The following is a 144179-nucleotide window of genomic DNA, read 5'->3' on the forward strand; positions in this document are numbered from 1 at the left end:
TTATGCTCATTATCCCAAATGATAGCATCCATATTACCAGCCAGTAAAGTAAAAAAAGAAGAGGAAAAAAAAAAAGTCAAAAAGCACCCATTGGGGAAGGTTTCCATCCACTGCCAAGACAACACTTCTGCTTATATCTCACTGACCAGAACTTAATCACATGATCACACTTAGCTACAAGGGAGGCTGGGAAATGTAGTCTTTTTTTCTGGATGGCTGTGTGCCCACTTAAAAATTATATTTGTAGAATTCCCTGGTGGTTGGGCAACTAAAATCCCACACACAAACCGTGCAGCGCGGCCAGAGAAAAAAAAGCAAACCCCAAATTATATTTCTATGACATACACTCTAGGTCTTATGTTCTTAAAATTAATGTTTCTATCAATTTTACCTTAAGAATTTTGAATCACCTTTTGAGATTACAATATAAAATGGTGTAAAATAAGTATTAGAAATGCTCCATTCTATAACATTCATATTCTTTTACCAGTAATTTTGCTACAATTTAATTAACTCAAAATTCAGAAAAAGTTTTAAACAAAAAAATACTCATTACATAGTTATATATAATCAGACACAATAAAAGGGATCAGAATGCCAAAATACGGGAGATTGATCAAATAAACCATGCTATACATCCTTAATGAAATATGCATCTATTAAAAATTATGTTTACAGGGACTTCCCTGGCAGTCCGGTGGTTAGGACTCAGTGCTTTCACTGCTGGGGTCCAGGTTTGATCCCTGGTCAGGAAACTAAGATCCCACAAGCCATGTGGCACAGCCAGAAAAAAAAAAATTATGTTTACAAAGAGTCCATGGTAACTTAGAAAACTGCTTACCCTGTTAAATAAAATTATAGGGATATAAACTTGCAGTACAGTTACCATTAACCTATATATAGAAAGAAAAACAAGTAAACAAAACAAAAAAAATCAAACATTAAAATCCAAACCCCAATGGCTTTTTGGCTAATAAGAATTTTAATGACTATTTTTCCTACATTTCTTTATTTTCCAAGTTTTCTTGCTATTATACTTATTATATTAGAAATAAAAAATAAATCCTATTCTCTTGTCTCTTTAGATACCTACATTCAACCCACCTCATAGAGCTCAGTTTAATCCTTCTTCCTATACAAAAGCTTTTCCTGATTACCCTCTCTCTCTTTTTTAAAATGGAAAGTCAGCTTTTTTGACTTACCACCATCAAGGGGAATCCTCTGCTGGAGGAGTCTTGGGGTCTAAAGTGGGCTAGATCTCCCCTCTCCCTGCTCCTTGGCAGATACGACGCAGTCCTATGATCCGGGCACACTAATCAGATGACATGGAGCATGGGATATGCTTTAAAATAGTCCATTTCAGGGGATGGAGGGTAGACTAGGTGAAATAAGTTTGTTCATGAGTTGATTAACTGTTGAAAAGAGTGAGAGAAGCATAGTGGTTCATTATACCATTGTCTCTACTTTTGTATTTGTTTGAAATTTTCCATAATTAAAAAAAAAAAGATACTTAGAATTTACTCCAGTTTCTGAAACTGGCTAACTATGCAACTTCAACAGTTCATTTAATTAGGGCAGTAACAACTGGGAACAAAGTCATTAGTAAATTTTAAGGCAGGAGGCAAATGTTATCACCGGCATCATTTAGGGCTGTTTCCATTCCAAGTGAAGGAAAATCTAATTCAAAATGGTTTAAGCAATTTATTGGATCCCATCCATGAAAAGTTAGAAAATACGACTCTCTTCAGCTTGTTAACCTAAAACAATAAACAGCGGTTATTTTATCAGCAAAATGGGTTTACTTGGGAGCAGCAAAAAATTGCAATTTGGGACATGCAGTTACGGAAAACCACATGCAAGTCCCGGTAAAGCAAAGGAGAGGAAACTCTTTTATAGAGGAGAAGGGGAAGTTGGGAGGGGCTATTACAAACAAAATGCCCATTAGAGGAAAACTGGAAGTTTCCCAGTACAGTGGCTTTTCATTGGCTGAGTCGTGACAGTCTCTCATTGGCTGAGCTGTTGCCAAGCAAAGAGAATTTTTTTTCTTCCTTCTGGAGGTGATAAAGTATTGTCACTTCCCGCTGGAGACGCAAGGTACGCCTCTTCCGGTTGGGATCTGAACTGTAGGTGAATGAGATCTCCCCTTTCTGGCCTCCTGACTATTTGAGTAGGGTTTCCCTTTATTAATTTTCACAAGGCGTTGTTCGAGCCAGGGTTCAACCATGCCACTGCACTGGGACTCTCTATATCTCTCTGTCTCCTGGCTCTGCCTTCTGCCAAGTTAGCTTCACCCTTGGACTTCACAAGGTGCTTCCTCAGGTTCACATCTGATCTGGTTCAAGTCTAGCAAAAACAAGAGAGGAGCAGTTGCGGTTGCCACGCCCTCCCCCATGCATACACACACACACACACACACACACACACGCACACACACACACACACAATATTACATTCATCTTTGCATCCCACCGTCACCCAACACAGTCCTCGCACACGAAAGGGGTTCAACAAATGCTTCTAAATGCCTTTTTGAATGGAAAACTTTTTGCCAGTGTACAACTGCAGGGCCAACCAGGCAGACTTGGAAAAGGAATTTTGCGACACCATAGAGAGAAATTTCATTAGACCTGTCTGATGACTAATGTCTGATAATCCCATGGGGGATAATGCCATTTGCCAGGCTTCCCAAGAGATAAGCCTTTACAAACAAAAAAACCTTCCTCTTTCTGTGGAATGATTAACAATTACAGCAGCCAGTGCTGACTGAGGGCTTACTCCATGCCCTTCACATTTCATCATCACAATAACCCTATTATTATCCTCTTTTTACAAATGAGGAAGTTGAGGCACAGAACAATTAAGTCAATTACTGTAGGTCATCTGGCTAGTAGTAACCTGAGCCAGGAGTGAACTCTGGTGACAGAGCTGGTTCTTTTAATCCCTCTCCTTCTTGGTCTTGCCGATACTTCCAAGCACTCTTTCTCAAACACTCTCCCTTGCAAGTCAGCCTCCAGTACCTGGCCGTTAAGTGTTACAAGTTCTCACAGGATTCTTCCTAGGCCCTTCTCTCCTCTCACTGTCTAGATTCTATCCCTGTGCAATTGCATTAAGGCCCTTGGGTTCAGTTGCCATCAGTATCAGGACTGCATTTGCCTACATACAGTTGGCCTTCTGTACCCATGGATGTGGAACCCAGGGATACAGAGGGCCAACTATGCCATTTTGTATAAGGGACTTGACCTTCCTTAGATTTTGGCATCCTTTTGGGGAGGGTTCTGGAACTGTTAGGGGAACCACTGACCAAAACCACCCCCCCTGGCCAGACAAGATCGTAACCACTTGCATGAGTTATCTTACAACAGGAGGTCCTGGTAAGGAACGTGGAACTAAAAGCTACCGCCAACTGGAAGAATTTGGTAAAGGTCAAAAGGAGAGAGGAGACTCCAGTCCATATGTCCTACCAACCTCTCAGAATCCTTCTTGCTGGAATCCATCTTGGCTGAGCAATGCACGGGCCACCAGGAAGGACCCTGAGTCAGAATGATTGACTGGAGACAACCTGGAAACTAACCCCATTACCCTAAAACCTGAGACTGTGAGCCACGTGGCAGAGCACATCTCCTGGGTTCCCTTACCCTGATGCTCTCCGCCCGGGCGCCCCTTCCCAATAAAGTCTCTTGCTTTGCCAGCATGTGTCCCCCTGGACAATTCATTTCTGAGTGTTAGACAAGAGCCCTGCGAGGGATCCCCTTTCCTGCAACAGAACTAATCCCCCATGGATACTGAGGGACGACTGTACAGCTAAAAGAGTGACTATACTAGCTTAACCAAACGGGGGTTTGTTTTTCTAGTAAGATTAAAAATACTATATATCTATATATGTATATGTATGGCTATACATGTATACGTATAGCTGATTCACTTTGTTATACAGCAGAAACTAACACACCATTGGAAAGCAATTATACTCCAATAAAGATGTTAAAAAAAAATACATGATCTGGGCTCTGCCATGTCATCAGCGTCCTAGGGACCCTTGACTGTTCCTCTCCACCATCCTCACACGTAGCTTTCATCCTCATGCTCTTTTTGCCTTACATAACAAGATAGATGCTCTGCCCCCAGCTTCAAGTTCATATTCCAGGCAGGTAGATGGGGGAATGACAAAAATTTATGAAAGCCTCATCTACCACTTTGTATAAAGCTTCCTGGAACTCTTACCTGGCTACTTCTGTTTACCTCTTTGGTCAGAGCTGGCAAGTTCCAGCAGCCAGGAAGTCAGGGAAGGTATATTTAACTGGGCTCATGGTATCCTGAACAAATTTAAGACTCTGATAGAATGGAGGAAATTTATATATATACAATGGAATAGTATTCAGCCATGAGAAAGAAGGAAATTCAGCCATTTGCATCCAACAACATGGATGGAACTTGAGGGCATAATGCTAAGAGATAAGTCAGACAGAGAAAGACAAATACTATATGATATCACTTGTATGCGGAATCTAAAAAGCTGAACTAAAAACAGAGAATAGAATGGTGGTTACCAGGGGCTGGGGGCATGGGGTCGGGTGGGTGGGGGAACTGGGAGATGTTTAAGGGTGCAAACTTGCTACTAGTAAATAAAAAAGTTCTGGAGATCTAAATGTATAGCATAGTACTTATAGTCAACAATCCTCTATTATAAACTTCAAAATTGCTAAGAGACTAGATTTTAATTGTTCTCATCACAAAAAAGAGATGATAATTAGGTGATGTGATAGAGGGGTTAGCAAACGCTATTGTAGTAATCATATTGCAACACAGAAATGTGTCAAACCAATACACTGTACACCTTAAACTTATACAATGTCATACGTCAATTATATCTCAATTGGGAAAAAAAAGGAAGAGAAATGATATTGGGAAGACAATCAACACACCATTTATACACCACTGACCTCAAATTTATAATTCTATCTCAGATCCCTGCACAAATTGAAGTTGAGTTGAGTTTATGCTGGACTCTCTTTCCTGTTGCAATAGTATTACTGAATAAAGTCTAGCCTCACCACTTTAGCTAGTGTTCAGCTTTGTTTATCTTTGATACCATGTGTTGTTCAGGCACACATTCTCTGCCCTTTTCTTGCAGGATCTTTTTGATCTTCAAATGTCCTTTTTTTTTCTATTGCAAAATCAAAAGCTATAGTTTCCCCACGTTTCTTAAGTAGGCTTCAGGAGCTTAGGTTGGAAAGTCAAAAGTTAACTGTTCCTTTCTGTTTGCATTCCTGTTTTAACAACTCCAATTCTTTCCAAGGCATTTAAGATGTCTCTGGATGATTAGGTGAAGGATCACATACTCAGTAGAATAGAGAAGAAAGCCACAAAGATTAATAATTTCAAAATATTATCTTGCTGTAGATACAGAATGCTTGTGTCAATAAATATAAAGAGAAGCCAACAATAGATGAATGACATAAACCATTATATATCAATTTCATGGAATTGCGAGTCAATAAATTTCATAATTTCACAAATTACTTAAATAACTGGAAAGTTTGTTGTTGCTTTACTTACTATTACTGGTTTATCATTATTTATTTATTTGGCTGCGTTGGGTCTTAATTGTGGCACATAGGATCTTCATTGTGGCAGATGGGATCTTTTGTTTTTGTGCATGGGCTCTCCGTTGTGGTGCGCCGGCTTCTCTAGTTGTGGCACATGGGCTCCAGAATGAGCGGGCTCAGTAGTTGCGGTGCACGGGCTTAGTTGCCCTGCAGCATGTGGGATCTTAGTTCCCCAACCAGGGATCAAACCCAACCCACATCCCCTGCATTGGAAGGCAGATTCTTAACCACTGTGCCACCAGGGAAGCCCCCTCATTGGAGTTTTGATTTCCATTTCTCTAATGATTAGTGATGCTGAGCATCTTTTCATGTGCCTCTTGGCCATCTGTATGTCTTCCTTGGTGAAATGTCTATTTACGTCTTTCACCCATTTTTTAACTGGATTTTTTTTTTTTTTTTTTTTTGATATTGAGCTCCATGAGCTGTTTGTATATTTTGGTGATTAATCCTTTGTCTGTTGTTTCATTTGTAAATATTTTCTCCAATTCTGAGGGTTGTCTTTTTGTCTTGTTTATGGTTTCCTTTGCTGTGCAAAAGCTTTTAAGTTTAATTAAATCCCATTTGTTTATTTTTGTTTTTATTTCTGTTACTCTAGGAGGTGGGTCAAAAAAGATCTTGCTGTGGCTTATGTCAAAGAGTATTTTTCCTATGTTTTCCTCTAAGAATTTTATAGGGTCTGGTCTTATTTAAGTCTTTAATCTATTTGGAGTTTATTTTTGTGTATGGTGTTAGGTAGTGTTCTAATTTCATTCTTTTACATGTAGCTGTCCAGTTTTCCCAGCACCACTTGTTGAAGAGGCCGTCTTTTCTCCCTTGTGTGTTCTTGCCTCCTTTGTCGTAAATTAGGTGCCTGTATGTGTGTGGGTTTATCTCTGGGCATTCTATCTTGTACCATTGATCTATATTTCTGTTTTTGTGCCATTACCAAACTGTCTTCATTACTGTAGCTTGTGGTATAGCTTGAAGCCTGATTCCTCCAGCTCAGTTTTTCTTTCTCCAGATTGCTTTGGCTGTTTGGGGTCTTTTGTGTTTCCATACAAATTGTAAAAATTTTTGTTCTAATTCTGTGAAGAATGACATTGGTAGTTTGATAGGGATTGCACTGAATCTGCAGATTGCTTTGGTTAGTACAGTCATTTTCACAATACTGATTCTTCCAATCTAAGAACATGGTATATTTTTCCATCTGTTTATGTCATCTTTGATTTCTTTCATCAGTGTTTTATAGCTTTGAGTACAAGTCTTTCGCCTCCTTAGGCAGGGTTATTTCTAGGTATTTTATTCTTTTCGTTGCAATGGTAAATGGAAGTGTTTCCTTAATTTCTCTTTCTGATTTTTCACTGTTGGTGTATAGGAATGCCAGAGATTTCTGTCCATTAATTTTGTATCCTGCAACCTTAACAAATTCATTGAATAGTTCTAGTAGTTTTCTGGTGACATCTTTAGGATTTTCTGTGTACAGTATCATGTCATTGGCAAACAGTGACAGTTTAACTTCTTCTTTTCCAATTTGTATTCCTTTTATTGGTTTTTCTTCTCTGATTCCTGTGGTGAGGACTTCCAAAACTATGTTGAATAAGAGTGGCGAGAGTGGACATCCTTGTCTTGTTCCTGATCTTAGTGGAAATGCTTTCAGTTTTTCACCATTGAGTATGATGCTTGCTATGGGTTTGTCACGTATGGCCTTTATTATGTTGAGGTAGGTTCCCTCTATGCCCATATTCTGGAGAGTTTTCATCATAAACCAGCGTTGAATTTTGCCAAAAGCTTTTTCTGCATCTATTGAGATGATCATATGGTTTTTATTCTTGAGTTTGTTAATATGGTGTATCACACTGATTGATTTGCATATACTGAAGAATCCTTGCATCCCTGGGATAAATCCCACTTGATCATGGTGTATGATCCTTTTAATGTGTTGTTGGATTCTGTTTGCTAGTATTTTGTTCAGGATTTTTACATCTATGTTCATCAGTGATATTGGTCTGTAATTTTCTTTTTTGTGTGTAATTATCTTTGTCTGGTTTTGGTGTCAGTGTGATGGTAGCTTCGTAGAATGAATCTGGGAGTGTTTTTCCCTCTGCAATTTTTTGGAGGAGTTTGAGAAGGGTCGGTGTTAGCTCTTCTCTAAATGTTTGATAGAATTCTCCTGTGAAGCCATCTGGTCCTGGACTTTTGTTTGTTGGAAGATTTTAAATTATGGTTTCAATTTCAGTGCTTGTGATAGGTCTGTTTATATTTTCTAATTCTCCCTGGTTCAGTCTTGGAAAATTGTACCTTTCCCAGAATTTGCTGATTTCTTCGTGGTTGTCCATTTTATTGGCATATAGTTGTTTGTAGTAGTCTCTTATCATCCACTTTATTTCTGCAGAGTCAGTTGTAACTTCTCCTTGTTCATTTCTAATTCTATTGATTTGAGTCCTCTCCCTTTTTTTCTTGATGAGTCTGGCTAAGGGTTTATCAATTTTGTTTATCTTCCCAAGGACCCAGCTTTCAGTTTTATTGATCTTTGCTATTGTTTTCTTCATCTACTTCATTTATTTCTGCTCTGATCTTTATGATTTCTTTACTTGTACTGACTTTGGGTTTTCTTTGTTCTTCATTCTCTAGTTGTTTAAAGTGTAGGGTTAGATTGCTTTATTTGAGATTTTTCTTGTTTCTTGAGGTGAGACTGTATTGCTATAGACTTCCCTCTTAGAACTGTTTTTGCTCCACCCCACAGATTTTGGCTTCTCATGTTCTCATTGTCATTTATTTCAATGTATTTTTAAATTTCTTCTTTGATTTCTTCCATGATCTCTTGGTTATTTAGTAGTGCACTGTTTAGCCTCCATGTATTTGTGTTTTTTAGTTTTTTTTCCTGTAATTGATTTCCAATCTCATAGCATTGTGGTCAGAAAAGATGTTTGATACTATTTCAATTTTCTTAAATTTTCCAAGGCTTGCTTTGTGACCCAAGATATGAGCTATCCTGGAGAATGTTCTCTGTGCACTTGAGAAGAAAGTGTATTTGGCCACTTTTCGGTGGAATGTTCTAAATATCAATTAGATCTATCTGGTCTATTGTGTCATTTAAAGCTTGTGTTTCCTTATTTATTTTCTGTTTGGATGATCTGTCCATTGGTGTAAGTGGGGTGTTAAAGTCCCCTACTATTATTGTGTTACTGTTGATTTCTCTTTTCATGGTTTTTAGCATTTGCCATATGTATTGAGGTGCTCCTATGTTGGGTGCATAAACCTTTATAATTATTATATCTTCTTCTTGGATTGATCCTTTGATCATTATGTAGTGTCCCTCCTTACCTCTTGTAACAGACTTTATTTTAAAGTCTATTTTATCTGATACGAGTATCGCTACTCCAGCTTTCTTCTGATTTCCATTTGCATGGAATATATTTTTCCATCCCTTCACTTTCAGTCTGTATGTGTCCCTAGGAGTGAAGTGAGTCTCCTGTAGGCAGCATATATATGGGTCTTGTTTTTGTATCCATTCAGCCAGTCTGTGTGTTTTGGTTGGGGCATTTAATCCATTTACATTCAAGGTTATTATCAATATGTATGTTCCTATTACCATTTTCTTAATTGTTTTGGGTTTGTTTTTGTAGGTCTTTTTCTTCTCTTGTGTTTCCCGTTTAGAGAAGTTTCTTTAGCATTTGTTGTAAAGCTGGTTTGGTGGTGCTGAATTCTCTAGCTTTTGCTTGTCTGAAAAGCTTTTGACTTCTCCATCGAATCTGAATGAGATCCTTGCAGGGTAGAGTAATCTTGGTTGTAGGTGTTTTTCTTTCATCACTTTAAGTATATCCTGCCACTCCTTTCTGGTCTGCAGAGTTTCTGCTGAAAAATCAGCTGATAACCATATGGGGATTCCTTTGTATGTTATTTTTTGCTTTTCCCTTGCTGCTTTTAATATTTTTTCTTTGAAATTAATTTTTGTTAGTTTGATTAATATGTGTCTTGGTGTGTTTCTCCTAGGGTTTATCTGTATGGGATTCTCTGTGCTTTCTGGACTTGGGTGCCTATTTCCTTTCCCATGTTCGAGAAGTTTTCCACTATAGTCTCTTCAAATATTTTCTCAGACCCTTTCTTTCTCTCTTCTTCTTCTGGGACCCCTATAATTTGAATGTTGGTGTGTTTAGTGCTGTCCCAGAGGTCTCTGAGATTTCCTTCTTTTTTATTTAATAAATTTATTTTATTTATTTATTTTTGGCTGCGTTGGGTCTTCATTGCTGCACGTGGGCTTTCTCTAGTTGTGGTGAGCGGGGGCTACTCTTTTTTTTTTTTTTTTTTTTGCGGTACGTGGGCCTCTCACTGTTGTAACCTCTCCCGTTGCAGAGCACAGGCTCCGGACGCGCAGGCTTAGCGGCCATGGCTCACGGGCCCAGCCGCTCCACGGCATGTGGGATCTTCCCGGACCGGGGCACGAACCCGTGTCCCCTGCATCAGCAGGCAGACTCTTAACCACTGCGCCACCAGGGAAGCCCTGGGGGCTACTCTTCGTTGCAGTGCATGGGCTTCTCATTGCAGTGGCTTCTCTTGTTGCAGAGCATGGGCTCTAGAGCAGAGGCTCAGTAGTTGCGGATCACAGGCTTAGTTGCTCCTCAGCATGTGGGATCTACTTGGTCAGGGCTCGAACTCGTGTCCCCTGCATTGTGTGGTGGATTCTTAACCACTGTGCCACCAGGGAAGCCCCCTGTCTTCAATTCTTGTCATTCTTTTTTCTTTATTCTGCTCCTTGGCAGTTATTTCCACCATTTTGTCTTCCAACTCACTTATTCATTTTTCTGCCTCAGTTATTCTGTTATTGATTCCTTCTCATGTATTTTTCATTTCAGTTATTGTGTTGTTCATGTCTGCTTGTCTGTTCTTTATTTCTTCTAGATCTTTGTTAAGCATTTCTTGTATTTTCTCAATCCATGTCTCCATTCTATTTCTTAGATTCTGGATCATGTTCACTATCATTACTCTGAATTCTTTTTCAGGTAGGTTACCTATTTCCTCTTCATTTATTTGGTCTTGTAGTTGTTTTTTTTTTTTTTTTTTTTTTTTTTTTTTTGCGGTACGCGGGCCTCTCACTGTTGTGGCCTCTCCCATTGCGGAGCACAGGCTCCGGACGCGCAGGCTCAGCAGCCATGGCTCGTGGGCCCAGCCGCTCCACGGCATGCGGGATCCTCCCGGACCGGGGCACGAACCCATGACCCCTGCATCGGCAGGCAGACTCTCAACCACCGCGCCACCAGGGAAGCCCTGGTCTTGTAGGTTTTTACCTTGCTCCTTCATGTGTGACATTGTTTTGTCATCTTTTTATTTTTTTTGATGGGTGGGATTGTGTTCCTGTCTTACTGGTTGTTTGGCCTGAGGCTTCCAACACTGGGGTTTTTTAGGCTATTGTGTAGAGCTGGGTCTTGGTGCTGAGATGAGGAACTCCATGAGATCTCACTCCTATGAATATTCCCTGGGGGCTGAGGTTCTCTGTTAGTTCAGTGGTTGGGACTCAGAGCTCCCACCGCAAGAGCTTTGGCCCAACCCTGGGCTCGTGAACCAAGATCCTTCAAGCTGCCTGGGGCAGCAAGAAAAAAAAGGTAAAATATAAAATTAGACTCGTAAACTAACAGATATGTTAGGAAGAATATAAAAATAAAAATATAGATGAATCAACAAGTGGAAGGTACATGAGTACCACAATAGTAAAAAAGAGGAGAAGGGAAAAGGAAAAAAAAAAGGGTGGGGAAAGGCCTTGGCTGTGGAGGGCAGGGACTAAACAAGGGAAAGGTTTGGGCGGTGGGTGGGCCCAATGCTCAGGACCCACAGAGTCAGAAAACGCCCTGGGAGCTGTGGGGTGTGGGGCTTAGGTTCAAGAAACAGAAGGGGCCGAGGCGTACCCCCCATCCCTGGTCTCAGAGGGCAGGGGACCCCACCTGGGAGCCCAGCAGGCTTCCTGGGCTCAAGTGGGCGGGGCAGACGCTCTCCTCTCCTCTCTTGCTCCTCCGGTCTGGAAGGGCCTCTCCCACCTGCCTCTCCTCATCTCCCCGGCTTCCCTCCTATGCCCTCAAAGACCCACACGGGCTGGAGGGGGCTTTGGAGGGCAGGGGATCAGCCGGGAAGCTCAGCAGCCTCTCCAGGCCCAAGTGGGCAGGACAATCGCCCTCCACTCCTCTCCTGCTCCTCCTGGTTGGCTCCTCCCACCTGCCTCTCCTGATCTCCCCAGCCTCCCGCCTATGCCCCCAGGACCTACGTGGCCTGGATGGCGCTTTGGAGTGGGGGTACCGGCCTGGGAGCTCAGCAGGCTCCCCGGCCCGAGTGGGCCAGGCGATCGCCCTCCGCTCCTCTCCTGCCCTTCCTGGAGAGTCCCTCCCGCCTGCCCCTCCTGATCTCCCCACCCTCAGGGGCGCCAATCCTGTCTGGCCTCCGCTGCTCCTCCCCCGAGTCCCCCTACATCCTACCGGTTCGCTTTGGCATTCCTCCATCTCCTTGGGCATCAGAGTCCCCCACCAGCAGCCAGCAGGCACCCTAGTTGTGGGGAGACGCTAACTCCGCATCTTCCCACACTGCCATCTTGACTCCCTCTATTTTGTATATAGTCGTGTGTATATGTTAATCTCAAACTCCTAATTTCTCCCTCCCCCCAACCTTTCCCCTTTGGTAACCATAAGTTTGTTTTTGAAGTCTGTGAGTCTGTTTCTGTTTTGTAAATAAGTTTATTTATGTCATCTTTTTAGATTCCACATATAAGTGATATCATATGATATTTGTCTTTCTGTCTGACTTCACTTAGTATGATAATCTCTAGGTCCACCCATGTTGCTGCAAATGGTGTTATTTCATTTTTTTATGGCCGAGTAACATTCCATTGTATATACACATCCCATCTTCTTTATCCATTTCTCTGTCAATGGACATTTAGGTTGCTTCTATGTCTTGTCTATTGTAAATAGTGCTCCAGTGAACACTGGGGTGCATATAACTTTTCAAATTATGGTTTTCTCCAGATATATGCCCAGGAGTGGGATTGCTGGATCATGTGGTAGTTCTATTTTTAGTTATTTTTTTTAAACATCTTTATCAGAGTATAATTGCTTTACAATGGTGTGTTAGTTTCTATTGTATAACAAAGTGAATCAGCTATATGTATACATATATCTCCATATCTCCTCCCTCTTGCATCTCCCTCCCACCCTCCCTATCCCACCCCTCTAGCTGGTCACAAAGCACCAAGCTGATCACCCTGTGCTATGCGGCTGCTTCCCACTAGCTATCTGTTTTACATTTGGTAGTGTATATATGTCCATGCCACTCTCTCACTTTGTCCCAGCTTACCCTTCGCCCTCCCCATGTCCTCAAGTCTATTCTCTATGTCTGCGTCTTTATTCTATTTTTAGTTTTTTTAAGGAACCTCCATACTGTTCTCAGTAGTGGTTGTACCAATTTACATTCCCACCAACAATGTAGGAAGGTTCCCTTTTCTCCACACCCTCTGCAACATTTATTATTGCAGAGTTTTTAATGATGGCCATTCTGACCACTGTGAGGTGATACCTCATTCAGAAGGGCTTTCGTATTGGCACACTCAGCCTACAACCTGCTCGATTACCTACCCTACAGCATAGATAGACCTCCATAAAGTGTAACTAACCTTGCAACAGATGGCCCTAAGTCAGGGGCACAGTTCCTCGTGAGAAATACAATTCTTGTTCTTGCTATCATTGAAGACGTTGCTCCCAAGACTTCTGCAACAGTGAACTACATCTGCCAACAAAGTTGGAAAAAGAACAGCACAAATGAAAAGGTCAAGTTTCGGAAACGAGAAAATGTGGCAAATTTTCATGCACAGATACGGCAAAAAGTGGGCATCACTGAATGCTGAAATCCCAGTCAGAGCCAATGAGGAAGGTAAGCACCTGGAACAAAGCAAACTCACGTGCAGCTCAGGGACTGCACAATTTGGAGGAAGTCCATTGTGTTCACTCCTCATTCCCACTCTGGAGTGCCAGTCAGCCAAACAACTAGCGAACCCTGAAGGCCTACCGTGTACCAGGGTCCCAGGAAGTAATCACTAGAAGACTGAGGATCACAGAGTACAGGTAGAGGGCTATGAGACTGAGTAAGGGGGCTCCTGACTTCCCAGGGGAATCAGGGAAGGCTTATGAGAGAAGGTCAGGTTTATGCTGAAACCTGAAAGATGAGTAAGAAGGTAGCTATGTGGGGAGGGGCAGGAGTTCTTTCAATAAGGACACGTGAAAAGTCCAGTGTTGGGTGCTGAAGAGTGGAGAGGGGAAAGGCTTCTTCCCTGTTTCTGGTTTTAAGTCTTCCTGAAGACCCAGATCTCTTGCCCCACTTTAATGCTCTGCAATGAGGAAGCCTGAGTTATCTGATGGGTATCTGTTTTGTGGCAGTCTCAGCCTATGGACAGTGATGCTACCTATCTGCTAGGAATGCCTGCGGGCACTCACCTGGGCCCCTGCTACTTGTGGTGAGCCTCCTCTTCCCCTACTGGAGCCAGTGTTGTGGCTGGATTAGCTCTTGTGGTTCTGATCATGATTGCAGGATGCACCTCACAGCAACCCTCAGGGAACTTTGAAAAAGCAAGGTTGATTACTCACAAGCCCTGGAGGGTACAGGCATGCCTGGGGCCTACATACTGAGGTCATGGCCAAAGAGAAAGAGAGTGCATACCTGGGTTCTGCCTTTACTGGGGTGCCTAGAGTTTCATGAGTTCACTCTTTATTGGTTAATTTAGAACACAGGATTGGGAATGAAGGAGCAGGAAGGGAAAAAGCAGGATCACTCGAGCGGTCAGTCCTCTAGGCCACCCAGGGCTTTCTAAAGGGGGAACTTCATAGGTGCAGTGGCCTGGCTCTTTATGTACTTGTGTAGCTGGCAATGTGTTTATTCAATCGAAAGTTTAACGTCAGGCACCTACATTACAATCAAATAAGTCAATTGTCAGGCACTTACACTACAATATCATCCAAAGTTTAGTGCAGGAAATAGAAAGCACTGTAGATATTTTGGGTAGGAAAGGATTTATCAGTATCAGTGCTCACTACTTCACTGGAAAGACTGGAAGGAGGGAAGAAATGGCTCGAGGATAGGGTCTCCAGGGGTGAGTCCAAGAACATGGAAGAACTCGTCCACTACTGTAGCTCCTACCACTGGAACACTGATTTAACACAGACCACCACAGTTGTAAGTCAGGGACCAGGAGCCCTCAGACAAGAAGATGCCACCCCAAAAGATCCTTCATACACAGGAAGAATGGGTACTGGAACGTTGCTGCTGAAAAATCTCACGATTCTACAACCTGGCTTGTGAGAAACAAAACAAAACAAAACAAAACAAAAACCAAAAGGGCCACCATCTAATTTCCACCTTATTTACAACACAAACCCTAGCTACAATGGCATCTGTGGGTATAATTTTGGCTTTCTGACCTCTGCACTCCAGAAGGTGCCTATGAGGGTGGGCTGGCAGTTAAAAGCTAATTCATAGTGTTCACCACACTGGGGCACAGATGGTGGTCTACACTTCTTGACTGGGTAGAGCCAATCTAGCATGAGTGCTGGCTTGGGGGGGTTTGGCTTTCTTTTTCCCTCTCTACCAGGATGAGCAGGAGGCAGTGTCTGCCCTACACACTGTACCTTTCCCTTGGATGGGCTGGTCCAAGGTCAGGACTGGGTATTTGGAATTAGCAAGTGCATTCTGATTCAAACACTAAGCTATATCTTCCAATTTATTTTGGTTTTCTTATCTGCTGACTTTATTGTGTTGTTTTCAATTGTTTCAGAACTTGGGTAAGGAAGAGGATACAGTTTATAGGGCCCTCTCCAGGAACCCAACTTCTAACAGCACTGAAGTGAAAAGAGAAAGGGGTAGAGAGACACCAATGAGGCTGAAGACGGCCCTGATTCTATTAGGTCTTTGGATCTGGTTAAGGATTTTGGACTTGAACCTAAGGCCATGGGGAAGCCCATTCTTCCATCTCAGGAGTGTGAGGTGTGAGGAGAGCCTGAAAGTCTACACATCACCATACTTTCTCCTCTGACCCCTCTCATGACAAGAAGAGTTTTGAGGTGAAGAAAGACAGAGGGAGGTATGAGAAAATGAGTGCTGGCCCACCTGGTAGACAGTCTCTCAATGGCTCTCAGCGATGTCTGCTTCCTGTATTCATGCCCTTGTGTAATTCCCTCCACTTGAACGGGGCAGGACATACTGACTTGCTTCTTTAGAATAGGCAAAGGTGATAAGATAGCACACTGGGATTTGGCTATAAAGGACGGTGACCTGTACCTTGCTCACTTTCTCTCCCTGATTCTTCTCTCTCACTTTGCCACGTCATGCGCTGCCCTGTGGAGAGATTCACATGGCAAATAACTGAGAGAGGCCCTCAGTCCAACCGCCTGTGATGAGCTGAGTCTTGCCAACAATCTCATGAGCGAGCTTGAAAGCAGATCCTTCCCCAGTTGAGCCTTGAGATGACTGCAGCTCTGGCTAATACCTTGATGGCAGCCCCAGGAGAGACCCCAACTTGACCCACAGAAACGATCAGATAATGTTCTAAGTCACTACATTTTTGGGTGTTTTATTATGCAGCAATAGGTAACTAATACTAATCCATCAAATAAGGAGTCCCTAGGTCTCTCTGGACTTTGCTTCTTACCAAAGCGGTTGGTCAAAAAAAAAAAACAAAGAAAAAAACCCAAAGTGACTCGTCCATCCTGCAGCAGGGGACCACAACAAAATCTAGGTGCCTCTGCCATTAGTGAATAAGGGCCCCAAGGAAGGTTCCCAATACAGACAGTCCACGACTTACAATGGTTTGACTTACAATTTTTCGACTTTAGATGGTGCAAAAGCAATATGCATTCAGTAGAAACCATACATCAGATTTTGAATTGTGATCTTTCCCCGGGCAGCGATACCTGGTACAACACTCTCTTGTGATGCTGGACAGCAGCAGCCACAGCTCCCAGTCGGCCACATGATCATGAGACACTGACAACCATTCCTTCACTTTCAGTACAGTATTCAACAAATTACATGAGATATTCAACAGTTTATTATAAAATAGGCTTTGTGTTGGATGATTGTGCCCAACCGTAGGCTAATGAAAGTGTTCTGAGCACACTTTAAGGTAGGTTAGGCTAAGCTAGGTAAGCTAGGTAGGTTAGGTATACTAAATGCAGTGTTGACTTATTTTCAACTTATGATGGATTTATCAGGATGTAACCCCATCAAAGTCGAGGAAGATCTGTTCTTATTGCTCAAGATCCCAGCATCCACCTCCCTTAGGCACCTGAACAACTAAACAGACCATATGGACCCACAACATCCAATCTTCCAGAATAAGAACTAAGGGGACAATCTAAAAATTAACCAAAAGAACAGGATGGGGAATGAGATTATTCTATAAATACCCTCATTCAAAGATAAGTATACATAAACAAGCAAAGACAATAAACATGAAAAAACACACACACAACCAACCTCAACTAAAATGGAGGAAATCAACACAAAATACAAAAGACAGATGAAAAAGATGAGAAACATTCCTTGGAAGGTTTGTACTAGGAAACTCTAAACACTTTGCTTCCTCTCAAGGAAATTAAAGCAAACACTGAGTTCATGAAATAAGAAATTAAGAAACAGATGAGAAGACAACAAACAGTTCATAAGGTGAAACAGCAGCTGGCCTAACTAGGAAAAATCAATTTCCATCCTCCAAAGGTTACAGAATCTCCAGTCTTCTGGGCCACTCTAATCAGAAACATAGAGGAAATTTAACTCCAGAAAACAGAGTTTGGCCAAGGCAAGTTGAAACATTACAAATACTACAGTCCACCCCTTCTCAACTGGCCACCCACATGTTGCCCGAAATGCTATTTAATCTCCAAATAAAGACAAAAGCAAAGCTATGCTTCTGCTTAACATGACACACTATCCCTCTTACAACCAAAACCATTCTAACCTCACCCCCGGGAGAGCATCAAGGTCCCTTTTTTGTCTTTGGATAACATTCATTCTTTTCCTAGCTGATTCACACTCCTGTTTTGACATCTTGTAACTTAAAACACTTACATATAAAGTGATTATGAGCACATCTCAGGTTAGATGATAGAGATTAAGAGAGGAGATAAAAAATTTTTGGTTAATATTTATTAAAATATAGTCACATCAAAATAAAGAAGAAATACTTTAAACTATAGTCCTCATTCTACAGCTGGTCACAAGGCCACAGCTAGTATTTATAACTATCATCATCTACTGCTCATTCCATATTTCTTTTGCCCTCAGCAAACACCTCCATTGTCATAGTTCCTTGCCTGGTGGAATGAGTCAAGCCCTTTGTGAAGGATCTGGGACATTAGCAGTCTAAATTGGGTTGTTGTAGTTTTCCACTGATCTTTTGTTTGTTTTATTGACATATAGTTGATTTACAACATTGTGTTAATTCCTGCTGTACAGAAAAGTGATTCAGTTTTATATATATATATATATATATATATATATATTCTTTTAATATTCTTTTCCATTATCATTCATCATAGGATACTGAATATAGTTCTCTGTGCTATACAGTAGTAGGACCTTGTCGTTTATGCGTTTTCCATTGATCTTAATCAGAGGATAAGGGAGTATTAAGAGGCACCCCAAAGGGTCTCCTGCAGTACCCCTTCTTACCCCCACCATGCAGCAGCAACCCAATTTCCCCTTGATAGCCAGGTCAATCACCCCAGCCAGTACTCTGCCTATTGATTCAGTGCCCAAAGAGGCCAGATGGCAGCTTCAAGTTCCAATTTAATGCAATCTTTGCTGTGTCTCCTTGTGAACGCATTTCTCCCTTTGTAATGAAGATCTCTACACCAGCAGATGCTAAAACTACAGAGATGGGAAGCAAAACTTTGACTATTGGATCATTAGGATTAATACTGAGAGGATTGTCTTTCATATCTATCCCTTGATTCCTGAACTTCTGAATCCAGGGTATGGGAGAAACATAATGCTGATTTAGAATTTACCACAAACTGGAGGACACTGCCCCAGCCCTTGCAAGATGTCACCACCTATTCGGCAATATAACTGAATCTTCAAAAAGTCATTCAATTGTCTGTCAAAGCAGTTGCTTCGAGATGATGAAGACTAGGGTTGGACCAGTGAATTCCAAGAGCATGAACCCACTGCTGTATTTCATTTGCTGTGAATACCATGATGGTGGATGAGACATCCTGTAAGGCCACAGATGGTAGTTCTGGCAGAAGCATTGTGGGCAGGGAAGGCAAATCTATGTCCAGAGCAAGTGTCAATTCCAATAAGAGCAACTTGCTGCCTCTTCCAAAATGAAAGTGGTCCAATGTAATCAACCTAACACCAGGTAGCTGGCTGATTCCTTGCGGCAATGGTGCCACATTAGGGGCTGAGCGCTGTCTCCTGCTGGCAGACTGGGCACTGAGCAGTAGCTGTAGCCAGGTCAGTCTTGGTGAACACACGTTCATGTTGCTGAGGCCATGCATAGCCTCCATCATTGTCACCAGGGCCACTCTGTTCACAAGTCCACAGGAGTTGCTGGGGAAGGGGGCTTGTCCGATGTCTACCAAATGGGTCATCCCACCTACCCAATTATTAAAACCTTCCTGTGCCCTTCAATGAGCATTCACATGGAACCCAAATATCTTCACGCTCTGTCAATCAGAGAGCTCTATCCTCAGACCTCTCTCCTTCAGACTTTTCCATTTTCCAGTTGTGCTCCTTCCAGTTCAACGACCCAACCAAACTATGACTCGGGCAGACCCTTTCTTCTGGCCATCTCTCTTTGAAGGCAAAATAAACAGGGGCACTGCTTCCAGTTCTGTCCAGTAGGAGGATTTCCCTTTGCCACCATCTTCCAGGGCTGTCCCAGAGAGGAACTCCAGTGCCAAAGCGGTCCACTTTCAGGTGATGCATGCATATCACACAGAACCATCTACAAACCAAGCCTGAGACTTTTCTTCCTCAGTCAACACATCATAGGGAATCCCATGAAGGCATGGGTGTGGGTTGAGAGAGAATACAATGTAGCAGGAACAGGGGCCTTAGGCAAGTCTGGGAATTTGCTATAGGATCTTAGGGCAAGAGACTAACCTCCTCAGACAGGGATGGAAGGGCTGCTCCCAGTGGCAAAAAAGCTTTGAGGTCCCAGGTTCATTGGAATCTGCCCATATGACATATCCTAATGTTCAAACTTTCACTCCTTACCCCCAAATAACCCTAACCTCTAACAAAAAGACTCTGTGACGTTGGGAATTCTACTTGTGTTGTAATTCAACGCCCGGAGGACTCATAAGACCCAGTAACTAGTTATACTCATAGTTCAATTTTTTTCCAGCAAATGATACCCGGCAGAAGCAGCAGGAGAACGATACGCACTGGTGGAGTCCAGGGGGACCCAGCACAAGCCTCTGGCGTTCTTCCCCGTCCACACAGGAGTGCAGGAGCCCTCTCTTCCCAACAGCAAACCAAACTGCGGGGAAAGCATGGAGCACCACCCAAGGAAGCCTGTCTTAGTCTCAGGTCAGAAGGGGCTGGTCACGTAGGTGTAACCTGTTAGTAACTCTTTCCTCACACACTGCAGGACGAGACTGCGGGTTTGGTTTTCAAAATCTCAGCCCCACAACTACAGGAAGTGGTATTTCTTTCAGGGCTATCATAGAAGCTATCAGGTCCCTTTGCAGATCTTGAGCCATGAATTAAAACTCAAAAGTCCCGAACTCATCATTTTTTTTTTTTTTTTTTGCGGTATGTGGGCCTCTCACTATTGTGGCCTCTCCCGTTGCGGAGCACAGGCTCCAGACGCGCAGGCCCAGCGGCCATGGCTCACGGGCCTAGGCGCTCCGCGGCATGTGGGATCATCCCGGACTGGGGCATGAACCCATGTCCCCTGCATCGGCAGGCGGACTCTCAACCACTGCACCACCAGGGAAGCCCCCGAACTCATCATTTTAATTTTAATTTTAAAGAAATGTTACAATTTTTTGACTGAACAAGTATGCTTTTAGGAAATTATTGTAAGAAAATGATAAGGATGTGTGTAAAAATGTAACTAACAGGATAAATCACCAGAGCACCGTTTATAAAAGCAACAAACTAGACACTGCTTATGGGAAACAACTGGGCATTTGGTAGGTAAATTATGGTACATCCATATAATGGAATGCTCAGCAGACAACATACTGATGTGTGAACAAACTAGACTGTGAAATAACATAGCAATGACTGTGTTTTTTGTAAAAAATATATATGTATATATAGCAAAAAAAGATTTGCAAGGATAAACACTTAAGTGGTAACAGTGCTTATCCCTGGGAAGGGAGTATGTGAGTGTTCATTTTGTTCTATGTTTGCCTGTATTTCCTGTTTTTTTCTATAAATCACATAATTTGCTTTTGTAATAAGAAAATGTCAATCTATTTCAACCCTTTATTTTGATGAAAACAAATCCATTTTTTTAAAACTTAGTTTTCAGAAGCAGAAATGATTTCCAAGTTTTCACAGAGGCAATGATTTTGTTCTCTGTCAAAGCTGATGGGACCCTTCACAATCACAGCCCAAGTGAGGTTCTCCCCCCGAGTCAGATTCGAAGGGAGAAGAGTGGTTCCTACACCTTCCGGGTGCTTTGCTTCGGCTTCCGTACCCCAAGGCCAAGCAGCTCACCTCCAGCCCAGGCCATCCTATGCTTGCTGAGTCACCAGCCTCATCATCTGCAGAGCCATGTCCCCTTGGTCGGAAGGAACCTGGAAGCAAGCAGTATCTGCGTTAGCACTCCTGGTTCCATGCCTGGGGCTGAGGTCAGGGCCGGCATCCCGAGACGCTGCTCCCAGAAAGGGGGCCAGCTCTGTGACAGCAACCTGGGAGGACAGCTGCACCTGGGTGCCATTCCTTAAAAGAGCATCCCTTCTGTGAAATGACCCTACACTGGACAAATCTTCTTCTGGGCCCCCACCTGCTGGGCTGCAGGGGTCTACAGAAGCCAGCATTTAGGAAGGAATCTCCTATTCCATTGGGGCTGATCTGTTGATTTCTTTCTTTCTTTTTTTTTTCGCCACACCTCATGCAGAATCTTAGTTCCCCAACCAGCGATGGAACCCTCACCCCCTGCAGTGGAAGCGCGGAGTCTTAACCCCCGGACCACCAGGGAAGTCCCTGTTGATGTCTTTATAAGGGCTGTGCTTATGTTACTAGGATCCAGCCTGTTCAAGGAAGAGGGAAGATTGTAAACATTTTAAAGGACTCTCTGTGTAGGAAGGGTCCCAGAGTGGAAGGGAAACGAACAGCAAATCCGTAAACCAACAAGACCCTTTGTTTGGGGCACCCCGGCTTTTACACAGTTATTCAACTTCTTGTTTTCCTGTAAGACCTTTCAAATAATTCTTGTAAAAAACCTCCTTCCCACACACCATCAAAAGGGGCAGGGTCAGAGGCCTCAGTTTCCCCTCCACAAAGACAGCGGTCGAGTAGCTGGCTCCAAGTTCTGAACTGCTGCGGCGCCACGATCCTCTCTCACTCCTGCCCCCGACTCTCCTGCCAGGCTTGGTCCCCAGGAGGCACAGGCACGGTGGGGAAGGCCAAAACGACACTTCATCAACTAAAGAGGAAGGCGTTGGGGGATGACTTAATAACAGTCTCCAACAGCTATTTTAAGGCTGCCTCCAACTGATGCCTCGTTCTATGGGTGACACACCAAAAGGAAACGGGCCTGAACTCCTCACACCAGTGACAGCCCACAGCTGGTTCCTCCTGCCTCCCTCTCCTCTCTGACTCCGCAGAGACCCTTTCTTGGAATCGTGTTGTGCTCTAAGACCTCCTACTGCCTTTGCCCAGTCAACACCGAAGGTACTCAGAGCCGTGACAAAAATGCCTTCTTAACACTGTGTCCTGCTGCCTGGTCCACTGTCTCTACGGATCAAGTTTATTAAAAGGGTGGGCTACTACTCCCTTCCCGTTTCTTTTTTCTTTCTTTTTTTTTGTGTTACGCGGGCCTCTCACTGTTGTGGCCTCTCCCGTTGCAGAGCACAGGCTCCGGACGCACAGGCTCAGCGGCCATGGCTCACGGGCCCAGCCGCTCTTTGGCACGTGGGATCTTCCCGGACCGGGGCATGAACCCGTGTCCCCTGCATCGGCAGGCGGACTCTCAACCACTGCGCCACCAGGGAAGCCCTTTCTTGTTTCTTAAAGTTATTGCTATAAACTTCCCTCTTAGAACTGCTTTTGCTGCATCCCATAGGTTTTGGGTCATTGTGTCTCCATTGTCATTTGTTTCTAGGTATTTTTTGATTTCCTCTTTGATTTCTTCAGTGATCACTTCGTTATTAAGTAGTGTATTGTTTAGCCTCCATGTGTTTGTATTTTTTACAGATCTTTTCCTGCAATTGATATCTAGTCTCATAGCATTGTGGTCGGAAAGATACTTGATACGATTTCAATTTTCTTAAATTTACCAAGGCTAGATTTGTGACCCAAGATATGATCTATGCTGGAGAATGTTCCATGAGCACTTGAGAAAAATGTGTATTCTCTTGTTTTTGGATGGAATGTCCTATAAATATCAATTAAGTCCATCTTGTTTAATGTATCATTTAAAGCTTGTGTTTCCTTATTTATTTTCGTTTTGGATGATCTGTCCATTGGTGAAAGTGGGGTGTTAAAAGTCCCCTACTATCATTGTTACTGTCGATTTTCCCTTTTATGGCTGTTAGTATTTCCCTTATGTATTGAGGTGCTCCTATGTTGGGTGCATAAATATTTACAATTGTTATATCTTCTTCTTGGATCGATCCCTTGATCATTATGTAGTGTCCTTCTTTGTCTCTTCTAATAATCTTTATTTTAAAGTCTATTTTGTCTGACATGAGAATTGCTACTCCAGTTTTCTTCTGATTTCCATTTGCATGGAATATCTTTTTCCATCCCCTCACTTTCAGTCTGTATGTGTCCCTAGGTCTGAAGTGGGTCTCTTGTAGACAGCATATATACGGGTCTTGTTTCTGTATCCATTCAGCCAATCTGTGTCTTTTGGTGGGAGCATTTAATCCATTTACATTTAAGGTAATTATCGATATATATGTTCCTATTACCATTTTCTTAATTGTTTTGGGTATTTTATTGTAGGTCTTTTCCTTCTCTTGTATTTCTTGCCTATAGAAGTTCCTTTAGCATTTGTTGTAAAGCTGGTTTGGTGGTGCTGAACTCTCTCAGCTTTTGCTTGTCTGTAAATGTTTTAATTTCTCCATGAAATCTGAATGAGATCCTTGCTGGGTAGAGTAATCTTGGTTGTAGGTTTTTCTCCTTCTTCACTTTAAATATGTCCTGCCAGTCCCTTCTGGCTTGCAGAGTTTCTGCTGAAAGGTCAGCTGTTAACCTTATGGGGATTCCCTTGTGTGTTATTTGTTGTTTTTCCCTTGCTGCTTTTAATATGTTTTCTTTGTATTTAATTTTTGATAGTTTGATTAATATGTGTCTTGGCATGTTTCTCCTTGGATTTATCCTGTATGGGACTCTGTGCTTCCTGGACTTGATTAACTATTTCCTTTCCCATATTAGGGAAGTTTTCAACTGTAATCTCTTCAAATATTTTCTCAATCCCTTTCTTTTTCTCTTCTTCTTCTGGGACCCCTATAATTCGAATGTTGGCACATTTAATGTTGTCCCAGAGGTCTCTGAGACTGTCCTCAGTTATTTTCATTCTTTTTTCTTTATTCTGCTCTGCAGCAGTTATTTCCACTATTTTATCTTCCACATCACTTATCCGTTCTTCTGCCTCAGTTATTCTCCTATTGATCCCTTCTAGAGTATTTTTAATTTCATTTATTGTGCTGTTCATCATTGCTTGTTTCATCTTTAGTTCTTCTAGGTCCTTGTTAAATGTTTCTTGCATTTTCTCTATTCTATTTCCAAGATTTTGGATCATCTTTACTATCATTATTCTGAATTCTTTTTCAGGTAGACTGTTTATTTCTTCACTTGTTAGGTGTGGTGGGTTTTTACCTTGTTCCTTCATCTGCTGTGTGTTTTTCTGTCTTTTCACTTTGCTTATCTTACTGTGTTTGGGGTCTCCTTTTCGCAGGCTGCAGGTTCGTAGTTCCCATTGTTTTTGGTGTCTGTCCCCAGTGGCTAAGGTTGGTTCAGTGGGTTGTGTAGGTTTCCTGGTGGAGGGGACTAGTGCCTGTGCTCTGGTGGATGAGGCTGGATCTTGTCTTTCTGGTGGGCAGGTCCACGTCTGGTGGTGTGTTTTGGGATACCTGTGGCCTTATTATGATTTTAGGCAGCCTCTGTGCTAAGGATGGGGCTGTGTTCCTGTCTTGGTAGTTGTTTGGCATAGGGTGTCCAGCACTGTAGCTTGCTGGTCGTTGAGTGAAGCTGGGTCTTGGCGTTGAGATGGAGATCTCTGGGAGGTTTTCGCCGTTTGGTATTACGTGGAGCTGGGAGGTCTCTTGTGGACCAGTGTCCTGAACTTGGCTCTCCCACCTCAGTGGCATAGCCCTGACGCCTGGCTGGAGCACCAAGAGACTGTCCTCCACACGGCTCAGAATAAAAGGGAGAAAAGAAGAAAGAAAAGAAAAGGAAAGAAAAGAAAAGAAAAGAAAGAAAGAAAGAAAGAAAGAAAGAAAGAAAGAAAGAAAGAAAGGTGATAAAATAAAATAAAGTAAGATAAAATAAAATAATTATTAAGGAAAAAATTTTGAAAAGTAAAACAGATCAAAACAAAAAACGGACGGACAGAACCCTAGGACAAATGGTGAAAGCAAAGCTATACAGACAAAATGTCACACAGAAGCATACATATACACACTCACAAAAAGAGGAAAAGGGGAAAAAATAATCTATCTTGCTCCCAAAGTCCTCCTTCTCAATTTGGGATGATTCGTTGTCTATTCAGGTATTCCACAGATGCAGGGTACATCAAGTTGATTGTGGAGCTTTAATCCACTGCTTCTGAGGCTGCTGGGAGAAATTTCCCTTTCTCTTCTTTGTTCACACAGCTCCCGGGGTTCAGCTTTGGATTTCATCCCGCCTCTGCGTGTAGGTCACCTGAGGGCATCTGTTTTTCCCTCAGACAGGACAGGGTTAAAGGAGCAGCTGATTCGGGGGCTCTGGCTCACCAGCCTGAGGTGCGTCATGCGTTCTCCTGTGGAAGTTGTCCCGGGATCATGGGACCCTGGCAGTGGCTGGCTGCACAGGCTTCTGGGAGGGGAGGTGTGGAAAGTGACCTGTGCTCACACACAGGCTTCTTGGTCACTGCAGCAGCAGCCTTAGCGTCTCATGCCCATCTCTGGGGTCCACGCTGATAGCCGTGGCTCACGCCCGTCTGTGGAGCTCCTTCAAACAACGCTCTTAATCCCCTCTCCTCGCGCACCAAGAAACAAAGAGGCAAGAAAAAGTCTCTTGTCTCTTCGGCAGCTCCAGACTTTCTCCCAGACTCCCTCCCGGCTAGCCATGGCGCACTAACCCCTTCAGGCTGTGTTTACGCCGCCAACCCCAGTCGTCTCCCTGGGATCCGACCTCCGAAGCCCGAGCCTCAGCTCCCAGTCCCTGCCCGCCCCAGCAGGTGAGCAGACAAGCCTCTCGGGCTGGTGAGTGCTGGTCGGCACCGATCCTCTGTGCAGGAATCTCTCTGCTTTGCCCTCCACACCCCTGTGGCTGCGCTCTCCTCTGTGGCTCCGAAGCTTTCCCCCTCCGCCACCAGCAGTCTCCGCCCGCGAAGGGGCTTCTAGTGTGTGGAAACCTTTCCTCCTTCACAGCTCCCTCCCACTGGTGCAGGTCCCATCCCTATTCTTTTGTCTGTGTTTTTTCTTTTTTCTTTTGTCCTACCCAGGTACGTGGGGAGTTTCTTGCCTTTTGGGAGGTCTGAGGTCTTCTGTCAGCGTTCAGTAGGTGTTCTGTAGGGGTTGTTCCATGTGTAGATGTATTTCTGATGCATTTGTGGAGAGGAAGGTGATCTCCACGTCCTACTCTTCCGCCATCTTCCCCTGTCTCTCTCTGGGAGGTTCTTAAGAGAAGACTAAGGGAAGGGCTTTCCTGGTGGCGCAGTGGTTGAGAGTTCGCCTGCCCATGCAAGGGACATGGGTTCGATCCCTGGTTTGAGTAGATCCCACATGCCACAGAGCAACTAAGCCCGTGCGCCACAACTACTGAGCCTGTGCTCTAGAGCCCACGAGCCACAACTACTGAGCCCACGTGCCACAACTACTGAAGCCTGAGCGCCTAGAGCCTGTGCTCCGCAACAAGAGAAGCCACTGTAGTGAGAAGCCTGCGCACAGCGATGAAGAATAGCCCCCCTCACTGCAGCTAGAGAAAGCCTGTGCGCAGCAACAAAGACCCAACACAGCCAAAAATAAATAAATAAATAAATAAAATTTATATCTATAAAAAAAGGAAGACTAGGGGTCAGAGAGGTTGAGGATAAGTTATCCATGGTCAAGATACCTAATAAATACTGTGAGAACAAGTATACCATATACCCAAGCTCCCACTTTCCTCTGGATCAGGGTTTCTCAACCTTGACACAACTAACGTTTTGTGCAGCACAATTCTCTGTGGCCGGGGGTGGGCCTGTGTGTGGCAGGATGTTTACCAGGATCCATGGCCTCTGCCCACCACAAAGCAGTAGCAACCTTCCCCAAGCTGCGACAACCCCAAATGTCTCCAGACATCCCTGAAGTCCCCTTGGGGCAAAACTGACCCCAGTTGAGACCCACTATTGGTAACCCCCAAGTCCCTCAGCATTTCCTTGGCGGTCCAAGTGAATGCCCTATGATGTGCTTACTGTGCAAATGAAGCTTTACGGCCAGTTCCTTATGCCCTCCTTTCTAGCCAGACAGCTGTCCCTCAGCCCTTCTCTGTGGAGATTCTGTCTTAGCACAATGGCGCCAAGCCTTACCATCTCTCCCACAGATCTCCTCCAGGAAACTGCCATCTGGGACGAAAGGAGAGCCTGCATTTAAATGGCTGGACCAAAGCATAACCATGAGGGAAACACCTGGGCCCCTTCTGCTTCCTGGGCATTCCTGCCTTTGGCTCCTTTGCAGGTAGTCTGTGTGTGTATGCATGTGCTTGCATAGTGGATCCATTCCTCCATAATCTCCCTCAGCCCAGGGAAAGCTACTCAGTCCACCTACAGCCTAAGGGAAAACACCGTGTTCACTAGGCAAGTGCAAGAGTGCTGCAGCCTCAGTGCCTGTCTTTGCAGGTGAAGCCTCTTCTGAATTGAAGTTCCAGAGCCACCGCTCCTCACAAACACTTGTACTCTGCACTGTGCTCAGCCTTACAGACCACCGAGCTCTGATTTCACTCCCTGAAAATGTCAAGGAAAGACAATTTCTCCCTCCCTCCCTCCCTCGGGACAAGCTCCTTCAGGACAAACTGTCCAGAGGAAAGTAACATTCAACTCATTTAACCTAAAGAGCAGAGGATAGCGAACCCAGCGTAAGTCTCTCAGGAGGATTTACTTTTTCAATGAAGCACAAATAGAGTTTCATTAGCGACCCCAAAACACCCCCAAACCCAATGCACTTATGAGACCAGTGCATGTGGCTCCTCCACCCCCAACTCGAGTGGCAAACCTGGAACAAACGCTGACCCTCTCTCACCATGTGTCCAGCTCTGAGAATCCAGTAGAAAGCCAGGTTCTTGTGGGACTTGACAAAAGCAGACGTTTCTGAAGTCTTAGGATCATTGTGCAGGGGCTTCCACTTCAGCTGACTGAATTTGGGCAGCTCTGCCCACTTCAGTTTTCGCACCCAGGCCTCCTGACCTGGCGAGGGGGGTGAGGAAGGGCCCAGCGTTAAGAGCTGAGCGGAGGAGAAACCAAAATCTGGGTCCCATGATTCGGCATGGAATCTGCAAGCTGGGATGTATATACAACTCACTTTGGGATATTGTTAAAATGCACATTCCGATGCAGTAGGTCTGGGCAGGGCCTGGGACTCCACATTTGTAGCACTGGGTGTCCCAGCCACAGCCAGGCTGCCTGGGAGAAACCTAACAGCTGTGACTACTTTTTGCCCCTGGCCCTCCCACTGCCCTACGCTCTATAGGAAGGAAATCGGGGACCTCTGGAGGTGGACAGCGCTGTCAGGAGGACGGAGAAGCCTCAGGGTAAGGAGATGGTGGATCACATCGGGAAGGTCATGGAAGAAACACAGAACCTTTTCAAATCGTCCTCAGAGGCTCCCAAGTCGCAAAAATATTCAATCCTGCTGACTTTGAGGAACGCTCACACCCGCCAGACCATGTGCCTCAATTTATCTGCCAGTTCTGAGAACCTGCCTGAGCTTCTCCCTGGCCCTCCCTGAAACCAGAGGTGGGCACAGGTGGCAGCCAGTGCGGGAGGGACCCCACCAAGACCATTTCCCCTGGGTCCTCATCTTTACAGAGTCAGCAGGGCTGTCTTGATTGATGCTGCAGTGCTTACCACCCCCTGTGACACTGCACAAAAATGAGGTTTTCCCTCAGTTAAATGGTGCCTCTGTCCAGTGGCTAGGGAAATGTCTTCTTTCTAAATTTCGAGGTGGGCGTGGGTATTATCCTTTTCTATAATCATACCTAAGGCCTCAAAAGCTGGACAGGCCAGGCTTCTCTGAGGGGTCACAACCTTGGGCAGCCCTACCCTCTTCAAAGAGTCAAGGTCAGGGGTGGATGCATGTAACAGGAAATGGCCTTCCTCCTGCCATTTCAATGTCAACAGTCCCCCAAGAGGCCAGTTCCCTTCCAGCTCAACCCACGACACTGCCTCCAAGTGGTTCCTACCTATGGTGTCCACGATGAGGTCAAGCTGTCCATTATACACAGTCACGTTGACCCCGGCTTCCAGCAGCTCGTCCACAATGCTGATGACTGGCTTCATGAAGTCCTCCTCCATGTTCAGGAAGACGCTGGCAGCCTGGCCTGTACAAGGGGAAGGAGAAAGAGGTAGCAGCTTGGAACCTGCCAGAACAAGAGGCACCTTTCAGCCCAGAGCATCCAGCACCCAAAAGTGACCACCGTGCAGCCCCTAACAAAGACCGAATACACAGCTGCTTCGCCAACAGGGACCAGCTGGCCAAGAAATCTGTGCCCTGAGCTGGCCGTGTAGAAGAGGAGCCCAAACAGCACACGTGTCTGTTCATCCAGGTGCTTGTGATGACAGCAGATGCCACTTGTCATGAGGGATGGAAACCCAGAGAAAGCTAACACCCAAGGAAACAGGGAGGTTTAGAAAATACCCTTTGAGGGAGTTCCCTGGTGGCGCAGTGGTTAAGAATCCGCCTGCCAACACAGGGGACATGGGTTCGATCCCTGGTCCGGGAAGATCACACATGCCGCGGATCAACTAAGCCCGTGCGCCCCAACTACTGAGCCTGTGCTCTAGAGCCCGCAAGCCACAACTACTGAGCCCACATGCCGCAACGACTGAAGCCCGCGTGCCTAGAGCCTGTGCTCCACAACAAAAGAAGCCACCACAATGAGAAGCCCACGCACCGCAACAAAGAGTAGCCTCCACTCTCCACAACTAGAGAAAGCCCACGCGCAGCAACAAAAACCCAATGCAGCCAAAAAAATAAAAAATATTTTAAAAAAAGAAAAAAAGAAAACACCCATTGGGCTGGTCCTCTCAGGGGACAAACTGATTTGGGGCCAGCATTAGTTTTCCTCCTTTGCTGAGTCACACCAGGGACAAGGTTTTTTTGTTTTGCTTTGTTTTTGCTTTTTCAGGGCCAAGTCTTAAGCTCTGAACCAGTAGGGCTACCTTAGTAATCAACAAATCAGTCCTAAACCAATTCGGAGCTGGCCCTTGGTGAAGTCACATGGAGGAGTAGCCCCAGGCAAGAGAGGAGGCGGTCCGCACAGCCTTCTTGCTGGATCCCTGACCCTCACGGCCATCGTACTGAGCAGCGGCAGCAGCCATCATTGATTTTTAGTTGCCAGTCGCTGTGCTAAGTAAGCACTCTGCAAGCAACATCCCATTGCCTCCTTCCTTCACCAACCCTGCGAGGTTCGGTTCTTTAGCCTCTGCAACGGCTGAGGAAAATAAGGCTCGGAGAGGCTGAGCAACACGCCCCGGGAGAAGCAGCCAGTGGCCAGCTGGGGCCGGAGCGCAGGCCTGGCTGACTCCAAAGTACGCAGGCCTTAACTACAGACTGGACTTGGGACGCTGAGGGTACCCGCAAAGGACAGTCTGTCTTTTCCAGACCCATACACAGGCACACCCGGAGCCAGGGAGAGTTTGCTCTTATCAGTTTCCATCTGCAAAAGTGTAGTCGGCTCGCCCGTCCAGCCACACTGGGCAGGGAGGGAGGGTCCCTATAACGAGAGAAGCTGGGGCTGGACAACACTGTCATGAAGGTAAGATGAGGGGGTTGAGCTGAAAAGATGTGCTCTTGTGACCTTGACCTTCACCTGGCCTCCTGGGGGCGCTCACATCTCCTCCTTCTCAGCGTCCAACCTCCCATGGGTGTCTGTACCCCTTAAAGCTCTGACACCACATTCTTTTGTTTGAGCTAACTTTCCCCTCATTTCTAGAAAACTCTAAGGGGTGAGGGGGAAATGAAGACACTAGGTCTAGGACGAGTCCTCTGTTGACTGCGTGTTGGGAGGATGGCCGTGTCCCCTGAAGAAGCCGGGGCCAGAGCCAAGTCCCAGCCTCCCCACCGCGGTCAACGTTCTGCCTTAACAGAGGCATAGCTTTGGGGTCTCTTAGACATGAACAAAACCCTCCTCAGCTTGAGTGTTTCCCCTCCAGGAGTCTGGGAGTCCCACTTACTCGTGGCTTCCCTGTAAGACTGAGCAGGAACTTATGCTAGATTTCTACCCGGTCTCGGTCCCTGAGGACCCCAGTATTTCCCCACTATGACCTTCAGACCAGAATGCAATAGATGCCAGACCACATCCACATCAGGATGCCTGCAGATGCCAGCCAGAGAGAGCTTCTCAAACCCTGTCTGAAAGGACCTTTGTCTGGAAGTCTCACCCACAACCAACTGTGGCCTTGGGCATGGTTTTTGTTTTTTTTTTGCGGTACACGGGCCTCTCCCTGCTGCGGCTTCTCCCATTGCGGAGCACAGGCTCCGGACGCGCAGGCTCAGCGGCCATGGCTCACGGGCCCAGCCGCTCCACGGCATGTGGGATCTTCCCGGACTGGGGCACGAACCCATGTCCCCTGCATCAGGAGGCAGACTCTCAACCACTGCGCCACCAGGGAAGCCCTGGGCATGGCTTTTTTAATTTCAATTTTTTATTATGGAAAACCTCACACTGATACAAAAGTAAAGAGGAGGGTGTGATGATTCCCATGTACTCACTCCTGGCTTCCACTTATAAAAAGTCACTTCATTTCTCTCCCCACCCACTTCCCTTACCAACCCCTGATTCTGAACCAATTTTGGCATGTTATTTACTGTCTTTCTATGTTTGCTCATCTATCAATGTCGATACTGTTCTACACACACTATTACCACCACCAAAACCCACTCAACAGATTAAGGCCTTTCAATTTCCACCTTTTTCACCCCCCAGCTCTACAAAAGACGCTTTAATTAGGTCACACAAGTTACCTCCCCAGGAGCAATCTTCAGGAATAATTTTGAGCTTCTTTCTGATGGGACCATTCATGAGCTGACTTAAGGCATCCTGCTGTAAGTGTCTCACATGGCGCTGGAAAAGATGAACTAAAACAAACTGGTACACGGTGAGTCAAAGGACTGGAAATAAGACCAAGAGAACCTCTTTTCTAAGCTGCCAGGGATGGTGTGTGTAAGAGGGAGGCCTGCACCTGGAAAAAGAAAAGTGTCCCCCTGATTCCCCCCAGATGGCGGGGGAGTCAGGAACATGTTCAAAGTGGAGATGCTTTATTGGTTTTGATTGCTGCATTTTATGTACTCTGGGGCCACTGAGATTATCCAACACGGCCAAAGGCAATCAGCTGAGTGGAATCTAGAGGCCTCCTGCAGCTTCTACATGGCGGGAGGGTACCAGGCATTCAGCACCCGCAGGGAAGACAACTCAATCCAGCCTTTAGGAGAACTGACATCGTAATTCAATGTGCAGAAGCTGGTCTCCAAACTTCAAAACACTATCTAAGTGCAAGAAGCCGGATGCAAAAGACTACCTATTGCATGACTCCATCTATGTGAAATGTCCTGAAATGGCAAATGTAGAGAGAGAGAAAGCAGATTAGTGGTTGCCTGGGGCTGGGAGGGGAACAGAAATTGACTGCAGACAGACATGTGGGATCTTTCTGGGGTGATGGAAATGTTCTAAAACTGGATTGTAGTGATGAGTGCACAACTCTGTAAATAAACTAAAAACCATGGAATTACACACTTAAAATGGGTGAATTTTATGGTATGTAAATTATATATCAATAAAGCTTTTTAAAAAATTGGTTTCCTCTCACACAGAAGCTGAAACAGGGTCTAGCAACTTCAAGGTCCACTCACCTATGTGGCTCTGGGTGAATTCTAGACTCGATTTCACAGTAGACGTGGGAGACGGCTTAGTTAAGATGTTATAGAAGTTCACCCCGTCTGTGTTCTGAAATACAGAAGAAATATATTTGGCTGTTTGTTTTATTTATTCATTATCAAAGTTGCAAAACAGAACGGCACCTGGCTCTCCACCTTATCCGAGGACAGCTTTAACTCTGTACATTTGCTTGGACTAGAAAGAAATGTAGCCCTTAAGGCTCAGAGACCAGCAGTGTCAGCCCAGTCTCCTGGCATAGTGAGCAGCTCATCTGAGTGGAGCTCCGATGCCGCAGGAGGAAACCAAGGGCCTGTGTGTTAATTACCCGGGAAAACCGAGCTACAGAGTGTCCTACATACTCAAGTCCTCAGCCTGTGCATTCTTCCCTCCTGGCTCACTGGGGCCAAAGCACTGCTCGGCAAGGATCCAAACACTTGCCTCTGTGGGACATATTCTTTTTTATAGAAGCCACACCTTCAGTCAAGAGGCAGGCAAGTCTTGCAGGCTGAGTGGCTTTCTGACCCTGTCTTTGCTCAGACTCGTCAGATTTATCGTTTAGTTTGCCATCATTTCTCGACTTGTGGGCAGTCTCAGGATAGATCCCAATCCTAACAACACCAACCAAGGTCCCTTCACCCAAGGGGAAAAGCCAAGCAGGCTGGCCCCGAGCGTGTCCCCTCTTACCTGTTCAATGACCATTTCTGCTTTCCCCCACAGCTCGGTGGCCTCTTTGTAGAGTCCCTTATTTATGGTATCCAGCACTTGTTCTGCAACCCGAGATACCTCTACCAGACCTTGGTCGTCGAGAAGAGACTGGAACGCAAAGCAAGAACTAAAAGGCCCACTTTGTGAGAGACACAAATCTGGCATTGCTCCAGTTAGGGATGGGTAACAGAGAGAGTGGCAGGAAGGAGAAAAGGGATTGTCCACAGGAAAGCGCAGCATTACAAGTACTGTGCTTATGATGGGTATACGGGTGTCCACCATGATCTTTCAACTTTTCTGCGTATTTGAAAATGTCTGTAATGAAAAGCTGGGGGCGGGGGATTTTAAAATGTGCATTTCTTGTACCTGGAGAAATGGGATAACTGTGCTGATATTTCTTTAAATTTGTCCCCAAGGCCGGTTGTTGCTTAGGGTCTTTGATTCGATATAGATTAGTTGATAAGTCCCTAAGGGGCAGTGTCAACCACATAGGCAAACCCAGCTAGCTTTGTCCTTCCTTCGGACAGAGCCAGAAGAGGTCAGCTGGGCTGTTAACCACAGAAGATGCAGAGCTGGGGACTCATCTACTTACCATGCTGTACAAGTAAGGTCCCCAGGAGAGCACTGAATCTGAAGGAAACCACATAAGAATAAAATAAGTTTGTTGTGGCTGTGTCCTCCCCACAAAATACCTAACCAGTTTTCCTTCCACAGCAGAAAGAGACAGAAGAAATGCAGTGGCTTCGGGTCTGAAGGCTCCTTAACTCACCAGGGCCCATGCAGGGCTGATGTCTCAGTGGCTGGGAGGTGGGGCGAGGCTGTGGGGGTCTTTCTGGTGACTCAGGACTAAATGCTACCTTGATTTGGCCTGATACTGGCGCAGCCAGTGAGTCGCCAGGGATGGCACCACAGGCAAGCAGTGCGTGTGCAGTGGAGGCTCTCATTCGCAGACTTCTAGACTTTGTGACAGCCTAAAATATGTCCCCACCTTCAGAGTTCTGCTCTGCATGCTGCCTGCTCCTCCAATTTGGGGACGCCAGCTTCCATCAAGGAGCTAATTAAGGAAGAAGACTAATGACCTCACAACAAGTGTCTGTGCTGTACTGCCAATCAATTCATTTCAATCCCGAAAATGTATTGAGAGCTTACTATGGGCCTAAAGCCAGTAAGGAGCTTTATAAGATATAAACATGAGTAAGACAATACCTGACTTCAAAGAGAATAGTTGGGCTTGGTTTGGACAAGTTCACAACTACCATAACACTGAGTACGGCTAGTGCCATTGAGAGATGTGCCAAAAAAGTAGCAAGGCCCACAACTTTTTTTTTTTGTTTATGTGATTTTTTTCTGCTGTAATTAAAAAAACAAACCTGAAGTATAGCTGATTTACATCAAGGACCACAACTTACAGAGCACATTTGAACACGTCACTCCTTTGCTTAAAAGCCTTCAATGGTTCCCCCTAAGCCCAAGTATCTCAAAGTCTGTTTCAAATAACCCCACTTCTACAGAATGTTAACCTAAGTATTAGAAGGAAAAATGACTTGCTGGTGAAATACCTTTGGGGTTATGCAAAAGACAACACATTTTTTTTTTTTACTGCAGGACTTCTCACAGCCTTTAATGTACCTGTGAACCTTGAGGAAGTGGGACCAGTATTTGGCACTTCTGAAACTTATTTGGCCATGGAGCCCTTTGCATAGCACTTCATTGGACTGGTATTCTTCAGAGCACAGCCTGAGAAACGCAGGCACACCAGGTCCTTCGGGACCTAGCTGTGATTCACCTCTCCAGCTAAACCATCAAGCCTGTGCCTCAGTTTCTGTTGCTTTTTTTTTTGCGGGACGCGGGCCTCTCACTGTTGTGGCCTCTCCTGTTACGGAGCACAGGCTCCGGACGTGCAGGCTCAGCAGCCATGGCTCACGGGCCTAGCCACTCTGCGGCATGTAGGATCTTCCCGGACCGGGGCACGAACCTGTGTCCCCTGCATCGGCAGGCGGACTCTCAACCACTGCGCCACCAGGGAAGCCCCTCAGTTTCTTATAAAGAATCATCTGCAGTTCTCCAATGCATCCCATTCCCTGCTTGATCTAGACCAGGGATTGAGAAACTTTTTCTGAAAGAAAGAGATAAATAGTATTTCTGGCTTTGCAGGGCAGCTGATCTCTGTTACAACTACTCAACTCTGTTTTGGCAGCCTCCAAAACAGTCAGAGGACATGTAAGTAAGTAGGTGTGACTGTGTCCCAGTAAAAACTTTATTTACCAAAGCAGAGTGGCAGGACAGATTTGACTTGGAGGCTGTAGTTTGCTGAACTCTGATGTGGACCTCTGATGTCCAGTAGAACTTTCTACAATGATGGAAATGTTCTATATCTTTTTCTTTTTTTTTTTCTTCCATACCGCAAGGCTTGTGGGATCATAGTTCCCCAACCAGGGATTGAACCCATGCCTCCTGCAGTGGAAGCACAGAGTCCTAACCCACTGGACCACCAGGGAATTCTCAAAATGTTCTGTATCTGTGTGGTCCAAAACAATAGTCAACAGCCACATGTGGCTACTGGGCACTGAAACTGTGGGTAGTACAAATGAAAGATGGAAATTTTTATGTATTTTAATTAATGTAAATAGTCATATGTGGCTATGGCTACCATATTGAACCATGCAGATCTTCTTGAAGAAATGAAGCATGTCTGTGTATCTTTCTTAGCACCCAACAAAACAACTACTCCCTAGCAAGCAATTAATAATTGCTTATGAAAATTAACAGTACTTCTTCAAAAAAGAGAGTACTTCTGGGGTGGAAGAGTGATACGTAAGGTGGATCTGGAAGGAGGGATCAAGGTGGACCTGGAAGGAGGGATTAAGAGCCAGGCAGGAAGATTCAAAAGGGGAGGTGGGTCACAACAAGGTGAATTCGGGAGATTTTGGACCAGATGAAGAGCACATGCAAAGCCATGAGGCTAACTTACTGGTCTCAGGGAGGAATGCGGGGTAATGGTTAAGTGCATGGATTCCAGTGCCTGCTGCCTTCATGTGCATCCTGGCTTTAGCTGTGTGACTTTAGGAAGATTGCTTAACCTCTCTGAGTCTCCATTTCATCACCTCCAAAACTAGGATAATAATACCATCCATCCCATGGAGCTGTTGCAAGCATTAAGTGAAGTGAACATATGAAAAGTGTTTAGTGTTATTAACACAGCTGTGATGAGACCCTTGAAGGGAGTGTGAGGCCAGTACTGTCACTCTGAGGGAGACCCCTGGCAGGAAACCTGCTGACTCCCTCACGCCTCAGGTCAAGGCTTCTGCAACATCTTGGCGTCCTCGGAAGCACATCCAGGAAGGAAACACAAAGAGCAGCCCTTTGCACAATGCGGACTGAGCTTTCAGTCCTGTCCTTTCAGTCCTGCCCTGGAGATGCCAAGAATGAGGACAGGAAGTAACCATCCAAGCAGCTTCAGAATGTCCTGAATCCATCAGGGACATGGCTCTGTAAGAAGCCAAATCTCTCTTTTAAGTGGAAAATATTACCTTTTATAAATGATTATTTTTAAAAACCTGAGGCATCATCACAAACCATAGACATACATTTAGAAGAGTTTCGATGAACACATCCACTCACATAACAACCACCCAACGAGAGCCTAAAAAGTTCCATTGTGTCCCTTTCCAGCTTATTCCCCTCCCTCCTTCAGAGGCAACTTCTCTTCTGAAATCTAACTCTACAGTTTGGTTTTGCCTGTGAAAAGTCACCTTTTGTTAGGTTAGGGCAGTAGTTCCTAACTGGGGTGATTTTGTCCCCTGGGGACATTTGGCAATATGTCTGGAGAGATTGTTGGTTGCCAAGCTGGGGTGGAAATACTGGCGTCTAACGGGTAGAGAGGCTGCTAACATCCTTCACTCCACAGGACACGCCCCCCCCAACAAAGAATCACATGACGCTCCAAACATCCACATTGCTGAGATTTAGAAATCCTCACTAGAGTTAACCCTACCACAGTGACTATTTCAGATGCCTGAAGCCACACCCTGGGTGTATACAATCCAAACAACTTTTATCTATACTCCCAACAAGGATGCTCAGGTTATGAAATTTCGAACCTCTGAGTTACAGGACCAGATGGTAGCCCTGCCTCACCATCAAAATCAGCGACAGGTGGGAATTTCACCCCAAATGCTCATGTTAGCAGAAGGATGGTGGACAGGACGAGATGACAAACAGACTTGGGTTTGAATCCTGCCCAGGCGACTCATTCTGCATGTCAGAAGGCAAATTCCATCATCTTTCTATGTCTCTAGAATATCTTCAACTGTAAAATTGGATCCTTTTGTTGTGAAAATCAAATAAGAGACCTCGGTTCAGCCTGTAGCCGTCCACGGTAGGTGCTCTCTGTAAATGAGTTCTCACCCCCGAATTTCTTGGAATACTCCTGGGGCAAACACTTTCTGTGTTGACTTCTTCAAGGACCCAGAGAATTCCATTGCCTTGTTCTTTGATCTAGACACCACAGCCCAAAGTCCCAGAGGGTAGGGAAAGGGACTTTAAAAATGTCTGAAAATTCCCTACTTACCGACGGGAGAGATCCAGGAGTCACCCAAAGCAACCCCGGCAAAGTTGCACTGGATGGTCCCTTGCTGAATGGCCTGAAAGAGAAGCCAAGAAATATCCTTGTCAAGAAGACCCAGGGGCCTCCATCCCTTCCTCAACATGAGGGAGCCAAGCCTTTATACACTGCCTTTCCTGAGCAGAGAAAACTCCTGCCCACCCAGGATACTCTGGATATCCAAAGACAACAGATGCCCACTAGAGGGCAAGGGTAACTCTTTCCTGCTGCCATTTGCAAAATGAGTAGGAACTGTTTGAGTTTTCCCAAGGGTGTTGGCAGGATGTGCGGGGGATCTGGTGTAGCCCCTATCTCTTCCTTAGAAGGGACGCTGGCACCCTTTCCCTTGGAGGTCTCTGATTTCTCACAAGGTTCTCTGGGGGCTCTCTGGGTACAATCGCCACTGTCTCCAGTGATCACTGCAGAGCTGGGAGGCCTCCACAGAAGGTCCTTGAGGGTGGGATGGATGCCTTAGGACTGGGAACTTATGCCCCCTGCTGCTTTTATCCATTTAAAAGGAATTCATCTGCCCAGTAGCAGAACATTGGAAACAACTGAAATATTTATCAATAGAGTGGGCTAAATTAATTATGGTTATTTCCATGGTGCATGATGCAGCTTAAAAAAAGGAATGAGGGTCTTCCCTGGTGGCGCAGTGGTTGAGAGTCTGCCTGCCAATGCAGGGGACACGGGTTCGTGCCCCGGTCCGGGAAGATCCCACATGCCGTGGAGCGGCTGGGCCCGTGAGCCATGGCTGCTGAGTCTGCATGTCCAGAGCCTGTGCTCCGCAACGGGAGAGGCCACAGCAGTGGGAGGCCCGTGTACCGCAAAAAAAAAAAAAAAAAGAAAGAAAGAAAAAATTAAAACAAAGAAAAAATATTAAAAGCAGCAAGGGAAAAACAACAAATAACACACAAGGGAATCCCCATAAGGTTAACAGCTGATCTTTCAGCAGAAACTCTGCAAACCAGAAGGGAGTGGCAGGACATATTTAAAGTGATGAAGGAGAAAAATCTACAACCAAGATTACTCAACCCAGCAAGAATCTCATTCAGATTTGACAAGAGAAATTAAAACCTTTACAGATAAGCAAAAGCTAAGAGAATTCAGCACCACCAAACCAACTTTACAACAAATGCTAAAGGAACTTCTCTAGGCAGGAAACACAGAGAAGGAAAAGACCTACAATAACAAACCAAAACAATTAAGAAAATGGTCATAGGAACATACATATCGATAATTACCTTAAATGTAAACGGATTAAATGCTCCAACCAAAAGACATACACTGGCTGAATGGATACAAAAACAAGACACGTATATATGCTGTCTACAAAAGACCCACTTCAGAGGGCTTCCCTGGTGGCGTAGTGGTTGAGAGTCCGCCTGCCGATGCGGGGGACGCGGGTTCGTGCCCTGGTCTGGGAGGATCCCGCGTGCTGCAGAGCGGCTGGGCCCGTGAGCCATGGCTGCTGAGCCTGTGCGTCCGGGGCCTGTGCTCCGCAATGGGAGAGGCCACAGCAGTGAGAGGCCCGCGTACCGCAAAAAAAAAAAAAAAAAAAGACCCACTTCAGACCTAGGGACACATACAGACTGAAAGAGAGGGGATGGAAAAAGATATTCCATGCAAATGGAAATCAGAAGAAAACTGGAGTAGCAATTCTCATATCAGACAAAATAGACTTTAAAATAAAGACTATTACAAGAGACAAAGAAGGACACTACATAATGATCAAGGGATCGATCCAAGAAGAAGATATAACAATTGTAAATATTTATGCACCCAACATAGGAGCACTTCAGACATAACGCAAATACTAACAGCCATAAAAGGGAAAATTGACAGTAACAATGATAGTAGGGGACTTTTAACACCCCACTTTCACCAATGGACAGATCATCCAAAATGAAAATAAATAAGGAAACACAAGCTTTAAATGATACATTAAACAAGATGGACTTAATTGATATTTATAGGACATTCCATCCAAAAACAAGAGAATACACATTTTTCTCAAGTGCTCATGGAACATTCTCCAGGATAGATCATATCTTGGGTCACAAATCCAGCCTCGGTAAATGTAAGAAAATTGAAATCGTATCAAGTATCTTTCCAACCACAACGCTATGAGACTAGATACCAATTACAGGAAAAAATCTGTAAAAAAATACAAACACATGGAGGCTAAACAATACACTACTTAATAACCAAGTGATCACTGAAGAAATGAAAGAGCAAATCAAAAAATACCTCGAAACAAATGACAATGAAAACACAATGACCCAAAACCTATGGGATGCAGCAAAAGCAGTTCTAAGAAGGAAATTTATAGCAATACAATCCTACCTTAAGAAACAAGAAACATCTCAAATAAACAACCTAACCTTACACCTAAAGCAACTAGAGAAAGAAGAAAAAAAGAACTCCGAAGTTAGCAGAAGGAAAGAAATCATAAAGATCAGATGAGAAATAAATGTATAAGAAATGAAGAAAACGATAGCAAAGACCAATAAAACTAAAAGCTGGTTCTTTGAGAAAATAAAGAAAATTGATAAAACATTGCCAGACGCATCAAGAAAAAAAGGGAGAAGACTCAAATCAATAGAATTATAAATGAAAAAGGAGAAGTAACAGCTGACACTGCAGAAATACAAAGGATCATGAGAGGTTACTACAAGCAACTCTATGCCAATAAAATGGACAACCTGGAAGAAATGGACAAATTCTTAGAAATGCACAACCTGCTGAGACTGAACCAGGAAGAAATAGAAAAAACAAACAGACCAATCACAAGCACTGAAATTGAAACTGTGATTAAAAATCTTCCAACAAACAAAAGCCCAGGACCAGATGGCTTCACAGGCAAAATCTATCAAACACTTAGAGAAGAGCTAACACCTATCCTTCTCAAACTCTTCCAAAATATAGCAGAGGGAGGAACACTCCCAAACTCATTCTACGAGGCCACCATCACCCTGATACCAAAACCAGACAAAGATGTCACAAAGAAACAAAACTACAGGCCAATATCACTGATGAACATAGATGCAAAAATCCTCAACAAAATACTAGCAAACAGAATCCAACAGCACATTAAAAGGATCATACACCATGATCAACTGGGGTTTATTCCAGGAATGCAAGGATTCTTCAATATACACAAATCAACCAATGTGATACACCATATTAACAAACTGAAGGAGAAAAACCATATGATCCTCTTAATAGATGCAGAGAAAGGTTTTGACAAAATTCAACACCCATTTATGATAAAAACCCTCCAGAAAGTAGGCACAGAGTCAAATTTCCTCAACATAATAAAGGCCATCTATGACAAACTCACAGCCAACATCGTCCTCAATGGTGATAAACTGAAACCATTTCCACTGAGATCAGGAACAACACAAGGTTGCCCACTCTCACCCCTATTATGCAACATAGTTTTGGAAGTTTTAGCCACAGCAATCAGAGAAGAAAAAGAAATAAAAGGTATCCAAATCGGAAAAGAAGTAAAGCTGTCACTGTTTGCAGATGATGTGATACATAGAGACGTGTACACAGAGAATCCTAAAGATGCTACCAGAAAACTACTAGAGGTAATCAATGAATTTGGTAAAGTAGCAGGATACAAAATTAATGCACAGAAATCTCTTGCATTCCTATACACTAATGATGAAAAATCTGAAAGTGAAATTAAGAAAACACTCCCATTTACCACTGCAACAAAAAGAATAAAATATCTAGGAATAAACCTACCTAAGGAGACAAAAGACCTGTATGCAGAAAATCATAAGACACTGATGAAAGAATTAAAGATGATACAAATAGATGGAGAGATATACCATGTTCTTAGATTGGAAGAATCGACACTGTGAAAATGACTACTACCCAAAGCGATCTACAGACTCAATGCAATCCCTATCAAACTACCACTGGTATTTTTCACAGAACTAGAACAAAAAATTTCACAAGTTGTATGGAAACACAAAAGACCCCGAATAGCCAAAGCAATCTTGAGAAAGAAAGACGGAGCCAGAGGAATCAGGCTCCCAGACTTCAGGCTATACTACAAAGCTACAGTAATCAAGACAGTATGGTACTGGCACGAAAACGGAAATATAGATCAATGGAACAGGACAGAAAGCCCAGAGATATACCCATGCACATATGGTCACCTTATTTTGATAAAGGAGGCAAGAATATACAGTGGATGAAAAGACAGCCTCTTCAATAAGTGGTGCTGGGAAAACTGGACAGCTACATGTAAAAGAATGAAATTAGAACACTCCCTAACACCATACACAAAAATAAACTCAAAATGGATTAAAGACCTAAATGTAAGGCCAGACACTATCAAACTCTTAGAGGAAAACACAGGCAGACCACTCTATGACATAAATCACAGCAAGATCCTTTCTGACCCACCTCCTAGAGAAATGGAAATAAAAACAAAAAGAAACAAATGAGACCTAATGAAACTTAAAAGCTTTTGCACAGCAAAGGAAACCATAAAAAAGGCGAAAAGACAACCCTCAGAATGGGAGAAGATATTTGCAAATGAAGCAACAGACAGAGAATTAATCTCCAAAATTTACAAGCAGGTCGTTCAGCTCAATATCAGAAAAACTAACAACCCAATCCAAAAATGGGCAGAAGACCTAACTAGACATTTTTCCAAAGAAGATATACAGATTGCCAAGAAACACATGAAAGAATGCTCAACATCATTTATCATTAGAGAAATGCAAATCAAAACTACAATGAGATATAATCTCACACCAGTCAGAATGGCCATCATCAAAAAATCTACAAACAAATACTGGAAGGGGTGTGGAGAAAAGGGAACCCTCTTGCAATGTTGGTGGGAATTTAAATTGATACAGCCACTATGGAGAACACTATGGAGGTTCCTTAAAAAACTAAAAATAGAACTACCATACGACCCAGCAATCCTACTACTGGGCATATACCCTGAGAAAACCATAATTCAAAAAGAGTCATGTACCAAAATGTTCATTGCAGCTCTATTTACAATAGCCAGGACATGGAAGCAACCTAAGTGTCCATCAACAGATGAATGGATAAAGAAGATGTGACACATATATACAATGGAATATTACTCAGCCATAAAAAGAAACGAAATTGAGTTATTTGTAGTGAGGTGGATGGACCTAGAGTCTGTCATACAGATTGAAGTAAGTCAGAAAGAGAAAAACAAATATCATATTCTAACACACACATATGGAACATTAAAAAAAAAAGTTCTGAAGAACCTAGGGGCAAGACGGGAATAAAGACGCAGACCTACTAGAGAATGGACTTGAGGATATGGGGATGGAGAAGGGTAAGCTGGGACAAAGTGAGAGAGTGGCATGGACATATATACACTACCAAACGTAAAATAGATAGCTAGTGGGAAGTAGCCACAAAGCACAGGGAAATCAGCTTGGTGCTTTGTGACCACCTAGAGGGGTGGGATAGGGAGGGTGGGAGGGAGGGAGATGCAAGAGGGAAGAGATATGGGGACATATGTGTATGTATAACTGATTCACTTTGTTATAAAGCAGAAACTAACACACCATTGTAAAGCAATTATACTCCAATAAAGATGTTAAATAAAATAAAATAAAATAAAAATTACCAAAAAAACACCTTTATTTGTGGACATTGAAATTTGATTTTCACACAATTTTCATGTGTCATGAAATATTACTCTTCTTTTAACCCACCCCACCCCACCACTGTCACTTGATAATGTAAAAACCATTCTTAGCTCATGGGTCGTATAAAAGCAGGTGGTGGACTGGATTTGACCTATGGGCCATTGTTTCCTGAAATCTGATCTATTATGATATATTCTATCCAAAACTTTTACCTTGAATGCATCAGGCCTTTAACTATGACCTCCAGTTTTGTAGGAAACACCATGAAGAGAGGAATAAGCTAAATAACACCATGAAGATGCTAACCCACAAATCCAGAAAATGGGATATTCTGTTAGTCTGGTTTCTTTACCAAATGGGGGTCATAAAAAAGGAACTGTGTTAGATGAAAACGGACTTTAGGGACATCCCAGCCACATGTAATTCACGGATCTGGACTGAGTCCTGGCTTAAACAAACTGACCACAAAGGACGTGTTGGTATTATTAAAGCCTGAACATTTGAGATGAAAATTTACTGAAGTAGGAAAGGGAGGACTAGCGACGGAAGGAAGCAGGCTACAGACATTACGTATACTACTATCTCCTATTGGTTAAAAAATTTACTTATTTCTAAAAGCGCAGAAAAAGATTTAAAGGCTACACACTGAGGTGTTAACAATAGTGATCTCTTTTTAATTTTTTAAATTTGTGCTTGCTGTATTTTCTAATTTTCTGTTATGCACCTATACTGCTTCTTATAAAAGGTTCTTTTTTTTTTTTTTTTTTTTTTTGTGGTACGCGGGCCTCTCACTGTTGTGGCCTCTCCCGTTGCGGAGCACAGGCTCCGGACGTGCAGGCTCAGCGGCCATGGCTCACGGGCCTAGCCTCTCCACGGCATGTGGGATCTTCCCGGACCGGGGCACGAACCCGTGTCCCCTGCATCGGCAGGTGGACTCTCAACCCCTGCGCCATCAGGGAAGCCCAAAAAGGTTCATTTTTAAAGAGAATAAATCTTAAAAAAAAAAAGTTCATACTGTATAACACAAGGAATATAGCCAATATTTTACAACTATAAATAGAGTATAACCTTTATAAATTGTGAATCACTATATTGTATATGTGTAACTTATATAATACTGTACATCAACTATACTTCAATTTAAAAAAAAGCTCAGACAAGCTCATTGTAAAAAATTTAATGACAGAAGGAGAAAAAGTGAAAAAACGTTTACCTCTGCCCCACCTGCACCCTCACGCTCACTAACCAGTTAACATGGTATATATCCTTCTAACTCCTTTGCTTTCACAAGCACATATATATACATATGTGTATACATATGCACAGATCTACCCATTCTTTCTGATGGCTTCAACGTGTCCATCATGGAAGGATCCACGTATTTCATTTAAGTAATCCTCTACAGACAGCCACTGATCTTGTTTTCCGTTTATGGACATTATAAGCAACGATGATGATGATGAACTTAACATCCTCTGACACACACACATGTATAAGTATTCCCACAGGACAGATTCCTGGAAGTGAAATTATTGGGTCAAAGGGCACATACATTTCAAAAGTTTATAGATACTGCCAAAGTGCCCTTTTAAAATGATTTACCAATTTTCATTCCCATCGAACGTGCACAAGAGCACTTATTTTCCTGACTGCTTACCAAAACTGGGGGTTACCAAATTTTTACTTTATTTTATTTATTTATTTTTTTTGGCCATGCCACGTGGCATGCAGGATCTTAGTTCCCTGACCAGGAATTGAACCCGTGCCCCCTGCAGTGGAAGCATGGACTCCTAATCACTGGACGCCCAGGGACCTCCCACCAATTTTTTAAAGTATTTGCAAATCTCACAGATTTGACTTAATAATAAAAGTTGAACATTGTTCACATGTCCATAGGCAGTTTGCATTTCTTCTATAAATTGTTTGCCCATGTTTTCTGGCCAATATCCTATTAGAATATTATCTTTTTTAATGGACTTATTGATGTGAATACTACTACTATATATTTATTTGTGTGTGTATATCTTTTAAAATTGTTTATGAAACTCTAAGAAATTTTAAATTTCTATGTGGTCTAAATACGTCAAACTTACTCTTTTTGCTTTTGGGTGTTTCATCTTATGAAGGAAAAGCAAGCTTATCGTACCCAAGATTACAAAACTTTTCTCCTACATTTTCAGGTTCTCTTACAGTTTTGATTTTTATGTTTAGATTTTTAATCTATCAAGAACTGATGTTTCGGGGCTTCCCTGGTGGCGCAGGGGTTAAGAATCCGCCTGCCAATGCACGGCACACGGGTTCAAGCCCTGGTCTGGGAAGATCCTACATGCCGCGGAGCAACTAAGCCCGTGCACCACAACTACTGAGCCTGTGCTCTAGAGCCCACGAGCCACAACTACTGAAGCCCGCATGCCTAGAGCCTGTGCTCAGCAACAAGAGAAGCCACCGCAATAAGAAGCCCACACTACACAACAAAGAGTAGCCCCCGCTCGCCACAACTAGAGAAAGCCCGTACACAGCAACAAAGACCCAACGCAGCCAAAAATAAAGTAAATAAAATAAATAAATTAAAAAAAAAGAACTGATGTTTCATGTAAGGCAAGAATCTAACTTTACTATTTTCCAAAGTGATAGCCACTTGTCTCCATATCATTTATTGAACATTGTTTTCCTCAGTGATTTGAAATACCATCTTATCATTTATGTACGTTCATATGTAAGTATGATACATATGTATGTTATAAACATACACAGATACATATATACATATACGTAAGCATATATAAAATATGTTTCTAGATTCTTTAGCCTGCTGCATGTATCTGCATTTCTCTGTTGCTATGCCAGCCCCAAATTGCTTTACTCGCTTAGCTGTATAGCCTGTTCGATATCTGGTCGGGCAAACTTCATTGTTCTTTTTGAAACTTTTCATGGTTATTATTACAGACTTACTCTGCATGTACAAGGTCCTATTCAAAGAATATTCAATTATCAGGTGACTATAACAAGTAAGATAATCAGTTTCTGTCCAACACCAAACAAAGTCATCTTCCCTGTTACCTTATAAAGTTCTAGAGCAATGCCAGCAGCCATTTTTCCTCCATAGGACTCTGAGAAAATGTAGAATGGAATCGTCTAGGAAGAAAAGGAATTTACAAAGAATTAAATATCCTGAATGCCTTTTAATTCACACGAATCAATTTCAAATTTCTATTGCATGTAATGGCCAGACAAAACAAATCTGCTTTTGTTGATCTTTCCTCCCATATCTGATTATTATGTTTAATTAGAATACTGGCTGCAGGGTCATTTTTTTCAAGCTAAAACCACCTTTAGTGATGACTGAGACAGAAGCCCACAATCTGATCCTGGGTGCAAAAAGGTTTTCTCTGGAATCAGCTAAGCATGTAACTCTCGGGGAAGTTTGCATCTGATGGATGCAGTGCTGCAACTGCTAGCCCCTCTCTGAGCTTGCTTACCTGGAATTCTTCGTGGCGTTCAAAGAAAGTCTTCAGGAGAACCATCATGTCTGATGCCACCACGGCCAGGTCTTTGGTGTACGCGTCACTCTTGTTCACGTAACTGAACCCGGTGCCCACTGGGTTATCCACAAACAGGAGACTGGCCGACTGCAGCTACAAGCCACAGAGGAAAGTCAAATGTTGAAATCAGGGGCTTCTCTGGTGGCACAGTGGTTGAGAGTCCGCCTGCCGATGCAGGGGACACAGGTTCGTGCCCCGGTCCGGGAAGATCCCAAATGCCGCGGAGCGGCTAGGCCCGTGAGCCATGGCCGCTGAGCCTGCGCGTCCAGAGCCTGTGCTCTGCAACGGGAGAGGCCACGACAGTGAGAGGCCCGTGTACCGCAAAAAAAAAAAAAAAAAAAAAAAAGTTGCAATCACCCAGCCAGTCACCAACTATCTTTTGATCCCCTTATATGAGCTCAACAAAAACCACATATGTGAGGATATCTGTGTGGTTATGATCTGTTACTAAAATGGGTTAAAAAAAAATTTGGAACAGGAACACAGACTAGTATGGCAAAGAAAGGCAAAGAAAAGGAGAGGCAAGAAGGAAAAATTAACATATACACAGGGATCGAAGCATCTAGGCTGTTACTTTCACAGACTACAAATGTCCTGAATGTAATTCATTCGCGCAGGTAGAACCATGCAGTGTCAGTCTGAGCAACAGCTCGAAGCAGTGAGAGGTCGGAATACCACACGTCTGTTTTCTTCAAGATGAATCCAGTTTCCACACTGGCCTGGTTTTGCTGAACACTACAAGAACAGAATTTATTCTAATACCTTTCCCAAAGAGGCATAGAGTTATAGAATTTTACATCCCGAAGGATCCCTAGTGACGATACACTACAGCCATGTCCTTTACTGATCAGGACATTAAAGCCCAGAAAGGCCCAGGACTTGTCCAAGGTCACAAAGTTGGATAGGTAATGGCAGCGTCAGGACCAAGGCCCGCATCTCCTCACTTCTTGTTCAGGCTCTCTGCCCCAGTCACATTACCCTAGTAGTCGTGGGAGGCTTGGGGACAAGCCAGCGGGGTACTCTGTGAAGCGAGTCTGTGAATGTTCTAGGCTGAGGGAACAGCATGTGCAAAGACCCTGAAGCAAGAGTACGTAAAATGTGCTTAAAGACGACCCGTATGGAGACAGACAAGAAAATCAAAGGGCTCAGAGGGGATCTTCAGGTGGAGGTGCTCCCGCACTGAGTCTTAGAGGTGAGTATGGTGAGCTAGCTGTGACCGGGTGACCAAAGGAATGAAGTCCAAGCCCAGGAATGGCCCATGCAGAGACCTCAAGGAAGAGTGCACATGGAGAGAAGCTGGGAGGTGTGGCTAGAGGTAGCAGGAGCCAGTTTTATGCCCAGGAATCTGGATCCAATCTTGGGGGAACTGAAAGACGGTAAACTAAGGAGTGATTGGCATTGGAGGGTTTCACTCAAGCACCGTGTGGGAAGTGGATTGGGGGTGGGGGGGCGCATGTTGAAAGCACCCATGAGAGGCGATGCAAAAGGGGTGGATGAAGAATGTTAACAACACTTGGGTATTAAACATAGAGCTACCATAGGACCCAGCAATTCCCCACCCCCCGCCAAATTGAAAATAGGGGCCCAAACAAATATTTGTACGCTAATGATCCCTGTATTATTCACAACAGCCAAAAGGTGAAAACAACCTAAGTGTCCATCAACAGGTGGGAGACGTGCAGAGGAGAAGCACAGAGCAGAGGGTGGCCACCAGCTGGGAGCAACAGCCCCACCCTGCCCACTGGTGTGCTTTTGCCCACCAGTGTTTGGCAGCCTGGAGGAAAGGGCTGAGCAGGTGGCCAGGGGGACTGACCCCAGGCTGGGCGTGGCAAGGATGTGGAGGGAGAAGAGTGAGGGAACCAGGGGTGGGGGTTACATAAGGAAGTGAATGAGGGGGCGGGGCGAGACAGAGAACTAGAGAGACAGCAAAAGGGCAGAGGAGGGCTTCCCTGGTGGCACAGCGGTTGAGAGTCCACCTGCCGATGCAGGGGACGCGGGTTCGTGCCCCGGTCCGGGAAGATCCCACATGCCGCGGAGCGGCTGGGCCCGTGAGCCATGGCCGCTGAGCCTGGGCGTCTGGAGCCTGTGCTCCACAACAGGAGAGGCCACAACAGTAAAACAAACAAATAAACAAAAAAAAACAAAAACGGGCAGAGGACAGGGGGTTTGAAGTCCTGAGGAAGACAAGAATCGAAGTAGGAGAGTGGGAGGGGAAAGGACTGCAGGTTGTGGCCAGAAGGTGGGACCCTGGCGTCTCAGGTTGCAGGGATGGCCAATATGTGGGTAATGACAAGGTCCAGGGGGTCTGCTAGAGTAGACAGAGGTTTCTGCAGGCAAGTGGAGAGAAAGGTCACCGGGTTGGGAAGGTGACCAGTGTGGGATAAGCTGCCCCAAGAAATGGAAGAGGCTGGCCGGAGAGGAAGCCTGTGGACAAGTACGCAAGGTCCCCCTGGACACAGAGGAAGAGGGAGGGGGTGGAGTGGGATCGCGCAACTTGTGACGCCACCCAGAATGGGGTAGGGCTGGGTGGGACTCAGCCTGGGGGAGGCCACACGGCAGTTTGAGTTCGAGGCCTTCCTCACTGTACCCAAGTAGTTCTTCGTGGTTTGAGATCTCTGTCAAGGGGCCCGATTTCCTCAAAGTTCCCAAATCCAGTGCTGGAACCACCTGGACCACCCTGTGAAAGCAAAAAAAAAAAAAACCAAACAAAAATAAAGTCAGAGAAAATGTTAGTTAAACCTTCGTCATTACAACAATGACCCCATTCACTATAAACAATTTATGAGTCAGTGATGGCTGGGTCAACCTTACACACAGGACACAATTGATCCAGTGTCTGCACTAACTGAGCCCCCTGGTAACTGCTCAAGTCTTTCTAAAAAAAGGAAGCAACCAGGGTAAGAGCCCCCAAAGGGAACGTTCCTACCTCTGATTCTCTGAGCTTGAGCCTCGGCCTCACGTGGGGTTTGTTGACTTCAAAACATCTTGTCCAAACCTCTCCCTTCGAAGATGAGCAGTATGGCCCAGAGAGGGAACGTGGCAATTAGGGGCTCCACCAGGACTGAACCCGGGGCCTTGTGACTCTCCACCACCCTCTCCTCAGTGTCCCTGAGGATTTACAAGGGACCCAGACTGAGGGGCAGTTTGATCAAGATGATCCCCAGGATATAACATAGTAAATGCGGAAGTCCCAGGGCAGGAAGCACTCAATACTGTGGGCATCCAAGGCCAGGGGTGAGGCAGGATTCTGAACAGAAGCTCAGTGCTGGGGCCCCAGACTATGAGAGGCAGAGGTTCTATGGTTTCTAAGGGCTAAGAGAGGGGAGGAGATCCTTCAGGAGATGGTCAGGGGAAAGGATGGTCAGTGCTTTTCTGGACAAAACCTCAGGGGTCAGCTGAGCCTACAGGATAGGCCGAGGGCCTTGAATAAAAGGATGCTGTCTCCTTGTGCCAGATGGATAGGAAAGGGAGATACGCAAAGATGGAAGGAAACAGCTCAGGCAAAACAGAAGCCAGGGCAATCTGTACAGGGAAATCTAAAGGAAAAAAAAAGACAACATAGAGTCAGGGCTCAGGGGTAACTAAAGGACCCCAACAGAGAGTTTATGAAACTATTTAATGTTTTGAACCGACACCAAGCTAACTATTATAAAACTGGGAGGCTATAAATCCCTCTAATTATATGTACTCTGTATCTTAAGATTTCCTAATACAGTGGTAAAAAGCTCACAAGTCAGAGGGAGCTGTTTACTGCAGTGGTATTCATAAGAGCAAAAGGATGAAACTCCAATGTCCCGCAGTAGGGAAATGGGTTAGTAAATCATGACACGTCTACAGGACGGAATGTGACACTGCCATTTAGGATCAAAAACTATGATAAACTACGTGGCAACATTGAAAAACGCATGTAACACGCAATAAATTAAGAGCAATGTCCTCACCATCGACAGAATGAAAAGACCTATGGAATGGGAGAAAATATTTGCAAATGATACGACCAATAGGGGTTAATATCCAACATATATGAACAACTCATATAACTCAACATCAAAAAAACAAACGACCTGATTAAAAAATGGGCAGAAGAACTCAATAGACATTTTTCCAAAGAGGAAATGCAGGTGGCCAGCATGAACATGAAAAGATGCTCAACACTGCTAATCATCAGGGAAATGCAAATCAAAACCATAATGAGATATCACCTCACACCTGTCAGAATGGCTATCATCAAAAAGAACACAAATAACAAATGTGGTGAGGATGTGGAGAAAAGGGAATCCATGTAACACTGTTGGTGGGAATGTAAATTGGTGCAGCCACTGTGGAAAACAGTATGGAGGTTTCTCAAAAAACTAAAAATAGAACTACCACATGATCCAGTGATTCCACTCCTGAGTATATATTTGAAAAAAAAAAACAACACTAATTTGAAAAAATACATGCACCCTAATGTTCATAGAAGCATTATTTACAATAGCCAAGATATGGAAGCAACCTAAGTGCCCATCAACAGATGAATGGATAAAGAAGATGTGGTGTATATATATACAATGGAATACTACTCAGCCATAAAAAAGAATGAAATTTTGCCAATTGCAGCAACATGATTGGACTTGGAGGGTATTATGCTAAGTGAAATAAGTCAGACAAAGAAAGACAAATACTGTATGATGTCACTTATATGGAAAATCTAAAAAATACAACAAACTAGTGGCTGTAATAGATAAGAAGTAGACTCACAGATACAGAGAACAAACTAGTGGTTACCAGGGGGGGAGAGGGAAGGGAGGGGGGAATGTAAAGGAAGGGGATTAAGAGGTCCAAACCACTATGTATAAAATAAACTACAAGGATATATTGTACAACACGGGGAATATAGCCCATATTTATAGAACTATACATGGAGTAGAACCTTTAAAAATTGTGAATCACTATACTGTATACCTGTAACATATAATACTGTACACCAACTATTCTTCAATTTAAAAAAAAAGCAAAGCAAAAAACAAAAACAAAATAAAATAAAAGCAAGGGTCCTTGAGTGAAAGCTGGGCCCCTTTTTCCTAGTGGACTTACTGGGCTGGGATAGGATCAAAGTGAAAGGAGAGAAGCTGGAATCCTAGAGGCATGGTCTTTGTGGGAGAAATCCCATTCTCCTGTTCTGTTCTACTTGATAACATTCCACTGCAAAATCTCTTCATCTAGAACTTTGGGATGGGGGTACTGTCATGGCCCAGAACTATGCAGTGACTCTGATATATGGCAAGTGTGTCAAAGGACAAACTAAAACGCTTAAATGACTTGAAAGTGTACCTAAAGTAGCGACATCACTCAGAGCTACTCCACTCAGATGACGTGACCTTGATTCCCAAAGACCTGTCCAGAGAAGTCAGTGTACGGATTCTCAGTAGGCTACTAGAAGAGATCTCCTTTTAACCTGAATTAGTTATTTCTTCCTTAATCATACTCTTTTCCCCTTCCCTTGGGCCTCTGAGGAGATGAAGGGCAGGACAGTTAGCCAGTTGATAACCATCAAATAGCATCTCAGCTCACAGAAACCAAAGGTCACAAACTGCAGGGTCCTGAGGGGCGAGAAGTACACCACGCGGAGCAGAGAGGGCAGGTGGGTCCCCTCCCCCAGAAGCTCCTGCCTGTGTGCAAGAGGGCCCCCACCACCCAGCTCCGGGACAGCAAGTTCAGGCCCCAGGTAATCGCATCTCCTGGTTTTTGGAAAAAGGAAGGAAATGTCTTGATTCGTAAATGTTGGCAACTCATTCAAATAAAACAACTGCCCGACTCTGCAATCCACCAGAAGGAAGGTTTGCAGTTTCTGAAATTCAGTGGTTTTCAAACTGTGTTCCTGGAAGCCCAGAAAGTACCTGAGGGGCAACATGTGATAAAGGGGAAGCTGAATGGGTGGGACTTGGCACTCCGCCCAAACCTCTGCCCCAGCACTTCTTTCTTCTGCTTTGGCTGGTCTGCAAGCTTTCACTTGGGAGTGGAAGAAGTTCTGCTGATTAATAAAAAGTTTGAAAACGGCTGAAATCCCGCAGATTAGAGAACCAAAGCCCAGAGAAGGGAAGTGTTTTGCCACGGCTGTAAGTGGCAGGAAGGCAGCAATGGGCTTGTCCACTGCACAGCTCTTCCTGACAGCCCTGCCACAGCTTCACCTCCAGCTGCCTGGGATGCACAAAAGCTCCCTGGGCCACACAGATGGGTTCTTCTTCTGAGACATTTTCATATCTGCATTCTCATCCTCATATCTGCATTCTTGGGCTGAGCCTCACCCCAGCCTTCAAAGAAAATACTTGCGAAAATCCCAAGAGAGAAAGGCCCCTCCCTGCAAACTGCTCTTCTTTACTGTCTCATCAGAAAGCCTGTATCCACTGCTCTGGAAGGCAAAGCTGGGGGCACTGGGAGGCTGCTTATGAATAATGACATTTTTGGAGGAAGTGACATTTACATCCCATGGGGGTGAGTATCAGGGCGCCCTATTTACTGGTGAGCAACCTGGCGCCCCAGCTGGGCCATGCCTACAGTTTCCAGAAGGTGAAGCAAGACCGCATTCCTCAACCCCTCCCTAGATCTTGGTCATCCAGGTGGATGTGGGCCACCTTTGTAGACATTTTAGGAATGAAAAGAAGGATCCTCTGCCTGCCCTCAAATAATTTCCAAACAGTTTCCTGTCTTCAATCCTACCACTAGAGCTCAAGATTAAAATGAAAACACTCTTGGGCTTCCCTGGTGGCGCAGTGGTTGAGAGTCCGCGTGCCGATGCAGGGGACACGGGTTCGTGCCCCGGTCTGGGAAGATCCCACATGCCGCGGAGCGGCTGGGCCCGTGAGCCATGGCCGCTGAGCCTGCGCGTCCGGAGCCTGTGCTCCGCAACAGGAGAGGTCACAACAGTGAGAGGCCCGCGTACCGCAAAAAAAAAAAAAAAGGCTGAGTTCTTTCAAAATATCAGTTTTTCTAAGGGCAAGGAATTCAGGTCTAGGAAAGGACTGGGAGGGGAGGGAGAGGAAGGGCTGGTCAGGGTACCTCAGTCTTTGCTTTGGAACCTTCCAGAAACACTTTCTGTCAGCATATTGTCAAATGTGTCTTCAGGAGCTTCCAGTAAGGGTTCCTACCGTTGCCTGTGCTGGGCTTAATAGAAAAAGACCCCCGTAAAAGGCTAGAACCTCTCACTCTCTGATTTTGCTTCCTTGACTGTGCCATTGCCTTTGCCTGCCTCAGAAGGAAGCTGAATCCCCAAGCCTAGGAGAGCCCCAGCTGGCTGCTGGACCACATCAGTTCTTCACTGCTGAGCTGTGAGCCTTTAAGGGCAAGCAAGGTGGTAAGTGGGGGAAACCTGGCCTCAACCTCAGGCCAAGCAGTGAAACCAATTTTACCTGAAGCCACATGACCAGGGGCAGTTCTGAGAAGTACTTGCTGGGGCTGGTGGCATAATAGAGCCACCAGAACATGTGGGCGTCCTTCCGGACAGTCACATAATCCCATACTTCCTTGCCCTCTTTTGTGGGCCAGCTGAAGACAGCTCCTGAAACAGAAGCACAATTCAATTTTCCGGAAGAATGTCTATGTCCAGTTAAATTCCCAGCCCAGGAGACATGGCTGGGTTAGGCTAGTGATGATTTGGTTTTTACTTCAGACAATTTATTTACTTCAATATATTGTGGAGATAAGGAAAAAAAACTCAAAAAATTCAGCTATGAAAAAACATACCAAACTTAATAGTGGCACAGGGGGCTGGAGGCTTTCACGTTTTCACCTACACCCTCTGTGCTGTTTGGACTTTTAACAGGAAGCATAAAACGTGTTTATAATTCTGTTTAAAAGAGAGAGAGAGATTTACACTTGGGGGAAAAAAGAAAAATCTCAAAATGCAGCACGCTGATTTTTGTTCCTCATTTAATATACGATTAAAGAAGCATCACAAGTGTGTGGGGCAAGATTACTCACTATATTACTCTGGGGCAACTGTTAGATTTTTGAAGAAAAAAAATAGAGATGTAGGTTCTTTCTTAACACTCTAAACCAAAATAAATTCCAAGTGGATCAGATATTTCAATTTTAAAATTTAGATGTGAAAAATAATATGAAAATAAAGTTGAATGCCTTTTCAACCTCTGGATGGGAAAACGATTAAAGCATACCCTAGAGACTATAAAACAAAATATCAAGAGCTGAGGACAGAAACTTGTTACATTTCTGTACAACAAAAATAAAAGGCAAAACAACAAAGAAAGCTCGGCAACAAATATGAAAAGGGGTATTTCCTTAATCGTTAGACCAACTAAAAAATGCAACATCCTTGAAACAATCAAGATAGTTGTACAATACCTAGCACTTACCAGGCATTCAATAAATGCCCCCGGCTCGCCGCAACTAGAGAAAGCCCGCGCGCAGCAACAAAGACCCAACGCAGCAAAAAATAAATAATAATAAAATAAAATAAATAAATTTATATTAAAAAATCGGGGGGGGCAACCTATTCGACAACATTTCCCAGACACAAGCCGAAGGGTCATATGATCCCCATTTTACAAAAGGGAAAACAAGTTAAGCAACTTGCCTAAGATCACAAGGCAAGTTTGTGGTCAGTTCTAATTCTCAGTTCTTGATTCACACCAGGGCTCATTTTGCTTAAAGAAAAGACTGAAAATCAATTTGCAAGTCATCCCATTAAACACGAATTTGTTTTTGCCAAAAAGGACTGCGGTGAGGGGACATATTATCTTGCCTGTTCTGATCAGGTAGAGGGAGAAAGGCTTACTCTCAATTAAACGTCCCATTCGTGGTAGGATTTTTCAGAGTCTTTTGGTACCGTGTGTTTCAGCTCAAAATAAAAAGACCTTATAATCTCATTTAGCAGCCAATCACGGCAGGAAAAGGGAGGTGGACTTAAGATCGTGGAAACCTCATTGATCAGCAGATTCTCCCAATCTTACATTTTGCAAAACTGCTTCTACCTACACGCAGGGAAGAAACAAGGCAGCGGACCACCCAGAGCCAGAAAAACGTAGAAAAAGAACTTTGAATCAGGAAAAAAAAAAAACAACAGTGAGGCTCAAAAGCAAAAATAATTACGCAAGGTAGAAACAGGGGAAAAGGAATATGCTTTAAAAAGCACAAACCCACTAAGAGATTCTTATCCCTAAAGAAGAGAACGAGGCACCGGCCGCTGAAGCACTTTTGCCCGAACCTACCCGTGCTCAGGCCCAGGAGCAACAGCAGCAGCGGCAAAAGACAACTCCGCGGCGCCAGCTCCATGATGAATACCGCGCGGCAGCATCAACTACGGGGTGGATCCCGCGTCTCACCACGTGACGGTAGCGGGCTGGGCGAGGCCGAGCCGGGACGGGGGCGGGGCCTTAGCGTCGCGGGGCGGGGCGGGGCGGGGCGGGGCGGGGCGGGGCCTTAGCGTCGCGGGGCGGGGAGGGGCGGAGCGGCTAGCGACGTCTCGCGCGCCTTCTGCCCAACTGGCCCACTAGGATCCCTGCAACGGCCCTCGGGGTGTTCTTTTTGCCCCACTACGTCGTTCTTTGCCGTTTTGGGGACAAGCAGAAAGGAAGAGGCGTTTAATGCATTGATTTGACTTGGGTTGTGCGACAGAACTGAGACGCTACAGAGAAATAACCACGAGGACCGTCCTTCCTGCCCCGCCCATCTCTTCCTTCCCCCACAAAAGACCTGGCACTTCAAACTGCTGCATCTGCCCCAAATCAGATTAAACCTGGCCAGCTTAATCTGGAAACTGTGGGATTCTATTTTCATAGATTTGTTCTTAAAATTATTTTTCTTATAAAATTACGAATATAATGGACATTTTGGAAATTTGGGGGGAAAAATTAGATACTACATAAACATTGTTGGCATTTGGGATTATTTTCCTCTAGTCTTTTACGTCATCTTTTTAAATACGATAATAAAATGTTTTATTCTGTTTTTTTTCTCGATAATTTGTCATTGGCATAATTCTGTGTTGTTAATGATAGGGATTGAGTAGCATAATCAAATAGCAGCTTAGACTTAGAAACCCCGTTAGGGGATTGTTGACAGGGAGCTTTAGGGGGCTTTGGGAGACCACAGTAAGGTTAATGATCACTCAAGAAAGCAATGGGAAAATCCTGAAAAAATGTGGGCTTGCTTGACTCATAAAGCAGAACAAGTGGCTTAACATCAAAGCCAGATTGGCTTACTTAACAACAAAATAAAGCTAGCTTGATTAGCAACAAAATAATGCAACAGAAGCATGAGACATGCCCCGGAACAATACAACAATGGTGGCATGAGACCTATATTCTGCCCAGTGGTATCATCAAGTTAATGACAACCGGCACATGCTCTGTGCACACAAAAAACAATCATTTATGGAAAGGTGACATATCAAAGTGAAAGGTCCTCATTGTACTGAGACCTGAAATAATTTTTCCAAAGTGCATGACAGTCCTGGCCTGACCATGTAGGGACAAAAAACCCAATGTGGAAGGAGGAACTGATGAGGAAAGTAGGACATCTACTCAAGAAGGACAAAGACGGTCTTTTCCCCTCCTCTCTCTTCCTCTGATTATAAAAATGTAGCCCATTAAGTACTCGGGGCATCACAACGCTTGCCTGACTGCTTGTTAAGCCTCGCAAGAATCCTATGCTAATAAATCACTTCTTATCTATCAGTTTGCCTCTCGCTGAATTCTTTCTAGCTGAGATATAAAGGACCGAGCCCCCTAAATGACACCTAACCGTTTCGTTAACATGACAACAGTCGTTTTAAAGAGGCAGTTAGAGGTTTGGGAAGGGGAAGGGAGGAAAAAGGATGGGAGAGGTGTTTTCTTGTGTGTGTGTGTGTGTGTGTGTGTGTGTGTGTGTGTGTGTGTGTGTCTAAATGTCATTTTTATTTTAGGGTGTACAGAATAACTCACCTCAGAGCTAGGAAACAAGATTGTGCAGAGCGGTATGAGGGTCAGGTTACTTCTAAATATTCTGCTTCAAAGGTGCACATGACAAAACAGAAAAACGAAGTACATGTGACAACTCTCTCTCTCCTGTTCCCTTCTGTAACCCTGTGCCCCTGCAGGTCATTAACGGACAGATGTTTTCATCTGCAGCCTTGTGAAATGGCAGAGTGCTGCAAATGAACGGGGAGGGTGCTGAGATTTGGGCCAGATAAGAGAAATATGCAACAAGGTTCTCTTAAACTTTAGCATGGAATGCTCCAGATGAGTAAAATCCCATAATGCTGGTATTGGGGATGAGCCTCCGGAGAAACATTTGAAAGATACTATTTATATAAAAGTTACATCGTTAGTCAAACAGAAGTAATGATGTAACAAAGATTGTCCTAAACTTTTCCTAGCTAAACATTCAAAGTTGTTCTGTGTCGCCAGAGCCTCAAATACACTTAAACCCTTCCATAATTAGACTCTAGGGCTTCACTTTGTCACAGAAAAATAGCACTATGATAAATATCTATAGTTTGCATATGGTATTTTTCATATTTGGGGTTATTTCTCTAAGATAAAATAGAAGTGGTACTATTGCATTAAAGGCTGCAACCGTTATTCTGCAAGTCAGCCCTCCCTCACTATTGGCTGGTTCCATATCTGTGGATTCCACATCCGTGGATTCAACCAACAGGAGATCAAATATATTTGGAAAAAATTCTAGAAAGTTCCTAAAAGCAAAACTTGAATTTACTGCATGCAGGCAACTATTTACATAGCATTAACATTGTACAGGCATACCTTGGAGATATTGCAGGTTTGATTCCAGACCATCACAATAGAGTCACACAGATGTTTTTGTTTCCCAGTGCAATGTAAAAGTTATGTCTACAATATACTGTAGTCCATTAAGTGTGCAATAGCATTATGTCTTAAAAAATGTACATGCCTTAATTAAAACTTCTTTTATTGCTAAAAAAGTACTGACCATCATCTGAGCCTTCAGCAAGTCATAATCTTTTTGTAATAGTAACACCAAAGATCACAGATCACAAATCACCGTAACAAATATAATAATAATGAATGTTTGAAATATTGGCAAATTGTGAAGAATTACCAAAATGTGACACAAGATACAAAGTGAGCAAATGTTATTGGAAAAATGGCACCAATAGGCTTCCTTGAAACAGGGTTGCCACAAACCTTCAATTTGTGAAAAATGCAATACCTGTGAAGCACAATAAAATGAGTCATGCCTGTATCTACAACTATTTACATAGCATGTCATGTATTAGTTATTATAAGTAATCTAGAGATGATTTAAAGTATATGGGAGATTATATGCAAATACTACACTATTTTATATGAGGGACTTGAGCATCTGTGAATTTTGGTATCTGTGGGGTGATTTGAAACCAATCCCCTATAGATACTGAGGGGCGACTGAATATAACATTAAAAGTGTTATTTTTAAATCATGGGATGGGCTTATTCAGCAGAAGTAATGGAGGGGAGGGAACTCGCTGATAAAATGAGAGTAAAAATCAACTAGAAACTGTAGTTGATAAAAGGCAGGGATCAAAGGGATAAAAGGCAGACATTGACAGGGAAAGGATATGAAATTTCCTGGGGATAGTGGTAATATTGCACATTTTGATAGGTGTGTTAACAAAGAAAATTCAACTGAGTAAAAATTTTTTTTTTTGGCCACTTCTTGCAGCATGCAGGATCTTAGTTCCCTGACTAGGGATCAAACCTGTGCTCGCTGCATTGGGAGGGTGGAATCTGAACCATTGGGCCGCCAGGGAAGTCCCCTCAACTGAGTAAATTTTAAAGATCTTATTGGCTTTATTCAGTGATTCATGAATCAGGCATCATTCAACCCAGCAGATAGAAAGGAGCTCCAATGTACAAAACAAAAGACTTTTATAGGTAGAAAGGAACAGAATGAGGAAGTTATACAGACAAAAATGTGGGTTGGTTATTGAAAGTTTACTTGCCTTTATGGGATGGCAGGGGTCTATCAGGCAGATTAACTAGTGCTGAATAGGCAAATCCTGATGGACTGGTTTAAGATTCCATTTCTGGGACAGTCAAAACTGTAATTAAGTCTAGGTTTGGTGATGTGGGGCTTAGCATAAGTGACTTCATTTGGGGCCTGTTGTCTTGTTTTTAACAGGTGTTTGGGTTACGACAGATGTATATATTTGTCGAAACTCAGCAAACATACACTTGATTTGTTCATTTCATAAGAGGCAAATTTTGCTTGAAAAGGAAAAAATTGTAAACAAAACTTCACCTTTAATAAATCATATGGGTTTGAAGTGTTTAGGAGGAAGTGTATTCAATCTTTAAAATGCATCCAAAATATACGATGGAATGATGGGTGGAAAGAGCAATGAATAGATGGATAAATATGTGATAAAGCAAGTATTATACTAAGATGTTAATGGTAGAATATGGGTGGCAGGTATATGGGTGTTCACTATATATTTTTTTCAAACTTTATATGTGTCTGGAAATTTTTATAATAAAATATAAGGAAAAAGCTAGGAAAAAGTAGGACTAGACCTCTGATGGATTGTAGAAGTCCATTCTTAAAATGCCTTAGGGCTTGAAATGCATACTATTTCATCTGTTTACGTTTTTGACGATATAAGCAAAGGCTAACCAAATAAGGGAACCCCCAAAATGCTCTTGTGACACAAGAATCGCCAAACAATGAGTCACTTACAGTGGCTGTGTAGATAAATGTGGTGTTAAGTATGGCAAACTGTGAGTACATGCGCTATAATCTCCATTTTAATCTGGCCTTCAACACTGGGTGGTCTTTTATGAGGGCAAACACTAATCCCTCCCCTTTTCTTTACAGTTTATAATCACTAGAATCAAAGCAACAAACACACCTAGGAACCAAGTGAAAGATTATTATTCTAAGAGCCAGCAGTAAAGTTCCTCCCAAGAACTGGAATGGTCTTTGTTTAAGAAAAATATCCTTTTGAATGAAATAATGCCATTTGCAGCAACATGGATGGACCTAGAAACCATTGTACTAACTGAAGTAAGTCAGAAAGAGAAAGACAAATATCACTTATATGTGGAATCTAAAATACAACCCAAATTAACTTATGTATGAAACAGAAACAGACTCAGACATAGAAAACCAATGGATGATTAAAAAGGGAAAAGAGTGTGGGGAGGGATAAATTAGGAGTTTGGGGTTAGCAGATACGAACTACTATATATAAAATACATAAACAACACGGTCCTACTGTATAGCACAGAGAATTATATTCAATATCCTGTAATAAACCATATGAGAAAAGAAAAACTTATTGGTTCCTTGACTTTAGGAGGTGGGAGCTGAGAGTATAGGGGCATCAGCCAAGGCAACAAAGAATTGCTAAACTGTGTTGCACAGGAATTTGGTTTCCTTCTAGGAGAGGAAAGAAGAGAGATAGATGAAAAGAAGGGGACTGTGCAGAAAGACCAGCAAAAGAGAGTCAAGACTGAAGAGCCAATGGAATTTTCTCTCATGGAGAGTGGCAAAAGCACAGTTTTTAAGGTGATGCTTGATGTTCACTTTGAACTTGCATTTCTGTGATGTAAACTCGTCCTCTCGGGACAGATCACAAATGTAATAGAGCTTTGGGGGAGGCAACAGGATTGGAAGAAATCTATTGGGAACTTATCTCAAAACTGTGTTTGCAACGATACTTTATTTCTTAAATTATATGTTGGGGAAAGGTATGAGAAGCTGATGGAGGCTCATTGCTTGGGGGTTCGTTAAAGGCCTTCCCAGTGAATTCTCAGAGCATACGCTTGCGATCCAGGGTGTTACATGGCAGTCTCTTCGCCGTGTGTCTTCACACCATCTTCCTTCTGTGTGTGTCTTTCTCTGTGCACTTACACGTGCTGTTCTCCCTGTATGGACTGCCCTTTTGCATGTTTTCTCTCCCCTGAACCTGACTAGTTACTATTGAGACTTCAGCTGTCAGTTTAAATGTCACTTCCCAGGGAAGCCTTTCCCAACACTGCAGACTAGGTGAAGTCTACATAGGATCTCACAACAGCCTGTACCTCTATCTCCTGATGCTCATCATAATTGTTTTAAAATAATCGTTTGTGTGGTTATTTATTTTAATTTTATTTTCCTCACTAAACTGTGGACACCATGAGATTGAGGATCAGGCTGTCCTGGATGGTTGGCCAAACAGACCCTGACCATGAAGTAGTATTTGAGAGTATCCTATGAGAGCCATGCAGCCCTATTGAAACTACTCTGCCATGATATCAGAGAGGCAAACAGCCAGCATTTTGCCTTTTTCCAAGTTTGGGATAAATTATTCTTTTATTGTATGCAGGGCCTCAGAGGCACCAGCATATTCAGGGAGCTCTAAGTAATAGGGGAATTGTTGGAGAATAAAGTACAAGGGGTCTTGCTTGGTCTGGATCAGAATGCAGCTACTGCTGACAAGCTACTAATTCAGGATTCACTGCAGGTGCTGTGAATCCGGGGAAGAGGATTCGGCAGGCAGTCACATGACCAGATCTGCGGGGCAGGCAATTTTGTTTCATAGTTGCAACAAAAGTGTTTTTTCTCTTCTTCAGGGCTAATTTCCTGAAGGAACCGGGCTAAATGCCATAGCAATTACTTCCAAAACTCAAACAGGATGATAGCAGGCAGGGAATCAAAACAAAGCCCCCCAGTCAAGGAGGAGGGAAGATACAAATGTACTTGACAAAGCTGAGTGAGAACAGGAAAATATGAGAGAAGAAATGGACTAGAAATAATTCTTAGGAGCAAGGAAAACCCAGAGAGGCCAATGCTATTTTTCATGCTCCTTATTTTCAGCTTCAGTTTCTAAATTTAAATCCTGTAGGTGCAACAACAGGAATTCAACTCTATATGTGGGGTGTATCAGAATGCACCTTGTTTCTTAAATTTCCAAACTCAGATAAAAATAAATCAGGGACCAGAGACAAATGAGTGTGCTTGAGTCCATTCTTATATGTCAGCCAGGATGGGAACTCCCACCAGTGGCAGCAGCAAGGAGGAGCTTCTCTGCCACTTGCGCCTTCAGGTGTTAACATAGACCAAGAAAGGAACTTGGGCTTCAATCCCCACCTGCCGTACCTCCCCTCCCCCACCAGAGCAGTGTCAGAGAAAGACAGCTAAAACAGAATAAACAAGATCCAGAATCTCAGACCATAATATGAAAATGTTCAGATTTCAATTTCTTCAATTTCATACCCAGAACCAGGAAGATCTCAAACTGAAAAAAAGACAATTAATAGATGCCGACACGGAGATAATGGAGATGTTAGAATTATCTGACAAATATTTTAAAGCAGACAGGATAAACATGTTGAAATGAATGAAAGAAAAGAAAGACTCAGCAAGGAAATAGAAAGTCTCAGCAAAGGAATAGAAGATGTAAAGGAGAACCAGAAGGAAATTTTAGAACTGAAAAATACAATTACCAAAGTAAGAAGCTCAGTGATGGACTCTACAACAAAATGGAGGGGAGAGAGGAAATAATCAGTGATCTAAAAGAGAACAATAGAAAATTCGCAATCTGAACAACTGAGAGACAATAAAGTTAAAAAAAAAAAAAGAGCCTCAAGGGTCTGTGGGACTATAATAAGAGACCTAACGTTTAAGAGATTGGAATCCTAGGAAGAGAGGCTGAAAAAGTACCCAAAGAAATAATGGTTGAAAATGCCCCAAATTTGGCATGAGATATAAACTTACAGATTCTCGAAGCTGAGTGAAACTCCAGCAGGATAAACCTAAAAAAATCCATGCCAAGACACAGCATAATTAAAATTTTGAAACCCAAAGACAAAAAAAAAATTCTTGAAAGCAGAGAAAAATGACACCTTACCTATAAAGTAAAGACAATTCCAAGGATAGCAGATTTCTCACCAGAAACCACAGAGGACACACTCGAGGTCCTGATAATAGGGGGAATGGTGGTGTTTTGCGCATCTCCAGAAAGGAAACAAGACTAGCCAGGTAAACACTGCTTAGGTAACTTTCCATGTTTTGGAGTAGCAGTCTTCAAACTGGGCGTAAATGTGTCCTGAGGAGTCGCATGCACTTTCTAAGGAGAGGTAGGCCTGCGTGGTTTTAAGAGAATTCAGTTCATCTCCCTCTTTCAATGGGACTCCTTCCTATAGCTGATTACCTGAGAATGTGCCTGTGCACTGTTTCTGTTCTCCTCAAAGTGTCTTTCTCCCTCCTGACCCCATCCTACTGTACTTGTTTGTTTCTACCAGCTATTATTAAATTTAGATTAACTTTAGGGAAACATGTAGTGGATTCTGCTGTAAATCATGTCCATAACAGCAATCATTCATACAAAAAACGTAACAATGCCCTGAACTTGAGAACCCAGCTTCATTTTATTGGGATAAACTCTTCTTTCTTAGATGTTGATATGCTCTTCCAATTCTATCAGTGAATATTTATAAACATAATTGATTTCAACTATCAGATTAAATTGCTAATACATCTATATGTAATAGTTTTATATGGATGATTATATATGGATGATTTATATGGATGTTATATATGGATGATTTATATACAATCATCCATCTCTCTATCCATCTGTCATCAATATACAGGTCTTTGGTCATAATCCTCATTTTTATGAATTGTCATTTTTACCCCAGTTTCATCTAATTTTAGCGCCATAGACAAGGCACCTCTAATTGTAAAAGTAAGTGGTATAATAATCACTTAAATCTTAGTAGAGCCTTCCCAGATATTGAGAAAGTGAACAACTCTAGCGACTGGGTAAACACTTTCTTTGAAAGTCAGGTGATTCCCAATTTTTGTTTTTAACATTATTGAACCTAACTGAATTGTTGACTGAAGGAGTACTGAAAATAATTTTTAATGAACGATCTCTAGGTGATTTTAGCATGTAAGTTGGAAAGAGCTTTAAGGAATTGACTGATATAGCCAATAACATAAGTCCTTCCATTCTTATCTACATACATAAATGAACATGTTTTCTCAGGGCGTCACATCTATAAAAACAAAAAATAGGTCCAGAATTGATGGGGAGCCCTGTCTCATTTAGCAATATCCATTCACAGAGACTTGGACTAATTAAAAAACCCCACACAGAGCTCCATTTATTTTATTAGTAGATATGGTTCATGTCCATTTTATTTTCTCCGTTTAATAATTATGTAACAAAATGTGTGGCGTTTTATGCTATTTTGATCAATTGTGTACCTCTAATAACAGTAATAACTCAATCCAGAAGACCTAGAGCATTAGGGTCACAGGAAAACAAAACTTAAAAAAAAATTTTTTTAAACGTATCTACTGACTGCAAGGTATTAGCCACATACTTAGTCCAGTGACCCTGGGGAAGTTACTTAACCTCTCTGAACTTTTTGGTTTTTTTTAATCTTCAAAATGGGAATAATAATAGCTCATAATTCATACCTTTGTAATGAAAACTAAAGGAGTTAATATACTATGTGGAAGAAATGGAATGGAAATTCAAGTGATGTAAAATTTCTGATTCACTTACCTAAGAGTTAATAAGAGGAGGTATTTTTTATATTTTAAAATTTGCATGGTGGTAGGTATTAAACTGCTAAGGTATTTCAATTCCACTGGATACTTTTAAAAGAGTGATTAATGGTTTTATTTTAAAATGTCAATATTTACAATACATTAGGAATTACATCTTTTGCAACTCTGTATGATGAAACATTTTGTAAACTAGATGCATTGGGAGTTACGTTTTTGAAATTATTTTATGTAAATGAGCAAATATCTTAGAAGACCACAGCTGAGCAGTGCTTGTTTATCTAGAGAGTTGCCTAAATTCGGACGCTACGTAGGGCTCAGCAGGAACGGAATAAAGGCATTTCGCTTATTCTCTTCCCTAGCCCTGTCTTGAGTGGACCTGAATCAATCCCGCTCCGCCTTCTCGTCATTCACAAAACCTGGAGCAGCCATTTGCCACCAACAGGTGGCACCCGTTAACAGGCTCCAGGGGGCGGGCCCCGAGCACGCCTCTCGGCGGCCCCGTGGAGTCTCTCGGCTTCCGTTGCGCATCGAGCAAGATGGCAGCCTCCGAGACGGTTAGGCTGCGCCTTCAATTTGATTACCCGCCGCCAGCCACCCCGCACTGCACGTCCTTCTGGCTTCTCATCGACTTGAACAGATGCCGAGTAGTCACGGATCTCATCAGTCTCATCCGCCAGCGTTTCGGCTTCAGTTCTGGGGCCCTCCTGGGCCTCTACTTGGAGGGGGGGCTCTTGCCCCCCGCCGAGAGCGCGCGCCTGGTACGAGACAACGACTGCCTCAGGTGCGCGGGCGGGATGGGGGCGCGGCGGTGGGGCGCCGGGGACGCGCCTGTGCACGCCCGGGGGCGCCTCCGGCGTCTGGAGACCGAGTGTGGGTGTGGGTCCGGGTGAGGGGTCGGGGTGAGCTGCGGCGGGGGCGGGGGGCAGGCTGTCAAACTGCACTTCCGTGAACCCCGGAGGTTCTGATTGGTCCAGTCATTATGGGGCTCAGGAATCTGCATTGTAACGAGCATCTTTCCCCGGGAAGCTTCTAATGCACAAGGTTGGTGGACCACACTTGGAAAAACCCTGATCTTGGTTTGTGGGCAGGGCCCGCGTTTCTTCCAGCCTTGCCTTAGCAAGCGCTCACTTAGCCGGGCACTGTGTTAGGTGCGCGGGGTGCCGGGCGTGCCTGAGACCCCGCCTTCCCCTGGCAGCTCGCAGGGTCAGGTGCCGGAGACCCAAGCAAACGGACCCGCAGTCATGTTTTCTTCGCCACTTGCAGCGTGTCCAATCTCAGAGCTCCTGCGATACCCCCTGGGACTGGTGGGCGTCATTCTGTGTCTCACCTGGGTTCACTTAAATAGGTGTTTGGAACCTTTTGGGTTCTGAATTGGGAAAGAAAATAGTTTTAAATATGTTTTTGGAAGTTTAAAAAAATGATACTGAGATGAGTATCAGGGAGCGGTTGTGGTGTAAATCGCTCACGTGTGGCTGATTTGTCTCAATAAAATGGTAAGACACGATCATTTCAGTTCGGATTCGTATCTTGGACTGATTTATTCAGGGCTTCTTTTTAAAAACTTCATCTACAATGAAAAAAATTCTAGAGTTGTGAGCCAGGCTACTTACTTCTGCTTGCCATTTGTTGCATGTTGAATATTCCTTTCCCCAGAGTATGTCAGATTCATAAGATTTCTTCAGAGCATCAGGGAATTTAACTTGGAACAACTGCTACATCTTTGAGCATATGTGTGTCTTTCTCTCTTTTAAAAGCAGGAACACTGATTTACTAATAATGTTTAGCTGTTTCCAGTGACAATTTGAAATAATCCAAGTTTCAAAAAGAGGTCTTTTTCCTTTTTATTCACTGTGAAATAGATCTCCATTCTCTCTGCAGTTCAGGGACTATTTAAATATTGCAGTTGTAAGGACTGCATCCTCTCCTGTTAAGTTTACTTTCTGACCTATCTCCTGTCTAATGAATTAATAACTTGCTGATGGCTAACTGCAGTTATACTTCATTTAATGAATCATCTGGAAATTAGACTCTTTATAATGAAGTCAACAATGTCAAAAGCAAACCATGAAAGCTGTTATGGGAAATAAATACAGCACAATGGCAGGCAGAATTCCTCCAAAACACCAGAATGCACAATTGCATATGGCAAGAAATACCTCTGCAGCTAGCTTCAGTGGTAAATGGGGCAGACCTTAGGAAGAAGTTGAATTTGGAAAACTTTTGTATGTTTTTGTGGTTTCATGTCTATAGTCATTCTCTGTCTTCCCCTGACAGACTCACTTTTCTTCAGAGCTACAGAAGAAAACAGTTTCTTTTCTCAAAGGTTCCCAATATTGTTGGAGTAGACCAAAGTTACTAGTTTTGTGTTTCTGTATATTATCTTCTTGTGTCACATGGAGTGGATAATTATCTGACTGGATAATCATACCAGGTTTTGCTGCTAAGTGCAGAAGATGGTTGAGAAAGAAGAGATCATCGTGGAACACAAATGGTCAGGGAATTTCACAGTACCTTGAAGGTTGGATAGCCTCGTACAGTTGTGGAGGCCAAAGCTGCCCTGACTTGGTGAAGGGATGAGTTTGACCAGCAGAAAAATTCTGTTGGGATTGCCAGGAGTGCTGAGAGGGCTCTCATGAGGAAAAGCGGAGCCTGGTTGTGGGAATCCTGAGAACCAGCCCTGGAGGCGCGAGCATCTCCACACTTGTGTGCCACGGCCACTTCCTCACATCCCTTTCTTTTGAGCCCCCAGAATCTGACTTCCTCTGCCCCCAGGCTGCTAACATGGAGCTCCTCAAGGCGGTCTCCATCTCCCCTGGGAGGAGGAAGTGCTCCCATTTGCCTGGAGCCCCATCCGTCTTCTAGGGCTGCTCTAACAAAACACCACAGGCTTAAGCAACCGAAATTTCCCTCTCACAGTTCTGGAGGCTCGAAGTCCAAGGTGAAGTGTTGGCAAGTTTTGTTTCTTTCTGAGGCCTCTCTGCTTGGCTAGTAGGTGTCTCTCTTCTTTTTTTTTTTTTTTTTTTTTTTTCGGTACGCGGACCTCTCACTGTTGTGGCCTCTCCCGTTGCGGAGCACAGGCTCCGGACGCGCAGGCTCAGCAGCCATGGCCCACGGGCCCAGCCGCTTCGTGGCATGTGGGATCTTCCTGGACCGGGGCACGAACCCGTGTCCCCTGCATTGGCAGGCGGACTCTCAACCACTGAGCCACCAGGGAAGCCCCGGTGTCTCTCTTCTTACTGTGTCCTCACATGACCTTTTTTCTGTCCTCAGAAAAAGGCACGTGACCTGGTGTCTCTTTGTGTGTCCAGATTTTCTCTCTCATAAGGACACCAGTCAGATTGGATTAGGGCCCGCTCTTAATGGCCTCATCTTAACTTGATTACCCTGTCTCTAAGTACAGTCACATTTAGACATACTATGGGTTAGGGCTTCAGCATAAGAATTTTGAGGGGACACAGTTCATCCCTTAACACCCCCTGAAGAGAGCTTCACAGAGGCCTGGCTGCAGCACCTGGAGAGCGACCAGCTGGAGTGAGATCTCCCTGTTGAAGAGTCATTCTGTGAGGAAACAGAATGCCTTCTCTCCTCTGTCACTCTTTTGACTCTGTGGCATTTAATACTGATTATTAAATACTGGACATTAGAGATGAGCTCTCATTTCATGTTGCTGTGATCAGTGGCTCCTTGGATAGCCAGCCAAGCCCCTCTTGACATGCCTGTGAGGCTGGCAGTGGGAGTGAAGAAGACAGAGCATCTGAGCCAGGCTGAGGGCAGTTTGGTTTCCTGAAACCTTGGGAGCCAAAGGAGGTACTTGCCATTAAGGCTGCCGATCCTTGTGCAGCTCTGGGTCTCTTGACGCTCAGTCTCGTTTTGTAGCGTGCTGATGGTTTTGGGGATATAGAATACGGAGAGCTCTTCTCTCATGTTCAGGAGCATGTTTGTCCAGTGCCCATGGGTGAACAGAGACCAGTGGAAGTTAGGCCTGGGCTGCTTTCATTGTGGAACATTCATAGTCCCTTCCTATTCTTTTATTAAAACAAAGCAAACAAAAAGGCTTATTAAAAAAATTATACTTCAAAATAGTTCAGGGTACAAAATCCCTTATTTCTTTTCTCACGTACTCTTCCTACTCCCCACTCTCCAGAAGTATCCTCAGTTAAATTTGGAGTGTCTTTTCCATACATATGCAAACATATATACTTACCCTTTTGAAATACACATGTCATTATAATATACATTTTTTCCTGCACCTCACTTTTTTTTACCTAACGTATCTTGGGTATCTTTCATTTTAGTATATACGATATGTGATGCAATCGCTACGTCATTCTTTTTAAATGCTATATTATTCCTTTGCATGGCCATGTTAATTTATTTAACCAGCCCCTTATTAATGGACATTTTAGGTTGTAATCTTAGTTTGACTGGGTTTTATAATAAAAATACCATAAACTGGGTAGCTTATAAACAACAGAAATTTAATTCTCACAGTTTAGAGGCCAAGGAGCCCAAGATCAAGGTGCCGGCAGCCTCATGGTCTGGTGAGGGCTTGCTTTCTGGCTCACAGATGGTACCTTCTTCCTGTGTCTCTTTCATAAGGGCGCTAATCCCATTCATGAGAGCTTTACCCTTCTGATGTAATCACTTCCCAAAGGCCCCATCTCCTAACACCATAACATTGGGGGGTTAGGATTTCAACATATGAATTTGAGGGGAACACCAAAACATTCAGCCCTTGGCAGTTGTCGTCTGGTTTTCACTGTTACATACTGCTGTGGTGAGTATTCTTCGATATCTTTGTGTACTTGGGCAATGATTCAGTAAGATACATTCCCAGAAGGGGTACTCCTTGGTCAAATTTTTAAATTTGATAAGTACTGTCAAGTTGGGCTCCAGAAGAGTTGTACAGGTCTGTATTTATGCCAAAAATATATGAGTTACTTTTGTTCAATATTGTGTGAAAGGTAAGAGAGCAGAGTGATTAAGAGCTCAGGGTCTGGAATCAGAACCCTGGATTCAAATCTTGGCTCTATGACTCATTAGCTGTGTGCCCTTGGTCAGGTAACTTACTTCTCTGAAGGTGGTAATGCAGGGCACTGCAAGCAGCAGCTAGACAGGAGGGAGGCTGCAGGGAACAGGTGGGACCCAAAGAGATTGCAGGTCCCTGCTTTCACCCTCTTTGTTGAATTTCACCTCCATTTGACAGGACAAGTTCATTAAAAACCCACCTAAGAGGACTAACAACATTCACTGTATTAATAAAAATTAGAGCTAACATTTAGATAGCACTCGCCCTGAGCCCAGCACTGCTCTAAATATATATGATAGCTCATTTGAGTACTATAATTATTACTGTTACCCCCACTTGTACAGATGGGAAAAGTTGAAGTAATGATATTTTAAAATTTTAACTAAAGGCAGAAGAAGGATTTGAATCCAGTCACTTTGGCCTTGGCAGGCAATGGCTAATGGGAGTGGGGAGGTGTCAGGCAGTGCAGATGGGCATATCTGTATTTATGTGTGATAGAATCCTAGAGGTGAACTTGCAAATTTAAAGGGAATACCTTGCATTTTGACACTAGTGCCCAGTTTGCCCTGCAAAGAGTTTGAATGAACAGTGGAGAGTCTGTTTTAAACATTTCTTGGGATCACATCTCTTTCATTGCTAATTATACAGGTAGTTCACTTTTCTTTGTAAAAGGACAGCTACATTCACTTCTGTTTGTAAAAGGGCAGTTATATTTGTTGTCTGTGATCCAAGTGGAGAAATGAAGAACATTGCCAGGGAAAGTGTCCACCCTGAAAAGAATGGTAACTGAGCAGACCCAGGTGAAACGTTTCTTGTTCTCTGGATGGTGTTTTGTTTCTCAGTCTTAATATGTTCCAAACTGAAATTATTCTCTTCAGGAGTAGCAGATAGCGAGGCTGCAGCAATCACAGGTCAAGTATCCACAGATCCATGATCTTCAGAATGGGTGAGGTGATGACAAGAGCTGCTCTTGACAGCATGATGCTGTTGTAGGCTCCTTTGAAAGCCAGGGGCCCTGCCTACACGGGATGCAGCACATGCAGCGTTCCAGTGAATTAATGAACCACAGTGACTGAACAGAAGGTCTTGCATCCATTTTCAAAGTGTGATGGAAAGTTTGATACTAATTGTCATCTCAGAATTGAAACTTGAATCAGAGCATTGCTCCAAGTGAAAACAAACTGATCAAGAATGTTATGGAAAGTTCCATATCCAGGAAGTTCCTAAGTAGTTCTTAGATTCACAGGATGCTTTTGCCCATTTAAGAATTACTTTCTTGCTGCTAGGTGCCAAAGTCCACAGCTGAGAACAGGGGGTAGTGAGTTTTTATTTAAGTCCCTGCTCTTTCAGAGTTCTATTTCTCTCTTCATCCTACTCCTGGTATCAGTAGCTTTTATTTTATCTTCATTTGTATGTGTCTGTGTATTTGTGTATTCTGAAGAATAATTGAGGATTTTTTTCAACTACCACATTGAGATAAATCCACAGGATTACTATACCTTAAAAAAATTTAAAGAATGCCTATAATCTATCTTATTACTCACCAATTGTACTTTATTTTCTATTTTTTTTAAATCAATTTATTTATTTTATTTATTTATTTTTGGTTGCGTTGGGTCTTCGTTGCTGCACGCGGGCTTTCTCTAGTTGTGGTGAGCGGGGGCTACTCTTTGGTGAGGTGTGCAGGCTTCTCATTGCAGTGGCTTCTCTTGTTGAGGAGCACGGGCTCGAGGCCCATGGGCTCAGTAGTTGTGGCTCGCGGGCTTAGTTGCTTCGCGGCATGTGGGATCTTCCTGGACCAGGGCTCGAACCCGTGTCCCCTGCATTGGCAGGCAGATTCTTAACCACTGTGCCACCAGGGAAGCCCTGTACTTTATTTTCAAATATGATTGTCCACATCTTTCCCCGGTCACTAAAAGTACTTGATGAAAGATACAGCTGGATGTAAATGTATTGAAATAATAATGTATGTTTTTAGGAGACATTTAAAAAAATTATTTATTTTATTTATTTTTGTCTGTGTTGGGTCTTCATTGCTGTGCATGGGCTTTCTCTAGCTGCGGTGAGCGGGGGCTACTCTTTGTTGCAGTGAGTGGACTTCTCATTGCAGTGGCTTCTCGTTGCGGAGCACGGGCTCTAGGCATGTGGTCTTCAGTAGTTGTGGCATGCGGGCTCAGTAGTTGTGGCTCACGGGCTCTAGAGTGCAGGCTCAGTAGTTGTGGCGTACGGGCTTAGTTGCTCCATGGCATGTGGGATCTTCCTGGACCAGGGCTTGAACCCTGCATTGGCAGGCGGATTCTTAACCACTGCGCCACCAGGGAAGCCCCAGCAGGCATTTTTAAACACCCACTATGTGCTTGACATTGACGACACCCACTCAGCCCTCTGTCACTGGGCTGTGCCTATTAGAATTAGCTGTTGCCAGTTCATGGAGGAACAGAATTCCTTTACTGTAGTAAAATGATTTTGGATGAACTGTATATTAGTCAGAGTTCTCCAGAGAAACAGAAACAATAGGAGATGATATAGATATAGACATAGCTATAGCTCTAGGTACAGAAATGAGATTTATTATAAGGACCTGGCTCATGAGATTATGGAGACAGAGAAGTCCGAAGATCTGCAATCGGCAAGCTGGAGACCTGGGAAAGCTGATAATAAAATTCCGGCCCAAGTGCAAAGGCCAGGAAAGCAGATGGTGTGTTTCAGTCTGATTCCTAGTCTGAGGCAGGAGAAGTTCTTCTGACGTCCCAGCTCAAAGATAGGCAGGGAGGGAGAGCGAATTCCCTCTTGCTCAGCCTTTTATTCCGTTCAGGCCTTCAGTGGATTAGGTGAGGGCCATTCACCCTGGGACTGTCTGCTCACAAAGGCAGTCTGTTTAGTGCACAAATTCAAATGTTAATCTGATCCTGAAACACCCTGACAAACATGTCCAGAACAATGTTTAACCAAATATCTGGTCACCCCAGGGCCTAGTCAAGTTGGCACGTAAAATTAATAATCACCAAATGTTATGGAAGTTTACGATGGCTGTCAGTACCCCAGAGAACATAAATCATAAATTGTTTGGTGTTTTCCTAAATTTAAACAAAATAAAAATGAAATTTGATTTTTAAAAAAGTAGCTTATGGTTAAAAACAAAAATGGATAGTTAGCATTATCACCATTTAGCGTAGGCACATAATGTAGCGGAAAGATTGCGAACGTTGACGTTAGACAAACAGGTTTGAATCCTGTTTCTGTGGCTAATTAGCTGTGGATCCTGGGCAGTTACTTGTCTGAACCGTAATTTTGTGATCTGTTTTAAAATGAAATTACTTCATGGTGGTGTTTAGATTAGAGAAAATCTATAGAAAATGTTTAGGATGCAGTAGTTGATCAATAAATAAAACTAGTCATTTGAAAGTTGACCGTTAGTGATGCCATATAGGCCATTTTGTTAAAAAGAGTCTTTTGTCCTTAAGCGATTTGACATTTTTTCATTGCCTGATGACAGTGACAGTTTGCAGTCCTCTTAGTATATAACTACATCCTGGAGACATGCTTATGAATTACTTCTAAAGCTTTCTCTCTTGTTCTTTTGATAGAGTTAAATTAGAAGAGAGAGGAGTTGCTGAGAGTCCTGTAACAGTTAGTAATGGTGACAGTACTCGTTTATTACCTAGAAAAGCAAAGAAGAGGGCATATAAGTTGGAGGAAGATGAAGAAACTGAACTAGATTACAAAAATTCAAAGAAGCGTTGGAAGAGGCATGAGAACAATAACAGTGAGAAGACCTTGGATCTAGAACCAAAAGCTGTCACAGATCAGAGTGTGAGTAAAAAAAACAAGAGGAAAAAGAAAGCCACATGTGGTGTAGTGGATGCTGATGGTGGAGAGACCGAAAGAAAATCACCAAAGAAAAAGGAGAAATGTGAATATAAAAAGCAGGCAAAGAGTCCCAAGTCTTCTAAAGCACAGTCAGTGAAAGAGTGGACCATCCTGAAGTATAGTCCTCCAAAAGGTCCTCCTGCTGGAAACAGCCTTGTGAAAGCCAAAAGAAAAGGTGGCCCAGGCATTCGTACAAAAGAGAGTCCCGACTCCTCCTCAGAGTCTGAGTCTTACCATGAATCAACCAGTGATGGTCTCAGCAATGTCATCTTGCAGGTCAGACATTCCCCAGAGAAAATCTCGACTGAAGTATCACAGGAAGGCTCCTCTATGAAAACCACAACTGCCAACAAAGGGGCTGCAAAAACCGGTTTTACCTCTACCCCCATCGAGGGCAAGACCTCCCGAACATCATCTTCTAGTTCAGACTCTAGTTCAGAGTCAGAGGACCAATGTGTGATGTCCAAGAGCACCCCGGTGTGTGCTGCAGATTTCTTAAAGACTGTAGGTCTCTTTGCAGGAAAACGTTGTCCAGGGCCATCCTCCCAGGTTCCAAATGCTGCTGGATGGAAGCAGTCGGACTCAAATGGTGGCAGACAGGCCCTTGGTCCTCCTCCCAATGTGACTCTCCCCATCACTGTGGGAAGAGGTTGGAGTAGGGGAGAGGACCTCCTTTCTTGGAAGGGAGCGAGGGGTCGGGGTATGCGGGGCAGAGGTCGAGGACGAGGGCACGCCGTTCCCTGTGTGTTAACTAGAAACGCTGAGTATCAGAAGCAACAGCAGGTGAATGAAATGGTGACAAACGCCTCCACTGTTACCCAGGTAAGTAGTAGTTACCGCGAGCTGACCTCTTCCCCATGCCTCACGTGGTGTTTCTGGAATCGATGTGATGGGTTCACAGTTTCTCACTAGTAACAAAATCACATGACTCATGCTGTTTTTCAGAATCCCATAGAGACATACAAGAAGGACTACAGTCTCTTACCGCTTTTAGCAGCCGCCCCTCAAGTTGGAGAAAAGATTGCATTTAAGGTATATTTTTAAAAAACAACAATAGTTACAACAAAAAAGATTATTCCCCCTCTAAATAAACTTACTCATTAACATGTCAGGTTACATTTATATTTATAATTTAATATAATTTATATTAATAAAATTTCATAAATTTATTAAACTAATTTATAATATATCATGTTTATAGTAATTCTTCCTGGATCATATCTTTCGCGTTCTCTTGCCTAGCATGTAGTAGGTGCCTAGTAATTGTTTTCTGAATGAGTAGAAGTGGCTCAGCCTGGTGTCTGGAACATAGCAACTGCTCAATAAAAAAAGCCTCTACGGGCTTCCCTGGTGGCGCAGTGGTTGAGAGTCCGCCTGCCGATGCAGGGGACACGGGTTCGTGCCCCGGTCTGGGAGGATCCCACATGCCGTGGAGCGGCTGGGCCCGTGAGCCATGGCCGCTGAGCCTGCACGTCCGGAGCCTGTGCTCCACAATGGGAGAGGCCGCAACAGTGAGAGGCCCACGTACCGCAAAAAAAAAAAAAAAAAAAAAAAAAAGCCTCTACATATCACCCCAAAAACCTCCCAAACCCAAAAAAAACTTTCCTACTGGAACCCCTGTTTTGCCACAGGCTCATGGTAGGGCTCCCAGAGGTGGAGTGGGCACCCCAATACTGCGTGTTTTGTTTTCTCAGGAGTAGGGGAAAGGAGCCACAGGGCACGTGTATTTGTGAGTTTTTTTCTTCTTTTTTAGCTTTTGGAACTAACATCCGATTATTCTCCTGATGTTTCTGACTACAAGGTAAGGTTCCTTATTTTAAAGTAATCAAATGTCAGTACATTAAAGAAGCTAAAGTCATGTTTAATACTGCTAATGTGGATAACATGGATTTTTTGGAGTAAATAATGTCATAAAGTAGAAAATAAAAATATTTTCAAAATGTAACCTTTTTGATAGTATCACTTTGAAGTCTCCCAGTGTTATTTTTCTTAATACTTGGGAAGAATATAGAATGAGAATGACAAATTTAATTGTTTTATTACTCATTTATTTCTAATCAGCTTAGAGACACCAAGTTATTTGAGTTCCCCTCTCCCATGACCCTAAACTTTGAAAGAGAAAAATAGAAAGCTCTCAGCCAGAAAATTTGATTATTTTCAGCATAGGAATCTATTTCATGTATTTATGAATTACTACTGGTTATTATCATCTAATATGGTTTATTTTGCTTTACCGGTTAACCACAGGTTATTCACAAATACTAGCCTTGGAATTTACTCACTTAATACTTGTATGGGACTTCATATTGGCATATGAACTTTATCACAGTTCAGTAAAAGTTTGACGCAATCAGTAATTACACGTTTCCTTCCCTTTCTCACCCATTCAAAATTTTGCTGAAAATCTTGTTAAAATGCGTACTTTCTTATTTTGATGTGAGATGCAGAATGTAAGTCCATTTTTTTTAAGGGAATAATTGATAACGTTAATATAGTAATACAGATAAGGTATAAGAAGATTTGATTCAATCTGAGTTGATCCCTCGGTAGCCTTTTAAAATATGGGTAAGAATCTTTCTTCAAAAGCAGGCTAGAAGAAGAATCAGTTCATGAAGGGATTTGGTTGGTTAGTTCTGGGTAACTGGTGTTTTATCATCTTTTTCATCTTAGCCCCTTAATATAGGTGACCACATAACTTATATAAATCAGAACACTTGTGAGTGAAAAGGATGAATATTGTATTAATAATCATACTGAAAGGAAATGTAAGTGGACCCGTCTTGGGCAAACCAGGATGTTTTTTCACCCTACCATAGAGGACTAATTTAATTCTGTGGTACATGAGGAAATGGAGATAAACATGAATTGGTATGTCCCACAGCCTCTACTAATTGTTGATTCTAGATGATACTGATTTTTTTTAAACTCATATTAAATGGATGTTGGTCATTATAGTTATCATCTTGGTAAGCTATTTGCTTACTTTATTTCCCAGTGTTTTTAGAACTTTTTTGAAGTTGCTTTCAAAACCGTTTCAAGGGTGAAAATCAGTACCGCTTTTTTGCTTTGATGTCAAGTACTGTTATCCAGCTAGATCATAGGCTTTATTCATTAAGCTTGTCTTTAAAAGTCAAATCTACCTTCAAAGAATGTAGTCTCCTCAGCCCCTAACCTGTCTCATTTGTATCCGTAGGGTTTTAATTTATGGAGGTGACTGAGTGATGACACAGAGAAGTCAGTGCTACTGAGAAAGGAATTTATTACTTACATTTCCCGAGAGAAGAGGGGGATGCCACACCAGGCAGGACCACAGGGGGCAGCACCTGGTTGTGGCCGGGAGGCAGAAGCAGGAGGGAGGAGCTTTTATTGGGGTTTCCTTGGTGTAGGCAAGGCAAGGTGAGGGAGACAGCTTAGGATCAGCTGGTCTGAATAAGTAGCAGGCTGTGGGCTATAGGGGCTGTCCCTGTTTGGTACCTGTTCCTGGGATGATTGAGACCAGGGGAAATGCTGGCTTGGTATGTGGGAGTTTTATTTCAAATGCATGTTGATCTATTTAAAAACTTTTTTTGTTGAGATAAAACCCACATAACAAAACTCACTATTTAACTGTTTTAAAGTGTGCAATTCAGTGGTTTTGGTATATTCATAATAGTTCACATGTTGATTTTTGACTTGGACTTTTGTTTTTGAAAGGAAGGAAAAATATTAAGCCATAATCCGGAGACCCAGCAAGTAGATATAGAAATTCTTTCATCTTTACCTGGTGAGTGTTCTAGAAAAGAATTTGGCAATGTAGGCTCTTCACATCTACACTGGTTTCTAAACAGCTTTCACACACAGGCGCTGCTGTCTTCCTTGGCCCCCATGGCTGCCTGGCGCTCTGCATACCTCTGTCAGCACAGAGTGGCCGGGAGGGTGGGTGCTGCACTCCCGCAAGTGGAGGTGGGTGTCTACTAAGAGTTGTTGGGTTTGTTCCCAGAGCTGTTAGGCGAGTTGTTCTTGTTACTGTAGTTACGTAATTTCGTAAAATTACATAAATTGATGAAAATTGCTGGCAAAAAAAATTATGTCTGTGAAACCCAAGTTGAATGCTGACTCAGGATTGTTACTGAAAAATTGGCTTTTGAATTATATGTGGTGGGTCAGCTATAAGAGATTGGGAGGAATTTGGTAAAAATCTGGGAGGAGTCTACACTTACATTGTGTTGCCAGGTTTTGTATTCTTTTTTTTTTTTTTTATTCTTGCATCACTTAAAAAAAAACCCTCAAAACTCAAAAATTTTGGAAATTGCATATATACATTAAGGATATGATTTATAAAAGAAAGACAGCTCTAGTTGGTGGACTCATAAGACCTGCTAGCTCTGTTTCAAAAGATTGGCAAATGAACATACTTCTGTGTGTTAAGTCAAAATAAAATGTCTAAAGTATAAGTGCCTCCACACGCTCACCCATTATTTTAAATGGTTCCCTGCTTTATCCCTGATTCACCCCACCCATTATTGGTTCTGAAATCCTGGAATAAGAGGGCTTTTACTGTATATGGCTTAACTGGGGTTGTGTTTGCAGGGGTCCCTGGCCAGGGCGTAGAGGAGATCTCTTATTCTTTAGCAGAGACTCTAAGGAATTAATTATTTTCTGTTCGTGTTTAAATAAGGTAGTGAGTAAAAGATTCAAAACTCCAGTACATAGAAATCATTCAGAAAGGCTTTTCAGAGAATTCCCTGGCAGTCCAGTGGTTCGGATTCAGTGCTTTCACTGCCGGGGCCCAGGTTCAACCCCTGGTCGGGGAACAAAGATCACACAAGCCATGCGGTGCAGCCAGAAAACACACACACACACACACACACACACACACACACACACACACTCACACTCACACTTCCACTGGTTTTCCAGCTTTCTCTTCTGATTAGGTTTCATTTGAAGAAATCCCCCTTCTTTGGAATGGTGGACAGAGGTTTGTCCATGGTCAAATTTTGTGGTCACAGCCTGATCACTTCTTGTCAGGTGATTGACAGTGATGACATCCAATTAGAACTTTTCTTCTTGGGAGCGTCAAGAAACACTTTATCTGTTTTCTAGCAGAAGTACAGGTAGTCCTCACTTTGCATGGTTCTAATATACATGAATTTCAGTTACCATGGTTTAGTTAAATAAAACCAGCTCCCCGGTGACATCGGTATGTTAACTCTTAACTGTAAGTAACTGTGTAGAGTACTGCTAGCTCTCCCGTCCACAAATCACTGCATAAATAACACATGGCCATATGATTAGTGACAAGTCACATCACTTCTTTCAAAGTCTGTTGCTGGTTGGTCACTGTGCATCTGTTACTCAATTCCCACAACACAGCAAAGCGTGTAGTTGTGCGGCTTCCTTGTCTCTCAGTGATAAATCCACGTGACACTTTACAAAAATGGATAATTGAAATAGGGAATTGGCCAACAAAGATGAAAGCACAACAAAGAAACAAAAAGTGATAATGCTAAAAGTGACATCCAAATCGAGTTTAAGTGAAATCATAGAAGAAGTAGCTCACTGTGGGAATGTTGACATTGAGCTTTATGTGAGCTTCTTGACATCAACGAGGAAAGTGGTTGTGATGAAAGGGATGAGAATGTCCTAGAAGTGACATCTGCAAAAACTTCGCAAAACTGTGAAAAAGAAACTCTCAGAGCTATTTCATGACGTTAAAAGCTCAAAGAATAACAAACTGAGAGGAGTATGACAGTTATGTAAGGCGTAGAAAAGATTCTCACTCTGTACTGTCGTTACATGACAAGAAGGTGAGCACTGCTTAAACTACCCTGGATAAGTTTCTTACAAAGACATAGAACACTTTAATTCTCAGTATTTCTGTTTTAAATTAGATCAGTGTACTACATAAATAGTAGTTTTAGTATTTTTTCATTTCCCTATACAGTAAAGGTTTTAAAGTTTTGACCAAAAATTTTAAAGATCATGAGACAATCATAAGTTTTCCCATTGATTAAGATTGTTTTGCGTGATTTCAGCCTGCATGGTCACTTTAACGGCCCCACCCTACCATGTAAAGTGAGGACTGCTGTATTACCAAGTAGTAAGCCTGTGTGATTTCTGAGGATACAGCAAGATATAAGAACTTTGCAGAATTTACATTACCTTCCCTTGTTGAAACATACCAATTATTTTGGGGATTATCTTGTGGTTACACGTTCTTTTCCGGGATTACTAGTGGTAGTGGATCAAGCTCATTTCTTTTTGATGAAGGAAGGATTGTCACTGATCAATAGCCGAGAAGCTCCTGTCTTTTGATGGCAGGGTTTTCGAAGGCTCTCCCGTCCCTGAGCACTCCATACTTTCATGTGTGTCGCCAGCCTCCACATCAATGGACAGTGTGTTTGTGGTTGTTTTTCTAATGATATGAATTCCCTGTAGAGGAACATTTCATTACTGGGAAATGACTTATTGTTTCTCCTTCCTACCATCTGCTTTCAGCCGTGAAAGAACCTGGGAAATTTGATTTGGTTTATCACAACGAAAATGGAGCTGAGGTAGTGGAGTACGCTGTGACGCAGGAGAAGAGGGTAGGCACGCTTCTCTTCTTGGGATTGCTTGGTTGTCCACTCTCTTGACTGGCTACTGGTGGCCTGGAAGGTGATACTGCAGCTTCCTGAACTGCCTGTAACAAAATCATAAAGGATCTCAGCCTTGGGGATCTCTGTCGTGCCTACAGGGTGGCTATAACTGTGCCAAGTGCCAAGTTAGGGTGCCATCTTGAACGTCAGAGAGCCTATAAGACAAGATGCACAAATAAATCTTATTTAAGAGCATACAGTTGCATAAAATCAGTTTTGGGAGTTCCCTCGTGGCCTAGTGGTTAGGATTCTGGGCTTTCACTGCCATGGCCCTCGTTCAGTCCCTGGTCAGGGAACTGAGATCCCACAAGCCATGTGGCATGGCTGAAAATCAAAATCAAATCAAATCAAATCAAATCACAGTTTTATAAGGGTGTCAGTAGAAAAGAGTAGCATTTTAAAAACTTTTTATTGAAAAAAAAAGTACACATAAATGTACAGCTTGGGCAATTTTCACCAATGAACATACCCCATGTAATAACCAGCACCCAGATCAAGAAATAGCACATGAGCAGCCCCTCCAGAAATCTCCATCACGCCTCCTTGCACTTACCTCTCAAATGTTAACCATGATTCTGACTTACAACAGCACAGGTCATTTTGAAGAATGATGTAAAATGATGAATCTGTCTTTTGATTTTGTTTCAGTCCTTAAATTTCCATTTTAGGAAGTATATGGTTTAGAGCTTTATAGGCAGCCAGACTTCCAGCGTTGCTGGAATGGCTGCCTCATTAGAGTATGGTAGCATTAAAGTGAGTAGAATTTATATTTAAGAAACCACTTCTTAAGGTGTTTATACTTGAAATGTTATGATATTATTCTGAGTTTTAGTATTGCAGAGTCACGTTTTATCTGAAATGTGAATTTGTGGAAACCCTAAGCAGACTGTATGTTTTGCTTTGTCTTTGGGGTAGATGCCACTCAGGGATTTACTCCAAAAGCACATTTTTAGGGTCTGTGGTAGGCTCAGCAGATTTTGCCTAGTCTCCTGTATGTCTTCATTTGCAATATATGCAGCCCCACTTTTTTGTTGAAATTTATTCTTGGAAACTACATTGGAAAATTAAATGTTGAAGGCTTTCCTCTTGGAGGCCTTACTAAACAGCGGCCTGAAGTAGGGCCTGTAACTACCTTTTTTGACACTAGATGGCTCTCATTATTCATATGGCCAATGTTAGCTTTGCTTTCTCTTGGTAAAATGTGAAATACCTCCTGTTTTTAGGTAGCACAGGAACTACAGGGCTGCACAAAAGGTCATCAACAGTATAGTGATAACCTTCCTGGGCCACATCTGCCTCCCGGGAGGTCTGTGGGCTGCCTTTCCACAGAGGCTTGTTGGGCAAATCCTCCTGACCGTTTTGTAACCAGCTACCCTCCCCATACAGCCCCTGCTCTAAATCAAAGAAAGATGAAATATGTTTACTGTAAAAATTTAGCTGCATTCTAGGTAAACAAGACCTTCTGCCCTAATTGAACTGAGTTTAGTGGGACTCAGATTACTCCAGGTCTTCAAGCATTCTGCACAAATGGAAATTGACTTTTTAAATGACTAAAATTCATACGACCTCAAAATGAAGTCTCTAAACTGAATATTTTCTGTTTTTCCTCAGATCACCATTTTTTGGAGAGAATTAATTGATCCAAGACTGATTATCGAATCTCCAAGTAACACAAAGTGCGGAGCTTCCCTGAGTATGATCTCTCCACCTCATGGTTTATAAATGTCTTATCTGTGAAAGTGACTATAACCTGAACTTTTTTTTTTTTTTTTTTAAAGAAGATTTGAGAGTTGTATGCATTTTTGGTTATCTTTACCGCATAGGAAAAAATCTACCTCATCATTTAAACTAACATGGGTGTTGCTTTTTTAGACCTTTTTTTTCCCTGCAGGCTTAATTTTAGTAACAAAATTCAAAACATGACATTCTTCAGGCATTGTTTATAAAGCAATATGTATGGCTTCTTCTCTTTTTTATTTTTTTTGACCATCAAGTAGCCATTGTCAGTAGGAGTTTATAATACCAAGTACAAAAAAGTGCTGCATTTCTTGTCTCAGTAAGTTTTATTAAGTAACATTTTAAAACGTGAAAGCATGTTACTTGACTTAACTTTTTAACATTTAAGACGTTCCATTCAATATGGAACATCTTATACATTTCAAGTATTTTATACTTGTAATTGTCAAGAGTTAACCAGTGGTTGGGTTTATTGCAGTTGGGTTTATGAGTTAAGGAATCCTGTCATACTCTTTTCAACTTTAAAATGAAGGATTCTTCGGGCCTGTGGAGAGCAGTGGAAATAAGTATGTGTGCCTGGGGAAGAACTGGGCCTCCACTCGGGGGGAGAGGATTTACTGTGGGCTCAGACCAGGGTTATCTTGCTACAAGATCCCGAGCACCTGGCTGAGTGTGCTGGAGGGAGGATCTTGAACAGAAACTTCCTTTTCTGTTATTATTCAGCACAGAACTAAAAAGGCTAAAATACATAGTGTGAAAATTGTTTTCTTTTAACAAAACATCAGATCCCTCCTTCAGCTTTGCAGATTTTTAAATAAAATCATATTGAACTAAACTTCCGTGCTGAGTCATCTTGTTCGGTTGAGTTTTGCAAATTGCTGTCTCGTTTTATAATAATGCAAAAGATGAAACATTTCTGGAACAAGGTTTGCCTTGACTAAAGACTCTGGTGTTGCAAGGTTTAGTCCGGTGGAGTTTGTTAGATTTGGGAGCTATTGGACCAAAGGAGATGCTGTCCAATTTTAATTTGCATGACACTGATGTGTATCAAAGTGTGTATTTATTGATTTGAGAGGTATGACTTCAGAAAGAGTGAGATTAACACCAATGGTGGAATCTTAGCACTGGGTTTCTCGTGTCAGCATGCTTTCTTTCCAGCGTTTGGAAAACAAGACAAATAGTAAAGGCGAACAGGTGCATGAAAAAAAATGCTCAACATCACTAATCTGGGACATGCAAATCAAAACCACAATGAGATATCACCTCACACCTGTTAGGATGGCTCTTATAAAAAAGACAAGAAATAACAATTGTTGGAAAGCGTGTGCAGAAAAGGGAACCCCTGTGCACTATTGGTGGGAATGTAAATTGATACATCCACTATGGAAAACAGTATGGAGATTCCTCAAAAAATTAAAAGTAGAACTACCATATGATCCAGCAATTTCACTTGTGGGTATTTATCCGAAGAAAACAAAAACACTAACTCGAAGTCAGAAAGAGAAAAACACATACCGAATGCTAACTGTATGGAATTTTGAAAAGCGGTGCTGATGAACCTAGCGGTGGGGCAGGAATACAGACACGGACGTGAAGAACAGACTTGAGGGCAAGGGGGTGGGGGAGGGGAAGCTGGGATGAAGAGAGAGAGTCGCACTGACGTACGTACACGACCGAATGTAAAATGGACGGTTAGTGGGAAGCAGCCGCGTAGCACAGGGAGATCAGCTCAGTGCCTTGTGACCGCCTAGAGGGGTGGGAGGGAGGCTCAAGAGGGAGGGGATATGGGGATATATGTGTACGTATAGCTGATTCACTTTGTTGTACAGCAGAAACTAACGCAACATTGTAAAGCATTTATACTCCAATAAAGATGTGAAAAAAAGCAAAACACTAACTTGAAAAGATATGTGCACCCCCATGTTCATTGCCGCATTGTTTACAATAGCCAAGATATGGAAACACTGCTGTCCATCGATGGATGGATGGGTGAAGAAAATGTGGTGTGTGTGTGTGTGTGTGTGTGTATATGTGTGTGTGTGTATATATATATTATTCAGCCCTAAAAAAGAATGAAACCTTGCCACTTGTGATAACATGGATGGATCTTGAGGACATGATGCTAAATGAATTAAGTCAGAGAAAGACAAATAGCGTATGATCTCACTTACCTGTGGAATTTCAAAAACACCCCAAACTTACAAAGAACAGATGGGTGGTTGGCAGAGGCAGGGGCTGGGTGGTGGGCAAAATGGGTGAAGGAGGTCAAAAGGTACAAACTTGTGGTTATAAAATAAGTAAGTCCTGGGGATGTAAATACGCAGCATGGTGACTAAATCCTGCATTGCATACTGTAGTTGACGGTTGTTAAGAGAGTAGACCTTAGAGAGTCTCATCACAAGAAAAAAAAACTGTCACTACGTCTGGTAACTAGACTTTTTGTGGTGATCATTGTGCTACGTATACAAATATTGAATATATTGTACTCCTGAGACTTACGTTATATGTCAATTATACCTGTTAAAAAAAAAAGATAACTACTAAACATTGACTAGACCACAGGAAAGTGTTGACCTAAGGGTGTCTTTTCTTCAGATTATAATCAGTTTATGAGTCACCCTTTTCCTCTATGGTGGTGGTTTTCAAACTATGAATAGCAGTCTACTAGAAGAGTCATGGTATTGATTTAAGCGTTCATGACCTGCATTTTGAAAAATTAAGTAGAATAGAAAAATAGTGCACCACATTTAGTAAATTTCAGTTTGCTTTATGAAAGACGTAATTTACATATAGCCATATGCCATATCCAGGTGTCCTGGATCACCATGTAAAATGTAAATGTATTTCTTACTGCTCGAAATCAGACATAATTTTCAGATGTGGAAACTCTAAACAATACCGTTTATTCTAGGAGTGACAGAGAAGAGGAGAGGTGAAAACATAGGTGCTAGGCAAAAAGCCCATGCCAGGGACTGAATGTGCCTCGCTGCTCCTGGACTGGTGGTCCAGAAGCACGGTTCTTGATGCCAGCCAGTATTATTCTAGGATCATTCTCTGGGCTCAAAGCAGTGACTCATCTAACTCCTCTCAACTCAAAATTGAATAACTTGCCAAAGACCACCCAACCAGAAGAGGGAGAGTCTAGTGTCGTTTCAGAGCAGGATGGTGGCCGTCCCTAAAGAGGCTCTGTCTTGGCCTGAGTGTAAGCAGCATCAGGGCGCCTGCCTCACATTTCCCCCTGCTGCCTTTATCCTTGGGAGCTCACGTGAACCTTCTGGCTAATTACCTTTCTGGCCCCATGGCCCAGTTTTGTCCATCTTCAGGTTGTCTCCTCACCATTAAGTTCTTTTTTAATCAAGGGTTTATTGTTTTGGTTTGGATTAAACATTTAAAAAAAACAGCTTTATTGAGTTATAACTGATATACCAAAAACTGCACATATTTAGTGTATTCAGTTTGATGAATGCACACAATTGTGAAAGCATCACCACAATCAAGGTAATAAATACCTGTCACCTCCAAAAGTTTCCATATACTTTTTTTTGTTTTGTTTTTGTAATAAGAACACAACATGAGACCTACCCTCTTAACAAAATTTTTAAGTGCACAATACCGTATTGTTAACTGTATTGTACAGCAGATCTCTAGAATGCATTCATCTCGCAAAACAAACTTTATACCCATTGAACAAGAGCTCCCCATTTCCGCTAGCTCCAGTGTCTGGAAACCACCATTCTCTGCTTCTATGAGTTTGATTATTCTAGATACCTTATGTAAGTGGAGTCATGCAGTATTTGTTCCTCTGTGACTGGTTTATTTCACTTAGCATAATGCTAAGTTCATCTATGTTGTCACATAGGCAGGATTTCCTTCTTTTTAAAGGCTGAATAATACTCCATGGTATGTATTACCACTTTTTTTTTTTTTTTTTTTTTTTTTTTTGGCAGTACGCGGGCTTCTCACTGTTGTGGCCTCTCCCGTTGCAGAGCACAGGCTCCGGACGCGCAGGCTCAGCGGCCATGGCTCACGGGCCCAGCCGCTCCACGGCATGTGGAATCTTCCCGGACTGGGGCACGAACCCGTGTCCCCTGTATCGGCAGGCGGACTCTCAACCACTGCGCCACCAGGGAAGCCCACGTATTACCACATTTTTTAAAATCCATTCATCCATGCATGGACACTTAGGTTCTTTCCACATCTTGTCTATTGTAAATAATGCTGCAGTGACCGTGGTCACTGTTAAGTTCTAAACTGTTTTAGCTCTCAGCTTTTCAACTCTATATGGAAGGACTCTGACCCTGACTTGGTCCAATTTCACACTGGGTCTTTTTCCTCTTCTTGTGAAACCTTCAAGCTCTCCAGTTCAACTCACATCACTGATATGATTGGTCTCTTCGCTGTCCTCATCTTGGACACTGTGATGGTAACTTCATCACCTGTTAACTATTTTTTAAGCTACTTCCAAACCTGAACCGGTTGGGTCATTCACTCCCTAGTCCTTTAACTGTTCCGAAGGGATGACGTCACAAAAACTCTTTGCGCTGGTGAAAGAACTAGCCTGCTGGAGATGTAGGTACTATTTGAGTCTAATTTTCTTTCTTTAAAAAAAATTTTTTTTAAATTATTTTATTTTACTTTCTTTAAAAATTTTTATTTATTTATTTTTGGCTGTGTCGGGTCTTCGTTTCTGTGCGAGGGCTTTCTCTAGTTGCGGCAAGTGGGGGCCACTCTTCGTCGCGGTGCGCGGGCCTCTCACTGTCGCGGCCTCTCTTGTTGCGGAGCACAGGCTCCAGACGCGCAGGCTCAGTAGTTGTGGCTCATGGGCCTAGTTGCTCCGCGGCATGTGGGATCTTCCCAGAGCAGGGCTCGAACCCGTGTCCCCTGCATTGGCAGGCAGATTCTCAACCACTGTGCGACCAGGGAAGCCCTTGAGTCTAATTTTCAATTCTTTATTTATATCTAAAAGCAGCTGTTCCAAACTTTCTCCTTCAAACCGCATCCCCGCCCCGCTCCATGTCAAATAGACAGCTCTTGCTGTTGACAAAGATAAGGAGGGTGGTTGGTCGTGCCCCTCTCCTTGCTCTCTTCCCTTCACAGCAGTGACTGTTCTGGTTTGGTTTTCTTCGCTGGTGACTGATCTTAGCACTTGCTTGCAAGGCCAGCTGTATCAGCCTCGATCCAATCAGGAGAGAGAGAGACCACACGGTAATTCAACCAGAGAACTACTAACTATAGCAGGGGCTGGAGTCATATATGAGGGGTAGCCACAATCCCTGGGGCCAAGATAGAGCCCGCAAGGAGGAGTCTGCAATACCCTCACCCCCTGGGTTGTGATCAGACCTTGTGGGGAGGGTTGCTGGATATCTGCCATCTTTCAAATCCTGACACATTTAATTATGCAGTATTTTTAAATTACACTTATTAATACTGCCAAGCGCCTCATCTCATCAGAAAAGTCTTTAAGTAGTGGGGAGCTATCAGCTCACTATAGCAGATACGAGTTTTCCAAAATTCTAATTTTTGCTTGAAAGCTCACATTTTTTCATTGGCAACTAACACTGTCAGTTGTTCTTGAAGTGAGAGGCTCACTTCATTCGTTGTCAAGACAATGTCTGCCAATACCCATGTCAGAATGAGCACTGATTTTCTGTCTGTACTTATTTCAAGTAACACTGGTGTTCCCTGAAAAATGGGGCAGTCCAGCTCACAATGGGACCAGTTGCACGAGTGGTTTTCCTTGAGACAACTGCCGTACTGCGGTATGCTGTGGAAACTGTGCCTTTAAGGGTCACGACTTAATAACAATTGTCTCTGCTCCATCAGGGACATTCTTAAGTTCAACTGGCTTTTTTTTTCTTTCCTACTGTGAGTGAGGTCAAGGATGCCACTCACTAGATTGGTGCTCAAGTGCAGCAGTTTGTTGCTTTTACACCGTCATTGCAAACATCAAGATGTGAAAAGACAAATGATGCCTTAGGAGTTTTGACCTCACAGATGCCCCCAAAAGCATCTAGAGGACCTGCAGGAGTCCACAGACTACATCTGGAGAACTGCTGTCATAGTGGAAACAAAACGGGTTTTGAAATCCGAGTTGGGTCCTCATCTGAGCTGGGTGACAAAGGGTGAGTGTCTTCATTTGTAGAATGAGACTAACCCACCCTTAGATTTATAATGAAATGTTAAAGTAATGCTTGAAAATGTTACATTCAGAAAGTATTGGTCTACTCTTAAGACTTTAATAAGACTCAAAAGAAGCTAATTAAGCAACTCTGGCAAATTCCCTGGCTGTCCAGAGGTTAGGGCTCCTTGCTCTTACTGCCGAGGGCCTGGGTTCGATCCCTGGTCAGGGAACTTAAATCCCACAACCCATGTGGAGTGGCCAAAAAATAATAATAATAATAATAATAATAAACTCCAACTCTGAGACTTCCTTGGCGGTCCAGTGGTTAAGACTCTGTGCTTCTACTGCAGGGGGAACGGGTTCTATCCCTGGTCAGGGAACTAAGATCCTCCGTGCCATGCAGTGCGGCCCCAGAAAATAAATAAATAAAAATGAAGTAAACTCCAACTTAAACTTCAGAAAGAAAAGTCACTACTGAGTATTAGCATTGGATATTCTTTACGGTGGATTCATTTCACTTTCAAGTTATATTTAGGTATCCTGTTTTAAGATGTTCATTCTAAAGATTCACTGCCTAAATGAGAGTGGGATTACAGTGAGCACCCAGCTCTTTAAACAGTCCAGGCACCCCCAGGGGAATGGGTCAGCCAGGAGAATATCATCTCTTCCGTGTCCCAGTGGACTCAAGGGAGAAATAAAGCTCCGGTCTGAACTGTGAGTCTTTACTGGAATCTAAGCATAGAATCTTCGGTCATTGTAGGGTCACAAAATGTTAAAGCCAGAAGCCACCTTTGGAATAATGAAGCCCAACCTCCATTTTACCCTGAAACGGCAGACTCAGCGTAGGTGAACTAACAGAGATGCTTGTGGTTAGAACATGGGTGCTGGAGTCTGATGAACCAGGTACAGTGCTGCCTTGTACTCTTCTTAGTAGTTTTTTCATAAGACAAGTTATCTAACCTCTCTGAGCCTCGATTTCCTCATCACGATACCCACCAATAGGAGTGTGGTGAGGACTGAGGGAGATAATAATGCATGTAAAGCATTTAGCACAGGCCCTGGCACATAGTAAGTGCTTGATGAGACATTAGTTATCATTTATGTTTCCATCATGTGACTTGCCCAAGGTCCTGCTCCAAAGTTTTGGTAGCCCTTGAACCCCCTTATTTTTAATTTATTTTCACCTGTTAGAAATAACTTGTGTCATGTCTCATATCATATTTGTCATGTTTAGATTTTCTCTGATTTCCTCTTTCAGGTAGGAGGAAGTCAGTCATCTAATTCTCATCAGTGATGCTTTTGAGAATAGGAGGCTTGGAGATTTCTGTGCATCCACCCATTATCTCCAAACTGTTGTGTCGTATTCTAATGTTTGAGTGGTACAGTTTTTCTCCCAGGGCTCTAGCCACTTAGAACACATGATCTCCACTTTCAAAGTGGTTATATTAAGAAAACAACTCAGGTGGTTTTTTGTTTTGTATTGTTTTGTTTTGATTTGTTCCAGTTAACAGAAAAGTCATTCGGAGATGAACCAGTGAGAGATTATGGGAACATAAGTATAATGAAACCCCAGAAAAAATGCATTTGGGGTATAAGGGGATTGGCAGTTTGCTCCGCAGGTCACACAGGCTGGTAAATTTGTTAACCTTGCAGTAATGCTACCCCACGTGTTAAGTGACTGGATTGGGGCAGGGTTTGGGGAGGGTTTTACTATATGAAATGTGGCTATAAGGTAATGTCTGAATATTTTTCTTTTAAAAAACAAACCCATCATAACAGAGTCCAAAGGCATTGGTTGTGTTGGTTACACATCTCAGCCGGCAAGTTTCCACTGAACCAGGTCAGTTTCGCTGAGATACAGCCTCAGGGTCAATGGCACAGGCCACTCTCTTGGCTCCTGGGTTTCAAACACTAAGGGAAAGGGCTCAGCAGGCTAAGCCAAGACCTTGCTGCTCCGGTGGGTCCACACATGAGCAGCGGCCCCTTCCTGGGAGCTGATTAGGAATGCAGGGTCTCCGCCCACCCCAGACCCGCTGTGTCGGAAGTTGCATTAACCAAACCCCAACCAAACAGGGGACGCGTGCACAGGAAGATCTGCCAAGTACTGAGGCAGAGGAGGACGCAGGCGGAACGCTGGCACTGCCCTGCCCATCAGACTGCTCAGAGGGACTTCTGCTTGACGACACCTGCTCTCTGCTGTGAAGCTTTCTCTTGGGGGCTGACCTGGCAAACCTGAGATTCTCTCATTGCAGAGGAAAAAGGGAGTGACGCAGCTACTACAACTGGGGGCTGGCTCAGGGCTTTCAGAGGCTGAATGTTTTATTTGGGCCAGGACTGATACATTCAGTGAGTGCTGTGAGCAGTGCTCTGTGACCTTTCTCACACAAAGGCTCACATCGAGAGTTATATAGGTAGGGCATACTGGGAGAAGAAAATGACGCTGTTAGTGGCCAGAGGTGACCACCCATGGGTTCTGGCTGGCCCAGAGCTGTGGGGATCCAAGTCTTGGCACACAGGGGCCGTGAGCCCTTTGGGCACCTCACACATTTGGACACTGTTTCATGACACAGCAGTGCATTCAGGAGCAGGAAGTGGACCCAGCATGGCCTGAGCGGCTCTGAGCAGCCCTACCACCATGCTGGCCTGGTCATCCTCATAGCCTAGGAGGGGCCACTGCTGCCATTCTGGCCCCAGACTGAGACCCACTGCTGGAGATGAGAAGATCATGACAGGGAAGTTTGGAGAATAGAGATGATAACGATAACTCTGGGCCCGCTGTTTTTCAAAGCACTTTACATGTGTTAATTCATTTACACGAGATAGGAACTGTTAGTATTTCCTTTCTACAGAAAAGGAAACTGAGGCACAGAGGTTAAGTCCCTTGCCTGTGATCACACAGCTAGCAGATGAAGGAGCCGGGGTCCAGATCTAGGTTGTCCGCTTCAGGGTCTTAACCACTAAGGTCTACCACCTCCCCAGCAGTAGAAGATTCCAGGGAAGACACAGATGTAGTATTAAGTGAAAATGCAAATTGTGCACATAATATATTTATAGAGTGGATTTCCCATTTGCATTAGAAAGGAGGTTCCTGATACAGGATATGGATAAAAATATTCTGGAAGGACTTCTGTGAAACTTAATAGTGGTCACCTCTGCACAGAGGGACTGATGGAGGGGGGCTTTTCACTGTTTTAATCCTTCCTCTCTGTAAATGTATTGCCACAAGCATGCCATACCTGTATAATTTTGTAGCATGTTTTAAAGGGATACGGTATCAGTAGGAATGTTACTTAGGAAAACATCAGAAAGTAGAACTACTGGGCAACAGGAAGGAGAGAAGTTGTAGGGTTGGGGTGGGCGTGGGAAGGGTGTGGGAGAGAAAATGCAGAAGCAGCTAGTGATACAGGCCCTGATAGATTTCCAACATGGAGTAAGAAATGTACAGCTAACCTTGACCGTCATAGATGTTTCTGTCTTCCTGAGGCTCCACAGTTACCCCAGGCGACGGGGGAAAGAATAAGGGATCTGCAATTGTCCAAAAGCATAACCCTCTGTGGGGGTGGAGAGCCTGGGGGACACCAAGGAAATGTGACCCAGGGCCTCAATCATGGTGCCTCCGCAGACATCCAGACCTGGCAGTGGCCAGTTGCCAGCAGCTGATGGGGTGTGGCCAAACGTGCAGGGTCCCACCTCCCCATCACCTGGTTAGTAGTTGAGCAAGAAGAAACAAACAAACAAAATTCCACTGTTAGGAGCTGAGCAAAATGTTTGGAGCTAAACCTCTTAAGAATGTGCTCTTGCAAAATCATTAGGTAAAAAAAGCCAAGCAAAATTGAGTTCCAGAATGTGTTTTTGACCTCTTAATAGATAATTAGAATGAGCTGCTCTGTGTGCAACATGAATAAGGGTCTTGCTGCTTTTTAAAAAAATTTCTTTATGATAATAACCAGTGAAATATTTTTAGTTTTTTTTTCCCTTCCATATAAATCCAAATGTATGATGTGTCATGCGTGGTCATATTAAGATTTTTAACAACAATATAGAAATAGAAGAAATATAGGTAACATGCTCCCCCTTACCATTTTTTGAAACAAATGCTGTCTTATAAAATGCTTGGATTTCCAAACATTTATTGCATTAAAGCTGCCAGTCTGCCAACCCTCTTTGGATCTCCTTTTGGGCAACAATCTAGAGAAAGCTAGTCAAATAATTACAGTAATGACAGTGATAAAAATATGGCTAATCTTCTATTTTGAATTCCAGATTTAATTTCTGGAAACAGCCAAGTTTGGTGGACAAAGTGGAGATACCATCTTTGTTTCCAAATGAGGTACAACTATAATATAATGTCCCTGATTTTACTGTGTGGGTTTGAAGGACAGCCACAAACGCAGTTTTAAATACCTTGGTAACACTGGAGATCCAAGGACCTCTGATGAAAAACTCCAACTTTAGAGAATTTCTTTTGGCTCATTTAACTGAAGGAGTATACTAACGCTCCGATCATACCCTCAAGGTGGCTTTTTGCAGGCCGCACACCCTCAGAGGCCACGGCGATTGAAACTGCTGAGGGCTCCCCGGCAGACAGGAGCTAAGAGCAGTAGATCAGCAGGGTTGGAGCCCCGCTTTCCAGTCACAATACTGCATCTGAGCAATGATCTGGCTCCTAGGATGGAAGAGAATGGGTGTGACGTTGCACTCCAGCTGACCTTTATCAGTTATTGAGTTATTACTGTTTTAAGTGCTTGACATACCTTCACAATTTAATCCTCACAGAAACCCTAAGTCAAGTTGCCTCCCTTTTATGGCTAACACACGGAAGCACCAAGAAGCCAAGTAATTTGTCCAGAAGACACACAGAATAAACACACAGATTTGGGATTTGAAACCAGCTATTCTGAGCTCCAGAGTTGGTGTTGGTGTCTTTGACCACTGTGCTATACCGACAAGAATCTTAAGCCGCTTAAGTGTGTATTTCGGAATCTTATAATGTAGGTTGTTCGGGGTTTTTTGTTTGTTTTTTTTGTTTGTTTTTAACAGATGTCTCATATAAAAGTCATAGGAACTTGGACAAGTCACTTAACAGCTCCGAAGAAACGGGGAGCTGAAGAAACAGGGAGAACGCAAACTCAGAGTTGTGAGGGTTCCTAAAAAATTGATACAAAGCTCCTGGTACATAAGAGGCATACCCGGCCATTTCCTACAGAAGAAGGGTAAACTATAGAAAATACTGTTCACTTGCTACTTCCTTTTTTTGGGCGGGAGGCACATTATGAGAAGATTAGTGTGATTCTAATTTAATGTAATAACATTTTGCTTAATGTCATGAACCATCATTCTTCTGTGGAAATAAAGTGGATAAAAATCAACCATCTTCCCTATTTCTAACATTAACTCTTTTCTGTTCATATCATTCAACTCATTTTAAAAATTATATATTTTTCTTCTTAAAAACAATATATACATTGTTTGTAAAAATTTAGAAAATGCATAAATGATAAAGAAGAAAAATGCCCATAATACATTTACCTACAAATAACTAAACATTTATATAACCTTTATATATATATATAAAGGTTATATATAATGTTATGTAATGTTATGTATATAAAACATGGGGCTTCCCTGGTGGCGCAGTGGTTGAGAGTCCGCCTGCCAATGCAGGGGACATGGGTTCGTGCCCTGGTCCGGGAAGATCCCACATGCTGCGGAGCGGCTGGGCCCGTGAGCCATGGGCGCTGAGCCTGCGTGTCTGGAGCCTGTGCTCCGCAACGGGAGAGGCCACAACAGTGAAAGGCCCGCGTACCGCAAAAAAAAAAAAAAAAAAAAGTTATCATGATGTAAGCTATTATATATAAAATGGATAAACAACAGGGTCCTACTATATAGCACAGGGAACTAATATTCAATAACCTGTGATAAACCATAATGGAAAAGAATATAAAAAAGGAATATATATATATATATATATATATATATATATATATATATATATGTATAACTGAATCACTTTGCTGTATAACAGAAAGTACACAACAGTAATCAACTATACTTCAAGAAAACCAAAAAGGAAAAAAGAAAAAACATTAATATCTAGAAATTTAAAATCAATACACGCAAATGGCTATTTAACCTATTCCCAAATGATTTGCTATATAGTGGTTAAAAACTTCACCTAGAATATCACATCATGGCTAGAACAGTAACAACAAAAAAGAATATAAGTAAATATAACAGATGCAAAATGATGGTGTGTCTTTGGTCTTTCTCAAAAGAAAAAAAAAAAGAGAGAGAGGGAAACAAAGTAAAAATATGTTTTCCCCAAATGTTTTATAACTTTTAATAAAACATTTTAGCAAACTGTTTTCTTAAAATGGAATTAAAGCTAGAATAAAAATACAATCACCTCAAAAACTAAACAAACAAAAAAAGTTATCATGAAAGTATTCCCCCATGTCCTTAAATATTCGCCTGTAGCATCTTTGTGAAGGTTTGTATACTGTCACATCACATGGATGTATCAATTTACTTAAGCAGTCCTTTATTACTAAATGTTTAGTTTCCAGGTTTCTGTTATTATGAAAAAAAGCCACAATGAATATCATTGGGGATAAAATGCATAGAAATACAACTCATATATATATATTTTTTTTCCCGGCACGCGGGCCTCTCACTGCTATGGCCTCTCCCGTTGCGGAGCACAGGCTCCGGATGCGCAGGATCAGCGTCCATGGCTCACGGGCCCAGCCGCTCCGCGGCATGTGGGATCTTCCCGGACCAGGGCACGAACCCGTGTCCCCTGCATCGGCAGGCTGACTCTCAACCACTGCGCCACCAAGGAAGCCCAGGTGGACATATTTTTATACTAAAGATAAATGGGGTAAGATTTGCCAGTAGAAGGTAAACAGTCATTTTCCTGTGAATGTATGTGTGCATTTGGGGACAATAAGTATTGCACATTGTGCCTCTAATCCTTTCAGCTCACTGTGGATTTGAAGAAATCAGCTTCTTTCCAAAGTAATATTTAATTACAATGTTTTTTTAAACAAAGTGTTCCTCTTCAGTCATTGTTACTGAAGGTAATGAAGCAGTTGCTTTCTGTGGAAGTCACGAAGTTAATAGATTTTAATCTTGGATCTCAGTGATTCTCATTAAGGGGCAGTTGGAAACATATGGGTATGTTTTTGCTTGTCACAGCGACCTAGAAAACTGCTGGGTTTTAGTGAATAGGACAGGAACGCTAAGTGTCTGGAATGGTCCCCCACAACTAAGAATTATGTTACACGCAATGCCAATAATCCTCCTGTTAAGAAACACTGAGAGCTATTTGTGATGATAAAATGTAGTTGGGCACCTAGAATTGGGTTCTTGTAATAACTTTTTCTTTGCAGTCAAGACTGGAGCTGTCAAAGAGGTAAGCATATTTTCTGTGTATAAGGAAAGTGATCACTGAAATAGCTGTGAGATTAGGGTGTGCATCTCCTTTCAGAGATGTGCTGGTAAAACCCGAGAGGCATTAGCCAAGTACCCTGGAATGAGTGCATCTCCTAAAGTTGGCTTCTCTACTTCTTGTTCCCTATTAGTGTTGATCTTATTTAAAACAGAGAGTCTTGTGTGTAGAATTTGTGAACAGTACAAATGTATCTCATCCCACCAATGTCAGGACAAAATTACTTTTTTATACTCATTTCTTTTTCAAAAAAGAGATCCTGAGTATAAGAATAACACTCCAGCATTTTCTCAGTGTTTTTCAAAATTGAGCTACTTTAAGATTGTGTTATTCCTAAGTAACGTTCAAAGAGTGATGGGTAATCTGGATAGATACTTTTTTCTTGTATTTTCTCCTAGGAAAACTTTTAAAAGGCAAAGCTTACCAATTAGAGTATCAAATCAAATGTCAAGAAAGTATTTCCAGTGTTAGGACAATAAATGCATGTGTCTCAAGTTAAACTTGTGCAAAAATTTGTTAGTGTCTTGGGTTTTAAACTCTGAAATATATATCAAGTTAAACTTAGTCATGGCTGTTCTAAGATGTACTTAAGGAGAGAAGGAATCTTTTTGTTCATTTTATTTATTTATTTATTTTTGACTGCATTGGGTCTTCGTTGCTGCACGCAGGCTTTCTATATTTGCGGCTAGCGGGGGCTACTCTTTGTTGCGGTGCGTGGTCTTCTCATTGCGGTGGCTTCTCTTGTTGCAGAGCATGGGCTCTAGGTGCACGGGCTTCAGTAGTTGTGACTCACGGGCTCTAGAGCACAGGCTCGGTAGCTGTGGCACACAGGCTTAGTTGCTCCACGGCATGTGGGATCTTCCCAGACCAGGGCTCGAACCTGTGTTCCTTGCATTGGCAGGTGGATTCTTCACTGTGCCACCAGGGAAGCCCTCTTTTTGTTCATTTTTGATATATGTTTTATACCTGCGTATCTGTGCACAAACGCTTTTACCAGAATTATTCATTAAAGTCCAGTTATTGACCTTTGGAAAAAAAACCAACTATATTCCAATATAAAATAAAAAGTTAAAAAAAGAAAGAAATAGAAGTATAGGCAAAAGGCCAATAAGAGGAAATGAAAATGAAATGTACAGCATATTGGATTAGCCCAAAAGAAGACTGGAAAAGAGGAACATAGGGAAAAAAACCACAAAGAGACAACCAAAAAACAAGTAGTGTTTTGGTGGACTTAAAATCAATAAGTATGTTAAATACAAATGGACTAAACACACTAATTAAAAGGCTGAGCTTGTCAGACTGCATAAAAAGCAAGACCCAAATACTTCAGTCTACAAGAGACACACTTTAAACATAAAGACACAGAGAAATAGGAATTAACATGTTAGAAAGCTATACCATGCAAGTAGTAAGATAAGTAAACTATTGTAACTACGTTGCTATTGGACAAAGTAGATTTTAAGAGAAAGATTATTATGAGATAAAGGGGGACTTTCAAGGGGTTAAATAATAAAAAATACATAAAATCCTTAACGTGTATGTACTTGTATTAGCTTCCTAGCGTTGCCATAACAAAGTACCACAGACCAGGAGACTTAAAACAAAAATTTATTCTCTCACAGTTCTAGAGGCTGGAAGTCTGAAATCAAGGTATCAGAGGGCCACGCTTCCTCTGGAATCTGTAGGAAAGGCTCCTTTCTTGCCTGTTCCTAGCTTATGAGGATTTTCCGGCTATCTTTGGTGTCCCTTGGCTTGCAGCTACAGCAGTTCAATCTCTGCCTTCAGTGTCATCTGAATTTGTCTTCACGTGGCATTTTCCTACATCATGTCGAATTAGGGCCCACCGTAATGACCCCATCTTAATTGATTATACCTGCAAAACTGTATGTCTAAATCAGGGGTTAGGACTTCAACATATATTTTGCTTATGTTGGCTGCCAAAGCATTAGAGCCGCCCTATTTTGGGAGGATATAATTCCATGCATAATAGTGCCTAATAATAAAGCTTCACAATACATGGGGAAAAAAAGGGACAAATACAAAGTGAGAAATAGACAAGTTCATTATCGTATTGAAATTAACATCCTGTCAGTCTCAACATATTTCTTATTTTTTTTTTTTTTTTTTTTTTTGCGGTACACGGGCCTCTCCCGTTGCGGAGCACAGGCTCTGGACGCGCAGGCTCAGCGGCCATGGCTCACGGGCCTAGCCGCTCCGCGGCACGTGGGATCTTCCCGGACCGGGGCACGAACCCATGTCCCCTGCATCGGCAGGCAGACTCTCAACCATTGCGCCACCAGGGAAGCCCTCAACATATTTCAAAAGACAAACATCTGAGATAGTAGAGCTGACTAAAATGGAATTAAATTAGAAATTAATAACAATAAGATATACTGGAAAGCACTAGACAGTGGGAAATGAAGCCATATCTTTTTTTAAAAAATTTATTTATTTTTATTTTTGGCTGCGTTGGGTCTTCGTTGCTACATGCAGGCTTTCTCTAGTTGCGCTGAGCGGGGGCCACTCTTCGTTGTGGTGCGTGGGCCTCTCATAGCAGTGGGTTCTCTTGTTGCAGAGCACGGGCTCTAGGCGCACGGGCTTCAGTAGTTGTGGCTCGCAGGCTCTAGAGTGCAGGCTGAGTAGTTGTGGCGCGCAGGCCCAGTTGCTCCGCGGCATGTGGGATCCCCCCAGACCAGGGCTCGAACCTGTGTCTCCTGCGTTGGCAGGAGGATTCCCAACCACTGCACCACCAGGGAAGCCTGAAGCCATATCTTTATAAGTAATTACAAAGAAATTACAAAGATGAAATTATAAAGGAAATTATAAAATATTTTGAATGAAATTGATAATGAAAACACTTATTAAAACTTGTGGAATATAAATAAAACATTTTGAATGAAATTGATAATGAAAACACTTATTAAAACTTGTGGAATATAACTAAAACAGTGCTTAGAGGGAGATTGATTGATTGATTGATTGATTGATTGATTGATTTATTATTTTTTTTGCTGTATGTGGGCCTCTCACTGTTGTGGCCTCTCCTGTTGTGGAGCACAGGCTCCGGACGCACAGGCCCAGCGGCCATGGCTCACGGGCCCAGCCACTCCGCGGCATGCGGGATCCTCCCGGACCGGGGCACAAACCCGTGTCCCCTGCATCGGCAGGCGGACTCTCAACCACTGCGCCACCAGGGAAGCCCGAGATTTATATTTTTAAACTCCTATATTAGACAAGAAGAAGGTTTAACAATAATGATCTGATGTTCCAGCTTAATAAACTTGAAAAAGAGCAAATTAAACCAAAAGTAGATAGAAGGAAATAATAGATATGAGAAGAAATCAATGAAAAAAAGAGCAGACAGAAAAAATTAAAGCCAAAAGCTGGTTCTTTGAAAAAATTAATAAAATAAATAATCTATTAGATGGATTAATCAAGAAAAAAGAAAACACAGATTACTTAAATCAGGAACGAAAGAGGGGTTACTACTACAGTGTCTACTGACATTAAAAGACTAATATGGGGGCTTCCCTGGTGGTGCAGTGGTTGAGAGTCCGCCTGCCGATGCAGGGGACGCGGGTTCATGCCCCGGTCTGGGAAGATCCCACATGCCGCGGAGCGGCTGGGCCCGTGAGCCATGGCCGCTGAGCCTGCGCGTCCGGAGCCTGTGCTCCGCAATGGGAGAGGCCATAACAGTGAGAGGCCCGTGTACTGCAAAAAAAAAAAAAAAAAAAAAAAAAAAGAGTAATATGGCAGAATAAGGACCCCTGAAAATTCTGCCTCCATAAAAGAAAACTAGCAAAAATTGTCAGGATCAACTTTTTCAGAACTCTGTAAATTAGCAAAAAGCTTGTAACAATTCAGAAAAATGCTTATTCAAAGAAAGTGGTTGAATCTTGGTAAGAACAGCAAGCTTTGTGGGGTTTTAACTTGACCTTTTCCCATTACCCCCACCCTAGCTCCATGGTAGTCATAAAAACTAATAGTCTGCAAATAACTCCAAGCCCTCGGAAAACACTGGGAAACTTATTGGTTTTAGGCACTTAAGGAAATCCTTATCTAGTCATTAGCTGATCACGAAGCTAACCAAGCAGAGAGGTTAGAGAAACACATGATGAAGAATACACACTTTAAGGAATTAATTCAGAAAAGTCACTAAACAAATAACAACAACAAACAGCTACAGCAACAAACCCTGGGAAGGGGGGAATCTGGTGTCCACAGTGCCACATTGTATTATTTTAAATGTCCATATCCAGCTTTGAACAAAAAACTGATGACAATTGGTGATGCACAGAAAGAAACAAGAAAACATGGCTCACATAAGAAAAAAAAAATCAACAGAAACTGTCCCTGAGTAGGCACAGATGTTGGACTTTCTAGACAAATACTTTACAACAGTTATTTTAAATATGTTCCAAGAACATTAGGAAATCATGTCTAAAGAAATAAAGGAAAGCATGAGAATGATGTCTCTTTAAATAGAGTATCAGTAAGGAAATAGAAATTATTATTACGTTTTAAAAAGAACCAAATGGAAATTCTGGAGTTGAAAAGTACAATAACTGAAATGAAAAATTCACTAGAGGGGCTCAACAGCAGATTTGATCAGGCAGAAGACAGAATTCATGAATCAGGACATAGATCAATTGAGATGATTCAGTCTGTGAAACAGAAAAGAAAAAGAATAAAGAAAAATGAACAGAGGTTCAAACACCTGTGAGATATCAACAAGCTCACCAACATACACATGATGGGAGTTCCTAAATGAGAGGAGAGGAAGGAGGGCAGGAAGAAAATTGGAAGAAATAACAAAGGAATAAAAAGAGTATATTAGAAAATATTTAACACAGAAGAAGGCAGTAATGGAGAAATTGAAGAGCAAAAAAGATATATAACATAAAAATAGGTAGTGAATGGCAGATGTAAATCCTACTTCTTAGTGATTTAATGTAAATGGATTAGATGCTCCAATTAAAAGGCAGAGACTGGCAGAATGCACAAAAAACATGATCTGACTACATGCTGTCCACAAGAACCACACTTTAGTTTCAAAGACACAAATCGGTTGAAAGTAAAAGGATAGAAAAAGAGACACCATGCAAATAGTAACCAATAAGAAGACAGACCACATTTGGGTCTCAATAAATTTAAAGGATTGAAATAATACAAAGTATATTCTCTAACCACAGTGGAATGTATTTAGGTAGGTCTTAGTAAATATCTACTGCACAGAATTTGATAAGCATAAAGTATGCCCCTCTTAGTGTCCTTCACTGGCTAACCAGCCTTTTAAAACTTCTCTGCCTGGAAGGAGAGTTCTACAAGCCTTCTGGCATGAGTCAGGTCACCTCGCACACAAGAGCTAGGTCAGAGGGGATTTCATAGTGTTCATTTCCTGGAAACTGCTCCCCACGGAGGCGGGGCAGCATTTTATAGTAGCAAATGCTTTGCTTCTGGAATCAGATAGTCTGGATGCCAATAACCACTACCTTAGGCAAGTTATTTAGTTTCTCCAAGTCTCAGTTTTCTCATTTGTACCATGAGATAACTATACCGCAAAGATTTAGTGGGAGAATTAAATGAGGTACTAAATAGATAAATACATAAATCTTAATTTCCTACCCTCCTCATTCTTCCGTCTTCCTTCTTCTCATGCAAATAACAACGCAATATGAAAGAGAAGCAATGGGGTAAAGAGTCCTGAAGGAATAGAATTACTATTACTATATTACTATAGTAATTACTATTGCTGTTACTATTACTACAGGAAAAGCGGGAATTAGGATATTAGATAAAGCAATCCCGAGCTAGTATCCCAGTCCTATTTTGTATAAAATACGTGACCCTCATCTGTAAAATGATATAATGACTTCTGTCTTGTAGTGCTTACAAGGTTTATAAGAGATTGTAAGGATATCTATGACTCGTCTAGCACCCAGCAGGTGCCCCATAAATGGTAGCGATCACTATTAGCATTGACCTTGTCCTCCTTTTTGCTGCCCACCCTATCCCCAAAGCAAACGCCAGCTTTACTCCTCCGCAAACACTGTCTTTCTCTTTGCTCCCCATCCCCTCTCTTGAACACGTCTCCCTTATTGTACACCCACTTTACCGGCACCCAGGCCAGAGCAGGGAGGGAAACAAAGCTAAAAATAAACGAAAGGAAATAAACCTAAATAAACAACTGCGAGAAAAATGTTTCAAAATTATATTTGTGTGTGCGTGTGCACGGGCAAGTGTGTATGTATGTGTGTGAGAGGAAAACTTTGTTAAACTGGGATGAATCCGAACTCCAGTAAAGTAGAAATGGAAAATAAAATAAAATAAAAAAGCATGTTATATCGGCGTCATGGAAAGAAATCACCAAGTTTAAGCCTGAGCGTGTGGGTGTGTGACCATGGGCTCCAGCCTGCAGAGACTGTAAGCCGATACGCCAGCGCCCAGGACCAGGGAAGAGAAAGGAAGGATTTAAAAAAAAAAAAAAAAAAAAAAAAAAAAAAAAAAAAAAAGGCAGTCAGTCGTTTACTGTTCCTGCAGTTATTTTTTTAAGACCCTGTCCTGATAAGACAGCTTGCTCGCGGGGGCGGTGCGGACAACTCCTGTCCGGATGAGTTCTCTGAAGGAAGGTACCTGCTGCAGGGGCTTCTGTGCAGTAGTCCCCTCACTCCCGGGATCCGGGGTTCACCACGCGAGGCGTCAGTTTTCTCATCCACAGAGTGGCCGCAAGAACCCCCTGGTGGTCGAGAGGCTCTTCTGAAACCCCGAGCCCAGCGCCCCGCACCCAACCCCCGGAAACCACCGGGGTACGAACGTCGCAACTCGCACGTCACAACCCCGGGGGCCCCGCGCGGCCGCCCCACCCACCACGCTCCCCGCCTGCCCCACGTGACTTCCCGAAAGGCCCGGGGACCGCCCCTCCCGCCGCTCAGTTTCGTTTCCTTGGCGGCCTCCGGACGGTAGTGCAGCAGACGCGGCAGCGGTTCCAGCGCGTCCCGTCGGGTTCCCCCAGGAGCGCCATGGCGGAGCTGTGCCCCCTGGCCGAGGAGCTGTCGTGCTCCATCTGCCTGGAGCCCTTCAAGGGGCCGGTCACCACGCCCTGCGGCCACAACTTCTGCGGGTCGTGCCTGGACCAGACGTGGGCCGTCCAGGGCCCGCCGTACCTATGCCCGCAGTGCCGCACCGGCTTCCAGACGCGGCCACAGCTGCACAAGAACACGGTGTTGTGTGCGGTGGTGGAGCAGTTCCTGCAGGCCGAGCAGGCCCGTCCCGAGATCCCCGACGACTGGACGCCGCCCACCCGGGCCGCCGCCCCCAACGCGGCCGGCCAGGTGTCTTGCGACCACTGCCTGAAGGCGGCCGCCGTCAAGACGTGCCTGGTGTGCACGGCCTCCTTCTGCCAGGAGCACCTGCGACCGCATCTCGACAGCCCCGCCTTCCGGGACCACCCGCTACAGCCGCCCATCCGTGACCTGATGCGCCGCAAGTGCCCGCAGCACAACCGGCTGCGGGACTTCTTCTGCCCCGAGCACGGCGAGTGCATCTGCCACATCTGCGTGGTGGAGCACAAGACCTGCTCGCCTGCGCCCCTGAGTCAGGCCAGCGCTGACCTGGAGGTAGGGGTTGGCGGACAAGGGCCCAGAGGGGCAGCCTGGGCCTGCTGGGTTGTGCAGAGGGCACCAGTGTGGGCATCTTGGCCTACCTGGATCACCTGGGTGTGGGGGATGGGCCTTGCTGGGCCTGAGATCAGGGCAGGGGCATCCCCAGGGTCCAGGTAGAAAGGGGCTGGGAGAACATACAGCCCTTCTGGATCATTCCTGGTCCACCTTCTCTGCCCCCACCTCTCTCACCCATTAAACCGAGGGACGTTGCTTGCCTTCAGCCTAGCACTTGTCTGACATGTTTAGTACAGGGTTTTGAACATCAGATATGAGCGCTAGAGGTTACCTCTGTTCTCTCAATAAATCCTGGTAGCACCCAGGAGGTGGGTATAATTAGTTATTTACAGCTGAGGAAGTGGAGGTTCCGAGAAGTTAACCCAAGTGGCCAAGTGGGCACTGGGCCCCCAGCTGGTCTGACTCCACATTTGCCATTTCTCCCTATGGACCAGCCTCAAAGCCAAGTCCGCAGAGTTCAGAGCATAGGACATTCCTGAGGTCATGTGAGAAAAAGCCTTTGGTGAGCCAGAGACTTCCAGTGACCAGGGAGGGCAGTTATGGGTGGGAGGGTGGGCAGAGGGCCAGGAATCCCTGGATAGGATGCACAGCCAAACTCCTGCACCGTAGCGCCCTATATAGTTCCTGTGCCACTTTAAAGCACAGGACTGGTCCTCATCAGTAAAGTGAGGAGGTGGGACTGGGTGGATTCATTCCTAAGGGGCCTTCTGGGACTGTGATGATTTCAGTGGTTTGGGGATCATAATTGCCCCCTGTGGACTCGAGGCAGAGGCTGAAAAGGTGCAGTCTAACTACCTTTTATTGTATCAGTCTGAGCTCCAGAGTGAAGCCTGATTTCCTTTCACTCTCGCAGTGCTGTCAGGGAGAACAAGGGCTGTCCTTGTGTCATCAAAGGAGACATGAGGCCTGTGGGAGGCTTGCAGTGGCGCCAGGGCCAGGGTGAAGGCTTTGCTCCCGTCCGGGCACGGCTCCTCCCTGGCCTGGTCTGCTTCTCCAGTCTGAGCTGGGTTTCTGTGTACTTCCTCCCTGAGTCCCAGAAGTCAGACCTCAGGCAGTGCCTGACCGTTGACTTTGGAGGTACCACCATCTCAGGCCCAGCCTACCTGGGTCTCTACCTGTTGCAGGAAAGAACCTGCCTGGCCTGCGGAGGCTGGAGCCCTGCTGTGCCCCGCATCCGCTGTAGTTCAGGGCAAGTCACTGAGTTCTCGGAACCTCATCTTCATCCATAAAATGGGATTCATAGCATTCCCTCCCCACCTCCAAGGGTGACCAGGAGGCTCCAGAGGGATGAACTGTGTGGGAAGTGCCTCAAGGCAGGCCCCAGGGTCAGGCTGGTTGACACGGGCTCTGACCGGAGCTGGATGTTGAGATCTGGGTTTGAATTCTGGCTGTGCTTCCTAGCTAGGAACTCAGAAAAAGGGCACAATAATAGTGCCTATCTCAGAAGGTTTTTGGGAGGATTAAATGAGGTGTTCCATAAATGGCGTTTGACAGTTCGCTAATGCTCCATAGAAGTGCCACTATCATTTCTGTTACTCAGAAATTCCCTGAGGAGCGTTTGCTGCATGGAGGGTGTTAGGCTGCCCAGATCTTCTTTGCCTCAGGATGCATGGTTCTGAGGACTAGAGCAGCCTGGCTCCTATCGAAAGACCCTTCTAGAAGTTCTTATCCAGGAGGCTGAAGGCAAGTAGAAGCAGAAGGACCCATTTCCGCCTGGTCTGGAGCCCCAGCTCCCTCTCAGCCTCCAGGGCCCGGAGCCGGAGTCTGCGCCCAGATTACTTGTATGCCATACACACCTGGCTTTTTAATCCTTTTAGCAAGGCTTTCCTGCCATCTCTCCCCTACCCCTCGTTGTCCTGGCTTGCTGAGTCCTTTAACCTGTCTCCTTTTCCAGCCCTGCTGCTGGTCAGTACTGGTGGCACAGCCAGCCCAGCTTGGCTCGGTCACTGGTGTGGGGCGGACTCAGGACTCTGGTGCCTCCTACGTGGAGGACCCAAGTCCCCAGTCTGTGAAGGGATCCTCAGAACTTCGAAAAGTTCTCTGCCCTTGATTAGGGGATTGTCGCTGCTGTCAAAGTCCTTGGGTGGCTTTCCTTTCGTCATCTATAGCCCTGTGGGCCCCTCTCGACTATCAGGGGACTGTTGTATGCATTTGATTAATGGTGGGTAAAATCTTTCAAAATATAGGGTTCAGGGGTGTACTACTAAGAGTGAGTCTTAGAGGTGAAACATTTGGCAGCCCCCAGGTATCCTGAGGTCTCTTCCAGCCCTGAGACCTGTGAGGCCAGATCTGCCTGGGCCTGGCCTTCTGCCTTTGGCCCACAGTTCATCTTGGCCACTGTTAGAGACCAGGTCAAAGGGCATTGTCACAGAGGTCACATCTGAAGCACTATCAATGACTTGGGCTTTTGGGGTTGAGTTAGTGTGGCCTTGGTCTCTGCTTCTAGCCTTTACATGTGACTCTCTCTGGGTTGTTCAAATCCAGAGTCAAGGTCACTGGTGGAGTGGGAGAGGCAGGGAAGAGGAAGGGAGGGCCAGAGTATTGTTGAGCCAGCTAGTTAGGGGACGTACATTTTTTTCTAGAGTTTGCCTGTGTGCTCAGTTTGGACACAAGTCTGTAATTGTAACACCAGGACCTTGTAACAGTAGTTACTAGCGATGTGACCTAAAGCCACTTAATTACTCTGCTTCAGTGACCTCCTCTGTAAAGGGGGGATAACCCTCTACCTCCTAGTGTTGTTTTTAGCTTTACATAGTTAATACATGGAAAGCACTAGAACAATGCCTGGCTTGGAGTAAGTACATGATAAACACTAGCTGCCATTATGGTAGTGGTGGTGGTGATTTTCTTACCCATTTCTATGCCCCAGCATTTCACCTGAGTAGGGTGAAATTGGATATTGATTATGAAAATTTATGGCAATACTAAGAGGCCTTGGGTGATATTAGCTGCCACTGTGCATAATTTACCTTTGTATCTGAAGGCTAGGGGCCTAGCCATTCTGAATCACCTTAGTTCAGTTTCAGGGACTGAACTGTCGATGGCTGGTTTACTGCTGGTTCGTCCCTATTCCTAGGGTTTAGCCCTTGGAGGTCCCTGCCTGTGGGGCTTATCAAGTGAGCCTTAGACTCTGATTTTTGTCCACCTGCCTCTCCGAGGCTGACAGAGGCCCTCCCAGCTGTCTTCCGGAACTGGCAGATGGCTCTGGGAGAACAACCCCCGATGCCAGGCTTATCTCTCCGGGTTTCCTTCTTCTGGATCTTAATTACATAATCCTTCCCTGCTTTCTTAGCTCCCCATTGGTTTTTAGTAGATCCCCCTCCCCCAATATTGTGTCTGCTTTTCTGGTTGTTTGCAGTGGGAGGCTTGGTTTGAACAACCCCATCTGCCGCTTTCTGAAGCAGCTGCCCCAGCTCGTTCTGTCTGTGTGAGCTTGACCACCTTACTGTCCTCTTTGCCTCAGTTTCATCATCTATAAAATGGGTGCTAGTGAAGAAGCTCATAATAATCCAAGCTGAAATTTACTAAGGCCATTTGTCCTAAGATCCAGGCACTATGCTGAGGACTTACACTGCTTCAGTTAATTCTCCTACTAGCCCCGCGGGGTGGGAACAGTTGCGTTGATATCTATTTCATGGCCAAAGAAACAAGTGAGAGACAGTTGGAGATCTGGGTATTGAGTCTGGTCTGTCTGGCTCCAAATCCTATCCCTGTAACTTCTTTACTATCCAGGTCCCCTGGAAGGATGAAAGGAGGCAGTAAATATGAGAATGCTTCAAAAAGCTACAAGCAGGGACTTCCCTGGCGGTCCAGTGGTTAAGACTTCACCTTTCAGTACAGAGGGTGTGGGTTTGATCCCTGGTCAGGGAGCTAAGATCCCACATGCCTCGTGGCCAAAAAACCAAAACATAAAACAGAAGCAATATTGTAACAAATTCAATAAAGACTTTAAAAATGGGCCACATCAAAAAAAAAACTTAATAAGAAAAAAAGCTACAAGCAGGTGAGACTTGGGGTGGTGGAAACACCTGTGGGATAGACTTGAGGGCAGTCGCTGGTGTTGGGTGCTGGTGAGGGGCTGGATGGGGTGTTTTCTCACTCGGTTTGTTTTCTCTGCAGAACAAGTTGAGGCATAAACTGACTGTCACGTACAGTCAGATCAACGGGGCGTCGAAAGCACTGGAGGACGTGAGAGCCAGGCAGCAGGACGTGCGGGTGAGTGACAGGGCTCCCTGCCACCAGCCTGGCCCTGGAGCCTCCCTTCACCTCTGGGGAGGACAAGGCTTGTGTCAGGTTCACTCACAGTGTCAGAATTCAACTTCAACCTTGCAGAACATGCAAAAAGCTATGTGCCCAGAGAGATCCTTCACAGACTCAAAGCCTACCTATAAGCCCAACCATTAAAAATTAGGGTTAAAATATAGTAATATAAAAAGTGGTTATGGGGCTTCCCTGGTGGCGCAGTGGTTGAGAGTCCACCTGCCGAGGCAGGGGACACGGGTTCGTGCCCCGGTCCGGGAGGATCCCACATGCCGTGGAGCGGCTGGGCCCGTGAGCCATGGCTGCTGGGCCTGTGCGTCCGGAGGCTGTGCTCCGCAAGGGGAGAGGCCACAACAGTGAGAGGCCTGCGTACCGAAAAAAAAAAAAAAAAAGTGGTTATGATTTAAGGGGGAGAAAAACAGGAAATAAAAGTTGCATCTATTTATTTTTAAAAAGTGTATTTGTTTCTAGGGTGACTGTAACAAGTTACTGCAGACTTGGCTTACAACAGAAGTGTGGTCTCCCACAGTTCTGGAGGCCAGAAGTCCAAATTCAAAGTGTCGACAGGGCCACACTCTTTCCGAAGGTTCTGGGGAAGAATCCTTCCTTGCCTCTTCCAGCCTCTCGTGGCTCAGGCATTCCTTGGCTTGTGGCTGCATCACTCCAATCTCTGCCCCTATCTTCACATGGCCTCCTCCGTCTTCTCCTTTTTTGTCTCTAATAAGGACACTTGCTATTGGATTTAGAGCTCACCTGGGTAATCCAGGATGATCTCATCTCAAGATTCCTACCCTAATTACATCTGCAAAGACTCATTTTCTAAGTAAGTTCTGAAACGTGGACATATCTTTTGGGGGGCTGCCATTCAACCCATTACAGGAAGTATAGGAAAAAAGACTGGAAGGAAATATAGTAAAGGAATAGTAGTGCAAGTGGTGGAGTGGTAGAATTAGGGATATTTTTTTCCCTCTAGTTTTTTTACAGTTTTTATAAGGTTACAATGCTTTTATATTGAAAGAAGATTTGATTTTTAAGCATCCTGGTCTGGAGGTGCAGCATTCAGTTTTATTGCCACAGCTGTGGCTTAATTAGAGGAAATCTGGGTTAGAATACTAGCCTGTGCTGGCAGATCTCTGAGCCTTAGTTTTGAAGCAATCACAACTTCTTTCCAGAGGTGAGTTATGAGGCTTAAATGAAAGGATGCACATGAAAATACCTGTATCAGTTGGGGGGCAGGCTAAACTGCTGTAGCAGAGGTACCCCCTCAAAATCAGAGGTTTAAATAAGATAGCCGTTTATTTTGCTTCCTGTGACAGTTCAGGTGAAGAACCCAGGCTGGTGGGACCTGAGCAACCCAGGCTACTGGGATGGCTGTGCTCCACGTGATCCTTCAGAGTTCAGGCTCTTTCCTTTTTATTGCCCTTCCTCATCTCTTTGGTTGCAGCTGGGTCACCGTTACATCTTTTCTCTAGCCTGTGAGAAGGGGGACAGGGAAGGAGAGTGTTGCCATTATCACTTTTGCTCCTGTTGTGAGCAGCTTAGTCACATGACCAAGCCCAGCTGCAGGGGATGCTGGGAAATGTAGTCTGTGGCTGGGCAGCCACGTGCCGGTCTAAACTCCAGGGGTGTTCTCTTACTGACGGGAGCAGAAGGAGGATGAATACTCAGCGACATTGGTAGTCACATTGGAGGTGGCAGGGTAAAGTGTTGGTTAAAGAAATAATTGAATTCCCGGGACTTCCCTGGTGGTCCAGTGGTTAAGACTCCGTGCTTCCACTGCAGGGGGCACGGGTTCAATCCCCAGTCGGGGAACTAATATCCCATATGCCGCGCAGTGTGGCCAAAAAAGAAAGAAAAAGAAATAATTGAATTCCAGTCTTCCTGTCCCTCTTATGTGTGTTTCTGTTTGTCACGTTTGATTCTGAGCCATTGAGGTTTCCCAACATGTAAAGTGAAACTGCAACTTCTAGAGCAGTGCTGTCTACTAGAAATATAAAGTGAGCCTTATACTGTATATAACTCTAATTTGAATAACACATGAAATTAATTTTAATAATATATTTTATTTAACTCAGTATATCCAAAATATTATTTTAATCAGTATAAAGTATTAATGAGGTATTTCAAATTCCTTTTATTTTACACTTACAGCACATCTTAACTTGGACTAGCCATAGTTCAAATGCTCTGTAGCTACATGTAGCAAGTAGCTATGGTATTGGATAGTGCAGTTCTAGAGGAAATTTTCTAGAGCAGCTTCATACCCTTTAAAAAAATTACTCATGAACTGCTTTCCAGCTTAAGAAGTAAAATATCGCCATGGAAGATGAAGCCCCTGCTTTGCTTCTCCCTTTTTATATTCCCCTTCCTCTCTTCCAGAAGTAACCACTATCCTGAATTAATCCATTCCCATGTGTTTCTTTATACTTTTGATATGTATGTATGTATTCCTTTGGCAATAAATACTACCATTCTGTTTGTTTCTAACCTTTATGTAAGGAGCATCATACTGTACGTCTTCTTCTACAAGTTGTTTTTCCCTTATTACTGTTTAATATTCCATCCTGTGAATAATTTTCCGTCTTCTATTGATAGACATTCAGGTTGTTTCCAGGGTTTTGCTAATTCAAACAGTGCTGCTTAGAGCATTCTTGTGTATCTCTTGGGCAGGTTCTGAGATTTTTTTCTTTCTTTCTTTACTCAGTTGCATGGGGTCTTAGTGGCGGCAGGTGGGCTCCTTAGTTGCGGCTCCAGGACTCCTTAATTGTGGCTCGCCAGCTCCTTAGTTGCGGCACGTGGGCTCCTTTCTTGCGGCTCACGGGCTCCTTAGTGGTGGCATGAGAACTCTGAGTTCCAGCATGCATGTGGGATCTAGTTCCCTGACCAGGGATTGAACGCAGGCCCCCTGCATTGGGAGCACGGAGTCTTATCCACTGCGCCACTAGGGAAGTCCCCAGATTTTCTCTAGAGTATATTCCTAGACTGAGTTGTTGGGTCAAAGGGTATGAGCACCTTCAAATACACCAGATCTTGCTCTCCAAAGTGGTTGCGTCTGTTTGTATTCCCATGAAGTATAGGTAAGAGTTCCTGGCGCTCCATGTCTCAGGCTTAGCTTTTTTTGCCAGTCTGATGGATGCCCTCTTGTTTTGGCTTCTCAGGAGGCTGCACACATGAAGATGGACCAGCTTAGACAAGAATACATGGAAATGAAGGCTCTCATTGATGCCTCAGAGGCCAACTCCACACGAAAGATAAAGGAAGAGGAGAAGAGGGTCAGCAGCAAGTTCGACAACATTTATCAGATTCTCCTCAAGAAGAAGAGTGAGATCCAGACCCTGAAGGAGGAGATTGAACTTGCCCTGAGCAAGGGGGACGAGTATGAGTTCCTGGAGGTGGGTCCAGATGCGGACGTTGAACACGCTTTCTGTCTAGCGTCATGATGTTGACTGTGGTGCACGGGGGCCCTCGAGGAGCTGAGGCTGTATGAGGTCATGGGAAGCATCCCTGAGACACATGCTGTGTTAGTTTTCTACATTTCATGACAACTTACCACACACTGAGTGGCTTAGAAGGACATCTATCTGTTATCTCACGCTTTCTGTGGCTCAGGGCATGGCTGAGGTCTCACCAGGCTACATTCCTTCTGGAGCTCAAGGTTGTCTTCCAAGCTCACATTCTTGTTGGCAGAATTCAGTCCCCTGTGGTGCAGGACTGGGGTCCCCATGTCCTTGCTGGCTGTCAGCAGGGGCCACCCGCAGTTCCTAGAGGCTGCTGGGATTTCCTCGCTGTGTGGCCCTCTTTCGAGTTGGCAGCCGGCTTCTTCAAAACCAGCAGAGAACTTCTCCTTCCGGGAAAGCCCAGTTCCTTTTTTAAGGACTTTTACCTGATTCAGTGAGGCCCACCTGGGAGAATCATCTTTTTGATTAACTCAAAACCAACAGATTTGGGATCTTAATGACATCTCAGTATTCCTTCAGTTTTTCCATGTAATGTAACCTAACCATGGAGTAATATCCTTTCATACTCAGTGTCATGCTCATACTCAGGAGGAGAGGATGTATAGGATGTGTTCCCGGGGCAGGCGGGAGTCTTGGGGGCCATCTTAGCATGCTGCCTACTGCATAGGCCTCCACCGCTTGCCTCCATCCCGCCCCTGCACGGCCCCTGGAAGTGTCTCTCTGAAGCACAGGCACCACTCCCCGCCCTTTCTGATTTCACATTCCCGCAGGGCCTTGGTGACCAGCCTGCCTTTGCCAGCCACCCCCTGCCCAGGCCCCGTCCTCTGACCACAACAGAGCACCCCTCCGATGCACCGGGCATCGGGAGGGGATGCCGTGGCCGGCCTCTGCCTCGCACACCCCGTCCTTTGTCCAGGGCAACCCCAGTTCCCCCATCTTCCTCAGATCCCGTTATTCTCCCATTGCTGGTGATCCGGAGCATGTCACCCGCCTCTGCTCTTGCCCTCGACAACGTTGTTTTAGATGTGCTTGTTTTCATGTCTGTTTAACAGGCTGTCAGGGGGCGGTCCAGTGGTTAAGACTCCGTGCTCCCAATGCAGGGGGTGTGGGTTCAATCCCTGGTCAGGGAACTAAGATCCCACATGCCGCACAGCGTGGCCAAAAAAGAAAAAAAGAAGAAAAAAAGGCTGTCAGCTCTTTTCGGGCGGGGCCCTTCATCCTCCTAGCATGTCCAGTGCACAGCAGAGTGTCTGGCATGTGGCAGATGTTCTGGGGAGGCTCGTTGCTTTGGTGACGTGCTGCTTTGACACGTCAAAGGCCCAGATTCCATGTTCAGGTCCTGAAGAAGGACAGGAGTGCCTGGCGATCTCCTCTTCTCTGTTCAGGATCTTCTAGCCACACCTAGGCTGGGTGGCATTAAGTTTCATCTCACGTGCTCATTCCTGTTTGTTGACCTAGCTGCCTTGAGCTCTTACAGAAGGATTCTGAGTCCACATCTGGTCCTCTTGATACTGTAGGGCCTGATTTGGTCTCCAAGTTTGGGACCTTCTGTAAGATCCTTCTTTTTCGTTGGATATGTGGCTGAATCCTGCAGCCTTCTGGTCATTCCTGTCTATTTTCAGGACATGTGTTCAGAGCTGGTCCTTGCGGGATGGAGATGGTGATGAGTCTCCTGTACTTTTTCAGCCACAGCTGGAGGGGTGGAAAGAGCATTATCCGTGGGGGTCAGGAGATCTGGGTCCCAGCTTTGGCCCTGCCACTAATTGGCAGAGGTCCTGGCAAGACACTTGTCATTTTTTTTGTTTGTTTTTTTGCGGAACCCGGGCCTGTCACTGTTGTGCCCTCTCCCGTCGCGGAGCACAGGCTCCGGACGCGCAGGCTCAGCGGCCATGGCCCACGGGCCCAGCCGCTCTGTGGCACGTGGGATCCTCCTAGACCGGGGCACGAACCCATGTCCCCTGCATCGGCAGGCGGACTCCCAACCACTGCGCCACCAGGGAAGCCCGACACTTGTCATTTTTGACTTCGGTTTTCCCATTTGTAAGGTGAGCGACCTCTGAGGGTCCTTCCAGCTCCAGATCGCTGTGTCTTGAAGTGGCACTTTAACCCCCCAGTGACCTCTGGCTCTAATTTGAGAGGCTGATTAGACTTAGTGCCCATGGGCACAGGGAAGCTCCTTCTGGGGTTCATGAGGCCTGAGCCCAGGCCCTGGCTTCACCAGAGCTGCCTGAACTAACCCCCTGGCTTGTTGCAGAAAGCAGCAAAACTGCAAGGAATCACAACGAAGCCAGTCTACGTCCCCAAGGTGGAGCTGAATCACGAGCTGATAAAGAGTGTCTGTCAGGGCACCTCTGAGCTCAAAAATGAGCTGAAGCAATACCTCAGACAGTCCCAGGACAAGAAGCCTGAGGAGCTCATCATCCCAGGTAACTATTAGCAACCTCCTATGCTTTCCACTGGGACCCCTGAAATGGGATGTGTCCCCTCAGTGTTTTGGGGTGGGAGAGAAATCTTGATCTGGAGAGCATTGGGGCTTGAGTTTCGGGGGTTACAAAACATCTGCCCTCCATCTAGGAGGTAGTGGGGAGTTTTTGCCTCATCCTGAGATTGTAGCTGTCCTTCCTAAAATACTTTTTGGGGCTGGATGTTATGAAGGGTCTTTCTAGATAGGCTTTTTTTTTTTTTGTCTGAGCCTGAGGTTGGTTCAGATGGGTTGAATGGATTCTGGGTTGTCAGTGTTATTTGGTAGGGGAGTGGCTAGTTTGGGGGTCAGAGAAACATGGAATTCCTCCTTGATACACCCCCTACCCTTCCACTTACATCCAACCCATTGTCAGATTTTGCCTCTTAAACATCTCCTGATTCAGTCAGCTGATTTCACTGCCAGCCACCGTTCACCTGCTCTCCGTTGCAATCACCTGTGGCAGCTTCCTAACGAGTCTCTCTGCATCCACTCCTGTTGCAGCTGGAGAGGACTTTTCAGGATGCAAATCTGATTTCTTGGCACCTTCTCCCCTGCCTCCTGTTCAGAGACTTTCCATTGCTTTTAGATTGCAGACCAGACTCTCGACCCTGGCTGTCAACCCCTGCCTGGTCAGGCCCCGTCTGTCTCTTTAGCCCTGAAGTTACCCCCTCCTCCCATACACCCCTCCACACTCTACAATTCTTCAAATATGTTAAGCTTAAAAAAAAAAAAAAAAAAAGTTAAGCTTCCTGCCCCAGGGCCTTTGTACATGCTCCCCCACCGCCTAGAGGGCTCACACTCCACCACCTTCACCAGGTGACCCCTCTCACCCTTCAGAGATCAGTTGAAACATTACATTTCTCAGCAAACCTCCCCCGTTGCCACTCCTGCTCCTCAGCCCAGGTTGCCGGGTCCTTATCATCCCTTGGGGCCCTTTGCGCACCTGTCATTTTACTCCTCCTTGCCATTTCCGTGTGTCTCCCCCACCAGACTGTGATCACTGAGGGCAGGGGCTGGGTCTGTTTTCATCCAACACTCTCCCCAGCGCCTGGCACAGAGGGGAAAGCCATTGATGAATTAGCCCTGCATATGTGTTTTCCTGCTGTGTCAGTGATCACTGGTCTGGGGTCGGAGGGATGAGAGAAACCAGAGGGAAAGGAGCTACCACGACGTGCCAGGCATCTCGATCTCACCACCACGAGCGAAGGGAGTCACCCCCGTCATACGTCGGAAGAAACCAAAGCTCAGAGACGGTTCAGAGGTCGTGGAGCTGGGTGCTGGTGGAGGAAAGACTCCGCCCCGGCTGCATTTTAAGGCAGAGAAAAGAGGGAACACACCAGATTGGTCTTTCAGTTATCCTGTTTCTAGTGCTTATAAATGATGGGATGGGGAAGGTCAGCGGAAATCAACTTTGTAAGCCCTCTCCCCGCCTGCCGACGGCGGGGCTGGCTCCTAGGCTTGGTTTGGAAGAGCCGCATAGACTACCCTCTTCTTCTTTGGCACAGGGGTCCCTGGAGGACATGACCTGCCGCACACGCCGAAACCCCCACGGCCCGTGAAGAAGATCCCAAGTAAGTAAAGTAACCCCACCTCTGTCCCTGGGGCAGCAGCGACTGTGGCAGGCGGTGCTCGGGCTGAGGCACTGGCAGGCGTCACGGCTCCTTTCAGTGGGGCCCAGCCCACCCCTGGCTCCGCGGGGCCCGGGCGCACCTGGAGGCAAGGGCTGCCTGACCCCGCTGAGGGGAGGTGGCAGGAGTGTTGCAGGAGCCCTGCTGGGGCACGCGGGAGGACCGGCCATCAGCACTGGATGTTCTGACTGCCTGGAACAGCAAGATGACCGAAGCTGGCTTGTCTTGAGAAATACTTACGATGCCTGAGTTCTGGCATTTGGGGTGACCCCCTGAGCAGAGGCTGAGCCTCACCATAGCCCAGTGCCGTTCAGCCTCGGGTTGGGATGTGTTTCTGCCATCACAGAGCTCTTCAGCCTTTCTTCCGTGTTGCCCTCCTTTGCTCTTACCTCTCAGGCCCTTTTAGAGATGTTTTTCCTAATCACCCCCATCCATGAAATTTTACTACCACACGTATGACCTACCTGTTTATACACTGTGCTTTTGTACCTAAAAAGAACACGTGTTTTCCAGCCTTCTCTCCCCCTCACCTCCTAAGAATCCATTTTTGCTCCCCCTTGGGGGCGAAATCACCCTTGTTGAGGTGGGCCTGGGGTGAAGAACGGTCCTCAATTTCCTCGTCTATCAAATTTGGACCATAATGATGTCCACCCCATGGGATGATTGCGTGAGGTTCACATGGGACACTGATGGTGACAGCTCTTTAAAGGACAGGCCTGTGTCACCGAACTGTGGGCCAAAAAGTTAGTGAGGACGGAGGAGGGCTGCCCTCCGCTGGGTGGCTGGGGTGAGAGAACTCCGGGCTGGTTTTTGTTGTTGTTTGCTTGGTGTCAGTGTTTAGTGGTTGCCTTTGGCAGACAAATGTGTGGTACCAGTTCCTGAGTGGAATGGGGTCGGGGACGGGGATGCCTGGGGCAGGTGAGGAGGGAGCCATCGGCGCAGCCTGAAAACGTGGAAGGGCACCTTGTGTGAAGAGGGAGGCGCTGTGAACCTGTGGCCTCCTCAAGGCACAGCCCCTGGAAGCCTCCTTCCCGCTCCCCCACCTCATAAGCCCCCGCTCTTCACGCGAGTGAGCTGTGGGGGGGCTGAGGCGGGGAAACAGGCAAGGAAAGGGCAGGCTCATCACTGCATGAGGCTCCTAAGAATTGCGACGACTGGGGAGGGGGCCCTTTGCCTGAGGCCAAGGTCATAGCCCGGGGTCCTGCCAAGATGCTGGTCCAGCGGCAGTGGGGGAGATGGGGAGAGTGGGAACGACTCCTGAGAAATACGGCTCTGAAGCGGGAGGAATGGGGAGCCAGTGGGGCATGTGGGACCACGGAGGGTCTGGTGGGGAGAGCGAAGGGCTGGTCTGGAATGTACCGGATCCTGCAGGCAGGCTGGAATGAGATCCAAAACCCGCCTTGTCATGTCAGCGGTGGGGAAAGTGGCAGAAAGGGAACCTGAAATGTAGCCTGCTCAGACCTGAGCCCTCATCGCAATCCCAGGGGCTTGTAACAGACAGACTTCTCAGCCCCACCCCCAGACTCTCAGTTTCGGCTGGTCTGGGTGGGTCTGAGAATGTGCATCCCTACAGCTTCCCCGGTGATGCTGATGCTACTGGTTTGGGGACCACGCTTTGAGGATGGGTGTTTTAGCTAAACTCAGTTCCCACAGGCACACACTCGTGATAAAGACTAAAGACTAAAGACTATCGTGATACTTGGCAAGCACAGTTTTTTGGCTGGCTCCCTATGTGGGTCTTTTTTTGTGTTTGTTTTTGCATTTTTTCTTTTGTGGAGATATAATTTAATACTACAGTAAAATGCCCAGATCTTAAAAGTAGAGTTAGATTAATTTTGACAAATGCATACATCTGTGTTACCATTACCCAAATCAGGATAAAGATTTCCATTATTCCAGGAAATTCGTTCATACCCCCTCCCTACCAAAACCGTGATTCAGGTTTCTATCACCGTAGATTAATATGCCTGTTGACCCCTTATATTTTTCAAGTTAAAACATCCTAGCTTTATTTGTATGGGTCACATTAGTGCATTGATTGTTATTATGGTGTTTTGAAAGTGGCATTGTGTTTAAAATATGTTAATTCTGAAATTTTTCTTTTTCAGAAGAAGAAAAGAAACCCAAGAAACCTCGTAAGTTACGCATTTCTGCATCTTTTTGTTTCTTGAGTGCCTGAGTGTAGAACTAAATGCCAGCAGGGAAAGCTGAGCCATGGGTTTGGGGGTCTGGGCTCTGTGACCGTGTCCCGTGCTGGCAGCCGGGCCCGGGCTTGGAGGTGGCAAGTGTAAACGCGTAAGACCAGTAGGATGAGTGTTGCCCTGTCTGGACTCATTTGTGTCACCTGGCTGTCCAGGTGTGTGTTTGTGGAAGCAGCTCTTGAGAATCAGCGTGGGAGGGAGTATAGGCCATCAGGTCACTCTGTCATGTCCCCAACTCATGCGTCTCCTCCCTCAGCCCCAGTCATTGCCTCAGCCAGCAAGCTTCCCACCTTCGGAGCCCCAGAACGTTTAGTGGATCTCAAACAAACTGGCCAGGAGGGTGAGTTCTGGTGGGCCAGGGGCAGTGGGCTGCCCACTCTGAGTTTGTTCTGAAAACGTCTCTCTGTTCTTCATCCAGCTGAGGCCAAAGTCCCCAGCGGACCGCCGATCCTGCTGTCTCTCAAGGCCAAGGTGCTGGAGAACTTCCTAGCCAAGTCCAGGCCTGAGCTCCTGGAGTGTGAGTAGCTGCTGGCTTGCTTACCCTTGCCCCTGTCTAGCTTGGTCAGCCTCTCCCCTGGAGGACCCACCGCGCTCTACTCTGTCACATCCTTACTTGCTCCCCTCTGGCTTCCAGCCCGGAAGCGGTGGGAGTTCCTTCCTCCAGGCCAGCCTAGGGGCCACCCGCCCGTAGCTTCACCCACAGAGCATCCTCCACTTGTGCTCACTTCCACGCAGTGGCCATAACCTCTCTCTGCAAAGTGCGCCCTGGCCCTCTTTTCCCCACAGCCACGGCAGGCTCGGTGGGGAGCAGTGGATGCCCGGTTCTCGGGCCGGCGCCAGAGAACCTCCTCCCACCGCCCCCGATTTGTGGAGCCCCCTGTGCTCTGTGATACAGCCGTGTAAGCAGAGGAAGTGAGTTCTAGGGACTTAGGATCTTAGAGGACATTTTCCCAGGCCATTCATTGTGCCCTGGGGGAAAACCAGTGCAAAGTATCCTTCCCTGAGCCCCCGAGCCAGGGAGTGGCAGATAAGCCCAGTCCCGAATTCCCAAGCTAGGGATTTGTCCTCCTCTGCCTGCTGTCTCCCACTGGTCCGGGGTTCCCTGTGAGCGGAGGGGCAGAGATGGGTGTGTCTTGGGGAGGAGGTGGAGGTTGAGGACAGCACTCATCTCTGCTCTGTCTTCGGACTTGCCAGACCTGGCTGGAAGTGTGGCAGGAGGGGCGGGGAGGCCACGCTCGTGTCCCAACCAAGGAGCACGTTCAGGTCATTGCTGTGCTTACAGACCGTGATTGGTTCCTCGTTGCAACCGATTAAAGTCTAGACCGCTTAGCTCTCTACTTGTGGCTCCATGTGTCCCTCTCCTCCTGCTGTGGCCTCTGCGCTCCCAGCTGCCCAGCCTTCCCTGGTCCCAGCACCTGTCCGCCGTCCTCGTGACTCCACGTCTGCCGTCACTGTCCCCTCTGCCGAGCACAGCCTTTCTCCCTCCTCTGCTGTCCTCTGTTTAGTTCTCCTCCTCTTCCTGTCGCTCATCTCCAATCCTAGCCCACCTGTGGAGTGTTCCCCTGTGCTCTCCCCACCCTTTAGCCGTTGCCCCGTGGCTGTGTCCCTCCGGCAGTGTGCCCGCCCTTTAGCAGAGTGCAGGGCCCATAGTGTTGTCATCACTGACGGGCTTGCCTTGCCTGTGGGAGTGTGAACTCCATGAGGCCAGGCACCATGTCTGGTTCATGGCTATACATCCTGCACAGAATCTGGCATAAGGCAGGGGCTCAATAAATGGTTTTAGATGGAGGAATAGACAGAGAGATGGGTGACTAATAGATGCACAGATGGCTGGATTGATGGATAGAGAGATGGACAAATGTCTGCCTGGCTAGACAGAATGGATGGATGGATGGGCGGATGGGTGAAACAAATGAATAAATATGACCAGTTAGGGAAAGGACTGAAAGTGAGGGCACTTTGGGCTCCTTGTAATTGACTCCTTGGTGCTCTCTTAGATACTATTAAAGTCATCCTGGACTACAACACTGCCCACAACAAGGTGGCTCTGTCTGAGAACTACACCGTAGCTTCTGTGGCTGACACACCCCAGAACTACCGACCACATCCCCAGCGGTTCACATACTGCTCTCAGGTGTTGGGCCTGCACTGCTACAAGAAAGGGATCCACTACTGGGAGGTGGAGCTGCTGAAGAACAACTTCTGTGGGGTGGGCATCTGCTATGGCAGCATGGAACGGCAGGGCCCCGAGAGCCGGCTTGGCCGCAACAGTGCCTCTTGGTGCGTGGAGTGGTTCAATACCAAGATCTCTGCCTGGCACAACAACGTGGAGAAAACCCTGCCCTCCACAAAGGCCTCGCGCGTGGGCGTGCTTCTCAACTGCGACCATGGCTTTGTCATCTTCTTCGCCGTGGCTGACAAGGTCCACTTGTTGTACAAGTACAAGGTGGACTTTGCTGAAGCTCTGTACCCGGCCTTCTGGCTGTTCTCCACAGGTGCCACACTCTCCGTCTGCTCCTCCAAGTAGGCGGGCTGTGGACGCTTGGCCTGACGGCCTGTGCGCTGCCCAGGACTCTAGTGAAAATGCTGTAGGTGGAGCTCTGGGGGAGGTTCCTGAGAGTCCCCAAGGGCCGAAAGGATGGGAGGGGAGCTGGTGAGGGTGGGAGGACAGGGAGATGGGATAAGGGGACGGGTTTGGCCAGGGAAAGGGACGGGGCGATGGCGTTATGGGTGAGGAAGCCTTTCTGCCTCCCGGTGCCCCAGGCAGGATGACCCCCTCCCCTTGTGCTGGTAGATCTCCAGGCTGCCGGGTGGCCGGGTGGGGCTTTGGGGAGTGAAGTCATTAGTGCCCCCCTGCTCTTGGACACAATCTATAGCCACTGTGGGTTCTTCCTTAAGCCTCTGGTGTCTGCCTCTCTGCTGTCTGGAGTAGCCTTCAAATCTTGGAGTTTTGATGATTCTCTACAGAGCTACTTAACTCTATAGATTTTTTAAAAAAATTCCAAAGTCACTGAATTTCATTATTACTCATCCTCCACTACCTACATGTGGGAGTTGGGGTGAATGCTCAGACTTCTGGTTATTTTCTGGGCTTGAGGGAAGCTGCGCACAACAGGTCTCCACCCAGACCAGAGTTTCCCAAAGAAGTACGTCCTTTTCCTCCACTGTTTCCCTTTTGTCTTGGACCTCAACACCCCATCCATGGTTTTAAAATGTTTAGTCCAACCGGAACCTTTTCAGTCTAAGGTTTCAAACCATAATCTGAATCAGCCTGTTTTGGATTTGTGATTCAGGGTCAAGGTGACCCAGGTCCCATGTGGCTAGAAACCCCTCCCACTCTCATGTATTATGAAAGGCATCTCAGCAGAGACGCCTTGGTTGCAACTACGGAGCTTTCTTCCCCTAGCCCAGGCTTTGGGGCAAGGCTCTTCACCAGGCAAGAGGGACCCTGACTGTGTTCACAGTTGGTGGTTTTGTTCTGATTAGAGCATCTTTTGCCTTCTTACTGATGACTCTCCTCAGCGATAGCCTCTGTTCCCCAGGATTGTGAGATCCTGCACTGGCTGGTGGAGATGCCACCGTGGCCAGCACAGTTGAACGTTCAACTAAGCCCGCTGTCAGGCAGACAGGCCAGGTGTGGCTGCCTCAGGGACCATACTAGGTCACCTGCTGGCCTGACTACCTATGGCCAGAAGGGCCTTCTGGCAGATCCATGGGAAACAGCAACATTCCTGTTCAACCCAGCACTGGTCCTTGTGTGAGTTAGAGGCCTGTCACCGGCCCTATAGCCCTTTCTACTTTCTTCCTCATTTGAGCCAATTCCAGATGTAGGAATTGACCAGGCAAAAGGTCAGGAAGACTTAAGGACCAGGGAGGAAAGAAGCTGCCAGGCTTAAGCACAAGGGGCTATTTTTCCTGCAGTGTTTCTGTGCAGTGAAAATAACCCCAGTCCAGTCAGGGCGGGAGTGAATGGATTGCTGGGATTTCCCAAGCTCCTTATATCCTGACATTGTCAGGATGTAAGTCCTGATCCCTAAAGTGAGAGAAATGTAACCTCTTGTGGTGAAATGTGTCCTGCTCTGGGCTTTGCCGAGAGGAGAGCTGAGGTCAGGCTCCTTGTGGTATGAAAAGGACAATACCACTGGAGACACAGGGACCCCCGGCCTTTCCATATGGATGTTTGACAAGTGAGCGCTTCTGGAGCCTTGTGCTGGGTCCCCAGGGCACTCTAGTCAGGCCCAGAGCACTTGATATTTCTGACAGATGTGTTCATCTGTGTCACCTCCCAACAAGTACTTCCACTTCCCTGGGAGAGAAATCATCTTTGCAGGGAAGATCCCCCTGCAATAGCTGAAATGTGGTTTTTAAAAGTTTTCTTCCTTTGCTCCTGGGAAGAAAAGTTCTTTGTTGATTCTTCTCTGCTCTTGGAGATGGTCCAAAGCATCTTCATTGACCTCCTGAAACAAAAGCCTTGTTTGAAGCCAGTTTATACTCGGGAAGCAGCTGGGTTTAGAGGAGAATGCCGAAGATTAGACCATGGGTCCTGCTTGGGCTCTTCTGCAGAGATGAGGGCAGCCAAGAGGGCTGTTCGCTGATGATCCATCGTCCAGCTCAGGAAAGGGAAGCATGAGCCCCTCTGTTGATGAGAGGCAAGCAGGTAACCCGAGGTGAGCCCTGTGTGGGTTCTCTGCGTGAACTGAGGGGCATCCCGAACCATTCTGTTTCCAGTGGTGAGACTCTACGTCCCCTCCCTTGCCTTTCGGGGCCGGTGCCCGACACTAGAGTCCTAGAGTTGGGGGAAATTTTGTGTTCATCTGACTTCCCGTTTTGCAAAGTAAGTCAGATGGGGAGGTATTGGATGACTCCACTCACCGCTCTTGACATCCCATTATGGAGGAGGTGCCTCCTTAGATGCCCCTGGTACCCTGAGGGGAGGGTCAGAACTTCCCAGATACACAGATATAAAAACACTCTCCCAACCTAGGTATCAGGGGCTGTCTCAGTCACTCTGGTGTGATAAACGAAAGGTCAGGGTCAAGTTTTTGTTACTATTCAAGGGCTGGCTGATTGGTTCTCCTGTTATAATTACTCTGAAATGGGTCTGCGATCTATAACTAATACTGATACATTATTTCTTACCTTATCCTGCCCCACTGTATTGATTTTAATAATTAGGAGTATTTAAGCTTATATTCTTGAGCTTATATTTTTAAGAGTTGATTCTTTCAGAGATAATGAGGGCTGTAGACACAGATCTTCTGAAACCCACGAGAAATACTAGAGCCAAGGCTGGCTGACATGCCTTAGAAGCTTTGAATGCAATAAAGCTGTGTGTGGTATTGTCTCACACATGGCAGTGTGTGTAGAAAGTGTTACTTATCTGTCATGCTGGAGTCCGCAAACTGAGGTGTCCAAGGGTCTCTGGCTGCCCCCCACCCAGATGCCTGGGGGCTGAGATTTCAGCAGAACTGTAGCCCATTTGAGGCTGCCATGGGTGTGGCAGCCCCTCCGGAAGCTTTCGATGCAGAAATCTCAGCCAGATAAGATGTCCTTCTGGGCTTTGCATCAGGATGGCGGTGGGGAGGAAGGGGAGGGGTATGAGTGAAAAGGTAAATAAACCACAGTGGGGTAATCAGGGAAACAGTGATGGAAGTGGGAGGGTTCATTGTATTATGCCTTCTGTTGTTGCCTCTGTTTGAAAATTTCTATAATAAAAAGTTTTAAAAATGAAACAAAACCCAGCCAGCAATGGGCCCTGTTCACGGCTTTTATCCTTGTTTGAAGAGAGGTCGGAGTTGTGGTTGGTGTGGATTTGAGGTGGTTGAATAATAATTTGACTGGCTGTTGTCTCTTGTTCCTGGTGGGGAGATACTAAATCCTTGGAATTTCCCCAGTAATAGGAGAGTCCTTATTATTCATGAGCCCCTTGGATCACACCTGAATTTATGCTAAGAAGTGAGATGACCCAGGATCGGGGCTGGTCGGCAGAGAGACCAGGCGTGAGATTACAGGGTTGGTCTCCTTGAGCCAGCCTCACCCCCAGGAGGGGAGAGGGGCTGGAAATCGAGTTGAAATATGCGGTCAGTGATTCAATCAGTCGTGCCTGATAAAAGCTGGGCACCCCGAAGATCTGAAACAGGAGGGAAGGAGGCAGGGCACAACCTTTGAAAGAAGGACATAGCCCGAGGACATGACACAAACTGATGAGAAGCAAATGAGTCCAAGCTGGAGGACAAGTCGACTTCCACTAGACCTTGAGCCTCAGTATACACTCTTCTTCTTTTTAAATGAATTTATTTTATTTATTTTTATTTTTGGCTGCGTTGGGTCTTTGTTGCTGTGCGCGGGCTTTCTCTAGTTGCGGCGAGCAGGGGCTACTCTTCGTTGCGGTGCGTGGGCTTCTCATTGTAGTGGCTTCTCTTATTGTGTAGCATGGGCTCTAGGTGCACGGGCTTCAATAGTTGTGGCACGTGGGCTCAGTAGCTGTGGCTCGTGGGCTCTAGAGCTCAGGCTCAGTAGTTGTGGCGCACGGGCTTAGTTGCTGCGTGGCATGTGGGATCTTCCCAGACCAGGGCTCGAACCCATGTCCCCTGCATTGGCAGGCGGATTCTTAACCACTGCACCACCAGGGAAGCCCCGTATACACTTTTTGTAACACATCAGCAAGCTAAATGACACAGCCACAGGCGCCATGACAGTTCCAAGGCCAACCATAAGGATCAAAAAGTGGGTGGTGGCCCAATTCCTGGAAATCCCCACCCCTTCCTGAAATAGCTGGAATACTCCTCCCACTCATTAGCCTATGAAATTACCCACCCCTATAAAAACTGAGAACCGCATGCCCTGGGGCTGCTCTCAGCTTCTGAGATGGCCCACACTCTGTCTGTGGAGTGTGTTTCTCTCTAAATAAATCCACTTCTTACCTATCACTTTGTCTCTCACTGAATTCTTTCTGTGAAGAGACATCAAGAACCTGAGCTTCACCGAGTCCTGAAACCAGGTGTGTGATCTCAGTTGGAAGACCGTGGGTTTTGGCCGGGTTTGAGTCCCGGCATGTGGGTTCAAGTCCCGATCTGAGGTGCATGGTTTCAGCTCCACTGAACTCCCCGATTCCACAGGGAGAGGGACAGGAGCTCTGGGTTGGTGTCCCTTCTGGACCTCACTCCATATGTCTCTTCATTTGGGCAGTCTTGATCTGTATCCTTTACAATAAAACTGCAATCATAAGTATAGTGATTTCCTGAGCTCTGTGAGTTCGAGTAACACTTACACCGAAGCCGAGGGAGGTCATGTGCTATAGCCCAGAGGTTGGTGCTGCCGCCCAATTCATATGTTGAAACCTCACCCCCAGTGTGGTGGTATTGGAGGTGATTAGAGGGTGGCGCCCTCATGAATGGGGTTAGTGCCCTTATAGGTGAGACCCCAGAGAGCTCCCTCACCCCTTCTGTCGTGTGAGGACACAGCAAGAAGACAGCTGTCTATCAACAAGGAAGCAGTTCCTTACCAGACACTGAATCTGTCAGCGCCTGCTTCTTGGACTTCAGCCTTCAGAGCTGTGAGAAATAAGTGTTTTTGTTTAAGCCACCCAGTTTATGGCATTTTTGTTATAGCAGACCAGACTAAGCCTTCTGGACGTGTGTGTAGCCAGTTGGTCAGAAGTGTGGGTGGCCTGGGGACCCCCTGAAGTGTGGCTGGGGTCTGAAGTGAGGGCAGTTTTGCTGGGACTGTGTCCTTTGGCCTGTGGAGCCTGACTCTGACTCCAGGGGTTATCAGCAGAATTGTACCGCAGGATGCCAGCTGGTGTCAGAGAGAGATGGCAGGACTTGCAAACTTTGACTAAGCCCTTGACCGACTTGTCAGAAGAAACTACACTGTTCTTTCTTTCTTTTTAAACATTTCTTATAGCAGGTTTATTTGCAAAAACAGGAAACAACCCAAGTGTCCATCAGCAGGGTGAATAGATAAACAAATTTTGCTGTAGCCATACAGTGGAAAACTGCTCAGCAGTATAAGGAAGGAACTATTGATGCACATGAAAACATAGATAAATCTCAAAATAATTATGCTGACTGAAAAAAGCCAGACGTGAAAGAGTACATAGTGTATGATTGCATTTACGTAAAACTCTAGAAAATGCAAACTATCTATAGTGACAGAAAGCAGTTCAGGTATTGCCCTGGAAGGGGGGTGGGCAGGAGAGGCTGCAGGGAGGGATTATAATGAGGCATGAGGAAACTTAGGGGAAGATTAGATTATGTTCACTATCTCGATCAAGGTGATAGTTTCATGGGTATTTGCGTATGTCAAAACTTAAATTGTACAACTTAAATATATGCATTTTACTGTGTCAATTATACCTCAATAAAGCTTTTTTAAATTTTTATTATTTTTTATTTATTTATTTTTTTTTGCGGTAGGCGGGCCTCTCACCACTGTGGCCTCTCCCGTTGCGGAGCACAGGCTCCGGACGCGCAGGCTCAGCGGCCATGGCTCACGGGCCCAGCCGCTCCGCGGCATGTGGGATCTTCCCGGACCGGGGCACGAACCCGTGTCCCCTGCATCGGCAGGCGGACTCTCAACCAGTGCGCCACCAGGGAAGCCCTAATTTTTATTTTTTTATTGAAGTATAATCGTTAGCTCCAGGTGCACAATATAGTGATTCAATATTTCTGTACATTACAAGATGACCACCACGTTAAGTCTAGTTACCATCCGTCACCATCAGTCTCCCTCCCCTCTTTCATTCAGCCCCACAACCCCCTCCCCTCTAGCAACAACCTGTTTTGTTCTCTGTATCTATGAGTCTGTTTCTGTTTAAACACATTGTTCTATATATGGAATCTAAAAAAAAAAAAAAAGAAAAAAATGGTTCTGGTGAACCTAGGGATAGGACAGGAATAAAGATGCAGTTGTAGAGAATGAACTTGTTAGTATATATATGTCAAGCGCAATCACCCAATTCATTACACCACCACCACCACGCCACCACTTTCCCCCCTTGGTGTCCATATGTTTGCTCTCTACATCTGTGTCTCTATTTCTGCCCTGAAAACTGGTTCATCTGTACCACTTTTCTAGGTTCCACATATATGTGTTAACATACGATATTTGTTTTTCTCTTTCTGACTGACTTCACTCTGTATGACAGTCTCTAGATCCATCCACGTCTCTACAAATGACCCAATTTCGTTCCATTTTATGGCTGAGTAATACTCCATTGTATATATGTGCCACATCTTCTTTAGCCATTCATCAATCACAGCTGTTTTAAATTCCCAGTCTGATAATTCCAACATCTCTGCCATGTCTGGTTCTGATGCTTGCTCTGTCTGTTCAAATTGTGTTTTTGCCTTTTGGTATATCTTGTCATTTTTTCTTGCTAGCCAAACGTGTTGTACTAGGTGAATGGTACTGCTGTAAGTAGGCCTTTGGTGTGGGAGAAGGGGAAGTGTTCTATAGTGCTATGATTTAGGTCTTGGTATTTTAGTGAGCCTATGCTTCTAAACTGTGGACTTCACAGTGTTTCTCAGTTTTTCCCTCCTCCCTCTAAGTGGGACAGTATGCTAGAATGGGCTGGAATTGGGTATTTTCCTTTCTCCAGGTCAGTTAGGCTCTGATAAAATCACAGCAGTTTAGGGTCTGGTTAATTGGTTTACCCTGAGGGCAGGCCTTGTTAAGAAGAACGGAGCGCTCTAGCATACTTCAAAATGATTCCTTTTCTCCTTTGCCCGCCAGAAGCTTGAGGAGATTTTCCTCTGATATTTACTGTGGGAAACACGTTGAGCTTTTGGAGGTAAATTTCACAATATGGTGGGGGCCCTATGACTGGGTTCCCTTGTATTTTTTAACCCTGATAGGTGGTTTCAGCTCCCAAGTCTCTGCTCTGGTAATTCATGATTCCCTGTTATTGCCTGTCTGTCTCTCCAATCTTGAGGGCAGTGGTTTGCCCTGTGTACTCCCCTCTTTTATGGATTCAAGAAGCATTGTTGGGCTTACCTGGTGGCACAGTGGTTGAGAGTCCGTCTGCCGATGCAGGGGACGCGGGTTCGTGCCCTGGTCCGGGAAGATCCCACATGCCGCGGAGCGGCTGGGCCCGTGGGCCATGGCCGCCGAGCCTGCGCGTCCGGAGCCTGTGCTCCGCAACGGGAGAGGCCACAACAGTGAGAGGCCCGCGTACCGAAAAAAAAAAAAAAAAAAAGAAGCATTGTTGATTTTTCAGTCTGTTCAGCTTTTTACTTGTTGTCGGGAAGGAACAGCAACTCCAAGCTTCTTACATGTGGAACTGGAAACTGGATATTCATGATTTCATTATCATTCAGTTCAAAATACTTCTAAGTGTCCCTTTCTTCTTTGACTCATCAGTTATTTAGAAGTGTGCTGTTTAGTTTTCACATATTTGGGGGTCTTCCAGATATCTTTTTTTACTGGTTTTTAATTTAATTCCATTGTGTTTGAGAATATCTTTCCATAGTTTTGAGACAGGAGGGAAGTGGGTAGGGCCCAACCTTTAAAAGAATGACATAGCCATTGAGGATACTACATAAACTGGTTAAAACCAACTAGGCCCAAGATTGCATAAGCTTCAACTTCTGGTAGACAATTGACCTCATTACATGCTCATTGTAATGCATTAGCACACTAAATGCACACCCACAGGCACCATGACAGTTCTAAGGGTGACCCTAAAAAGGGCAAATATTGGGCGGTGGCCCAATTCCTGGAAATCCCCGCCCCCTTCCCCAAAATAGTTGGAATAATCCTCCTACTCATTAGCCTATGAAATTACCCAGCCCATGAAACCTGATCACCCCATATTTTGGGGCTGCTTCATCTTCTAAGATGGCGCACACTCTGTCTGTGGAGTGTGTTTCTCCCATGGCCCCTCTTGCCTTCTGAGACAGACTGCATTCTGCCTATGGAAAGTCTCTCTCTCTCAGTAAACCTGCTTTGAGTTTACTATGGCTGGCTCTTGAATTGTTTCCTGCATGAAACCCAGGTCCCACACCTGGTGGCCCATTCCAGGGACTTACCTGAGACACGGGACATGACCATCCTCTGGAGCCCCATTTTCCTACAACAGTTTGAATTATTTTCAATTTATAAAGCTTTATGACTGAGAATATGATCTATCTTGGAAAATGTTACAGGTGCACTTGAAAATAATGTGTACACAGCAAAGGAAACCATAAACAAAATGAAAAGACAACCTGCGGAATGGGAGAAAATATTTGCAAACGATGCAACTGACAGGGGCTTAATTTCCAAAATATACAAACAGTTCATACAACTCAACAACAAAAAAACCCAGCCCATCTAAAAATGGGCAGAAGACCTAAATAGATAGTTCTCTAAAAAAGAAATACAAATGGCCAATAGGCACATGAAAAGATGCTCAACATCACTAATTATTAGACAAATGCAAATCAAAACTACAATGAGGTACCACCTCACTCCAGTCAGAATGGCCATCATTAAAAGGTCTACAAATAACAAATGCTGGAGAGGGTGTGGAGAAAAGAGAACCCTCTTACCCTGTTGGTGGGAATGTAAGTTGGTGCAGCCACTATGGAAAACAGTGTAGAGTTTCCTCAGAAAACTAAAAATAGAACTACCATAGGATCTAGCAATCCTACTCCTGGGCATCTATCTGGACAATACTATAATTCAAAAAGATACATGCACCCCTATGTTCATAGCAGCATATTCACAATAGCCAAAACATGGAAACAACCTAAATGTCCATCAACAGGTGAATGGATAAAGAAGATGTGGTACGTATATATAATGGAATACTACTCAGCCACAAAAGGAATGAAATAATGCCATTGGCAGCAACATGGATGCAACTAGAGATTACCATACTGAATGAAGTAAGTCAGAAAGAGAAAGACAAATGCCATATGATATCACTTACATGTGGAATCTAACATATGGCACAAATGAACTTATCTACAAAATAGACTCACAGACATAGAGAGCAGACTTGTGGTTTCCAAGGGGGAGCAGGGTTGGGGAGGGATGGACTGGGAGTTTGGGGTTAGTAGATGCAATTCTATTATATATAGAATGGATGGACAACAAGGTCCTACTGTACAGCACAGGGAACTACATTCACTACCCTGGGATAAACCATAATAGAAAACTATAGAAAAAGAATGTCTCTGTGTATAACTGAGTCACTTTGCTGTACGGCAGAGATTGGCACAACATTGTACATCAACTATATTTCAATAAAAAAAGGAAACTAACGTGTATGCTGCTATTGTTGGGTGGAGTGTTCTGTAAGTGTCAATTTGTCAAGTTGGTTGATAGTGTTTAGGTCTTTTATATTATTACTGATTTGTGTCTACTTGTATTAATTATTGGGAGAAGGGTGTTAAAATCTCTAACTAAAACTTTGAATGTATCTATCTTTTCCTTGAAGTTCTATCAGTCTTTTTTTTTTTTAAATTAATTAATTTATTTATTTTGGCAGCATTGGGTCTTTGTTGCTGCGCATGGGCTTTCTCTGGTTGTGGCGAGCGGGAGCTACTCTTCGTTGTGGTGCGCAGGCTTCTTGTTGCGGTGGCTTCTCTTGTTGGGGAGCATGGGCTCTAGGCGCACGGGCTTCAGTAGTTGCAGCATGTGGGCTCAGTAGTTGTGGCGCACGGGCTTAGTTGCTCTGCGGCATGTGGGATCTTCCCAGACCATGGCTTGAACCCGTGTCCCCTGTGTTGGCAAGTGGATTCTTAACCACTGCGCCACCAGGGAAGCCCTCTATCACTCTTCTTTTTATGTAATTTGAAGCTTTTTTTTCCTACTTGTATAAATATTTAGGATTTTTATGTCCTCTTGGTGACTTGACCCCTTTATTATTATGAAGTGACCCTTTTTATCCCTGCTAATATTCTTTGCTCTGAAAACTACTTTGAGTGATATTAATATAGACAGTCTAACTTTCTTTTGATTAATGTTAGCGTGACATACCTTTTTTCCATCCTTTTGCTTTTAACCTGTGTCATTATATTTAAAGTGTATTTCTTATAGACAGCATGTATTTGGGTCTTGCAGAAATGACAATCTGCTTTTAATTAGTGAGTTTAGACCGTCTGCATTTAATGTAATTGAGCATGTAGAGTGGGAAATAATGCTGTGGTCATCTCTGGGGAAACAAATCTGCGATAATCCTCTGAGTCTTTTCTTTCTCCTGGAGCACTTAGTTTCAGCTTGCCAACACCTATGTTAATTTACTGTTGTTCTGTAAAAATACTGTTGTTTTACTATTGAGGATAGGGGAATGTTCATATTTAAAAAAAAAAAAAGACTCAGTTTGCAACTTTACATTCATCTTTCCCTATGTAAAATATTCACAGACACACACAAAGCATTTGACCTTCAATACCAATATCCATGAATAATATTGGATTATTAATCACCCTCTGATGTTACTGGGACTATCAGGTGCAATAACCCTTGAAGTGACACAAAGAGTAGTGTCACCTTTTAAGAGCAAAAAAACTAAATTCTTAAAATGCCACATCAAACCAGTGCTTCTTTTAACAGGAATTACTTCTTTTTTAAAAAAAGCTCAAAAACGTATTCCCACTTTATAAAGCACTCATTGCTTATCTGTAAGAAGTGACACCTCCTTATACAACACTTACAGAACAGGCTGAACGCAATCTGTGCTCTCTTCCCTCTATGGAAAGTTATGTTTTTAAATCTAAGTTTTCTAATGATGTAGGAACTGCCAACTATCTTTAGTCAGAAATGGATGCCAACAGTGTCACCTTAAAAAAAATTCTATGAAATTGTAAACAAAAAACTTCTGCATTTATTTTGCTGTTGTGAGGTTGCTGCACAATTTTGTACTATTCTGGGAGCCGCTCTTTGCTCTATTAACAGGACCCCACCTGTTAATTGCAGTGGTTTCTGTTTTGCATTTCTATCCCTTAATGACTCATAATGAGTCATGACTCATTACGTCTAGCTGTTTAATATGCCTCAAGTCAGATTTGTGTAGCACATTGTAACAATGGCACACAGTGGCCTTTCCTTTGTCACCTCTCTGGAAGGTAACCAACTACCAGAAACTAAGTACAGCACTACTGGTCACTCTTGTACCCTTTTGGGAAATAGCTGTCTTTACATGGGGAAAAGGAAAGAGTAACAGAAGTGATAATTCCCACCTTATGGCAAAAGATGGAGACTAAAGGAAGCTGAAAAGTAGAGGCTGGAATTCTATTCCACAGTTATCTTTTCTCTTGTGTATTTTCAATCTTTCCCTTTCCAGTAGGTAGTTCCGTTCCCCTGTGCTGCCAATTATGTCACTACCTTTCTTAACAAAGCAACAATATTTAATGCAAACCCCCACCAACTTGCTAAATCTGTTGTAGCCCAAGGGTCTGCCTCTCTAGGTCATGGGTCATCTCCTCCTGCTCCATGTAGGACGGAGCTGCTCCTCTGTTCATGTGCCTGATGCACAGTGAGGCCAAACAAACTGAAGTATCGGAGTTTGGGGCAGAGAAATGTTTATTGCAGGGCCAAGCAAGGAGAATGGGTGGCTTGTGCTTAAAAGCCTGGAACTGAGACTTACCTGGTGGTACAGTGGTTTAAGACTCCACTCTCCCAATGCGGGGGGCCCAGGTTTGATCACTGGCCAGGGAGCTAGATCCCACATGCATGCTGCCACTAAGAGTTCGCATGCCACAACTAAAGAGCCTGCCTGCCGCAACTAAGGAGCCCACCTGCCACAGCTAAGACCCAGCACAACCAAATAAATAAATAAATATTGAAAAAAAAAAACCCCAAACCTTGAACTCCCCAATGGTTTTTGGGGAGAAGTTTTTATATGCAAAATTTGGGTTGAGGGCTGCATGGTGCGGTACACGGGCCTCTCACTGCTGTGGCCTCTCCCGGCCTCTCCCGGAGCACAGGCTCTGGACGCGCAGGCTCAGCGGCCGTGGCTCACGGGCCCAGCTGCTCTGCGGCATGTGGCATCTTCCCGGACTGGGGCACGAACCCATGTCCCCTGTATCGGCAGGCGGACTCTCAACCACTGCGCCACCAGGGAAGCCCTCTGCCATCTTTTTAAAACACAAATTTTGAAAAAAGTATAAAGTAATTTAGAAATTGGCTTGTCAAGGGTAAATAGAAATCCTCAGTGTTATTCCTGTAAATATTTAGCCATCTAGAGAAGTGAGCTTTATTTGTTCTATCTACCAGAAACCCAACTTTAATCCAACCTCTTGTAAACTGATGAGTTTTACATTGCTGTACCTGCAGGGCTGAAATTTTGAAATGAGAACTATGAGGTCTCTCTGTTTGTTTCTGTGTTTGTATGTGTCTTTGTCTTTGGATAACATTGCTGAGGTTGATTTGTGTATGAGCTCTGTTTAATTGGCTTAAAGAAGAGTAAGCACTTACAAACCAAACAATTCTAAATACAAGAGAAATTAAGCTAAATTGGTTTCAGTTTCACGTGAACTGGGAAATATTTAGTATTAAATTAATGTTTAAGTTTGTGATCTAATTAATATAGACCTGTCTTTAGAGTCATCAACATTAAGTATAATACTTTCACTGCACCTAGGTTTAATAGAAGAAGTTAAATGAAATCTTGTTTTACCTGTTGCAAATTTGTCAGCAAGGAAAGTAACTTGATGTGAAGAAACTTCGAAGGAAAGAAAATGTAAATGAGATAAGAGCCTTTAGGTCTGAAAAATTATCTAAAGTAGCCTCTCCAGATTTTGGTAACTATTACTTGCCTCTTGGTTTTCACTAGGAATTAAGATTTTTAAGAGTCAGGGATTCTATTTAAATATATAATTAAAGCTACTGAAAATAATAAAACATTTCAGTATGGTAGATTGTGTGTTTTCAGTTACGAAAGTGTGAGGAATGGAAGTACATTTTACCGAGAAAGTTTTATACATGGTCAGGATGAACTAAGTTTAGATTGAAGTTAACTAAGTAAACAGATTTTATTAAGTAAGCTAATACAAGACTGGAATTTGACCTCTCTCTCTGTTAGAAGTGCTCCTTTTTGATAACAGATTGTATGAGTTTCTGTGCCCCTAGGAGATCCATATTTGTTTTCTTTTAATCGTTTTGTGATTTTGGTTAAATGAATAAGTATTGTTTCACAGTGACCTATGATCCTGTTGTGTTTTCAAACCTTTTTGATATTTTTAACAAACTTCCCAAATATCAAAATCTGACTAAAACTTTTTTAGCCTCCTGCTGACTCTGGAATACTTCAAAAGAACATCTCTGAGACATCTCAGAGAGGAATGTTAAACTAAGTTTATTTGGCATGTTAGATTACTTCAGAAATATTGTCAAGTGATTGGAGATGAACCTTAGGTTATAGTGTATGTATTAATGTCATTAATATAGATATTCCAAAATTTAATTTGAATCCCTAACATCTTATATGTCCTGATATGTTATCAATCATAATTCTAGTTATTCTAAAATGTTACAGAAATATGTCACAGAAATATCCAAGTTTCCTGCTAATTGTATTGTACTCAGATCTTTAACCAGGTTATTTTAAGTTTCATCCTGATGCTTTTACAAAATGAAGATTTTCAAGAGGACTCATAAAAGCGAACTTTTTAACAAATATAAGTTTCTGGTAGCCTTTAGATAATATCACTGGACTGGGTAATGAATGACAAAATGAACGGAAAACCTGATTACTTCATCCAGATCAATACGAATTAATTACATAGGACTGAATAAACTGGTGAATATGGTTATAATTTTTATGGTTTCTATCTGAAAAATTATTGGTTTAAATCTGTGTTTTCCAGGTGTAAGGAAAACTAATTATGACTTACAGTAATTTGGTAAATTATACCTTGGTAAGTAGAATTGAAACATTTATCTTTCTCTCTCTACCTGGTTGATCCTGCTAGTACCATATGCTTGTCTCAGAGATTAAGCCATGCGTGTGTAAGTATTCATGCCTGGTACAGTGAAACTGTGGATGGCTCATTAAATCAGTTATGGTTCCTTTGGTTACTTGTTATTGCAACTGGATTACAACTAGTTATACTAATCATTGGTTTAATTTGTTCTTTGTTTCCAAATTGTTTGTGCTTTGTGTCTCCCTGCTGCACTATGTCTTTGTCAGTGTTACTAGCTGCATTACTTATATCCTTACTTGTTGTCTCTTACACTACCCAGTGTGTAACCAGGCCTCCAACAAAACTTCTATGGCTAAACATCTTGAGGAAATAGATCACATTTATCACATAAAATAATTGTAATAGTGTGATTCTAGGTATGGGAGGAAGCAACAAGGGCAAGTGTCTCCTGGATCATAATTAGACAGAGGATCCAGAGAATCTTTAATTATCAATAGGGCCTAATCCAAAAATTAACACCTGGAGTGACATATCAAGAATTTCCGGGCTTCCCTGGTGGCTCAGTGGTTGAGAGTCCACCTGCCGATGCAGGGGACACGGGTTCGTGCCCCGGTCCGAGAAGATCCCACATGCCGCGGAGCGGCTGGGCCCGTGAGCCGTGGCCGCTGAGCCTGTGCGTCCGGAGCCTGTGCTCCGCAACGGGAGAGGCCACAACAGTGAGAGGCCCGCGTACCGCAAAAAATAAAAAAAATTTAAAAAACAACGAATTTCCCCCTGATCTGGGATGAGCCTCCCAGCGCCGTGGGACAAAATTTGATCATGAAATGTCGCCCAAATATTGGTCAAATTCCTGACCAAGAGGAGAAGATATGAGAAATGGAATATTTCCCTCCATTATCAGTCATCAGCAATTGCAGTCCTTCAACGTGAGCCAGTGAGCCCCGAGGAAACTCAGGAAGGAGAAGAATCCCTGCCATCTAGCAGCCATCAGACTGCAGCCACTCCCTATGGCAAGCCCTGAGGAAACTCAGGATATGAGAATACAGGATACAGGCCCCAGATAGCTGAGGTGCCTATCAAAGGAATGATTTCAGTGAGCCCGGAATCTTGCATCTTCCCATACACAGAAAAGCTCTAAATTCCTTAACTTTAGATGCCGCCTCCTGGTCTTGAAGTCCTCAAAATTCCCACTGAATAAAACATAAGTCTCAACTTTTAGGTCATGAGTATTTTTTAAGTCTACAGATGTAAAGTAGACACTTTCCAAAAAGGAACAAATAAGACAAATCTGAACACTGGCACCAATGGTGGACCCTCCCAGAAAGATCTGTCTCACAAAGCAGTTAGAATAGTTGTCACCCCTTTTTCCACAATATTGTGGAATGGACACTGACAGTGGAAAATTGTAACAGGGAAGAACCAATTCTGACTCCATGTTGGATCTGCTTCTTTGACTTTAAACTTTGCTTTTCGTTGCTTTTGTTATTATAATCATACATAATGGCCTGCCTCAGGGAACCCTGCCCCTCAGCCTGCATGTTATACTAAAGTGTCTTTGTTCAGCACACGGGGAGACAATCTGACCCTGCCCACCTGTGAATGGCTGCAGAGAAGAAGAAATTAACACATCCCCTCCCTGATGCTGGCCAAGCCAGGCAAAACTAATGGCCTTTTTACTATACTTTCTCACCTCCTCCCCCTCTCTGTTCTATAAAAGAAACTGGCATCCAGACCCCAATAAGATGGTTTTTGGAGACCCTAGTATGCCATCTTCTCGGTCTGCTGGCTTTCTGAATAAGGTCCTTATTCCTTGCCTCAACACCTTGTCTCCCAATTTATTGGCCTGTCGTGCAGCAAGCAGAGAGAGCTTGGACTCAGTAACACCCCTATAGGAAATTCTCACCAACCCCCTCCCCTCAAAGAATTGCTTTTGTCCCCAGATTTAGTTCTCTCCATTTCTCCCCACAGGGCAGTTCATAGACACAACATCCTCAGGAGCAAATTTCCTGGCATCTAGGTGTTTAGTCTGAGTGATTCTCAGCCTTTAGAGGCATTTGAATCAACTCAAGGACTTGTGGAAACAGATTCCTGGTCTCCACCCCTGAGTTTCTGATTTAATAGGTGTAGAGTGAGATTTGAGAATTTACATTTCTAGCAAGTTCACAGGTGTTGCTGATGCTGCTGATCTGGGGGCTACACTTTGAGAATCACTGATCTAGCAGAACACCTCATGGGGTATCAGCAAATACGACCACCTGGGTTTTGCATGTCAAGTTTGTCCCCTTTGAGGTCACCACTGATGTGATGGCAAGAGAATCTGCTCTGCAGGATTCTATATGGTGGAATCACCCCTTGGTATTGATACAGGTCTCCCCCGCTATCTGAAAGTAGAGTGCTCCTATATGGCATAAAGCAAAGGGTATCCTCCTGCTTTCAAATAATTTGAGCTAGATCACTTTGCTTTAAAAAAAAAATGTATGTTAGTACATTAATATGGCAATGGCTTTTTTTCATAAAAGCGAAAATCCTCTTTGGATGTCTCTCAGTTGTTGAAAACAGGGACTAAGGTAGGTGTTTTGTAAAAGCAAAATAGTGTAATGTGAACTTTCAGAAAGTGGGAGATACCTGTAATCTCATCTCCTTGGCTTGCATCATACTTCACGTCTTCTTTCATTTCCTGGTTATTTGTCACCTTGTCCTCTGTTGATTCTACTTGTCCACTCCCCCGTAAAGGGGAGCGTTTTCTTCAAAATCCAGGATCTCTGCTATTCTCACCTGAGTATTCTGCTCTCCAAGAATCTGCCCTCTTTCATCATCATCATCATCATCATCATCATCATCATCATCACAGCTGACATTTATTTCCACTTACTGTGTTCCTATGTTCCTTATAATATACCACACTTGACATAAACATATCAGTTAAGATGTTGCTTTTGGTGGCCATGAACAAAAAACCCAACTTTAAAAAATAAGGAAAATTTTCATCTCACACAACATCATATAGTCCCAAGGGCGGGCAGTTCCAGGATTGGCTGACTCAGTGCCTCCACATTGTCATCAATGGGTCTTTCCAACTTCCCACACTGCCATTCTTGCCCTGTTGGCTTTGCCCTCAGTTCTGCTTACCTCCTGGTTAAAAAAATGACCTCAGTGGTTGCAGGTATCCCACACAGTCATGACACCATCTCTTTCTCTCTGTATCTCTTTTTAAGAGCCAGGCAGTCTTTTCTGGAGGTACCCCAGCAGATCCCCCCATTATGTCTCATTGACTAGAACTGGGTCACATGTCCACCTCCAGCTGCCAGGAGAATGGGATTACCATGTTGGTTACCCCTGAGTTGGGGTGAGGTCACCTTCTCCGAGTACTTGGCTGTCATTTGGGGGCACAAGGAAGAAGAGGGAAATGGTTGTTGGTTTGTTGGTTGGCTCTGAACATAAGAACAGAAACATGTTCTGGTTATCTACTGCTGTGTAAAAACACAAAAATAACATTGGTTTTGCTCTTGACTTTGTAACTTGTGTAGGGTTTGCTTGGAACAGCTCATTTCTGCTCCACTTGGTGTCTGTGGTGGTGGCTTGAAGGCTGGGCTGTAATCGTCTTCAGGCTGACTCACTCGCACATCTGACAGTTAATGCTAGGGGGCTTTTCCTGGCAGCAGATATATTTTCTCTGTGCAATACTGAAGAAAGGGCTGAGTTCCAAGGGCAAGTGTCCCAACAACCAGGCAAAAGTCATATCACCTTTTATGACCAAGCCTCAGAAGACCCCCATTTCTGCTGCATTTCCTTCATTGGAAACAGGTCACTAAGGCCAGTCCATAGAAGTGGAATTAGATTTCACTGTTTGATGGGAGGAGTCTCAAGAAATTTGTACACCATAACATGTACTATCTGATTAAATCCTCCAAGCAGCCCTGTTCTAGTCTTCGTTTTTTTTATAGATGAGAACAGAGACTCATGTTAGAACCTTGAAAACATTATGCTAAGTGAAATAAACCAGACACAAAAGGACAAATAGTGTATGAATTCCACTTCAATGAAGTACTTAGAATAGGCACATTCACAGAGACAGAAAGCAGAACAGAGGTGACCACGAACCGGAAGAATAGGGAGTTATTGTCTCATGGGTTTGGAGTTTCTGTCTGGGATGATGAAACATTTCTGGGAATGAATAGTGGTGACAATTGCACAACACTGTGAGTGTACTTAATGCCACCAAATTGCACACTTAAAAATGGTTACAATGGTAAGTTTTATATTATGTGTATTTTACCACAATTAAAAAAAAAAAAAAGAGATCAGGTTAACATTCTGGCAGATTGTATCCTCCAAAAATGGCCACAGCACTCTTTCCAGGACAGCATGCTCTTCCAGAACCTTCCTCCCCACCCCCAATAGAGGCTGTCTGTTTCTCCTCTTGTTGAAACCGGGCAGGGCTTTGTCACTACCTTGGTGAATAGAATATGGTAGAAGTGACACTGTGTGACTTCTGAGGCTGGGGCACAAGGGAGTTGGGCTTCCGCCTGGCTCTCCTTCTCAGGACGCTTTCCTGGGAACTCGGACACCGTGCGTGAGGAAGCTGCAGCCCCAGCTGACAGCCAGCAGCAACTGCCAGATGGGTGAGCTTTCCACTGATTCAGTCCCCAGCCTTCGAGCTGTCCCAGCATATGCTGGGAGGAGAATCTGACTCATGTGAAAATGTACGGAGGCCTGCCCTCGTTGCAGATTCAGGGACAAAAGAAATGTTGCTATTTTAAGCCACTTAGTTTTCAGGTAATGTGTCACACAGCCATGGTGACTGGAACACATACCTAGTGAGTGACGGAGCCAGGACCTGAACCCAGGACCTGGAGCTGAAAGTCCAACACTCAATATGCCCCACCTCTCTGTGAGTGACACAAAAACCTACGCCTGTAGTCTGGCCAGTACATGAATGTCCTGATCTAACTTTATAGTCTATGTACCTAGTACCAAGTGTATCTTCTAGTCCTCAAAACTAGCTCCTGCTGCCACCCCCCAGCCACTGCTACCCCCAGTGTAGAGGAACAGCTCCCTTCCCAGGCATGAGGAGATGGGAAGCCTATAAGGAACCGGTACAAGGTCATCTTCTGTTCACGTCCTGATGCCCCGTGGGAAGCTGTCATGAGCCAGTTTCCCATTTCTCTGGGGTTCTGGTGAGACCTGGGCTTCAGAATTTCAAACCACTTTCCTCCAATCTAGAATTAGCTCCTTAGCGATGGGGTGTCCCATAACTCACATTGCAGTCACTCCGCCTCTTTGGGTGCTGTACAAAAATCATGGGGAGTTGGCACCTTTGGCTTATGGTAACTTTGCTACTTGTAAAAATGGCTGCTTATAACTTTACTGGTTGAATCAGTCAGGTGCTGGCCTTGGCCTTGTATGTGTGAACCTGATACCCAGCAGTTCCCCATTTGTATCAGTCACATCAATATCTGTTGAACAAATTCCTTCTTCCGAGGTTCAAAACCTTGAGAGACTATTTAATCCTTTCTTCAAGGTATCCTTCATCCAGACCTGTCAATTCTTCCTCTATAAATGTTCTCATTTCTGCCTCTATTTCCATGTCTGTTGTCTCTACCTAAGTTCAAACCCTAGTCTGCTTGCTCCTGGATTATAGTAAAACGAGGCTTCCTGTTTCCAATCCATCCCCCTTCTGATCCGTCTTCCACAGCACTTCTAGAGTAATCTTCTTAAAATGGCATTTATACATGGCACCTATGGTTCACAGACTTAAAGCTGACATCTTTAGCTTCTTGTTCAGCGCTCTACAACTTGGTCTTCTGTTATTTCTCCAAATTCATCTTCCACTAGTCTTCTACATCAACATTTGCTTCTCGGGACTTCCCTGGTGGCGCAGTGGTTAAGAATTTGCCTGCCAATGCACGGGCTCGATCCCTGGTCTGGGAAGATCCTACATGCTGAGGAGCAGCTAAGCCTGCGCGCCACAACTACTGAGACTACGTGCCACAGCTACTGAAGCCAGCGCGCCTAGAACCCGTGCTCTGCAACGAGAAGCCACCGCAATGAGAAGCCCGGGCACAGCAACGAAGAGTAGCCCCTGCTTGCCGCACCTAGAGAAAGCTTGCGCATGGCAGCTAAGCCCGTGCGCCACAACTACTGAGCCCACGTGCCACAGCTACTGAAGCCAGCGCGCCTAGAACCCGTGCTCTGCAACGAGAAGCCACCACAATGAGAAGCCCAGGCACAGCAACGAAGAGTAGCCCCTGCTTGCCGCACCTAGAGAAAGCTTGCGCACGGCAACAAAGACCCAACACAGCCAAAAATAAATAAATTAATTTAAAAAACAAAACAAAAGAAAGCACACAAAAATATTTGCTTCTCTCCAGCTTGGCCAACACTATGTCCTTTGAACATGCCAGAACGGAATTTCCTTTGAGGCTTAGCCTAACGACATTTCCTTTCTTCCTGAAGCATCCCTCCACTGCCAGCTCTTCTGAACCTGTGTGCCCTTGAGTTCTCTGTAGTACTCAGTGGGCTTGTGGATGAGTCAGAATACAAAATGACTGAAGATGGCAGAAGATAACAAGACAGAGCAAGTTCATTGCCAGTTGATACTAAATATGTCTGAGGAATCCAGCTAGGACTGGTTCTTGGTACAGAGGTTCTTAATTGGAGTCTAGGAGGCCCCTGAAGTTCATTGCAAAATCCTGCTGAATGTGTATAGCAACGTGTGTATGTGTGTCCATAACTGTAATCAGCTTCTTACAGAGCTCTGCTTGTGGCCCAATAAAGGCTAAGAACCCCTGACCTAGATAGAAGGTGACATAACTTAGTGAAAAACACAAGCAACAACCCCACTAGATTTTAGAGTCACAAGACTGGATTGGTATCTTATCCCAGCTCTGTGTGACACTGGTATGTCACTAACCTTTCTGAATCACAGTGTACTCATTTGGAAAATTGAAATTATTATCTGCTCTGCCTAATCAATTGGGTTTTTGTGAGGAATAAAGAAAATATTTCATATAAAATTGCTTTATAAATGCTGAAATGCTCTACAAATATGTTATTATGCTACTTAATTCCAGACCATATGGTTCTTAGTTTATATGTTCCAGTTTCCAGAATTTCTTACCTCTCTTGAAATAATAGTTTCTTACTAGTCTTATCTCTTCCCCCTGTTGTCTGGGTGTTTCATTGGTCCGGAGTCCATTGCTATTACCTGAATCATGGTCACAAAGTGACTATGATCAGTGACTAAAGGTCACTGCTCGTTTTACCAAATTAAAGCAAGCCTCTTGCAACATGTTAGTCAGAGTTTATTTTTTTCTAAGGAACAGAAACTCACTGCAGCTTGGCCCCTCCTTTCCCAGTGGAAGAAAGCATGTTATTTAAAGCAGTGCTTCTTAAACCATCTGGAGTGAAAAATCAGGTGGTTTTTTGTTTTTGTTTTTTAAATTTTATTTATTTTTGGCTGCATTGGGTCTTTGTTCCTGCGCGCAGGCTTTCTCTAGTTGGGGCGAGCTGGGGCTACTCTTCGTTGCGGTGCGCAGGTTTCTCATTGTGGTGGCTTCTCTTGTTGTGGAGCACGGGCTCTAGGCGTGCGGGCTTCAGTAGGTGCAAGAGGCAGTCTCAGTAGTTGTGGCGCACAGGCTTAGTTGCTCCACAGCATGTGGGATCTTTCAGGACAAGAGATTGAACCTGTGTCCCCTGCACTGGCAGGTGGATTCCTAACCACTGCGCCACCAGGGAAGTCCAAAATCAGGTGTTTTGTTTCTTTCTTTAAAAAAAAATCCTAATACACTGTAAAAAATTAATAAACAGAAACCTCAGTTAAGAAGAGTCAGGAGACAAGAATGAGGAACTCTCAAACCCTGCAATCACAGTACGGCCCAACAGGAAGAAGAAATATTCCTCTTCTTCCCTGGCAAGGACTGAGCCAATGAAAAACCATGGAATCTTTGTTTACTGTAGCCCTTCCAACGTCCTTTTTCCCTCTATAAAAGAGTGCTCCTGGGCTTCCCTGGTGGCGCAGTGGTTGGGAGTCCGCCTGCCAATGTAGGGGACGCGGGTTCGTGCCCCGGTCCGGGGGGATCCCGCGTGCCGTGGAGCGGCTGGGCCCGTGAGCCATGGCCGCTGGGCCTGCGCGTCCGGAGCCTGTGCTCCGCGGCTGGGGAGGCCGCGGCGCTGAGAGGCCCGCGTACCGCAAAAAAAAAGAGAAAAAAGAAAAGAAAAAAAAGGGTGTTCCTTCCCTTGCGTGTGGCTTGCCATGGTTATAGACCTTGAATTACAATTCTTTGCTGATCATGGATAAACCTATCTTTGCTGGAGAACTATTTGGCAGTCTATTGTTTTAGGTCAACAGCATCATGAATCAATATTTTTATAAAATACAGTAAAGAGAAAAATGACACAAAGAGACATACACAATACAAGCCACATTTTTATTAGGATTAGATCCAATAGTCAACTGACAAAATAGCTATACAAATTTCTAAACTCTTACTCTCAGTTTCTGTACTTATTTCCTGATGGATTGGAAGAAAACGGTCTGTGGGCCATACTTTGAGGAGGACAGATTTAAAGGTTACAAAAGCATTTTGTGAAAACTAAGCCCGGTGGATAATCTGATTGCTCGCTGGTCTGTGGCTGGGCTTCCTGGGTCCAATCAACTACAGGGGAGGAATGGTCACATGGTCTAAACATGGCTGTAGGGGTGGGAACATTTTTCCTTCTTGGTTC

At 44.3% G+C, this 144179-nt stretch overlaps 3 protein-coding genes across 3 annotated transcripts; 2 read left to right on the forward strand and 1 right to left on the reverse strand.

Annotated features, from left to right (window-relative positions):
• Window positions 1–21045: 21045 nt before the first annotated feature.
• Window positions 21046–56857, reverse strand: SCPEP1 (serine carboxypeptidase 1). The gene is made up of 13 exons (XM_079724856.1): window positions 56791–56857; window positions 54973–55121; window positions 50172–50261; window positions 47522–47677; window positions 47103–47177; window positions 38347–38419; window positions 34369–34406; window positions 33756–33884; window positions 33047–33140; window positions 32162–32275; window positions 29379–29516; window positions 28220–28383; window positions 21046–21367 (listed from the first exon to the last, which is right to left on the reverse strand). The coding sequence occupies exons 1-13, from the start codon at window positions 56852–56854 to the stop codon at window positions 21305–21307; spliced, it is 1347 nt and encodes a 448-aa protein (XP_079580982.1). The 5' UTR covers window positions 56855–56857; the 3' UTR covers window positions 21046–21304.
• Window positions 56858–66621: 9764 nt separating this feature from the next.
• Window positions 66622–83326, forward strand: COIL (coilin; the record flags this gene model as incomplete). The annotated part of the gene is made up of 7 exons (XM_079724788.1): window positions 66622–66866; window positions 74702–75806; window positions 75930–76016; window positions 76738–76785; window positions 78678–78747; window positions 81465–81553; window positions 83216–83326. 7 exons carry the CDS (start codon window positions 66622–66624, stop codon window positions 83324–83326), a joined length of 1755 nt encoding a protein of 584 aa, XP_079580914.1.
• Window positions 83327–103931: 20605 nt separating this feature from the next.
• Window positions 103932–121126, forward strand: TRIM25 (tripartite motif containing 25; the record flags this gene model as incomplete). Its single annotated transcript, XM_079725001.1, has 9 exons — window positions 103932–104528; window positions 108708–108803; window positions 112007–112240; window positions 114561–114732; window positions 116276–116341; window positions 118507–118533; window positions 118856–118939; window positions 119018–119116; window positions 120597–121126. The coding sequence occupies 9 exons, from the start codon at window positions 103932–103934 to the stop codon at window positions 121124–121126; spliced, it is 1905 nt and encodes a 634-aa protein (XP_079581127.1).
• Window positions 121127–144179: the final 23053 nt, after the last annotated feature.

The sequence above is a fragment of the Hyperoodon ampullatus genome, assembly GCF_949752795.1.
Source record: "Hyperoodon ampullatus genome assembly, chromosome: 19".
Lineage (NCBI taxonomy): Eukaryota > Metazoa > Chordata > Mammalia > Artiodactyla > Ziphiidae > Hyperoodon > Hyperoodon ampullatus.

What these genes read in the sequence shown, in the direction of transcription:
- SCPEP1 (XM_079724856.1), bottom strand. Translation starts at nt 56,854, where the DNA reads ATGGAGCTGGCGCCGCGGAGTTGTCTTTTGCCGCTGCTGCTGTTGCTC. An exon ending in TTGCTCTAGAACTTTATAAG is followed by an intron (nt 38,420 to 47,102) that starts GTAACAGGGAAG and finishes CTTCTCTTTCAG; the next exon opens with GCCATTCAGCAAGGGACCAT. An exon ending in CAGAAATGGTCATTGAACAG is followed by an intron (nt 33,141 to 33,755) that starts GTAAGAGGGGAC and finishes TCTGTATTTCAG; the next exon opens with AACACAGACGGGGTGAACTT.